Raw genomic sequence first — 121,896 nt, 5'->3', positions numbered from 1 at the left:
ATTAATGTGTGGATAAAGAGGACACAGCACCTCAGCGACACAGCCACGGTCATGATAAAGTGTAAATGATAAAGTGTGAATTGATTAGAGCTGGACCAATTGGGGCCAGCTGTGCAAGGGAGTCATCGATAACCTGCCTGTGCTTCACATTGATTATTGCTATCTCAGATAACAGGACAGAAGACCTCTGTCTCTCTCCCTCTCAAACAGAGAGACACACAAACTCTTGGCGCCTCTTCCCCCCCCCCCCCCTTATATTTATCTCTACATAGGGTATATGTAAGGGAAGATGGTAGCAATGGCTACATTCAAGTCCTTGTCTGATGTAATAGCTGTAAAGTCATGTTTGCCTTCTGTTGACTGACTTCACTGGACTGTGACCAGCATTAGTAGTTGGTCACACACACCCACTCAGTGAGTCAGGGACATGGATGTGAGGATAAAGAGCTGTTCACCTCTCGTGTCTCTTCAACCTCCAGACGACTGGCTCAAGTAAACTCAATTTTGGCCGAATTGGGCCAACTGCGGTTACTCAAAAATCTATTCTCTCAGATATTCTGTGTCACTGCACTGGTAACACTGGCAACACCCAGTGTATGCCATACCCTGTGCCTGTGTGCGTGTGTGTGTGTTAACGGTCAACCTATCACTTTGCCTGATTATCGGAGTTGATACCAGCTGTGCTGCCCCGAGTGGAGACAGGCTAATGTGTTACGTCTATCCTCTGAGCTGTTAGCACAAACATGACTGCGCGCGCACACGTACAATCACGCAAACCACAATCAGCAGTATGAGACATGTCTGACTCATTGAAGACACATAATCTCATGACCTTGAAGAGAAAACTGCAAAACACGTCTTGTTGTGTTCGCCTGCAGGAGACTTCTCTTCTCTTGCTTTTGATCACAAGAACTATGAACATGATGGAGGCTTTATAGTGTTTTCAATCTCTCCACCTCCCATCTCCCGTCTTTTATCCTCTCATCCCTATTTATAAGTGTTATTGGTTAGAATGAAGTGTGTACATTTTGTTACCTTCCTCATGTAATGCGCCAACACGTGCGTTTGTGCGCTGAACATTTGTCGCTGAAACATCCTCCCATTTAGCCAGGCAGAAACAATCAAATGTTTTCTCAAGGGCATTTGCTCATTAAAGTCAATCCTTCTGGGACTGCTCTAGTGTATGTGTGTATCACGCGTGGCTTTGTTAGCTAGATAGCTTCCCTCTTAGCTTTCCTGACTACTGAGCGGTGAGTTTGGCATTCTCATTGCCAAAAACTGTTGTGAGCTTTGTCTGCTGGTTCCTTTCAGTCACAAGCTCCCAGCGTTATGTGTGTGTGAGTTACGTAAAGGCTTTGTGTAATGATGTTGTACGTCTTGTCATTTGTCAGAGTGCTTGTATAAGGAAACAGTGGTTGAATGCTGCAGGGAGGGTTTGGGTCATAAGCATTAAACTCAGGTGTGCTATGATTCGCTTGATTAACTACAGCTGTCAGTGAGGGCAGAGGGTGCTGTCCCTCCAGTCCTTCTGCATGACAGGCAGACGCCTCAACTCTCTGCAACCTGATATTGTCCCCTGCCTCCCTCTGGGTTTTTCACTTTTGCCAGACAGCACAGGGACTTTGTTGGTATAAGGGTCATATAGGGCTTACTGTGATGCTGAGCTCTGAAACGGCATATTGTGGTGCTAGGGAAGGCTCATCCTTGCTCATGTGACAAGGTGCATCCCTGTTAGGTCAGTACAATTATAAGGGGCTGAAATCCACTTGAGGTATTCTATGTGTAAAGAGACTTACTTTTAGGGCATATGTGTATTATTTGAGGATAAAGTACACATATTAATACATAATCAGAATGGTTAAGCCTTTTTTTACAGGATCGCAGCAGCATTATGCAGATAGATGTATGTATGTAGGATAAAAATGCGTATTTATCATCTTTATCCAAACATCTGTGTAATATATGCAAATTTGCATGCTGAGGTGGATTTTTTTCCAATTTTCTTTGTAATCTGCTGTCCAGCAACATGTTTTACAACTGGGTATGTGTAAATTAGAGGCATAAAATATGTATTTTGAGTCTAAGATTTGTTTCTTCAGAACTGCTGAAAATAGATATCAGTGCTGATCATCTCTGATCTGGAATGAGCAGCGAATAGGCTCAGAGTCTGTGTGTGTATAACAGCTCAGTTTGCATATATATAGCTGGGTCAGCAGCATTAGATGGTTTTTCGCAGATAATGGAGGGACCACTGAAGCAAGAAGCTGTGCTCTGCTGTAATTGGCCCACGTGCAGTTCTCTTCCTGGGTATCGTTCATGAAGAGCGCATAGATACAAATTTAGGCTTAATCAGTGTACGTGCAGCCAAATACATGAAACGGCCATAAAAAGTATGCCCGTTGTATGGATGTCATCACGTTCCCCACTAATGCATGTTTGTCCAGAAACTGGGGTGAGTTTCTTGACTTAAGCTGACAGATCCAGTGCCTCCGCCTCTATGTTTCTTCATGATACAGTTCTAGGAGAAAATATTTCAAATATGGGGACATTTCAATACATTGATAACAAGTAGTGGCAAGTGCCTAGTAGAGAACCATGATTGGCTGGTACATGCATGTCTAAAACAAAAATGTGACATGTACACTTATTTTTTAATTCTTTTTAATTTACATTAACCTCCTAAGACCCGAACTCTTCCACGGCATGCATTTTTTATTTCTCTTTGATATTTGGGCATATTGGGGCCTGATGAATGTAAAAACAAAGAATTACCAGATTTTTATTTTTTTTTACCTTATTTTGGTTTTTAAAAAAAATAAGAGCCACATATGAGGATATTTGTTTAAAATTTTGATAGAACAGTAGCAGTACAACGTCCTCGTAAGTGGATGTCAGGTCCTAGGAGAGCAAAATTGAGTATTTTGGTCTAAATAACCCAAAATGTGATGTCCACATATGTGGACGCCAGATCCTAGGAGGTTAAATAAACTTTGAAACATTCTTTTCCTGCAAATTAATGACTGTGTACCCTATTCACCTCCGGTCTTACAGGAAGTTCTTAAGGTAAGAAGTCCTTAATGGCCCAAAAGAATGGACATAGTAGGAAAACCTGTTTCAGACTTTGCAGAAATCAAAAGAAATCATCAAGAAAAACCATATTAGCAACTATTACTGTATATCTTAAATGTTACATGGGATTATAAATCCCGTGAATCCTGCTTTATTTACATTTTGACTCCTAAAAAGTCCTCGCACACTGCGCTGCCTCGGTAACCTTAACAAAGAGCACAAAGCACTTTAAATACAACACGCACACAAACACACATGGCGTAGCCAGATGAATGGCCAGGCTACAACACAATGGTGCCAAATTAAATCACTGATGTCAGTGTCACCATGTGAGCCCAACAACACACACTCACACGCATGCAAGCATCACCTAATAAGGACCTCTTTGTTTGGCGGCATAATGTATTCTGGATCAGGAGATATCGGTTGGGGTTGGAAGGTCTGCACGGTCAATTTCAGTTCATTATGCAAATCAGCGTGGCAACAATTGTTCTCGAGCCAACTTGATATGATTGCTGATTTTATAATTTGCTCCCTCTCCCTTTGGTCCTCTTCAGATGTTTTTGATTCGTTTTGTTCAGAAGCGCCTTCATTTCCTCGATGCATCCTTTACATCAAACCAAGCTCACTCAAAGGACTGCTTACGTAAAAGCACATATAGACCAGCTCATTATATCAGCTTTGATTACAATATGCTGTTGCAGGAGTCGCAGAAATGCATCCCCCCCCCCCTCACTTTCTCCACTTTAGGACAGAAATGGCATCAGGTGCTAGCGAGCGCAGACACACAGCTATTACTTCCACTGCTGCACACATGCTGCTCGAGGGCACCTGTCTAAGATGAGAGTGTTAGCAAACAACCCAAACAGGTGGCAACATTTGTGTCACTCAAGCATGAGCTTGTCAAGGCTCGTGCTTCATCTGTGACCTTACATACACAGCTGTACCAGGGTGCTGCACTCAACTCACTTCAGTGCTCAGGAGAATCGTACCTGGTGCTAAAGTTGTGTGAGCGTTAGATCTCGATAGCAGCTGCTCCTGGTAGACTACAGACTGCGCAAGGTACCGAATAGGTATGATCACGGGACTCTGTGAAGTGACTGTGTTTATGTGGAGACATATTTTATATGTTATTACTCTTTAAGGGCAACTGTGAGCTCATGAATCAAGCCTTGGCTAATCTAGGTGTGAGGTGAAAAAGGTTTACAGAAGTGTATAAAAACAGTATTTTTTTATCCTGTCTTCCTCCCTTCACCCCCAACTGGTCACAACAGATAGCTGCCCTTCCCTTTGCTTTGTTCTGCTAGAAGTTTCTTCCTGTTAAAAGGGAGTTTTCCCTTCCCACCGTCACCAACTGCTTGCTCAAAGGGGAGGCACTTGATTGTTGCTGTTTTCTCTGTATTACTGTAGGGTCTTTATCTTACAACATAAAGCACTTTGAGGTGACTTATGTTTTGATTTGGTGCTATTGGAATAAAACTGAATTGGATTGACTATCTAAATACTGTTTGCACACATCTCAAATCTTTGGTGCCCTTGTACTGGTAGATTTGAAGGGTCAGAGTCCAGCTCTTCAATACTCACCAGTCTATTCTAAGTCCGATACACACAAGGTATTAACAATCATATGTCACGGACTCTGCATATCTTAAATCTTTGGAGGATCTCCATGCTTTGGTGGTGGGACATACACCCTCCATAGTTCAAAGCTTTCAACCGTCTGGCATGCTATCCCTCAATATATCCACTAGATGGCAAATATGAAAGTTCTTTCAGAAAAAGTATGTGGAACAGCTAAAGTCAGAGCCCCTCTTTTGTTGCTGACTCATGTGAATGTTAGTCTCAAATCTATAAAGACAGCAAACACACATTAGAGTGTTAATTCCTTTAAAATAAGTAGGATTAAACATGTGTTCAACATCTAATCTTAAACAGAATGATAAAGATTAGATCTATTGTGTTGAGAGACATACATGCCATACGGTTCCAGACATTTCCAAACTCCTTCCTTTTCATCAGCTTTGGACTATGAAGTCTTGCTCTTGCGTTGTAGCCGTGGAACTCGGTTGAGCGCGTAAACTTCCACTAGGATGGACACAGTCATTGCTATGGATACTGATAGACGCATTTGCTTGCTCAGCTGTTGGGCTACTTAACGTGGCTCCCTCTCTGCAAACGCTCCTTGCAGCATTCGCCAATAAATAAATAAATAATGAAATCAAACAGCACAGGGAGCGCAATAACGTCTTTAAAAAGCAGGAAAAAGAAATCCTAAAAAATTAAATATAGATTGAAAGTGGATGATTTTGTCCTTCATGTTATCATTTTTCTCCAAGCCCCCCAAAAACTGTTCAAAATGCAGCTCTAATATTGTTGTGACTGTCTTTTATTGCTGAGCCTGGCACAACCATTTCTTTCGCTTAAAAAAAACAACTGATTTCCACATCCATCATCTGTTGTGCGTGACCCTTAATATGGCGAATCTTCCACGCAAGCACATAAAAAGAGGCGGAGAGGTTAAGGCAAGGGTGTATTGGAAATAATGGCACTGAGCCCCGGTTTGTTTGCTCGTCTGTCTCCACACAGACTCTCTCAACGCTGCTGCATCCCAGGCTCACCAGCATCACCAGGTGCAGTGGAGCAAAACCTACTATACGTGCGTGACAGGGAGGGGAGGGAGGGGGCGTTGTCGCTGGGGCCGATGAAACAAGAGGGAGAGAGCGAGAGAGAGAGAGAGAGAGAGAGAGAGAGGGGGTTGGCAAGGTGGCGGGATTTGTGTTGAAGCCTGTTCTGTCAGACATGCGCAAGAGCGTCAGCAGCAGCAGCAGCAGCATCACCACCACCGCCGCCGCGCTGCGTTTCCGCCTTGGCTGAGCGGCGCACACAGTCGAGAGGGGAGGGGAGGGACGCCGAGAGGAAGAACGGAGACGCAGTGGGGCACAGCACGGACTCCAAGGAGCAAATTACACCGACGCACCAGCACCCCCACCGCCCCCTCTCCAGAAACACCTCAAGCGGCGACCTGACCTGTGCGGTGCGCGCGTTGAGCTTTCCAGCATGGAGACTGCGATAAATAATAAGCACTAAAATGTAAGAGCCACAGGGGGGAACAGAGCGCACGCGTGTGTGTGAGAGAAATAAAGTGGCCATTCCCTTTATCTTTTTTTAAAATCATTATTATTGCGGGTGATTTCAATTCTGTGTTCTGCAGTCTGAAAATGAAGAAGTTCAACATCAGGAAGGTGCTGGACGGTTTAAAAGAGGTGTCCTCCTCCACGCCGTCTGTCCAAGTGGGGCCACAAGAGAACCATCTCATCCAGGAGACCCTCCAGTCCGAGCATTTCCAGCTCTGCAAGGTGGGCGAGACTGGAGATTTTTCTTCTTTTTTTTCCAATCATACAGCTGTTTGCGTATTGGCTTTTAGCGCTAATGATATTTATTGCAGGCAATGTTTTGCACTTATCCCATCTCAGAACACGGATGGTGCAAGTGGAGCTCCACGGAATTATTTATTAGCCGCAAAGCGTTTTACACTGCAGTCTTCTTCTAAACTACAACAAGCACGTGCTCATTAAAGATTTAATGAACATTTGGCGAGCAGCCTGTCCATTTCAGAAAGATCACATCCTATGCGCATAAACAGTGCAACATAGGCAGCTACGATGCGCATGCTGTTTGGCGAGTGCGCTGCACCGACCAGCTGCAAGTTTCTATTCGATTGTTTATGTTTTTGTTAAGTAATGTACTTCGAGCTTTTTTAAAATCATCGAGCAACACGGGGTATGGTAGGGTTAGGGTTGCGCCAGTGTACTCTGTGAAAATCCCGGACTTTTCTGCATGTGCGCATGGCATGAACTGTCATATCGAGGGGTTGGGCTGAACTGATCCCCTCTTGCATAATCTGTTGGTTTGGATTAGTAAAACATTGGTTTGTGATTGATGTGCGTGTGTAAGCGAACGTGTGGCACTGTGCGTGTTGTCTTTTCCACGCAGTGTCTCTCCATTCCCTTCTTCTCCCTCGTCTTTTCTCTTTCACACATCCCTGCACCCCCCCTCCGTTCGGTCTCCCTCATCCACACCTAAACACAGACCACTTTATCCCCAGATCATTGGGGACTGATGGCGCCTGAAGTGAGTACAGGCCTGCTTGGGAGATTAAAAAAGGCTCTCCCTCCTCTGTCTGTATTGACCACAGTAGTAGATGGGATAATTGGGATAATACCCGTCCAGTTTACATGACGTGCATGCTACTGTTAAGTCAATTCAGAGTTTCCTCAGCAGCTTTTCTAATTGCCCTTTTAATAGACCCCACTGTGTGCTTCTCATTGATTTCCCAACATATTTAAATTGTATGCTTGTGAAGCTTTTTTGCTTATTCCACCTAATGTTTTTGATATATTTGAAATCATCTATGTGTGATATCCTTCGTTATGTCTGGTTGCTGGAAAAACATGACACTGCCATTGATTTGCTTTAGCATATTTGCACGATGAAGTCTTTTCTTGTGTGTTAAAAGACTTTTTGTCCTCGTGTATTTTAGTAGTCACATAACAGAGGTGCAAATCCAGGGAGATTAACATCAGTAAGAAGTGTTACGTTGAGAGCGCGTGAAGTAAACACGGGAAAATAATCTAGAATCATGTCAACATACCCGAGGGCTTTGGGGACGTTGGGGTTTGGTGACTAGACAGACCAGCTTAAAGACTGCAGGTTTTATAGCCACTGCAGCCTAAATATGTCTGTCAACAGCAAGACGTCTGATTGAAGTGCCTTTGAACAAGACTTCAGGCTCACTCTTGCACCTTTGCTGTCTGTCTGGACAGGATCTCTCTGTAATGTCTCTCTACGAGGAAGGCAGGTGTCTCTGGTGCACCGAGTGCTTCTTATGTAATGTACTTTAGCCTTCTGTCACTAAGTAAACAAATCCAACAGCCCACCGCCGGCTGACTGATGCCATAAAACTACCCTCACAGAAATGCACAGAGTGAACCAGGAACACCTTATAATGCGTCGCATACCGTAAAGAAGAAACAAAAGCTAATCATAACCTGATTCCTCCTTATCCATGTTTTTTTTTCTCCATGTATTTTATTTCCAGACTTTAAGTGTTATCACGACTGCACGTGGGAGGCAGCGAGAGAAGGAAAACAACATAAAAAGAGGGAAATGAGAGAGAGATGAAATCTCAAATTAGGCCAGTGATTATAAACGGAACCAAAAAAGCGAGTCCAAATATCATACCTATCATTAAGAAAAGGATATCTGTGCACAGAAAGAGCATTTGTTCTATCTTTTTTTTTTTTTTTTTTAATATTCCCTTGTCTGCACAATTTCAGTTTTTATATTTCTTTCATAACACTCTTCGCATCCGTCTGGGCTATTTGTTTATCAAAGTCAGGTGTGTGGCATCCACTGACAAAACAACACCCCTGCTGTGAAATGCAAATTGATATTCTCTAACACATTTTCTTTTTCTTTCCCTTCTTTCTTCTTCTTCATTTTTCTACGTATCGCACCAGACTGTCCGTCATGGCTTCCCCTATCAGCCGTCGTCCATGGCTTTTGACCCTGTGCAGAAGATATTGGCCGTTGGCACCCAGAGTGGAGCTCTCAGATTGTATCCTTTTACTTGCCGCTGAGCCTCTATGAGCTGCTGTGGCCCGTGGCAGCTCCTTTGGGTAGGTGCATCCCTGTGAGGCAGCAGCAGGTAAGTGAACAGTCCCCTCAGCTGCTGTTGTCAGACGCTCCTGTATGTTGGCTGGTTTTCAGTATCTTAGAGGGATTTTGGAAAGGTGGGTTTCTTGGGTTTGCGAGCTTCAGTGTTTGATTTCTCTTCAACTTAAAGTCCAACATCCAGATATTATCCCAAGGCGAGACAATGCATAAAATATAGACCACATTTACCTTCACTGAATTTCACAGTTTAGCTGTTTTTTAGACCTTGACCGTGCTACATTCTTGCACCCTTGTGCCGAATGCTAAATCAAAGCAAAGCCCACACAGACCCCACATATTGAAATACGTGTTGCCGTTCGGCACGTGTGTTAGCTCGCATCGGCTTTCTTGCAATATGAGGACGTTAACACAAACAGGGACAACAGCTTGCGATGAAATGGCACCACAGGGAGTCATATAACTTCAGAGAACGCCCGCGAACTTGCCTGTGTGAGGCCGTTTTTACAGGTCCTCTGTGTGTTCTCCTGCCTGTCCGACAACCTTTGCCAGCTCATTACGGTGTGATTAAGAGCGGTCCGCCTGGCTGTCCTTCTTTCCCACCTGCTGGCAGGTATGGTTGTGACTCAGTCTCGTTCACCTTGCACTGGAAAAAAGGGAGGATGATGATGAGCATGAGAGTCTACTGAACCATGTTTGCCAGATTTTTTTTAAAAAGATGGGCAGCCTGTGTACCTTTTAAATGTTTTAAGACAGACTGAGTGAGATGGTAGGCACACCACATTTTAAAGCGATAACTGTATGTTCCTAAAGCTTTACAGATTCAAAATAAACCTTAACTGGACTAGAGCAGATTCGATCACTTGTATTAGTAGATACAAGTAGAAATTCCTGCTTTGGTAGGTGAACTATGTTAAGGGGGATAAGCTCAATAGGGCTTGTGTCTTGCTTTCTGGTACATTACCCATTACTTCCAAAGTAGGAAGAAGAAGTTTATAGCGAGTCAGCCTATACTCAGACTATACCGACTTTGGTCGAATGATCTTGTCAGATGTTTCCTGCTGGCTGTAATTGGTCACTTTGAAACTGAATGAACTGAGGGATCTCTTTTGTGTTTGAGTGATGTGGATCAGATAGAGTCTTATCAGAGTCAGTGGAAGGTGAATTAGAAGTCATCTATCTGCTCCTTGGTGTTGGTTCTCCTCCCCCGTTATTTTACTGTTTAGTCAGCCCTGTCTCTTTATCTGATGACAGCGACACCACTGTGGCGCAGATGCAGGCGGGGTAGTTCGAGCTTTTGCGATTCATAAATTGTGCAGTGCTGAGCTGCCGGATGTGGGTCTTGTGGCAGGTTGTGATTTCGTTGAAGTTTTGGCTGGTTGCAGGTTTTGGAAAGGCATCCAGGGATTCCCTGTGCTGATACACATGGTCACATCTAAGCCCTGGCGGGCCATGAGAGGCTTCTCATGGATATCGACGTCTGTGTGAGTGTGTGTATATGTGTGTTTGTTTGCCTGGTTGGCCTGCCAGGACATTTGGCTGCACCCCTCTTCCATGAAGGATTACAGGAAGATCAAGGGCCTCAGCCTGGCAACGTGGCAAAGCACTGAAAATTACAGCACAAACGGGAGGCGTGCACTGATGTGTACACATGTGCGATACATGTCGGTGTTTGTGTTCTCTGAGGATATGTCTCATCCCTGTAGACATAAAGCCAATCATTTCTGTGGTCCCCCAAAACTGCCTCGTATTGGCTGCTCACCACTCACTCTGCCTCTGGCTTCAGCGTCCACTTGGGAAGATGACAATGTCCCTTTGGTGTTATCTGGAGGAGGGAAAGACGGGAAATAGAGAAAGAGCTTGGCTGGTGAGCCCGTGGAAAGAACAGGCCAATAAACCAGGAAGAGCAGAGAGAGAGGGGGAATAGCTAGGGAAGAGTGAGAGAGGCAGGCTATCCCTTTTTTTCAAGATCTAATGGCCAAGAATAGAATCCTTATTGATCTGTGTGTGGTAATGCAGTGAGACAGATATGCCCAAGTGCACACACAGAGACACACACTCAATTGTTTTCTGCACAGTATCAACAGCAAAAAGAAGTCATAAGCATTTAAAAAAAACAACGGAATTTGCTGTGCAAGCAGTCACCCCACATTAGCTATCCTTTGGATTAGCTGTGTATTTTCAAAAATAAGCAAGATTGCAAAATGCTGAATTAATAAAGCAGTTTTTTTAGTGGTTTTAGTGATGAGACAGTGTTTCTGATGAAGGTGGAGGAGCAAAAAAAAAAAGAAAGCTTCCCTTGTTTCCTATGCCCTTTATTTCTTGGCCAAATACTTTCTGATGACGCTACTTTTCAATGAACACTGCAGAGGCCCTTTTAGTGTTTACCAGGAGGTTAACCACAAGGCCATCAACATAAGACAAAAAGATGAGAAGATTAGCTTTTCACCGGACTAAAAAAAAAGCTGTTGCAATCTTGGCTTCCAGCATTCATAAAAATGAAAAGGTTAAAAGATAAAACGAGCATTTAGCTTGAAACTAGGGCTGCTCGATTATGGCAAAAATGATAATCACGATTATTTTCACTGAAATTGAGATCACGATTATTTGACGATATTTATTTAACCCTTTAAGACCTACCATAGAACCAAGTCCGCCAGAGCTTATATTATTTTTTTTGTACATGCTGTAGTGCCATTTGTGGGAGCATTTCAAGTTGCTATACATCAATACAACTGTTATAGCCCATATTTTAATAATATGTATGCATTAAGTCCATAGTAACTACATTAATTGCAAACAAGTGCAATAAACTACAAAAAAATTGAAAATCGTTTTTGTTTTGTTTACATATATTTCTACTTGGAGAAATTTAAGAGGTTTATCCCTCAAAACTTTAAATACAAAAAAGTTGCAAAAAATAGTTTACAACAACAGGAAATTTATTTTGAGTGTCTTCATAGTTTTATTTTGGAGATACAGCAATTTTTATATACTGCAGGAAAAACAAAAAAAACAATCCTATGATGAAAATTTGCAAAGAAAACAGCACGTGCATCAAAATAAACTATTTCCAGCTGTGCAATTCGAGTTCTAAGCATCCCAGCAACTATTCAGAAAAGTATAGAGTCAAACATGACTTATAAAAACACTAGTATAAGTATAGTATAGTATAGTTTTTTACTTAAGGCCTACAAGTAAAAAACTACATTTTCCGCAAAAATGACATCACTTCCGGTTTCGGGCAGGAAATGCGATAGTTCGAGTTGTCTTTTTCAAAGTGGGAAGTGTTAGGAACAGCTGATGGATCGGCAAAGCGTGTTTCTGGAATATTATGTTTTTGTTCCTGCAAGCGCTTTTTATGCAATTTTTGCAAAGCTTTATGTGGAAGGAAACCGTGACCGAGGACAAGCTGATGGCATAAGATGTAAGTACAACTCCTCCGGTTTCATATGCAAAACAAATTATTGCGCTAGCTTAGCGGTTCAGGTTCTACAGGGATTTAAAAATAGTTACGCAAAACGGAGTGTGCTGCTCTGACCGGCTTTAAAGGGTTAACAATAACAATGTATTGAATAATGACTTTAAAAAATAATATAAAATAGTGTGCAAATACTGATAACAGTGCAAATGTTTGCAATATAAGAAATAAATGAAAAATGTAAACATCTATGTTTAGTCAACTTTGCAGTGTTGCTCTGTGGTGCAGCTACTACATCGTAGCAAAGTTTACACACTGTCTACTTGATCCACGTCTAACTCCGCCAACCCATAATGTTTCCACACCACTGAAGTTTTTTTTTTTAACCTCTTTTCAACCAACGGCAGTCACTCTCCTCTCCAAATAACTTCTGCTTAGCTTTCCGAGCTTCCCTCGGGTCCTCTTAATTGTTGTGACGCGTGTTCGAAATGGAGAGCGGTGCGCTTGACTTACCACACGGAGCAGCGCGAGAGTAAAGCATGAGGGAGGGGCTAATAATCGGCTCAGTCATTTTTAATGATCGTTGAAAGCCCAGATCGTAATCGTGATTAAAATTCGATTAATTGAGCAGCCCTACTTGAAACCATTCTGCAATGATGCTCTTGCTTCTTCCTCCACACCTCTTTTTAATGTGATGCTGTGGATCAACATGAAGGGTAAAAGTAAAAAGAGGATTGTGTTAAATAATAGTAGTGTCAGTACTGAGAGTAATGCTAGTTTTTGCCTTAATTAAACCGCATGTGCCAGCCGAGCTCCATCATACGAGTCTTGTATAGCGCTTTTCTGCTCTACTTGAATACTCAAAGCACTTTATACAGCATGTCTCATTCAGCCATCCACACACACATTCGCACAAGCACTTTTTTATATGTCTAAGTGCTCTCCGTATAACATTCACACTCAGGAGCAACTTGGGCTTCAGTAACTTGTTCACTATCATCAGGATACTTTGGCATACCAAAGACAAAACTAACACTAACCAAGCGTGCAGTTAATACCTGCTATACTTCTCTTAGAAGCTGTTAGCCTTTATTGTAATAGACCAGTTGTAGACAGGAAAACTGGGAGAAGGACCAGGGGTAGGGCTTTGGAGCGGATTCAAACGCAGTGCTTAACCCATTAAAGTCTTTACATTAAAAAGTGCTATATCCTGCATAATAATTCAGTTCCAATTCAATTTTATTTATATAGCGCCAAATCACAACAACAGTCGCCTCAAGGTGCTTTATATTGTAATGTAGACCCTACAAAAATACATACAGAGAAAAAACACAACAATCATATGACCTCCTATGAGCAAGCACTTTGGCGACAGTGGGAAGGAAAAACTCCCTTTTAACAGGAAGAAACCTCCAGCAGAACCAGGCTCAGGGAGGGGCGGGGCCATCTGCTCCGACTGGTTGGGGTGAGAGAAGTAGTCGATATATGAGATTGCAGGCGTATGATAAGCATGGGACAAGTGACATCAACACATGGATCAGTTACCCGTAGTTTAGGATCTCCAACTTCAGTATATTGGAGTAATCAAGTACAATCTAAAATGTGTCAAACTGTCAACAACTGTGAAAATCTTTTGCTCATTTTTGGTCAGATATTTTCTATGCTGTGTCAGCAAGAACGTGTAATACTGAACACGATTTTAATCAGACATTGTTTTTGCGCATCAAAGCAACAGTATATAGAAACTGAGTGTCCGGCTGACAGAAAACATTTACAGTTTTGGAATGTGATAACACTGGAACCAGAGTCATCTGTATGTATTTCAATTTCTGGGTGGTCTGCAGCAAATGTGTTTAACACTGTGGCAGCATCACCTCCCCAGAGAGATCGCTCTTTACTAATGGTGGCCAGGAGAAATGGCAGCGATATAACTCAGAGACTCCCTGTGAGCCAGCAAGACGCAGATCAGTAGATCAAATTGTCAGTCCATGCTCCGCCAGATTATCTCATCGACAAACGCAGGACATCATAGGCCTCACACGTCCAAATGGAGGCACACAGGCACACACACAGAAGCACGTGCGCTCATCCCCAGAATTATTATTTCAGAATAGCTGTCCGGAGGTGGCTGAGGTAACATGCAGTTGTGCCTCTGCACATATGCACACGCACGATGATAGATGATTTGTACAGATGTTAATGGATGCGGATGCAAATAATGTGTGACGTGCACAAAAGGGCAAACATTTGTATATGCGAGCAGACTCTGGTGGATGCAGAAACGGCACGTGCATGCATGCACGCATGCAGATTCAGATTCAATGAGTGAGTGTGCTACCCTTCAACGTTTGCCCACAGTCACTTGAAAATCTTGCTGAGACGTGATCTTAATGACACAGATTGTTTTTACTTAGCAATACAAGCGTGAATTTAATTGGTATAATATGCACCAAAGGAAGTGTTCAGTTGTAGCTCACAATCTCTACAGCGCTTCATCATATGTATGCGAGGGAAGTTCTTATTTTGATTAAACTCGCGATGAAACGTTATTAATATTTCCGTGTATTTCAATATATGTGAGACTCTCTTGGAGGATTCCAGTGATATAAGTTCTGGGTTATTATTATTATTGCTTTCATAGTACAGTTCGACTTTAACAAATAATTACAGTGATCCTCTGGCTACTTTTCTCTGCATAGCTGCACTATCTTTAGAGATGGAGGGAAAGCTAAAGCTTGTTTTCAGGTCACAGACCATTTATTCAGTTGTTTGGTGTTTTATCTGTTTTGTTAAAACTTTCTTTTCTTTGCTTTTTTGTGGTGTGATTTAGGTTCTTAATTGCAAGCAACTGAGTGTAGAAGGGAAATGCATATTTTATATATTGGTGACTTAAACATCAGTGTACGTATTTCTTCACATTTCATATAATCTGCTCTGGTGGAAAGGTTACTAAATTTACAAGTGTATAGTTTGTTTCCTTCTCAGTGGCTAGCTGGAGAGCTGGCAGTAGCATATGGGGGATGAAGGATTGTGGTTTGGTATCACAGAATATAAAGAGGGATTAGTATCTCATCCCAGCGGACCTCATTTTACTTTTCACACAAGTAGAACAAGGACTGGGGGAGAGAAAGAAGAGAAAATCTGTTGAAATTAAGTCTTAAAACTGCCAGTCGATATAACCGTGTGATATAGTCAAAAAAAAAAAGTCTTGAAAGTTTAGCCCGTGGTAAGGTCACAAGGGAACTTCCAAGATGTGGCTTTCATGTCAGTTCTGTGCACATCAACTTTACACTATTACCGGAACAAAGAGGGCATGTGTTTGTGGCTGTGCGCTGTATTGAAGTGCTGTTAATCAAAGACCCCTTATGTACCAGGTTTGAATCTTTCATGCCCTCCCAAAGCACTCAGCGTCCTCTGTTCTATCGGTTCTTAGAAATGGAAAAAAATTTTGCTGCATCAGTACCGCAACAGTGTTTTTGCTGCTTCCCCCTGTCCAATATCCTGACAGCGTGTTCTGCTTAAGTCCTTTAGCCTTGACAGGCACCAAATGGGATCCGGGTTTAGGGTGATTAAAGTTGTGCTGCTATGTTGCTTCTCCTCAATAATTTAGTGTACATTTATCTCCAGCTCTTACTCCTCTTGCTCCTTGTCTCTCTGCTCTGTTAACTCCTGCCTTGTCAGGGATGATGAGTGTGTGTATGTCTGCGCATTAAAGAGAGGCATGTGGCTTTGATGGTTTAAACCGTTTGACCAGTTAACTAATGGAAAAGTGCACATCTAAAAGTAAAGTTCATCCAGACACACAGGCCTTCCTACTTACCATGACTCATCACATTTAAGGTGGGAACTTGAAGGACTGCTTAATAAGTGCTGTCTAGAAGCTTTTGACCAAAGGCACATTTTACATCTGCTGGTTGTTAATGCATGTGCACTTTTTCATTCTTTTGTCTGTACACTGCATGAAAAGAAACCAAGCTATAAGTAATGCACATGTACTGACTGTTTGATGCAGAGTAGCAATGCCTGAGAGGTCACCAACCTGTGCACTAATTATTCCCAACAGACGGGAGACAACGCTTGAGTGGCTCAATGAAAATACACAGTGTCACGTGGGCTGGAGAGAATAAATAGGTTTATATTTGAACACACGCACTCGGAGAGTGTACCTATTGTACTGGATGTTGACCGGCTTTATTCTGACTGCTTGTGGACAGGTGAAGCTACACTGTCTGTGTTAGCTGTAATTATTAACTGTAAGTAACCATGAAAAGATTGATTTTCTCTCGGACCACTTTAACATGGGTAGAAAGTCATACTAAGGTGAGCTTAGTGGTACTAAGCAAATCCCTATGTTAGCCTGAAGGAACCTTAGTTACCGTATAAGGTTAGCTAACATTTTCCAGGACAGTGGAGCAAACGCAGTAGGAAGTTTGGATTGACATTTTTAATCCTGCCTGCAAAACTTTAATTGATGTGGTCTAAGGAGCTTGGAAAGAAAAGCGTCTGGACTTCTTTAAGTTGCTTGAAGATGTTTCACCTCTCATCCGAGAAGCTTCTTCAGTTCTAAGGTCAAATGGTGTCTCAGATTTAAGCCCTGTGGGAGTGTCCCCCCAAGAGGTACAATGGATCCCCTATTGATCCTCTACCTAATCACACGAGCCAAGGTGTGACAACGGGTGTAGGTCACAATCAGCCGAGGTTTCGGGTGAGCTCATTGTTAAACCTAGCCCCACCCTATCATGTGATTTCCTGAAGTCAATGGCCCAGGATGTGAGTGGGTGTTAAGGCGTCTGGGAAGGGAAACCAAAAACTGGATTATTGATGGCAGACAGTTGGTGTCGTAAGCCACCGCCTCTGTGCAAAAATGGCCGTTCACAGTGGACATAGATGGACTCTTTCACTTCTCTTTCAAACCATCTGTCTTATCTGTCCGAAATGTGAACACTGGTATCCTCAAAAGAGTGACCTTTGTCCTTTAGATGCAGATAGACAGCCGAGTCTTGTCCCGTGGAGGTGGCTCTTCTATGTTGTGCCGTGCGTTTATGAAGTGGCTGTTTGGCTTAAATCTGGGACTCCCCACCATTTGACTTTAGAACTGAAGAAGCTTCTTGGATGAGAGTCGAAACGTCTTCAAGCAACTTAAAGACGCTTTTCTTTCCAAGCTCCTTAGACTACGATGACCTGAATGACTGAGAACCTTCACAGACATCTAATTGAGGATGGACGAATATGGGTTTTCCTAAAAAGTGCTTTGAGTGCTCAGTCGATGGACTGTTGGAGTAGAAAAGAACTATATAAGTACCAGTCCATATGAGTTGCTGTATAAATTAGAGATGTATGTAGGAATTTTAAGGGCGTGGAAGCATGTCGGTATTTACCAACAGTTACAGTTTCCATGTTCAGTGAGATATTAAGAAAGGCATTTCAGGCCCTCACACTTTCCCTTTTTAGCTGTCTAATCAATTTGCTGCTCATTTATCGCTTCATTTAACTTCATTGTTGCTTTCATCCCATGTCTTAGCAATATTCTCAGTGATTGTAGTTCTATTATAACCAAAGCAGTGGCCAAAACTGTGAAAATATCACCCATTTTGTAACATACTGATAATCTTTGATCTGAGACGTGAGCTCCATTTTAACCACGCCACTCTTGATAACATACTCGCCGCTGTGCTGTTCGGCCTAGCGAGTGAGTGACAGTCAGAGCCCGCAGCTCTGTCGGAATGTTGTGATTTACGGCAGGATCTATTTCGCACAGCTGCATTTTCAGCATTGGCTGGGCCACTTGTGAGGATCATGTTCCTATTGTATTGATTTGCACTCGTGTAAGTCCTGGTCAATATTCTTCTCTTAATGTAACGGCATCCTTGCAACCAAGAGCTTTGACCACTGTCCGGTTGCTGTACAACAGCAGGTCCCTTGTCATCAAGAGTCAAGCATTAAAGGTAAATACCCTGCACACTCTAATAGATTGTTTGGTGTCATTGTGAATGGCTTCCGATTAAGTGATGATACTTGTGGTAACCCTATGCTTCCTATTGATTTCATTTGTGAGTCTGTCGCTTTCATTATCGTAGCACTTTGGTTGACTCCCAGAGGACTAAATGCTGGTGCTTCAGAAATCATGTAAACTGTTCGTTTCTTTCCTTTCAAAGCTAAAAAAAAAAGCTCCAGATTGCCCTTTGCCTATAAATAGCCGATTATTTGGTAGGTTAAGTACCAGCTGTTGTTTGCAACTTTCCAAGAGAAGGTTTTGGCGCGTGCTGATAGCGCTCCCCTGTCAAGGGATATAAATATCACTTCATCATACATGCTGGAAATCCGGCGTCTCGCTGAAATATCACTGTCATCTAACAAATCATACATGACGTCAACAGAGAACACGCAGTATGGGATTCATTTAAAGGCATTTTTGAGGTTGAATGAGAATGCGATGTCCTTCGATTACCGTCAGTACACACAGTGTGTGCCAGGGGATTGTTCTGGTCTGTAAACACATGTTTATCCTCACGTCTGGGAGGGTGAACATGTGTCCTGAGCATGGCTTTGTGGCCTGCTCTCTACAGTAAAGAACTGATAACACAAAGCAAGAAGCAGCTTGTGCAAGAAATCGTAACTGCATAACTGTCCCGCACATGCTTTGCTGTCAAAATGACTGGACTGAATTAAAGGCTTCTCCTCAAGTGGATAAAAACGCTTCATTTGATGAGCTAAAAATAAGCAAAAAAAACCCGAGTGTTTGTTCAGGTGCTTGTTTCAATATGACGTGAGCGGTTGAGACTCGGTGGTTTTGCTTGACATTGTTGTTAATGTGTGGAACTGTGGTGGGGGTGAGTCAAACTTATGCTGTCAGGTTGGCACAGTCCCTGTGGTGCTTGTAGGGGGACTGGCTTACAGAACGCTGTGAAGCACAAAGATTTTGTCATCTTGCTTTTCCCCCTGCCTTTGACGTGACCTCCGGGTCTCCGTAGGGCCACGACTCTGAAATGACTGTGAAGTATTTGTCTCACTCTTTTCTACATTTTCTTCTGTTATGCATTGTGCTTTTAAAATGTATTTTATTTTATCTAAGCTCCTGATTTTGCTACTTATTCTCTGCATCCAATTATTTCTTCTCAACCACTGTAGGCAGTCTTCCACTCTGTCTCAAGGGCCGCTGCTGCCTCCGCATTAATGTTTCATATGTTTCCTTATGATTTGGCTTCGGAACACTCTCCTCTTCCAATCGCTTTACCCAGACATCCAGGAGCTTATCTTGCGAGAGGTGACGCGCATGTTAATGTTCGCCACATGTGCTTTGTTTCCCCAACACAACGGTTATGACCAATTAATTAAAAGCAAAATGTAAAAAGGCCATTATGCCAAGCTCCAGAAACAGATAGATTGTTAGTTAATGATGTTTTATTATGTAAATCTAATTAAATTACATGAAAATTACCAGTGTTTTTCACACGTTTAAAAAAATTGATCTTTAAAATACAGCCTACAGGTAAAGTAAACATAATGACATTTTGTAGTACATAGCTACATTTATCACCTCTTCAAAATCATAAAATTAGAATCACAAATTCCAGATTAGATATCAGGGATTAAAATCTCCATTAGGAGTGGCAGGTAACCCCAGTCTTGTTTAAACCTTTTCCTTCTAGGGTGTTTGCTTTGCTTTCTTTTACCCTCACGTCTTCAAGAGCTCTCCAAGGCCCTGACAAAAAGGCTTCTGGATGGCTGTGAGCCAGGGAAAAGATTTTTGAAAAGGTTTCCAAATGACTTGAGAGTAATCGTTCCCCTGTAAGGAAAATCACTCAAACAAGTGGTATAGATTTCAAATCACTACCGATGTGTCCAGGACCGACTGTTCCAGCAAAGTCATTCTAATAGCACGTCACTTGCTTTAAAAGAAGTCTAAAACAACCTAACATGTAGTCAGAGGATCTTAAAGTAACTCTTGCAACTGTTGTTGTTCAAAAAATCAGGAAATATCACACATTTGATCTGAATGGGAAGCGTGGCAAGAAGAGTTTTTGTTGTCCAGAAAGAACAAAACTACAGTTTGCCAATGAAAATGATTAATCAGGTCTTTTGGAATAAAGTGTTTTGGAGTGACACGTCAAAGATAGATACAGAATTGGCGACATAAACGGTAGAAATGTTTGGCATGGACTGAAGGCAGTTTTTAAGTGCAAATCATGGTGTTGGGAAAGTTATGGTTTGAGGTTGCCTTGCTGCCTCAGAGAACGGGCAGCTCGAGTCACTGACTAAAAATAAATCCTGATATCAAAAGGGCACTTGCAGATAATGTGAGGCCAGCTGATGATTCTGTAAGCATGAATACATAAAACATGTAAAGCTGCAAATCAGCCAAAACCTGAGGGCTAAAACCAGATTTGAACCTTTTGCGAGTGTGCAAAGGAGGAAAGACAGAAAGGTTCCCAAGGCGCCAGAACTTGAGGAATTGCCTGTCACTGCGTTTTTATGCGCTGAGATGTGGGTGTATGTGTGTGATAAAGACTCTTGTAGACAGAGACGGAGCTGCATGCGTACAGTAGGTAGGTGTCCTTGCCTTGCCTTTTCTATATTTATGTGTAGTTAACCTCAGCAAGGCCTTAACGTTCACACAAATGAACCATCTGTTGTGACAGACACACAAAGTTTCCTATAGTTTTATTGCTTCACAGCTTAGGTCCAAGACGTACGATTATGCAATTTGAGTCTGAGTCTTCTATGTCATGCTTTTTATCTTCTTTGCTAAAGGCTAATTTCTACATAGTCAACTAAATCAGCTCCAGCTGTAGAATATTAGCGTCTCTGTCAGCTCTAGCTAACAAACCTAGACTGCCAGTGTGGACATGTGGGTTATGTTGCTCATAAGCATATTATGGAAGATATAACTAACTGCAACTAAGATGTTTGTCGTTTAACTGCCGCAAAAACCTTCGAGCAGGATAAATCTGGTCCTACTTGTAGCACATGCTCCGCGTTGCACAGTCAGTGTTAAGCAGTGTACACCAGCTGAACAAAGTGTGTATGACACTTACCTTAAGATAATACTTTGCACAGTCATCTGAAGCTGCTCATGGCTATGTCCAACAGAAAAATTTCTCACCACGCTGGAACGACCTCTCAGATGTTCTTTTTTTTAAGAGCTCTGCTCCTGCACTGGCCTTACACACATAAATTGAAATTGTATGTTTTGTGTATATGTAACATGTTAGAAACTTAGTAAAGAAACACACTAGGGGCAGCTGTGCCACAATAACAAAATAGCAGCACTTGTATGGCTGTCACTGTGCATTATTTGTCAAAGAGAAAGTATTTGACATAAAATAAAGTGTAGCTGGTGGGCAGTGTCTGGGGAAAGATGATGTTAGAACAAACAAACAGGTTGTGTTTTACTTCCTTTTTTTTTTGCTGAATCATGTACAAAATGCTTTGCTTTGGTAAGACTTAATGTTGTTAATATCTCCTGATAGGACAGAGTGTAATAGCATCTACAAAAAAAGGGGAAAAAAGGAAATACATTTTAAAAAAAACCCTCAAATGTCTTACTTTTATATGAGAAAAGGCTTCATTAGCCCATCTGCAAAATGAGTCCCTGTATTGTCCTGCAGCTTCTGTGGTTTCCATGGTCACAAAGGGGGCAGCGATGGAAAAGTTAAAACATAACCATGTACATTTATAAAAGCAGAAAGTGCACTCTTACAGCTTGCTGTTGCCGCTGACTTCAGTTATGTGTCACCAAGGTCTTCAGTCTGTCTGAAAGCATCCAAGTAGACAAACAAATCCTATTTACTCTCAATTTAAACAACATGAATTTCAAATCTTTCTGATTTCCACGGCTGCTTTTGCAACAGTGGAAATTGCAGTTGAGTGTAGGAGGCTGTGTGGTCTGTATGCAATGATGGGCGTAGCTGCGGGAAGTTTGTTTTTTTTGTTGATGAGTGAGTATAGGGGTGGGATTTAATAAGTTTTCTTCGTCCCACTCCTTTTTCAGGCAATTTTTGTTTTTTGTTTTGTGTATTTTATGTTCAATTTAGGTATTTGTTGTGCCTGAAAATGAATAAATAAATGAATGAAATGAAAATGAATGAAATATATGTGGCCTCTCACTTTTAGGTAATTCGACTGGTATAGGCCTTTCACAGTGCTTGGAGTGCCTGTCATTGCTGTTGCTAACATTTCAAAAGCCCCTCCCTGAATTTAAATCCACCTTTTAGCCCTGAGTCTAGCTTTCTTATTTGGGAGGAAGATATTATTGTCGGTCCCCATGCCCTGCTGAAGTGAGCTCTGTGTTTTATTTTTCTGTACTTGCCCTACATTTACATTATAATCTATTCCATACGAACTGGCCAAACTTAGTTTGATCGCAGATTCATGCACTGGGACATTGATTTATTTCACCTCCCTCGACTGAGAGCGCTGGATGGCTTCTGTGTCTCTTCCTTATGCTGACAGTGACATTGCAAACAAATGTTTGAAATTTTCCCCAGCTCGAGAGAAAAGGCTCTAAATGTCCGATCAGTGACTTAAGCCTCACTGCTGCCAGCCTAAATAAATGGCATTTTGTAATGGAGTTTGCTTGAGTAAAGCCAATGTCCTAAACTTTAGCCGACTGAGACTGCGAGCCTGGACTTGGCACAGTCTTTGTCTGTCAATAAGAGCTCCGCAAATCCCGACGTTCGCCTTCCTCCGCTGGTAGCTGCAATGGTATTTATCCCCCTGTTGCTTCTCTAGGCTGCTCTTTAGTATGCAGTCCTGCCGAGTGCCTGCAGGCAAGACACGCATGTCACATGACGCGATGACTCAGGCTTTAATGCTCTGCCACATGGCTGGCATGTGCACAGGCCCCCCTCCCCACTCAGCTCTCAGCCTGTTGCTAAGTGTGACAGGCCTATATTTAAGTCCATAAGAGTATGCTAACGACCAAGATGTTTGTCTCTCTGTGGCACGTGACTGGCCATCGGGCTGCACTTTTGTCTGATATGTGCACAGCGTGGAAGATATTGTCCTATAAAATGTGGAAATGGTGGGGGGTGGTTGGGCAAGGATGTTGAGATGCACATCTCAGGACCCGAGGGGATGTATGTGGAGGAGGGCTGACGGGGGAAAATAAGGACAAAATTCTAGACGTGTTTGTCCAGAGACAAAGAGCTATATGTCTATGTGTCTGTCTGCTGTAGCATCATCCAGCTGGGAGTTGGCAGACTCCATATGAGGGGACGTATACTGGGATTCTTTTTGTTTTTCACAAGCATGGAGACTTCTGGGATAACATCAACATGACGCAAAGCTGTCAAGACATAAATACCTAAAAGTGGTGCAGATGTGTCCTTGGATTGTCATTCATTGCAGCACAAGCAGGCTGCAAGCCCTACAGCTATAGGAGACAAGATGACAATCAACAGGAAGAGCAGAGGGATGATCTCACTGCAGACTGACGAAGTTTCATCTAAGTTTAGAAAAGTGAAGAGGAGGATGAGAAATTAGAGGGAGATAAAGTGTACTGTAGGAGTGTATGCATATGGACGCTAGCCATAGTGGTTGCAGCCATTCAGCTCTGTGACTCAGAACTGTGGTGCTGTGTGGGTGGGGTTTGCAGAGATTGGAAGGGCAAAAAATTGGCTTCTGATCTAACTGTAATCAGACCTCTGTCCAAGCAGAAGCCACCGCACTTTGGCCATTTGTCTGCTGTGACAGCAGGTTGAAGTGTCAGACCCCTAGAGGGCTGGGAGACCCATCGCTTCTTACTCACCACACAGTGCACTGTAGATCCGCCGGCCTCCGTCAAACAGAGCATCGTTTCTCTGTTTGACTGTATTCGAGCAAGGACTGCCCGTGAAAGAAAAGGACAGCTTCACAGCTTGTGTATCGCCACTTTCATCCCTGTGATGAAGCAGCTAATTTGTTTGATAAGCCAGAAGCCCCCTCCGTCTCTCAGGCGACCAGCAGGTGTGAGCGATGAACAAGCGGTAGGAGAGGTCTCAGTAAGCCACGCCGCTAGGCCCCCATTAAGCCTCGACTGGGGTCTATTGGCCTTATTTCTCCTCCTGTCTGGCGCTTGGCAGTGCTTTTGCTTTCACATTAAAAGTGGGCGTTGATGATTGCCAATAACACGATGAGGCGGGGGGGTAACAATGGTGAGTGCATTAACCTTTGCGGCAGACCTCAAAATATTAGCATCCAGACAGATAATGAATGCAGTTAACTACTTCACTGACGGTTGCATCACCGGTTTAAATGCAAACAAAACTGAATCCTTTAAAGAAGAGTATTGTTAGGTTTCATCTCACTCTCAGGCTGATCCTTGTTGCAGCAGCTTGCCCAGGTGGTCATTTTTAGAAACTGTTGCTGCAGTATAATGCATTTTTAATGGCTGAGGCCATTGTATTAGACTGTGCTCTTTAAGTATATGCATTTAATGTATGTAAATGGCTGTCCTTTATGAGAGTTCATGGGTGTGTGTACAGCTGGTGCATTCTGCATGCATGAGGTGTCTTTACTGCCATTATAAGGAGAACTGCTGGTTCAGTGTGTGTGTGTAAGGGTCTATCAGCATATAGCATGTGTGAGTTAGTATATGAGTGTCTGCATTTCTGCTTGTGTACCAGCTAACAGTGGGACTAATGTGATGCAGCAGCTCTGGGCTTCAGACAGAGTCCCTGAATCATTTTTGAATAAGCTCTATTGGGCTCAGATTCCCAGAGGTCTCTCCAATAATGCTTTCATCATGCCTGCGCTTCTTCCAAAATTAATTTGAGGATTTGGCAAGCCTTTAAAATGACGATCCAAAATAAAAGTGGAAACAAACAACCTGCAACCGGATATTTTACAAAGAATTTCCCTTTTTTTAAAATCATTTTATTTTAATGTTCGCTAGAACCGTTAGAATACACACAAAATGAGACATGAGATCTTGTTTCATGAAATGCCGGTACCACACCTGGACTGTGCTGAAATCACAGTCAAACACTACTTAGACGTACGATGATGCCTCGACTCATATATTTAGTTTGACTTTATATTGTCTGTACATTAACTTTCTCACAAACATTCAAACCACCATTTTTTCCCCTTGTGTCTTATATTTTCCACCAGCTATTCTGAATAAAGAAGATTTACTCCAGTTTAGTATTAAATCTGCACTGTTCAGACATGACTAAACATAAACATAAAGGGTAGCTTTGTTCCTAATACTCACAAACAAAAAAAAAATACAAAACACCCAGGAAGCTGAATCCAATTACTGAACCTAGGGAAGCAAAACTGAACATAACACACGTAAGACAAGGGACTATCAAAGTAAAACAGGAAACGGTGAGACGGTGACCTAGACTTAAGACATACAAACCTGACGCAGGGAAGAAGTAAACGCAGAGACGTTACTAAAAGAGAACAAGACTCACTTTACACAACAGGAAAACCAGACAACTACAGAGACAAGGCACAGAGAGTGTAGACAGACAGGGACCACAAACAATAACTACATATCACCTAAAAGATTAACTAGAATATAAACTAACTACAAATAGAGTATAATAAATGCCAATAGAAACCTACGGCCATGTTAATATACAAAGCAGCTAGACACAAATGATCCTTAAAAACTAAGGATCACCAAAACCAGAAGAATATAAGATCGAGTGTAAATCTGTCAGTATAATGGAAAAACAAAAGGAACAGCTCAAAAAACTTAATAAAAATGTAATGATGCCTTTATTGAAGAAAAAGACAATGAACTCTGAGGTGCAGGAGAATTCTGCTTGCGAGGATTCATTTAGTTGCACCAGAACTCTTTGGACAGCATTTTATTCAAGATCCTAATCATAAGGCCAAAGCAACCAAAGAGCTTTTCAAGGTGAATAAGCAGGGAATCCTTGACTAGCTGAGTCAGTTATTTGACCTTGATCCAAACAGCAGCGTTTGGCTTTGTAAAGATGTTACTAAATGCAGGGAGAAACCACAAGCAGGCGATGATGGTAGTATTCTTGCACTTGCAGTATTTTGTACCGATGCCTATTGTATACAATGCAACGTGTGTGTGTGTGTGTGTGTGTGTGTGTGTGTGTGTGTGTGTGTGTGTGTGTGTGTGTGTGTGTGTGTGTTGAAACCCAATCTTGACTCAAAGTCTAAAAAAGCACCTACTTGAGATTAATTTAGTTTCAAACATAAATAGTAAGATGAGGAACCCGAAGAACAAAAATCTGTTCAAATAACGGATTATACTAGACTTCATAAAAGGTTGTTTATTTATTTGTAACATGCTTTGCCTGGTTGGTGCATCTACAGCCATACTTCGAGTTTGAAAAACTGCATAAGAGAGAGAGACAGACGCTCTGGTAAAATATGTGCAAACAGACACGCATGCATTACACATTCACACAGACATCCATTGTCCTAGTTTCAAAACACTACACATCACAACTTGTGTGTGTGCAAATGCATGTTTTAGTTGGGCTATGGGCAACTTGGAGGAGTATTGGAATAGCAGAGAGGGGGGGAGTAAGTTGAAAGACACATCAGACGGAAAGGCGATAGAGATAAAAATGACAGCAATGGTACGAGCAAGAGAGGCGGAGAGGCGACAGAGGGGATTAGCAGCAGAGCGAGGAAGACGTGCTTTCTTTTTTTGTGCTCTCACTCTGTTGCTCTTTTTCCTGTCTTTCCCACGCTGTATACACTTTGCCCAAAACTCAGTGGCAAAACGGGAAATGTCACGGCCTGGGCGCCCTCCACAAAGCGCGGCACATGTCTATAAACACCCACCGACACGCGCACATTCATAAACAGCAACGATTCTGTCGACTTATGCAGCTGTCTTTGTTGTACCATGCACTCACTTCAAATCCATCCCTGAAAGCCTGTATGTGCTGTGTGATGTGACTGTGTTCGCCTGACTCTCTCCGTTTTTTTTCCCCCTAACCTGCCTGTTATAATCCCTGGAAGAAGCTCAGGGAGACTATAACTGCGCTGCATGAAGGAGATGGCATACAAACATGTACTGTAGTGTTTGTGCTGCAGTCGGAGGCACATATTTTTATATTGCACAGATGGACATGTGAGTCATCAAAGCGCTGCTGTTTAATTAAGTGCATGGCGCATTTGCCTGTGTGAATATGCATTCTTCTCTTTTTAATCCGATCATTCAGTGAGAATATCTTCCTTTTCGGTGCCCCGAATTGCTTAATCCAATTGAATGCATCTCCTGAATTAATCCACAGCTGCACTTACAGGTATTAAAATGTACACTCATCCATCCATCAGTGCATTTTATAACAGCTTTGCCTGGTCAGGGATTTTAAAGCGTTTAAATCAAATCAAATCAAATCACTTTTTATTGTCACATCACATGTGCAGGCACACTGGCACAGACCCACCACTGTAGTGTCGTCCGCAAACTTCACAATGATGTTGGAGCTGTTAGTGGCTGTGCAGTCGTAGGTGTAGAGTGAGTACAGGAGAGGGCTCAGTACACACCCCTGTGGAGCACCAGTGTTCAGTGTGATGGGGGATGAGGTGATGCTGCCCAGTCTGACCACCTGGCGTCTGTCAGACAGGAAGCTAAGGATCCAGCTGCAGAGGGAGCTGCTCAGTCCTAGATCCTGCAGTTTCCTGTCCAGCTTCGAGGGAACGATGGTATTTAGGCTGTTTTGGTCAGCTAGCAGTGTGAATTAAATCTTAAATTGAAACTTAAATTGAAACTTTATTGATTTTTTAAATTTTATACAAATATAGTTGATCTTATTGACATTGATAAAGGTGCCCAGAAATCATCATGATACCAGTGAACCTCTCTATTATATTAGTTGCTATACCAAATGTGGTGGACCAACCTTGGAAATACATTTTGTTTCCTTAGAAAATGCCTTGAATGACTAATCAGAAATGAAGTAAATAACAAATGGTTAAAAAGAATGCACCACCGGAAGACCCGGAAACAAAACCAGCACATCCCCGGCACTACCGAGGCAGCATGGACACCCAGAGAGAGAGAGAGTGGGTTGCCTTTCTGAGATCACAACAGCAGTCTCCTTAAGCGGTGTCCTAGCTGAAACAGGGCGAGAAGCAGGGGACGCTTGGTCAGATTGCCAGGGCTAACACAGACATAGACAATCGTACTCACGTTCACACCTAGATCCAAACTACAATCACCATTTCACCTCCTTTGCATGTCTTTGTCTTTGTGGGGAGGGAGCCAGGTCTTTGCTGAATAGTACCGCAGAGAAGTGAAGAATTCAGCTTTTTGCTCAACGATACTTCAGCAGGGCAGGTGGCTGCTCACATCGGAAACCTTAAACCTTTGTCCTCAAATTGAAGGACACCTTCATTACCGGCTGTGGCACCCTGCTGCCTCAGTGTATGCGTGCATGCGTGCAAGTTCACCGGTAGACTCCGGTTAAGTGCTGCGAATACTTGGCCTTCTGTCTCGCATTAATCAAAGAGCAAAGGACAGCACTCAGATTAATATTTTATATGCTGCGTGACACTTGGCAAGATGCCCTTCTCCGCTGTGCTACGGGCAAACTGACAACCATACAGTGTACCAACGATGCCTAATTAGTCCTAAACCAGACACAACAGAATTATTGCCAGCAGGGAGTGTGGTACGAATACCTCGATTCATCAGCCCGAGTAAATCTATGGATTCCATTCTCGTCATTTCAGTCATCAAACCGATGATGATAACATCATTTCTTCTTCATATTTTTCTTTTTAATGATCAATTCTTTACATATATAATTGCTGAGGTGTGCATGCGTATATATTATCAATCAGATACTGCTGCGTGTCTAGCAATACAGCGATTTTTGCTTTACTTGCAGCTCACAGGTCCATGACCTTGAGAGCACAATCTGGCTCTGCATCGGTTGGCACACAGAAACACATTAGTGGCCAATCTTTACTAATCTCCCATGATCCTACCTTTGAAAGATTTTCTTGATATCAGTGCTGGGGGGAGTGCATGCCTCAACCGCAGCATGTAACAGACCTTTATTTGAAGCAGGATGATATCAGAGGCATCATTTGCCCTGTAAGGTTATTGCAGGGGCGTGCTGTGTTTGGTGCAGTTGCAGTGATTTTTTCCCACAGTCCAAAAATGTGGTTGTTACACAAAAATCTAAATTAACTGTAGTTGTGGATGTGAGACTCTCACTGCGACAAGCTGTCTTGCCTCTCACCTTAACTCTCGAGTACTAAGCTCTCCAGTGTCTCCTAGCTATCTGTGATTAGTTGAAAACTAAGCACCATCTTTGAACACATTAGTTTTGAAACGTCCAAGGAACTTCACATACCATAGCTCGAAAAGCAGCTAAGAAAAAACATTGGGTGGAAGTAAGAAACGTAAGCATTTTTTAAAAATTTCAGTGGACAGAAATACTGGATTTTGTAAAAGGGCTTGCATTATATATTATATTTCTTCCTTAGCTTATCTGTATTTGTTCGTGAGAACCACCCACACCCAAACCTGGCTTGAAATTAGTGGCTAGTTTTTATTCGAGTTAATACAGCAGAAAACAGCACACTTTCCCCTCCACGCAGTCCCGTTCAGAGCAGAATAAACGAGGTCTCCAGGTGCATTTTATTGCTGTTGAAACTTGTATCCCGATGTTGCCACGTGAATGTGTTTAAGGTTAATTTGGCATTGATTTAAATTCTAATAAAACATTTTCTTCCCAACTACTCTGAAAGGATAATACATGAGGCTATCTAAATGCATATACTGGCTCCTTTTCGCCACATCCATTATTCATAGACAGCAGGAAAAACCAGTCACCGAGTTAGTCCTGCAGATGTTTGTGTCTTCCTCCTCTTCTCCCTTTCCCTCTCTTTCTCCTTCCTTTCTATCTTTATACGTTCCAGCCATGTTTTTTCCTTCAATAATTCTCCCCGGTGCCTTTCTCAATCTCCACTCGAGGTTTTGTCTTTAAAAGCCACTTTTATTTCCCCGCTGTCTTTTTTCCCCAGTCTTCAATCTCTCAGTTGTGTGACAGAGAGAAAATTATTACACGTGTATCTTATTCACACACTTTAAGCATTTCAACTGGATCTGCCTTTTAGATGCCTCCTCACTCTCTTCATTCACTATATTCAATAACAGTCGTGTTTTATTGTGAAACCTTATGTTTACTGGGTAAAATTGCCCAGATGTTAAGGAGATTTTTTATTCTTCCTCTCCACAGCCCTTCCTGAATTCAATACCCAATTGGGTGGCCTATCTGATATGAGCTTATGAATTGAACACAGTTTTCATATTGATAATGCTCATTTTGTGCAATTCATTGACCACGGTATACCGAATGTGTGGCAGAAGAAATAGAAATAAGCTCTGTGTGCAAAGGAATTGCAAGTATCCCTTTGGAGATAAGGGGGTTGTGTGATTCATTTTTAATTTTTATCAAATATTTCTCTTGTCACATATGAAATAAGAAGGGCATCTGAAGAGCACAATCCTCTGCCAAAGCCAATGATCTCTCTTAAATATTTTACAGAACGTGAACCAGAACTGAACAAGTATCTAAAAGGTTCTTTTTGCAGGAACCTCTTTATTCTGCACAGCAATCTGGCTGCATTTCTTTAGGTCTAAACAAAAATAATACATTTTTAATTATTACAATTTTTATTTTAAAGATACAAATCTTTTCAGTCTCAGCACCTTTTTGAGTGAACATGTATTTGCATGAAATACTAGCCTTGTGTACCCACTGAATATTTGTAAATGGTTCATTTAGAGCTAAATGATGTGGAATATGCAAAATGTCCTTTTCTTGGAAATCGAGGCATTACAGTGTGGTTATCGTAAGTTCCAGAATGTCATATAGTAAATAATACATCTCATATTCAATTCAATTCAGTTTTATTTATATAGCGCCAAATCACAACAGCAGTCGCCCCAAGGCGCTTTATATTGCACAGTAGATCGTACAATAATAGATACAGAGGAAAAAAACAGCAATCGTATGACCCCTATGAGCAAGCAATTTGGCGACAGTGGGAAGGAAAAACTCCCTTTTAACAGGAAGAAACCTCCGGCAGAACCAGGCTCAGGGAGGGATCTCATAGGAGGCCTGTGAATTCTTGGTGATCTCCATCTGATTTAAATTGTACACTAAACTTAATTTTTCTTGTCCACTGCTTGTTGCTAGCAGTGCGCAATCTGGCCGAAAGATGGGACCATCCTTTGGGCTATAATCACGAATGATCAAGCTCCCCACGTGGTCACATGACATTAGCTGTGAAGGTGCTTGCTTGACGACTTTGATGGTTCTTTCGGGATGTCAGTCCGCCATCCTGTTTTCTGATTACAAACGTCTGTGACCTTAAAAATGCATTTTGATGTTGTTACAACTAATCACACGGTTCATGTTGCGCTGGAAGGGTTATACAATGGTGTTATTTACTTTATGATGCGATTGGATTTCCTGTGAAATCCGATCATATGGAAAATTAGGATAATCTACTATGTGGGATTGTCTGATTGCTATTAAATACACTGAAAATATGACTCTTTCTATTCTGATGTTACTCGCTGGCATTACTATTACATTTTAAACCCCACCGTTATATAGGCAGCACAGACATTGCAGGTGGACGAGTCCTCAGCCCTTCAGTTTCTGGCATATTTGTCCTTAAAGCGAATATTCAGAAACATCTGGTTCTGACAGTTCATGCATGGTAAAACTGCGTTATCCCACTTTGTGTGGCATAACTGAAAACACCAAAAATGTAAATGAATCAAATTAAAAACCAGATCTAGTTAAATGTAATCAATTTAGCACTAAGGGGCTCCAAATCAGAAGGAATCAGTGCCAATATCCACACACACTCCCTGTTGTGTTGAGCTCCATTGCCTGTTGGAGCGTAATCCTTTAACTGGCTTTGCATTGCAATCACAACAGCAGAACTCATGACTTCTGTTATTAAGCTGCAGGCTGTCAGAGTCATCTAAATGAGACTTTTAGACTTCAAATACCTCGGAGTTCACATCACGCAGGACCTGTCATGGTCCTGTCACATCAACACCGTGGTGAAAAAGGCCCGACAGCGTCTCTACCACCTCAGACGCTTGAGAGACTTCCAACTGCCCTCCAAGGTGCTCAGGAACTTTTACTCGTGCACCATAGAGAGCATCCTGGCGGGAAACATCTTAACCTGGTTCGGGAACAGCACCATGCAGGACAGACTAGCTCTACAGAGGGTTGTGCGGTCAGCTGAGCGCACCATCCGCTCCGAGCTCCCTGACCTGCACTCAATCTACAGCAGGCGGTGCCGGACCAAGGCCAGGAAGATCGCGAAGGACCTCAGCCATCCCAACAACAGACTGTTCTCTCTGTTGAGGTCAGGAAAGCGATTCCGCTCCCTGAAGACCAACACAGAGAGACTGAGGAGGAGCTTCTTCCCGCAGGCGATACGGTCTCTCAATCACACCACCACACAGTACTGACCCACACATATGGTTCTTACACACACACTGGACTTTCTGGACTTTGGTTTTGCACAACACTGGTCACTATATTCTTCATTTCCGGTTAATACTTGTACAGCTGCTGTTATTGTGTATATATTTATTTATATTTAGATTTCTTCATACATTCTTATATAGTTCTATATTGTGTATTTTGTTGTACAGTTATTTTATTTTCAACTTTAATTTATATATTTATCTTTATCTTATTCTTCCCAGTTAAATTTACCCTTCATTCTAATTTGTGTTGTACAGTTATTTCATTTTTAACCTTAATTTATATTTTATTCCTTCCTAGTTAAATTTACCCTTTTTAATTTTTCATATTTATTTCCTATCTTATTCATAGCCTTTTCCTTTTTTGTTCTCTTTAGGTCACGAGCAGTTGTCCAAGCATTTCACTACATATCGTACTGTGTATGACTGTGTACGTGACAAATAAAATTTGAATTTGAATTTGAATTTTTTGGCGGTTGCAGTAGCATACCTAAAAAAATCTTTCCTTTCTTTCCGAAATGCTCAGGGAATAGGAAAAGCTGATCTTGTCATACAACTAAATATCCCTGTATTTCTATTCCTGTTCATCCACTTACCTCTTTCTTCTGTCGCACTCTTTCATTTCCCTTCTCCTCTCCTGTCTCTTTCGATCTCACCTCTTCCTCCTTCATTCACATCTCTCGTTTTCTCCCTTTTGCTTTGCATGTTCTTGCAGCAGCAATCGGCCACAACCTGTTCCGCTGACTCAACGTTTATTCTCTCATAGTTTACCCCCTTCGCTCTCTGCTTCCTTTCTGGCCTTGCCGATTCTCCGCTCCCACCCTCCCTTACGCTTTCCCACCTTCAATCTCTACAGCCAGTGGATTAATTTCATTCCTTCTCTTCTTCTTCACTCTCTTTCTCTTGCTTCTCTTGAGTGGATGCACAGTAGCTAACCGCTGACTTGTCTTGGTATAGATGAGACTCTTGGTTATTAACACCCTAATACTGGCCATACTCCAGAGCCCAACAATCCCTATTATCCCTACAGCATTTTTACTGTGAATCATAACTGTGGCTGCATCGCCTACTGGCTCAGACCCAGACTAATATTTCTTAACGGAACAGAGATTCTGGTACAATTGGCCACAAACATTTTTGCCTCTGCATCATTGCATTGCATTCATAAGTCACTCAAGGAGACCAAAGGCTCACATGAGCATAGTAGCATGGTGGCCAGATTAATTCAGTGCAACACACAATACACAAGTCCTAAAAAAAAGAACAAGTCAAGAGTGATCTTTTCTGGAATGCTGGTAATTCTTCTTTGCCCATTGTTTTGCAACTCTTGGTAAATTATGATTTTTCTAAACACAATGGACCTGCCAGTGCACCACTCATTCTGCAGCTTACTGCTCCTAATAAGCTACCTATCTTTAAATTCCTAAAACGGGCCTCTTTTTTTAACCTGGAGGGCGATTACTGCCATGTTGCTGTGCTCTTCAGCAAATAGCCATTGACAGGAATGTCATCTATAGACATAGGGGGTGTTATATATATGCACGTGTGTGTGTGTGGGAGCTGAGGCAGCGGAAAATACTGTGGCTCAACACAGTTTAATTGTTTGACTACATAATAAATCAAATGTGTCAGGGGGGATTATTTATACAAGGAGCGTGTTAAACAAATAAATCACCAGTTTTCTCAACTCTGCATTTTTATTTATTTTTTACATGCATGCTGCTTGCATACGATTTTTGCATTTGTGCTTTTTGTGTTTCGGTATAACTATCTAACTATCAAAACTGTCTGTTTTGCATGCGTGACACTGAAAGTCGGGAAAAAGAGTGATTTCTGGAGCATCTTTGCACTTTCTCTGTCACTGGTGTGTCCTGTGCCTGATTGCCGTGTATCTTATTCACAAATAAATAAAATCCAGCCCTGCTCTCTCTACCCATTGCATGTTTGTTTTTTTTAAACCTAAATTAATAAAACCATGTCAACACTATAAAGCAGGGTCCTTGTGAACACACAGAATGTGTTACAGTGCTATAAAGGCACATGAAAATGTGTTAACCCTGAGAGATATACTGTGGACTCTAGAATATACCAAAAGAATTAATTGATTAAGTCATACATTGAAATGCATTTAGTGCCCATTAAATGCAATCATAATCTTTATCAAAAATGCATGAGGATATCTGTAGATGTGCCAAATCAGCATGAAGCAATATGGGTTGACTTAACAAAGGTGTCTGGTAATAGCAGCGCAGGGCTTGTTCATGATGGAGAAAAAGGAGATACAGCTTCCTTTAGCAGCTTTTAAATTGGATGTTAACAACAGTGGGCAGCCAGAGGAAGGGCAAGAGATAAGTGACACGGGACCTAGCAGACTGAGGTGAAGGTCTGCTGCGACGTTATGTACGATCAGTAGGATTTTGCCTTTAAATGAGAGCCGATGATGTGAGGAGAGGCAGCCGAGTCCTTTGTCCGCGGGGCGGGTTTCTCTGCAACATTTTTGTCTGTTTCAGTTTGTTTCTTTGGTTTGCTGTTGCTATGGTATTATTTCCCCTGCATCTATCCTTCTTATTCTTTTATTTCTGTTTGTCTTTCATTTTTTTCCCCCCACTGTTTTCGCTTCGCCTTCACTCTGTTCCTTGCATTTTCTGCCTCCCAACTTCCATCACCTCATCCCTGTCACTGGGTCCAGTGCAGAGCAGTGCTGTGCCCCGTGGCCCCGCCTCTTCTTTGGCAGGGTGATGTACGAGTGGCTAGCTTTGACGTCACTTCAGGCCCAACGTCACAGCAACTCTGTGCTCCCAGGCTTGCTCTTTCTGGTGCTTTCTTTCACTGCCTCTCCCTCATTCCTTTTCCTCTGTATCCTCCATTAATCACCTTTTTTTCCCCCCCATCTTTCGCTTTCACTGTATACTCCTCTGATATGGTCACTTTTCTTAATGTTTCACGTTTTGCAAATTCATTTCTTTATCATGCCTTTTCATTATTTTGCATCACTCCGATTCATGTTATAGTCTCTCGCTCTCTCTTTGTCCACCCTCTTTATTCTGTTCTCGTCAGAAGCTGCACCCCCTTGATGTGGCTTGCTATTCCTCTCAAAAACATACCATGCACAGTGAGTTCATGTTTGATGTGAGCAGAAAGGCTAACAAAGATTACTGTCTTGTATGACACACAGGCTCATCCCTGTTCAGTTCCACTTATCAAGATAAGCTGAGCTCCATACCATAGTCTGTTTCCCACAGCCAGTCCTCCTTATGACCGTTTTTCCTTTACCAAATTCCCACTGACTCACCTTTATTTGTCAGAAAAATTGCCTGTGGCTTTGACAAAGATAAATATAAGAAGAGCAATAAAAAAGCGAATTGTCAGTCATCTTTGACTTCGAGAATAGCTCAGCAAACTTTCATTAGGCTTGACAAGACGGGACGCTGACCCACTTTCTGCTTTTGCTCTCTGTCTTCCTGACTTGTCTCGCTGCTATCGCTGCCTGAGGTCCACTTTTAGAGTCGGTGCAGTGGGTGGGACGTAAACTGAGAGCTCGCTCGAGTAAAAATGAATGAGGACCGCTCTTGTCGACAACTGCGACACGGCTCCTACTGAGCCTGTCCCATGTGCATCGAGCTGCGACAGCTTGAAGCATGTTTGTTTAATGAAAAAAATACAACTGACTTGTCCCGGACTTTTTATTTGCAAAGTGGTGAATATCATTGTGATTATGTAATATTCTTATTCTGTTTTCAGTAATGCAACCAGTACTGGACTGTGAGTAACTAAAATGCTTTCCTCTGAGAAAATATTAGAGGTAAAATACATTCGCTTTATTCTGTGTACTAACCCAGTTTATAAAAAGTTTGAACATTGTGCAAAATGTAAATAAACGCAGAATGCGACCATTTGTAAATCTCATACAACCAAGTTTATTTACAATAGAACATAGAAAGCAAATTAAATGTTTAAACGGTGACATTTTACTATTTAATGAAAAATATTAGCTCATTTTAAACTTGACGACGGCAACACAGGCTGTATTTACCACTGTGTAGCTTTTCTTTTAACAACAGTCCATAAATGGGCAGGGATTGTGGAGATCAGCTGCTGGACTTTTGGGACGGTAACGTTGCTCCCTCGCTGTCTGATACAGGACTCTAGCTGCTCAACAGTCCTGGGCTAGTCCATGTTAATGAACTTCAGCCAGCAGAAGATGCCACTATTTCTAAATCATATTCACATATGGTTTCTTCTTTGGATGATAAATGTTAACCTGCATTTGTGGAAGGCACAGTCATATTCAAAGTCTTCGCAATTTTATGTTGAGGAACATTGTTCAGAAATCGTTTCACAGTTTGTAGATGCAGTTCTTTCCCCCAATTGGTGAACCTGTGCCATCTTCACATCAGCTCAAGCACTTGATGCGTTTTCTATGTTCTATTGCTTTTATTTTCTTTTTACAGTGTTTGCACTTTTTTGGAATCGTGGTTGTACATCAAGCGATACAGAAAAGCATGGTCATTATAGAAACTTTGTCTTTGTCTCTAATTTGTCTTCCTCATTCTTCATCTGCTAAAATATTCGGTCAGTGTTGTTATAACACGTTAAAAGTCAGTGATGTGAAAACAATTCACAGGAATTGAAAGCTGTGTTGTTGTTTTTTTTCCCACCCTGCCATGAAATTGCAGCACAAACACACTGCCAGAGGGAATTTGTATTTTTATAGGAAAGTCATTTTGACAAAGCATAAGAAAACATTTAATCGGTCCAGAGGTTTACAAAAACACAAGTAGAAGCTTTCTTTTACTGGATAAAGATTTAATCAGATATTGAGATCAGCAGAAAGGGCATTCAATAATAACCCGTACAAAACATTTTTATATAGCTGCTTTTGTTTAATGAATTGCTTGTTGGCCTGTTTAGTGATTTATTGACTCTTGTTGTTCCTTAATTAATCATTAGTTCTTTGAAATGTCAGCAAATGGTAAAAAGAAAATGTTGATTTTTGTCCTGCAGTTCCTCTATTTGCCTGAAGAGACACAACAACAATATAACACATAAAAAGAGGAAACAGGGCACTTTTGACAGTTTTGGTTACTCTTGATTGGATGCCGAGGGAATTGGTGCATGCCAATTGAGAAACACAGAGCAGAGGTAAACTCAAACTGAACTACACATGAGGAAATTCAGTCTATGACCAGTTTCTTTTGGTCATACCCTCTTGTTGAGGGTATGACCAAAAGTGAGCGACACTCACTGAAACAATTTTTAAAAAGCCAGTGTTTTCAACATATTTTGCGGCAGGATGTTTTCCTGATCACATCCCCAGGCTGTGTGTGTGTGTGTGTGCGTGTTTGTGTGTTCGCTTCATGATATCGTACATGTGGGATGGCTGCCTTCCTTCAGAGAGAAAGCAATAAGAGCAGTTTAAAAAGCACAACCTTAAATCCTTTCCTCTCTTTTACAGAGAGGAAGATTTGGTTGCCAGGCAACATTCAGACAGAGTTTTCAATTAAGCCACTTTGACTTAGATGGTCTGCACTGTCTCTGGGTCCAAACCATCTTAACTAACAGCAAGCCGGCCCTTCTGCTTGTTTGCTCGGCAGCTTTCTGCAAAGAGATGAAAGACAAAATGTGTACAAGGGCCACTTTCGCACTAATTATCCAAAAATGGTTCTTTAAACCCCCCCCCTCTGAAAAAAACCCAGAGTGATTTCATAAGGTGATGTCATGCAGGCTGATTTAGCTCCACTTTGTGACCTGATGGTTAAGAACAATTGTATTGCCGTTTACTTTGAGTTTTGTTGAAACAAAAAATCCTTGTTATCATTTACAGGCCAATAATATCATTTTCTTTTTTTATTTTAGAGGTCTGCTAGAATTGTTTTACATGCTTAAATATAAAAAAAACTGAGCGGCACATCTTTTTTTCTCTGTCTGAAATATTCTGTCTTTGCCCTTGTCCTGTCAAGCCTTTTCTAAGCCTAGTCTGCTCTGATCTAATATTTATTAATGCAATTTGCACTTCTGTCTTCCACAATGTCAGTCTTCAGTCTTACTTTTACTACTTTTAACTAACTTCCTTTTTACTTTTCTTGGTTTTTATCACTGTTGTAGATATATAAATTCCTGCACTACTTCATAGTATAAGCCCCTTTTATTTCAACTGTGCTGTTTATTGTAGACTGTACTATTTATTGTATTTTTGAATGTTCTAGATCAGAATCAGACCTAGAAGTAGAGAGACTACAGTTGCTATGCCATACAACGCAATCGTATTCGTATCGAAATTCTCAAAGTTGAGGCACAATTTCTAAATTATTTTCCCTTTAAAACAAGTTGGACTAAACTCTGTACACACGATCAAAACTAATGGTGACATTAGCTACATTAGCCGTGCAAAGTACTGCCTCAGTTCCAAAAAAAGTTGGGTGATGTGTAATGAAAAAAACACTTATGTAATATGAACACAACATTCATATATTTATAATCATTCTCTCCCCCCTTACTTGCACACTTGGCTTACATTACCCTGTGACAGGTTAGCTAGTAGCGGTATGCTAGAGGAAAGAAGGCACACCACAGGTCAAGTGGAGAGAGCACTGAGACTCTCATCCACTGGGTGTAAAAGGTTTGGTGCATGCTGATGAGCTCTCTGGCCCTCTGTTATATTCATTATTCTCTTTTTTATTTCTTCATTTGTAGCCCCAAACTCAATACTGTCTGAGGAGTTTTGCAGTCACTAAACTTCTTCTTTATGTCCTGTCTGTGGTTTTTAAAAATTTCTCATGAACATTTTTGTAACCACACACAAATGCCATCACAGTGGTAGACATGCACCACATTTCTCCATAAAACCACAAAAGTTTTATGCAACGTGCCATTTCACAGCATTTTACTGTAAAAACATGTAAATGTCAAAATGGACGCTACAGTGCTACAAGCCTGACTGCTCATCACTGCCTTTACTACCTGTTGAAGTTCAGGCTCTAGGTCCTGGGCTGGGGTTGGCACCCAGCTTTAACATCATTTTGGGTTCTTGGCTAGCTTATGGCTTTTTGTGCAGATGCTTACAAAGAGCTAATGTTGTGCTAGCAGTGCAATGTAGTTATTTCTGGCTTGGGGGCAGTTTGTGCCATGTGGTCTTGTCTTTTTGTGCAATAAAAATAAACCCAGTGCACATGTGTCCACTTCTGAAAAGCGGTAGATTGCCCCACTATTTTGTAAAATCAGCCGATTGCAGCACAATTGCACAAAAAGAAGAAAAATATTGTTTGTTTGAACCTTTGTAACGCAAGTGATAGCATAATTGTAAATGTAATGTAATCACTGTGGCATGGTATGCTGCTACATCACTGAGAAATGGAATGTGATTAAATGGAATGTGTTGCTCCCAACACTGCAAATGATAAACCACATTGTAAACATTGTATCACATTGTATTTCTAAATAAATAGGTTAGCTTACGTGTGTGTAGTCTTCAGTCACTTTGCTACTCCTTAAGAAACAGAGAGCTAGCTGCTGGTATGTCATTTTTTCATATGAAACCAATTTGGCAAACTCAAGAAGAAGAATGCAGTTTTTAAATTACAGATTATGTTGAGTAACAACACCAGGTATAAAAGAAATTCTAGATGTAAAAGTAAAATTATTCAGTACAGATATTGAGGTTACAACTGGATTTGAAATAAAAACCAAACAAAACCCCCTTTCAGCAATTAAAACTCTGTTCTATAACAACCTGTTTTACCAGGTAAATTCCCTGTCAGGTATTTGTTGAGACTTTGCCCCAATATTTTTTCTTTCTGTAGCACTGTCCAAGATAAATATCACAAAGTGCTTTACAACAAAAACATTACTGAAAAAGAGGTGTCACTGGGTCCATAGTAGGACAGTGTGCAAAACCATTCAACATGAGCAACCAAAATAAACGCTGAATTAAATTAGAATATTTAGAAAAACTGTCAAGGGGTCCTAGGGCTTTCATTACCTTAGACATAATCCTGTTCAGGGTAAAACAGGGATTCAAATGAGTGGAAATTCTTCACAGTCCCATACAGATTCAACCAGCTCTTGATGAAAATATCCGGTTATTGAGTTGCTAAAAGCTAAAACTGGCTACCTGCTGCTGCCTAATGAGAGCTCCATGGTTAATGATGCAACAGTTCTCTGTGGATTCTTTGCTATGAGCGAACCTTGTGATTTACACATAATAATAAGATCAATATAAAACATACTGACTCGAGCTGGTTTAGGCATAGCCTTGTCCATGCTATCAGACAACACCTTGTTGTCAACATAGCTACAGATGACTAAATACAAAGGACTAAATGACCAAAAATACGAATAGAGTTCAGATAAATATATACTGTAGTGCGTGTATTTATATATACCTTCCTGTGTATTGAGGCCAAAAGAAGAATAAATGTGGAGGAAACGAAAAGCCTAACATAGCTGGGTGAATGCTAGCTGCGTTAAAGGCTTCGTAGGTGTTATGATCACCTGTAAAATACATTGATAAGTTATACCTATGTTTAGGGCTTATGGCACATGGCGCACTGTGTTGAGTGGGACTTGATTATTGGTGTTTGCATTCAGGTGAGATAAGCTTCTTCTTGTTTGTTGTTGCTGCCGCTACCACTGTTGAACCAACATTTCTCTCTCTGCCTTTGAATCATCCTGCTTCTTGTGTCTATGTAGATTCAAGAGAAATATCGAGCTCTTCAGGAAATTTACTGTAGCTGGCCACATGCCAAAACACACAACCCCCTCCCCTCGCATATTAATGATGAGCGATAGTGTCATCCCCAGAGTGCGGTGTCTTCATGTGCCCCCATATGAAAATTGACACCCCCTGCCTTAGTGCTGATACTCGTGGGAAGAATAAAAATAATCAGTAAGCTCACCCACTCACTCTCCTCGAGAAAGGAAACTTGCTATTCTTTGCTAGACTTGTGCTCTTTCCTTCCTTTTCCCCCTTTATTTATTTATTTATTTTAAAGAAGGGAAAAAACTTCCATCGTTGTGTCTATTTTCTCTCTCTGCATCTGTTGTTAGAATTGTCAGTGTACAGTATATCCAAATGTGCCCTTTCTCTTCTTCTTCTTTTTTTTTCTTCTTCCTGCTCTTATTTGCTCAGCTGGTCACATAATATCCACCTCCTCTCTGCTGATTCATATTCTCTATACTTGAATTCATGACCCCACATTTCCATTTTCTCGCTGTCAATCTGTCTGTGTCTGTTCCTTACTGTAGCTCTGTTTTGTGTTGATTCTGTATATTTATTGCTATTTCTACAGAACTGCAGTCATCTACTGTAAGTGGCTTACTGTTTCCTGAGTTACATTTGCAGTGCATACATACTGAGAGCGTACGGTTAAAATTAAATGCTCCTTGGTGAAACTGATCCCTGTGATTTTTATCTGTAGGGTACATAATGAGCTAATATTTTAAATGAAATGTGTGTAAGGAGGAAGTCTTGCACTGTAAAGAGTTTTGTTGGAGGGGAGGAATGGGCTGAATCTCTGTTACCAGACCATAAAATTTACGTCACTGTGGATGTTTCGTTTTCCTTCCTAACAATTACCCAGGAACACATGTCATGACATTTAAATCAGGTGTCATGACCCTCGAGCTTTCAAATGCTGAGGCACTTGTTCTTTTTTGCCATTTTTTTTTTCTTCTCTCATGCAGACACAGAACACACCAGCTTTCTCTGCACAAACAGAAACATGCGCTATTGCTTTGATGATCTCTTTGCTGGAACTGTACGTTCCTTGACTGAGAGCCTTTCAGGTTCGGGCGTCCTGGTGTGGAGTGTTACTGTCAGCATGAGAGTGGAGCGGCTGTCATCCAGCTACAGTTTCTCATCAATGAGGTAGGTTACAAAAACAGAGAAATGACTCCCATTTTTACTTGTGGTTACTTCTAATACACGCTTGATGACTGATTGCAGCTACTAGGCTGATTTTGCTATTTCAAACAACTGCTGTTTAGTCTTGAAATTTAGCAATCAACAGCCATGTCACGATTTTCTCCAACCTTCTTTGTTTCGTCATTGATCTTATCAGGTAATATTGAGCTTTTTCCAGTTTAGAACAATATGGCTGCTTGTGTTTGAACTATACTGATGCGTTGAAAGTTTATTGTGCCGAATTGATTTAAAAAACAATATAACATGAAGTTGTTTTACATCTTGTGGCAGTTTAACTGTTTTTTGGCTTGTTCCTTGTAATAACACAGTCACAGCACAACTTACCCAAACATTATTCTGCACCAGAAAACCTCTTATATAATTTTAAGCTACAATACTGTGCAAAAGTAGCTCGGTTAAAATCATTGTACAGTGCTTCAACAATGTTGATGTCTGGTCTCTGATGTCTTTTCTATAAAGGTACATTTTTACTGCATTGACAGTGTGTTTGAGATCATATTTTGCACGATGGTTCAAAATTTTACGGCACTTTTCTTGTTGTTGTTCAGTTTTCTCAAATCATTGCACAGCATGCTGAGATATGTCAACGGTTCTTTGATTAAAAAATACTATTTATGCCTGACTAACTGTGCTATCCTAGCTATTTTTTAAAGAATAAGCTAAAGAAATTAGAAATTATGAGGGTTTTTTTTTTTTCAGAGTTGTCAGCCAGCCTGGACTGAAAGGCTGGCTCCTTGGAAGCAAAATATAAAGAAATGAAGGAGCAGCTCAAGACTTTTGCACAGTACTGTACAGGCCAGACACAAACATTTTTGACTATCTTTTCAGACTTTTATCACTTACGACCAGTGCAGTATTTCATACTTAGTGTTTCCGGTATGTGTGCTTGTGTGTGTTAGCATCTGTGTGGCTGTGACTCAGCAGCTCAAACGAACCCTTAGGGAGATCGAGATGATTTTTTTGTGCCTCCCACACACACACACAGACATACACTTATATACATCTTATGAATCATCATCGTTACCTGGGAGAAAGCTGCCTGATTTAAACTCAGTTCCCTGAGTTTCTAGGGAATGCAGTCTGACTAATACATGTCATGCTCGCAGACAAAATGTGCAGACGTGTTCATGGAAGCTTCAGTAGTATGTAGTTAATGACACTACCATGTTTGTGTGAATGCTTTTCCTTTGTCACCTTCAAAAAAGGAAACTCAATGCCTCTGTTATGACAGGGGGCGCTGGTGAGCGCTTTGGCAGATGACAGCGTCCACCTATGGAACCTGAGACAGAAGAGACCAGCCATCCTCCACTCCCTCAAGTTCAACAGAGAGAGGTAAGTGGGTCGCGCATAAAAGCTGCAGCTGGTCAGAAACACCGCATACTTAATTGAGTCCACTTGCTTTCCAGTTTTTCTCTCAGTTGTTTCTCTGCATGCTCAGTTAGACCCCACACCTGGTCTGATGCAACATGAACCGTGATTTTCTGAGTAGGGTTAGTGTCAGTTTGCCGCCTGTTTCAGCTGTTAGTTTTTGCAGTCATACAGTGTGCAAACAGATGGTATTTCATTTGGCACATTTGTCTGTGCGCTTGCAAAACTGTGCACAGAGCACTGGAAGTGACAGAGAGTCTGATACTCTCGATTTCTCTCTCTGCTGGTCTCCAACTAAACACTTGGTATTTGGGTCACTTGCTTTGCCTTTGAGGTTTTTCCCATCACTGGGGCACAGGTGTGAAACCTACCCAAACACCTGAAGGTTTATACCAGTTTACACCACGCAGAGACACAAACATGTCATGAATAAAAACAGAAGTAATGTGAGTGATTTTTTTTTTCAAGTAGTTGATCAGGTATGGTGATGTAAACCTTTTCTCCACTGGACAAATCTACCCTATTGTTACCCTGAAGAAGAAAAGCAGTCTATACATATTTGTTCGGCCACTTTGCATGTTTCAATCGACTTTAAGTTATTACCGTATTTTCCACACTATAAGGCGCACTTAAAATACAAATTTTCTCAAAAATCCACAGTTCCCCTTATAATCCAGGGCGCCTTATGTTTGAATTCTGGTTGTGCTTACTGACCTCGAACTGATTTTATGTGCTACACGGTGCTCAAAAATCAAAAATGCTTTAGTACGACTTTGGTAAGCGACGAAGCTGCACCGCTTAATGGATTGTCTGAGCATTACAGCTACCGTAGTCAGGAGCCTCAACGAGTAATCTGGGTCCAAAACTCAGTCTTCTTCAGGTCCCAAATCCACATATGGATATGTGGACCATATTATTGCTCGCTAGTATACCACTTCCTAACATTAGATTGTGATGTAAATTTCTGAAGAATCAACACTGTTTTTTGCCTATAATTGTATTGTGTTATGATAATTAAGGTGCCAGGATAGACATCTTCTCAGGGTTGCATCTAAAGGACAGAGGGAATGGTGCACATACTGGCAAAATTCTAAGTCATACTGTCTGAATACTGCATTTTTTTTTTATGCAGTTTAAGTTCTGAGACACAAGTACAGAATCACCTCACCTCCAGGAAGTTAGTGTACACCCATCAGAGCCAATCATATCACTGGTCCACGATCTGTCACTGTGGAAAGCGGTGAAAGGGTTAAACCTCAGAACAAATGATCTGAGATGGCGATGATGTGATGGACAGGTGGCCAGCAGCAGCTTTTAGGGCGGATTGTGTTCTTGTGGAGGCGCTTGACTGCCTCTGACATTTAGTAAACATTGCCGCCCAGCCGAATGACCTCAAGACACAGCATCAAAGAAGAGCAGAGTTACTGCTAAGAGACGTCAAGACGGGAAAAAGAAGCTGCAAAGTCACTTGACACGTTTGAAATGGGAAAATAAGAGAAGACCGTTAAACTAATGCAATGGAAGCAACTGAAAAAATCTTAGGAAGAAGCTTAGAACAGTTAACGAATTTGAGATGGAAATAGAATAAGAAAAGAAAGCTAGAGATTACCAAAGAAGGTTATAAGGTAGGAGCAGGAGAATGGAGCATCCATTTAATTCATTCATGTTCTCAGCCCCATTCAGTTGAAATCAATACACAACATGTAACAAGTTGGAGAAAATTCAGATAACTGAGCTTCATGAAGAAGTCTTTCCAGTCAGACTCATTGGGAAAATCAGACTGACTATCTCTTCTGCCCTTCACAGGCACAATCTTGCTTGAGGTTTGAATTAACTTTTTATTTGCCCTGTGTATCCACAATATGAGTTTGCATTTTTTCTCAGGTATGAATAGATTTTTTTTACTTTCTAAAGACATACAACTTAGCTGAGGTGTTAATGATGGTAAAACCCTGCGGCAGACTGCTGACCTGCTCAGGATGTACATCGCCTGTCAACCGCTAGGATAGGCTTCAACTGCACCTTGATTCTGAATTAAATGAACAGAAGAAAATGGTTGGTTGTAGGTGTTAAAGTCCACTGTGTCATCTGACACAGCAGACAATATCCTCACCCCCAACTATTTTGCAGTGAGGGATTGACCCTGGTTCTGCTGGAGGTTTCTTCCTGTTAAAAGTAAATTTTCGCTTCCCACTGTCACCTTGCTCATTGGGGGTTATCTGAATGTCGGGGTTTTCTCATACTATTGTGGGGTCTTGACGTTACTTCACTGTTATTGTGATTTGGCGCTATATAAATAAAACTGAAACAAATTGAGTCAGCTGTCTTTAGCTGGGCTATACTCATCCAACTTATACTGTAGATAAAAATTGGTGCTTCTCTATAGACAAGTGGTAATACTATAGAAACCTTAATGTAGCTGTGTACATTACAGGCCTATCCGGTTGTTCAGTGATGACGCGACGAATCCTACTTCCGGGTCTAAAGTAGTCTGCGTTTAATATGGCTTTTGTGTTGTTAACATGTTTAATGTTATGTATTTTCTTCTATTTGATCTCAAAAAACTCCTAAAACAGTCAGTGATCCCTGTTGACCTCCCTCAGCTTTTATTACCACTAATCATTTATTCAGTTCAGCTCAGTTTTTAAAACCTTAGGATGTAACTACAGCCCAGCCCATGCAGCAGTATATGAATGACTAACCTCGTATTGTGGATGGATTATCTCAGTTGTTCTCCTGGCTGAAGTTTGGTCCTTTTACAGCATCCTGCCATGCAATTACATTTGTTCCTGACCACCGAGAACACTCACGTTAACTTTTATCGAGTGGAAAAAAAGTTAGCTTGTTTATATTATGCTAACATAGCTGTGTCGCTAGCGGTCACGTAGCACATAATTATATACCAGCTAGCCCAACTTCAGTAACCTTACAAACGTCACTGCTGTTTAGTTTTCCGTCTTCATTTATGCTGGAAGTGATAACAGAGCTGTACGTTTTAATTTGTTTCCAAAACCCCGCAGTCAGGACATGCTATATTGTATTTAGATAGAAGCTAGCGAGCTAACTCCCTGCTAACTTCTAACTCTGTTAAATGTCATAAATTCCGTTTTCATGGATGTGTGGATGTTAAACTCAATTGTTACACCTGGTAGAGCAGAACGCTGATCATTTTATTAAAGATGAAAGACTTTAGACAGTTTTTCAACTCTCAGTAATGCCATAGTGATAGTTTGATATATGGACCTGCAGCGGAGTTTAGACCCAGACACGGCTAGTGACGTCTGACTGAACAATCGGATAGAAATGTGCATCAGTTGATTTGGTCTTACATATAAAATACCAGATAAGGTGAAGTTGATAAGGCTTTTTGGATGACTTCTTTGGACTAAACATACAATGATAGGTGTGTAGAAGCTAATGGGTTTAAACTTTAACAGTATTAGAAATCAGCTTACTATTATATGCTGATACCTCCCATAGGTATTTTTATTAAAACAACTGATCTTTGGAATTACTTAGATTTTGTAGGACCTCATGCACACTCAGCTTTTCTGTCACACCGTTAAAAAGAAGCTACAGATATCTGTAATCCTTGCTTTGTTTATGTTTGTGTGTGTGCGTTTTTTTAAGTGTGCACCCCGATCATACTTTCTGTAGCTGTCAAAAGAAAGAAATACCATGAGGTCATGTTTCCCAATAGATATCACACCTTGAAGTGTCATCTGAAGTTAAGAGTGAGTGTTCTAGTAAAGCCAGAAAACTTTCAATTATTTGTAAGGCCAAGATGTCGGTCACCCACTGCAATCCAATCCCATCTTTTTTTCCTTCTTGCCCTCTCTGACACTTTGTTCAAAGCTTGAATTGAACTTGCCAGAGGACAGAGCAGCTGTGAACTCCATCAAGAAAAGCACTGACTCACCCATCCAGAACTGTGACAGCAGCTTCTTAACAGGGTGAAAAATACTCCACTATAGTAATAAAAATTATAATAATAATGTTAAGTCATAGTAAAGTTAAGACAACATTCAAAACAAATATTATGACAGCTTGTGGTTGTAGATGGACTTAACTTGGCGTAATGAACAAAATTCCTTTGGCTCTGCGCTTCACTGCAGTCAGTGGTTATTGCTTAATCTCTTGGTGATGACAAATCTGTGACACGTCTGGAAAGTTCCAGCGTTTACCACAAAGCCACAAATTGTTTCTTTCTTTCCGTGATTATCGAAACACGATAAAGCGCGTTAATTAATGAGAGGGATAGAGGTGCCAGTAGACAGATTATTTAACTTTGGAGAGAGCTGGGCTTGCTGTTTCTTCCTGCTAAGCTAAATGCCTCTTGGCTCAGGCTCTGTATTTAATGCACAGACATGAGGGTGCTATTGATTTAGCCAGCTGCAGTATCTCTCAGTAAGAAAGCAATTACTGCAAACGTGTCGCCCAAAATGTTGCACTATTCCTTTAATGGATGTTTTGGTTTTGGACGGCACTCGCTTTCGACAGCTTTCTCGCCAGCAGATCAGTCTTTATGACTGCTATCTTTAAAACGGTAACTTCACTTTTACTATTGATAAGGCTGTAAAATGTGGAGAAGCTAAAGAAAGCGAACTATATTTGGTGATTAATGGCCAAAAAATGTAGTTTGGTTAGTAGGCATGCTGGGAAATTTTGTTTCTCCGTGTATGCCAAGTTGCTTGATACCTGGGGTCAGAGTGTGGGCTCTTCCATGATAGAAATATCACTGTTGAGCCACCACAGCCCACTTCCTATCATCTTTAGGCCCGTTCAAGTGCTCTAAACAGATCTTTCATTCCTCCCTAATTGAGCCCTGATCAGAATTTGAGTTGATGATTGAGAGCAGTGTTGCAGAAAGCCCCTCGAGCATCAGTATCCATACACATTAGGCAACAGGGAGATGAGAGAAAGGAAGAGAGGATGAGCTGAGACACACTGGGCCTCAGCCAGAGAGCAGTGAGTCAGTCTGTGGGAAGGAGTGTGGGGGGAAAAAGAAATCCTGCCGAGTCATTCTGGCGTAGGATGCTCTCGTCACCTCCTGGCCTCACAGGAATGCATTGCAGATGTGGATGTTATCGTCAAAATAGGGTGATATGATACGAGATAATGGTGGGAGAGGTGGGAGTGTGTGCTTGCAAAAAAGTGACACCTAATATTTTATGTTCTCTGTGGTAAGATTAAGGAAAGTCTGTTTTATAAATACTACCTCATTGTATTCCTCTTATACTTCAGTGAAGCTGTCTGACAGTCAATCAAGGTGACTTAATAATAAGCCTAAAGTCACAGCCTGCTATCACAGATTTTTTTTGTACTTAGGAGTTTGCTGACATTGGGAGTGCGTCAATCAAATGTCTTAAAAATGCTTGAAAAATGAATTATTCAGTTCAGCAGACTTTGCTCAGAGATATTTGGCTGATTAAAGCTGCTGCAGGGCTGATGATTTCGATTTGATTCACTCCACAACTTTCTCCCCAGCTTCTAACCTTGCACACATGCATTGAAACATGCAAAGGTGAAAAAGTACGTGCATGTCTTTGAGCATTGGCACCTTAGATTAAAATCCCCTAACCGCTTTGGGGTATTAGAAGCTTTCATTCTCATGGATAATTTGCTATGTTTAAAGACTGTTCAACTCTTACACGACTTTTTTTGGCTGCTGTAACTGCTTGACAATGGTGATGTCATTTTTATGGAGATTTCTTTTTGTTCGCTGTCTGTGTCTGAATCACTCTAATCCAAATAATCCAATTTAATCCAAATAATACCAAAGAAATCCAAACTATTGTAAAATTTCAGACTTTGAATAGCTTTTGAAAGAGAATATTGGCAAGAAACACAGTGAGTAAAATGAAACAATGATTAACTTTGTCTTCATCCTCTCCTCCCATTGTTTACAGATCAAACATATTTATAAACAATATACATTTATGTTCATGATCACCCCTGTTAATATACACTCACCCCTTCATTAGTTTAGTTTATTAGCTTGCTCGTGTTGGACCTTCTTTTGCCTTCAGAATGGCCTTAATTCTTCATGGCATTGATTCAACAATGCGCTAGAAACATTCCTCAGAGATTTTGCTCTATATTGAAATGATAGCATTACACAGTTGCTGCAAAGCTTCACATCCATGATGCAAATCTCCTGTTCCATCAAATCCCTAAAGTGCTCTTTTGGATCGAGATCTGACTGTGGATACCATTTGTGTATAGTCAACTAATTGTTATGTTCAAGAAACCACTTTGAGATGATTTGAGCTTTGTGACATGGTGCAGTATCCTGCTGGAAGCATCCATCAGAAGATGGATAATACTCAAGTAGGCTGTGGTGTTTAAATGATGCTCAGTTGGCACGAAGGTACTAAAATTTCCCCCACACACCATAACACCAATAGCAGCCTGACTCGTTGATATAAAGCAGGATGGATTCATGCTTTCCTGTTGATTACACCAAATTCTAACCCTCCCATTTGAATGTTGCAACAGAATTTGACACCTGTCAGACCAGGCAACGTTTTTCTAGTCTTCTGTTATCAGATTTTGATTAGTGCAGGTGAATTGTGGACTAATCCAGCACCTAGTGTGGTCTTCTGCTGTTGTAGCCCATCTGCTGCAGTTTCGATTATATGTATTATGTGCCCTTCTGTATACACTGGCTGTAACAAGTGGTTATTTGAATTACTGTTGGCCTCCTATCAGCCTGAAACAGTGTCTTTGGACCTCTGGTGTCAACAAAGAAATTTCACCCACAAAACTGCTGCTCACTGCATATTTTCTTTTTCTTCCTTTTATCATTCTCTGTAAACCTTATAGATGTTTATGCAGGGAAAAATTCAGCAGGTTGACTTGTCTGCATTTCTAAATGTTTTGAATCGCTGCCATGTGATTGGCTGATAAGGTATTTGCATTAAGGAGCAGTTGAAAAAGTGTAACCAGTGAAGTGGCCAGTGAGTGTATTTGCAAACAGGAATGTGAATTAATATAAAACCACACAGGACAGCTTCACTGGAAACAACTTTGTTTCATATTACTGTCTATTTAGCCATTCTGCACCCTGTGGTCTGTGCTGAAGGATAGCATGGTAAAATGTTGTTCAGAAAAAAGGAAAGTGTCACAAGATCAAGGCAGCGTAGATCAAAGTATTGTAACTGGTGATTTCTAATTACAGGCGCGAGCAGATTACTGGATGATCCTCACTGATAGGAACGCCACATAAAACCAGGCTTTATAAAAGATGACTTTCTGGAGTGTCCCCTCTCCACAATTAATTCACAGCGAACCGTACTGTCATACGTCTAGCTCACATTGCAGTTAGTGTCAGAGTTGTGTTGTGCAGCAGGTGTCTGTCATTTCTGAGGCCGTGTGCTTGGCTCCGAGCCTGCAACCAGCAGCTGTGTGGTGACCACTTGAAGCTGGAGGTTTCACCAGGAGACGCGTGCATGCACAACAAGTGTGAACACAGTGACACACACGTAATGACAACTGCACAAACAACTGAGTGCGTGTTTGCACACACGCACAGAGAAATGGACACACACATACACAGTAACACACTAACAAACTGCAAGGATAATTTGTATAATTATGCTTCACAGTTGGCCCTTATATTCTGGCAGTTGAATTGTATATGCTCATGGATCAAACCTATTTATACACAACATACATTTGCACACAATACATGTGCAATTACATTAATTCATATCAACAGCTGGGGAGCACGTAATAACCACACACACACCCATTTGCACTCACATATACAGACAGACAGTAAGCATAAATGCAGTAACAACTACAATATGTTTGCATTTTACAAAACCATCGCTCATGAAATCGACGCATGCTCACATGCAAGCCCTCATATGCATAGACGAGGCACATCTGCTTGTGCAGTGGACCGTCTGCTAGATAAAAGGATCCCACAAGTTATCATGAATATCCGTGTTGCTGTTACATTTCCTCTGGTTAAGTGCATCTGTACAAACATGTGCATCTCTCTGATAATCTGTCCACATGCGAGTTAGCCACTAAAAATCACGTTTTTAGTGGTTTCAACTATGGTTTCTGGTATCTGGTTCGTTTTTTCCCTAAGAGATTTTGAAGTGTGTATGTAACACTATTCTTGAAGAAAGAGATATATGGAAACTGTTGAGATTGGTAAACACACAAAATCAAATCAGCAACCTTTAAGCCTTATCATGTCCCTGCTTTGCGTAGATGCATCTTACACATGGACGTGAAAAATCTGGGTTACATTTATTTTTTGAAGATTTCAAAAGGTCAGTCACTGCAAAGTACTTTCCACAATATGCTAAAACTTGATTTTGATTTTGTCATGAACCTAGTATGATGAAAGCTAAGCTCTTCCACTTTATAATAGTACAAGACTGTCCAAAGGCCTTGATCCACACCTCACTCCTCTACACTTTGCTTCTGGGGAACCATTCATTCTTCAGTTTTTAAAATGTCCTTGGCTTTGTGAACCTTTGAGTTATGAACCATTCAAGCGCAAAAGAGCCATCTAGCCCAAGGGATGAACCACTGTTACGTCTACACATAACAGATAACCAATTTTTAATTGTAGACACAATGTTACTAGCATTTTGTTGCAAAACCACAAAGTTGTTCCATTTCTTTAGCTGAATTTACAAAAAATGCTAAACATAACACATTTTGACAAGCATAAAATATCATTTTTGCACCAAAAAAGTGATTCCCAAAGAGCTATTGGCTGGAAACCTGGTGTATCTAGGCATGATGCATGTGTCTCTAAAGAATTTGCGAACATTTCTTTGGAAGAAGTGGCAAGGCAGATGAACGGCATCTGAAAATCATGTCCTTGGGTTCTGACACAGGATCTGTTTCAGGTCTTTGCAGGTTGATTTATCTACACTTTGCCGAAAGCTCGTGAAAAATGATCTCAGGTGACTGTTAAGAAGGGGAAAAGGTGGCAAAATGCCAAATTACACAAGAACTGGACTGAAAATCAGTGGCAACAGGTCTTATGGATTGATAAATCTATGAAAGTTGTGGTTCAAATCCTCAACAGTATAAGGAAAGAGGTACAAGAATGTATGTCCACAGCCATCTGTATAACATGGTGGAGGCTCTGTCATGGTTTAGGGTGAATTTCAGCCAGTGGTGGTGGGGGTCTTCACAAAATATGATGAAATAAAGAACACCAAAAAGTACCATCAGATTTTGATTCACCATGCAATACCATGTGGAAATCACTGGATTGGCAACAGTTTCATTTGTCAGCATGACAGTGATCCCAAACACATTGGGAACATTAAGAGCAAAACAAAAAGCAGTCAACATCCAAAAAGAGTTTTAAATGTCCTTTAAGAAGCCTAGAGAACTATTCCTGAAGACTACTTAAAGAAATCACAAGACAAATCGCTCAAGAAGGTTCAGCCTCTGTTGAAGAATAAACGTGGTCATACAAAATATGAGTTAAATGTTGTTTTATGTCTCTTTGCATGTGTTATTTTGGAGGCTTGGTATGTGATGCAGCCTGCTGCCTCTCCAAAAGTATGAATATATTTATTTGTTAAAGCAGAGCATGGAGGCAGAGAGGGGAAGAGCGTGTGTTATAGTAAGAGCTGCTGCTGATCTCAGTACAGCCCCGGAGCAACAGTGTGAGATCGACTCCCAGAGTGAATGAAAAGTTTTAAAATGCTTTAAGCTACCGACCAGCTTTGCGAAGTAAGTTTTGGAGGAGATGCAATTACTAATGTTCACTGGCAACATCCATATGCTGCACATGGAGACACAAATCCTGATAACTAGAGATCGAGTTACCCGTCATGCTTCAACAGGGTATTTTTTTTTGCATATGTATAACCAAGATCACAGTTTCTATTATTTAGTTGTATCTCTAATAGGGATGGGTACCGGTTCTGACATAAACGGTAGTAACCAGACCGAAAAGCAGCGCACATTTCGGTGCTTTATTTCGGTGCTTTTTTTCCTGAGATGTCATACACTTTAGATTCTAGCCAATCATTTTACGTTTCCGAGGATAGCAGGCGGGTCCAGGTACGTACGTTCTTTTAGAGCAGAGCTACAGATTAAAAATGCCCAAGGCGAAGCGGTCAAAGTCTGGCTGTACTTCACAGCAAAATATGCAAACTCAGCAGCCTGCAACAAGTGCTTTAAGCTGATACTGTGATACTGTCAAAGGAGGTAACACCTCGAATCCCATGAAACACCTGGCGACGCATAGCGTTTTTTTTAAAAGCTGAGAAATGCGCCGTATTTGATAGCTTGCTGCGAGACCTCACACCGAGCGCATCTACTGCGGGTGTGGTGCCTGTTATCGGACCCGGAGTTAGCAACATCCCCCAAAAACCCGAAGAGGAGAGTCCTGGCCTCTAGCCCTGCCAGTGTAGCAGAAATGATGACGGATGATGACGGCAGCAGCTGTTCTTCTCTGAGTGAGTAGCTTAATGTTGTTCGTGTGTAATTTACGCTGAGTAGGCTAACCGCATTATCAAATTAATGCATGTAAGGTGAACTAGCAAACATCATCATAGCTACATGCGGCTGTCTTCTTGTTTGATGGCAGATACTCCCTTCACCCTGGCCAAAAAGGCTAAAATGACCAAAGAAAAAGTGGGGAACAGTTAAACATGAGAGGTTTTTGGACAAAGTTTGTGTTTTTTCCATTGATTAAGCACTGCTTCCAGCCAAGAGTGATGCCATAAAAAAGGCTAACATTGTTATCTTTTTACAAAAAACCAGCTGAACATGAGAGGTTTTTGGACCAATTTTGTGTTCTCCATTCTTTAAGCACCGGTTTGAGCACCGTTTAAGCACGGGCACCGTTTCAAAAGTACCGGTTTGGCACCGATATCGGATAAAACCTAAACGATACCCATCCCTAATCTCTAAAATGCTTTTGCACATTAGTTATGCTCAATTGAATCATCATTGAATCATGCAGAAAATGGGATTGCATATTTTTCTAATTATAAGGAATTGTTTTAATATTGCGTATAGGGCTGCCGCACACGATTATTTTGATTGTCGACTAGTCACCGATTATTTTTGCGATTAGTCGACTAATCAGATCATGCATCCATTGGACGTAAAACGTACAGCTTATTGCATCAGCATGCGTCTGCACTTATATAACTATCATTAGCTTACAGCTTTAAGTATTTACGGTATGTGCTAACTAAAAATAAAGACAAGATGATAGTTTATTAAACTTTTAATAAAATTTGCAGATTGTCTCGGTGAAGTTTAATAAACTTCTTGCTATCTAAAATATGACAGGACACTGGAGTAAATTCTCGACCATCTCATGCTTCTGATAATCAGTTTTCTGTTTGACATTTATTCAGCTGTGTGAAAACTGTAACTTTAATATCAGCCAAACCGATTTACTCAGGAACAAATAAAACACTGAAAAAAGCCAAACAGTAAAAGTTTTAAGTTATCTAAGTGACTTATATATCATGTTTAACCTGAGTAGCGAAAGACCGCGGTGGGTTTGAAAACAATTTGCCGGGAGTCCGGTGTTCTCACGGGCTCTAGTGAGCCTTGAACCCCGGCTAGCTATCGAGCTGGTGGGTAACAGATGTCTCTGAAAACGTCGAAGCACTTTTGCAAATATGTGATGTCTTGATAAACCGAGCAGATATTTGAAGTTTACACAGCTACATTCACCATTGTTTGAAACTCGAATTGGCTGAGCTATGAATTCTGGGATAGGTTGGGCCACAAAGGATACGCCCGACCCATCCTTCAAATCTGGGGAAAAGTAGGATGCATTTGTCGGCTGCATTTGCAGAAGGCTTCGAATTTGGAAAGCCTTCGTCACGTCGCTGTAACGTAATCGGCCTTCAAATGCGGCCTCCGAAGGATGCGGCCCCTGAACACAGCTACGATATAACTTTTCTTCTTCGTCGGGGTTTAACAGCAGCTGGCATCCTTGTACATGCATCTTCTGTTTCAGTCCGTTATTACACACTTAAATCCTACTACGTATTCCTGCGTCTTTCAGGATTTTACAAGGCTTTAAACGCCGTCGACGATTTTGATAGTCGACATAATTGTGACTGGTCGGCTAATCGTGGCAGCCCTAGTTGCGTATGGTTAATTTAATCCTTCATGATATAGTACAGAGCCTGATTTTAAGTTCAGTTTTTTTTAATTCATCCCTGCCAAGGTACCAAGATAAATGTAAACTATATTCTGTTTTATCTCAAAGCATTTTGTTGACACACTGCCTCCACTTAATCTGTCTTTGATAGCAGCAAATTGCCAGCAATTGTGCCAAGTGACTTTGCTGTTAAACTTGAGCAAACCCGTCAGCGCTGAGGAGGAAGTACGTCGCTGTACCATTGTTAGAAATACTGAACAAGAAGTGCAGCTTTATTTCTCCTCCTGCATGGATGGCTTTCTCAGCTGATGAAACTTATGGGCTTTGTCCTATAGATACAAGCTTCTCAGCACCACAGGTGTGGCTCAAACCACCGTGCAGAATCAAAAGGATCGCTGGAGGAGCCGAATAACCTTGAAATATTAGCAAGCCGGATTAGCAAGGTTGTACATTACTATTCCTCAGATGGATTGAAAGTTGAATTGGAGAATGGATGAAAGAACAAAATGATGAAAAAGGGATGAGAAGATGAATGGATAAGGAGGGAAGGGTTTATAACCTCTCATTAAACTTGAGTCTGATTGATGGATAAAAGGAGGAGATGTGGGTGATAATGAAAAAAAAACCGAAGAAAATGATGGCTGCCTCTTTGCCCTCATGTATCTTGTGGGTGTAGAGGAAAAGGGTCTGATTGAATGACTCAGAAATCTGTGGTTTGCCACTCTCATCTTGACTGCTTCGACCTGGTGGAGTGGTAAATAATCCTCTCATAGTTTTGCATAATTTGTCGTGTTAGAATAAGACTGAGTGATTTTCAAGAAGCTTCTTACTTTTGGCTTTCTGTCTTCCTCTGAGGTTTTGTCCACATTTTCTTTTCCTCCCTTTCCTCTGTTTCTAACACTCCTCTCCTTCTGTCCACAGAATAACTTTCTGCCACCTGCCCTTCCAGAGTAAATGGTTGTACATCGGCACAGAACGAGGGAACATCCACATTGTCAACGTGGAGTCCTTTATGCTCTCAGGCTACGTCATCATGTGGAACAAAGCCATTGAACTGTGAGTGGCCCTCGTGATTTTTTTTTTTTACCCTCTGATGCTCTCTTCCAGATTGTGTCCTGAAAGCTTTGCTTTTGTCTTATACTTAAAAACCTTCATAGGTTTTGTCTCACATGGCGGGGTATCTTATCCAAAGAGAATCACCGATAAGTGGATCAATATATAGATTTTGTTAGAGTTGAACTCATATCAGTGACACTCCAATGAGGACCTTGGGGTCTTGTGACTCACCTTGAAAACAGAAGAACGCCGTTTGACGTTTTACCGGTCAAAAGGTTATTGTATTCCAAATGTAAGGAGATAAGAAAGAATCATTAGTCACTGTATCATTTCCACTCCCAGTATCAGATTCAAGCTAGTAAGGGACCTGTCTCTTTGCTGTTTGAATGGATCTGTCAGCTTGACAGGCTCCATTTTGGTTCCCTGCTGTATAGACTTAAATTATTCACTGGAGCATTTTGCTTCATGCTTTCCCCTCATCTCCAACTGTGCATGTGTGTCTGCGTGTGTGTGTGTGTGTGGAGACGGAGTGAAAAGAGTAGGAGGGAGAGAGGGGGTGGAACAGGTGTCTGCCGAGATCAGTGTATGGTACACACAGACGTCTCGTCTCGTCGACAGGGCTGCAGGGAGGAAAAGGCGAGAGTGAGCGTTGGGAGAGAGAGAGAGGGAGAGAAAGAAGAGGAGGGGAGAAGAGTGGAAAGGATGACACAGGGCTTTTGCCTGAGGGAAAGGACATGTAGAGATGAAGAGTGATATAGGAATGGAGTAGGACAGAAGGATAAATGCAGGTAAGAGAGGGCAGGGAATGATCGCCCAGAAGAATAAAGTTGCACGGATAAGTCAGAGGCAGATGAAAAAGTTTTCCAATTAAAGAAAAAAGGGCAAAGGGGGAAAGCAAGGAGTAATAATGTGTGATGGAGAGTAGATATGGATGATGGTGAGGTAGATACCGGGGTGCCTTTTGACTAAAGGACAAACAAAACCTTCCACGCTGTTCCCCTTCACCTTCATAATGTCTGTTCACCTTCCCTTGGCATCCCCTGCCACCCATAAATTGTTTCAGTGACTTCTATTTCAATGTTTGTCTGGTGGGAAATGAAAGATTAAAGACTTTTGCACTATGAGAAATGTATTCATCTCTGGAAGAATATTTAAATAGCAGTTTATTGGGCATCAGCTGCATGTACAGCCAGTTGAGTTAATACTGCATATGTACATGTTAACATTGACTTCATGGAAATAGCGCTTTCTCTTTTACTCCCAAATTCATTAAGACTCTCACACACAGCTTGTGGTATGCTACCAGTGCACTCGCCATAACAACTACCGTAGGAACAATATCTGATTTGAAATGTGACGTTTTAGCTGATTTAAATATGGCTGCTTCACCAAAAGTTACACTTTTGTTTGTTGAGTTTCAAAATATTTGTGATATTCTCCAGAAAATGTGAAATTGTGAAAGTTTAAAGTAAAAGCTCACCCTACTCTTCTACCTTCTTCAAAGTAGTAATCTCAAAAATTACTCAATTTCCCATTTTGATATCACAAATTGCAAAAACGTCCATGTTGGAAATAATAAAAATCTAGTCCTTCCATCCGGTCGTTAAGTCTGATGTCACTAGCCGTGTCTAGGGTTGCCAACTCCCTGAAAAATAAATAAGGGACACCTCGTGGCCAGGGCCGGGCGACCCAGTTGTCTTCACCCTTCCCAGTGTGGTGAATTTTCTAGCTCTTTTTTTGTGTGTGAAATTATTTTTTTAACCATTTGACTTGAATTTGATTTAAGTAGATGTGTATTCTTTGTGATATGAACACATGTGAAACAAATGATCATTTAGCCATTTATTTTTAGCTCAAAATGACAACATTAACACAATAAAACAGGTCTCCTTCTTAAACAGAAGCCTGTCATGCTTAACTTTTGAGAATATAAGTAAATCTTTCTTTAAAAGAACTCTGTCCTGCTTAACTTAAAATAATAGAAAACAATAGAAAGAAAAACATTCTTGTAACAGTGCACATTTAGTGCATTTAGTACAATTGGCTTCAGTTGAGGTATTATTTCAGCTTTTCTAATGCTAATCAGCTGCTCCTGTTTGTAAACCCGCTTGTTCCCATGATTACGCATCTTAACTCATCATCATTATTCATCTATGTATTACTTTTATGTATTAGTCATCTATTTGTAATCATCTATCCTTGCAGTTGTTTATTACACAAAATAAATTATATTATCACACTTCTGGCCACATAGCGCTGATATTCACTGCACATGCCCATATTAACTTTTTCCAGCCAGGTGTTTTCCTTTTCCCATTCTTCCCTTTCTCTGAGGGGAACAAACATTGCTGCTCTAATGCTGGGCTTACACTGTGCGGTTTTAGGCCCATTTTGAACCGATTTTTGAGTGATCTTCATCGTGCATCGTGTAGTATACGTGGGGTAACGAGAAGCGATTAACACCTCACGACCAGCTCCCGATCATCAATCGCTCGTGAGGGTCTCATCACAGCCGCTCACACTGCTCGCGCGCAAACACGTAAACGTTGGTGTAAAAGATGGAGCAGCACGGCTGTGCAGCGTGTGATCTGGACACAAGCGATGGAGGCACAACTTGTAGAACTTTTCAAAGCTCATCCGAGCCTTTTCGATGTGGCATCACAAAATTATCACGACCACAACAACCGTGAAAATAGTGGGATTTACACTGCTGCTCAATCACAGCTGCCTGATCAATGTTTTTCATTAGCAATTTAGCAAAGTTGATGGTGGTGGTGTGTGTGTCTGTGTGAGTGTAATGCTGGGCTTACACTTTGCGATTTTTGGCCCATTTTGAACCGATTTTTGAGTCGTGCGACCGATTTGGCGATCGGCCCGATTTTGGCCTTCATCGTGCGTCGTGTATCGTGTAGTATACGTGGGGTAACGAGACGCGATTAACACCTCACGACCAGCTCCCGATCATCAATCGCTTGGTCGTGAGGGTGTCACCGCAGTTTGTCACACTGCGTACGCGCAAACACAAATGTCAGCGAAAAAGACGGAGCAGCACGGCTGTGCAGCGTGTGATCTGGACACAAGCGATGGAGGCACAACTTGTAGAACTTTGGAAAGCTCATCCGAGCCTTTTCGATGTGGCCTCACAAAATTATCACGACCACAACAACCATGAAAATAGTTGGATTTACATTGCTGCTCAATCACAGCTGCCTGATCAATGTTTTTCATTAGCAATTTAGCAAAGTTGATGGTGGTGGTGGTGTGAGTGAAAGACAGAGGGAGAGCGCGACAGATTTTCTGTTATAACCTTCATTTTATGGAGGCACAGTGTGAGCACTCAGGTCGCATCAGAGCATCGGGCCGTATAGTGTGAGACCTGCATCGTGACCTACCAACTTTTAACCCCTGCGAGTCAATTGTGCAGTTTGAGCAGGAGCTGAATAACGCGACTGAAAAAATCGCACAGTGTCTGCCCAGCTTTAGGTGTACTGTCGTCCGAGACTTGCACCGCAGTGTCGGCGTTTGTTTCCCTGTTGGCCATGCTTCTTGTTGTGGTCATCTGTTGTCTTCCGGTATTTTCTCCGTAAGCGACCTTTCCTCGACCAATGAGATGAGCGGTACTCTGAATTGTCATACTCGAATTGTCATAAGTGTGCTGTCAGCTCATTGGTCACAAATCAGGAGAGGGGCTGGGAATTATGTTTTCAAACAAAGCGTTAATTCCATTAACATTTATAGACTACTTTTGATTCTCACTGTATTACGGGACAAAGTGCGTCCCTTATTAGCTCAACACGGGACGTGTACTTTTGTTTCGAAATACGGGACGATTCCGTTTTTTAAGGGACGGTTGGCAACCCTAGCCGTGTCTGGGCCTAAACTCCGCTGCAGGTCCATATATCAAACTATCACTATGGCATTACTGAGAGTTGAAAAACGATTAGTTATGTCTATAACTTCTGTTCCCTGAAGGAGAGGAACGAGGTACAACACATAAGTATGGGATATCACGCCCTCGCGTGTCCTGGCTGAAGAAACCTTTATTCACGCCTTTACGGCAGATGACGTGTGATGACACGCGCAAGGCCCCGCCCGCACATATAGCCGCTGCCATCACCGTCATCCCTCAGTTCGATAGCCGCTCTTCACCGAGCCAACTGCTCAGTGGGGCCACCCTGTGTTGTACCTCGTTCCTCTCCTTCAGGGAACAGAAGTTATAGACATAACTAATCGTTCCCTTTCAGTCGATTCACTCGGTACAACACATAAGTATGGGACCTATATACACGCCCCGCAGAGCAGCCACCGAACCGGAACGGGACCACCACATCCTTAGTGAGTGGTAGACCCAGCAGAAAGGACAGCATGAGCCACCGAAGGGGCTGTAACGTCCAACCGATAAAACCGCACAAAAGTGTGCGGCGACGCCCAATTAGCCGCTGCACAAATATCAGCCACAGGCACCCCTCTAAAAAGAGCCCATGAGGTCGCCATCCCCCTGGTGGAATGAGCTCCCACCCCGTGGGGCAACGCAAAACCTCCGGTGCTGTATGCCAGCGAGATAGCTTCTACAATCCAGTGGGACAGCCTCTGTCTGGACAGAGCTCTACCTCTATTCGGATTAGCGAAGCAGACAAACAACTGGTCACACAAACGCACATCCCGAGTGCGCTCAATGTAGGTGCGTAGCGCACGCACCGGACAAAGAGAATGCACCCTCCTCTGCTCCTCAGATTCAAAAGGAGGGGAGCAAAAGCTCAGCAACTCAAACTCCATTGAACTATAAGATGCAGGCATGACCTTGGGAAGATAGGCGGCATTCGGACGCAATACGACCTTGCGGCCATCAGGAGAAAACTGTGTGCAGGCAGGATGCACAGACAGCGCATGAAGGTCCCCCACTCGCTTCGCCGAGGCCAAAGCGAGAAGTAATGCGGTCTTATACGAAAGAAGTTTCATATCTACCGACTCAACGGGTTCAAACGGAGGGCCACAAAGGGCCTCCAGCACCAAAGACAAGTCCCAAGCCGGGACACTGGACTTAAGCACGGGCCTCAGCCGGCGAACCCCTTTCAGAAAACGCACGGCGAGGGGATGCGCACCTGGTGTCACCCCGTCAAAACCGATATGACAAGCAGATATAGCCGCTAAATAAACCTTGATCGTTGAAACGAAAGGCCTTTATCCAACAGCTCCTGCAGGAATGTCAAAACATCCACAATAGAGCACTGAAATGGGAGAGTGTGGCGGTCCTGGCACCATCGCTCGAAGGCTCGCCATTTGTAAGCGTACAAGCCTCTAGTAGACGAGGCCCTGGCGCTCTGAATCGTCGCTACCACACTAGGTGGCAGACCCTTAGCAACCAAGTTTAACCTCTCAGCAGGTAAGCATGAAGGTGCCACAGATCCGGGCGCGGATGAAACACTTCCCCCCCCGCCTGAGAGAGGAGATCCCTGCGGAGAGGAAGCTGCCAAGGACTTGCTGCAAGCAGGCTGATTATTTCTGCATACCACGACTTCGCGGGCCACCAAGGGGCCACCAGGATCAGAGAGAGGGAATGCCGACGCACCCTCTCCAGAATTGGAGATATCATTTCCACTGGGGGAAATGCATACAGGAGCACGTCTGGCCATTGGTGCGCTAGCGCGTCCAAGCCCAAGGGTGCATCGTGGTCGATTATGGAGAAGTACAGGGGGCAGTGAGCATTCACCCTGGAAGCAAAAAGATCTATTTGCGCCTCGCCAAATAGATCCCAAATCTGAGCCACTATTGAAGGGTGTAACCTCCATTCTCTCACCAGAGGACCCCCCCTGGAGAGAAGGTCCGGCCCCAGGTTCAGGTGGCCTGGGACATGGGTGGCTCTTAGAGTCAGAAAATGAACACTGCACCATAACAGCAGAGAGCGAGACAGCTGCAACAGGGGAAGAGAGCGTGTTCCTCCCTGCCTGTTTATATAAGACACCACTGTTGAATTGTCCGTCCTGACTAAGACATGCTGGCCCTGCAGGACTGGACGGAAACGCTTTAGAGCTAAGAACACTGCCAACAGCTCTAAGTGGTTGATGTGCAGCTGGCGCTGAGCCGCGGACCAGATCCCTCTCACTGACGCACCCTCGCACAGCGCTCCCCACCCACTTAGGGAAGCATCTGTGGACACCACCTTGCGAAACAACACCCTCCCAATCCGAGAGCCCTGGTGCAGCAGCCCGGGCTCCCTCCAAGGACGGAGAGCTAGCATGCAAGACGCAGTTACCGGCAGCCTCCTCCGGAGGTGACGCGAAGCACACAAACGGTGAGAGAGAGTCCAGCGTTGAAACGCTCTCATTTTCAACAGCCCAAGCGGCACTACGGCGATCATAGATGCCATCATGCCCAACAAGCGCAATATCGTCTGGAAACGCAGTCTGCGTCCCAGCTGAAATTGAGCGAGGCAGCGATGAAACGCGGCCACTCTGTGCTCTGACAACCGTGCGCGGCTGGAAAGAGAGCATATTTCCAGACCGAGAAAAGCGATCTGTTGACCTGGGATTAGCGAGCTCTTCTGAAAGTTCACAGAGAACCCCAGTGTCTGAATGTGTGACAGAACCCGCGACAGCTGCGTCTCCGCCTGTTCTCTGGAGCAAGCCACGAGAGCCCAGTCGTCCAGGTAGGCCAAGATGCGGATGCCCCTCTTCCTGAGGGGCGCTAGCGCTGCCTCGGCACATTTCGTAAAGGTGCGGGGAGCGAGCGACAGCCCGAACGGCAGCACTAGGTATTCGTAGGCTACGCCCTCGAACGCAAACCTCAGAAACTGCCTGTGTTTCGGGTGTATAGCAACATGAAAATAAGCATCTGTTAGATCGATTGTCGCAAACCAATCTCCCGGGCCGACTGCACTCAGGAGCTGTCTGAGTGTTAGCATCTTGAACCTGTACGTTCGCAGGTACGTGTTCAAGACTCGCAGGTCGAGGATGGGACGAAGCCCTCCCCCTTTCTTCGGAATGACAAAATAACGGCTGTACCAACCTTTGTCCGTCTCCGAAGCGGGGACCACCCGTATTGCTCTCTTCTGTAATAGCGCCTGTATTTCCTCTCTGAGTACCAAGGCTGCCTCGGGGTTGACAATCGTGTTCACGACTCTTTGGAAACGAGGCGGCTTGACCCGGAACTGCAACCGGTAACCCATGGCAACGGTTTGCAGCACCCACGGAGAGGGGGCGCAAGCGCGCCACTGAGGGAAGTGAGCAGCCAGCCGGCTGGCCTGCAGCACTGACGGCGGGGCGCCGTCGCCCCCCAGTGTGTCTGCAGGGGACTGCATCCCCTGCCTGACCTGGCTCATTTCGCCTGCAGGTTGAGCATTTGAGATTGTTTGAGAGTAAACAACACTCTTTATTGATTGCAACATGGGAACATGTACATTTATACATTTTGTTGGGTGCACCTTTTCCGGGGCATAACAATGAAAAACAGCGGGAACACTCGATGTGGTCGCTTGAACATTCAACACATCTGAACCGTGTGCAGGGGTTATGTGCTTGGGAGACCGCGATAGGGAAGTGCAGCGCCTTCTGGGGCTGACAACCTGAACAGAACTTAAGCGGCACCTCTTGTGCGGCAACAGAGGGGTAAGAGCAGCGTCTCCCTGCGTCTCCCGGCCTTTGCCCCAGGCCGACTGGCGTGGAGCTCGGGCCGGAGTACGTGCTCTCGCCGGCGGCCCTCCCACTCCAGCAGTGGGCGCCGGTCTCTTGCCAGCTGTCAGAGGAGCGGCGGGCCTGTGAGAGCTAGCAGTGGGCTTGGGCTGGGGCTGGCATCTGGGGATGATGTCGCGCAGAGCTTCCGTCTGCTTCTTCCTCAGATCGAATCTAGCCTGAATGGCTTCAAGTGAATGTCCGAATAACCCAGCCGCAGACACTGGTGCGTCCAGATACACAGCTCTGTCTCTATCAGGGACGTCGGAGAGGGTCAGCCACAGGTGCCTCTGCGCCACCACTGTCGAAGCCATCCCTCTGCCCAGGGAGAGCGCTGCACAGCGAGACGCACGGAGGATGTAATCCGTGGTGACTCTAACCTCGTTAAGAAGAGGTGACAGCGGGCTGTCCTCCGGAACCAGCGATCCAAGCTCCGCCAGGCACATTGCTTGGTACGTCTGGAGCATGGTGACGGAGCTCATGGCTCGAGCGGTGCCGGCCTGAGCCCGATAAATCTTCTCCAGCTGCGAGGCCGAGAATCTGCAGTGCTTGGACGGCAGAGTTGCGGGGCCACCGACACCATGGTTATGGGACGGGGCCAGATAAGCAGCCAGAGACGGCTCCATAGGGGGTGGGTTAGCTAAACCAGCTCCCTCGGCGCCGTCCAATTCCATGTACTGTCCATAGCCGGGCACAGTGACGCGGGTAGACAGAGGTTTGTCCCATGACGCTGTTAGCTCGCAGAGAAAGTCTGGGAACATGGGGAGGCAGTTTTTGGCCGTTGCGGGCTCCGGTGGAAGGAAAAAACCCGCAAACCGCGACGGCTTCCGAGCTGGTGGAGGAGAGGGCCAGTCCACCTGCAGCTTCTCAGCGGCACGGCGAAACAGGGAGAAAAGAGAGGTGTCATCGTGGCCGACCGGCGCAGCAGCGGCGGCATATTGGGTCGACAATGAGCTCTCCTGCTCATCCTCCGACAAACCATGGATGTCCAGGCCGATGTCCAGCACGTCATCGTCTTCCTGGGGAGCGCTGGCGGGCTTCAACGCAGGCTGAAGCCCGTCAGCGCTCCTGCATGGTTCCGGTCCGTCATCGGCTAACCCGTCAACGTATTCCATGTGGTCAGCCCAGCTAATCGCGGGGACATCGACCTGAAAATTTTCGTCTTCGGACTCGGACGAAGCCGGGGCTCCAGACTCGGAAAGAAGAGGGTCATGCCGTGCGACAGCCGAGCGTCCCAGCACTCTTTCCACAAACGTCACCCGTCTTTCCAGGGTCGAGCGTCGGAGCTGGCGACAAAACGCACAAGCTTCGGGCTCCGTCAACGCTCTCCTAGCGTGGACGATCCCCAGGCAGACAGGGCAGGCATCGTGCTGGTCGCTGTCGTGCAAAGAGAAACCACATCCCTGAGGACAGGGGCGAACAGAAGATTTCTGCTTTGCTCGCTTCGGTTTGGAGTCCATTCCCAAAACGCAAAGCGAAACGCTGCACAAGAAAAACTTGAAAATAGCGCTCCGCGGGCAGCCTACGCACCAGCTGGGCGGTGGAGGCTAACACCAACAGGGGCAGTTAAGCTAGGTTCAAGTTGGCAGACAACGGAGCTAACTAGCAGTAGCTAGCTAGCCCAACTCAGCAGAGGTGTTCTCAGCGAGGTGAAGAGCGTAAGAACTGAGGGATGACGGTGATGGCAGCGGCTATATGTGCGGGCGGGGCCTTGCGCGTGTCATCACACGTCATCTGCCGTAAAGGCGTGAATAAAGGTTTCTTCAGCCAGGACACGCGAGGGCGTGATATCCCATACTTATGTGTTGTACCGAGTGAATCGACTGAAAGGGAACTGTCTAAAGTCTTTCATCTTTAATAAAATAATCAGCGTTCTGCTCTACCAGGTGTAACAATTGAGTTTAACATCCACACATCCATGAAAACGGAATTTATGACATTTAACGGAGTTAGAAGTTAGCAGGAAGTTAGCTCGCTAGCTTCTATCTAAATACAATATAGCATGTCCTGACTGCGGGGTTTTGGAAACAAATTAAAACGTACAGCTCTGTTATCACTTCCAGCATAAATGAAGACAGAAAACTAAACAGAAGTGACGTTTGTAGGGTTACTGAAGTTTGGCTAGCTGGTATATAATGATGTGCTACGTGACCGCTAGCGACACAGCTATGTTAGCATAATATAAACAAGCTAACTTTTTTTCCACTCGATAAAAGTTAACGTGAGTGTTCTCGGTGGTCAGGAACAAATGTAATCGCATGGCAGGATGCTGTAAAAGGACCAAACTTCAGCCAGGAGAACAACTGAGATAATCCAGCCACAATACGAGATTAGTCATTCATATACTGCTGCATGGGCTGGGCTGTAGTTACATCCTAAGGTTTTAAAAACTGAGCTTAAATAAATGATTAGTGGTAATAAAAGCCGAGGGAGGTCAACAGTGATCACTGACTGTTTTAGGAGTTTTTTGAGATTAAATAGAAGAAAATACATAACATTAAACATGTTAACAACACAAAAGCCATATTAAACGCAGACTACTTTAGGCCCGGAAGTAGGATTCGTCACGTCATCACTTAACGACCGGATTTCTAGTATTAAAACCAAATATTATTACAAAAGCGTGCCATACTTGTCTTTTTGCTCATGCTAGATCTCTTTAAACATTCTTGATATGTATTGACCTGTGTGGCTTCCATACCTTCCTCAGATTTCCACTTTTTCTCAAGATCACATTCACATCTAAATCTCTACAGTATATCTGCTTTCACCTTTCATTTCATTACCTTGAGCTGAAGATGAATCTTGTTCCCTATCAGGCATCATCTCACACGACATTAAGTCATTCAGGTTTGTAGAAAATAAAGTTGCAAAATATTATTTCACGTATTGCTGTTTTTGTCCCAAGCTGCGGTGTGAGTCGGAGGACATATCTCCGGTTCAAGCCTCGATCGACGGCATAAGATGTCAGCATCGTCAGGAATCAGTTCTCAGACTTGATGCGGATGCATTCAGTTTGCATATCTGTTTAAATGTATGAGTGTGTGGTGGTTGTTTGCTTTGATGAAGATCAGAGAGGTGTGAGGTGATTCTCTTGTTGTCTCTTGAGCCTCAGCCAGCTGTGGCGTTAGTAGCGTCACTTTCCAGATACAAAAGCGTCTTCTGTTCTCATCAGACCAAGATAGTGCTCTGTCAAAATCACAGTCACTCCACTTACATCTGCAGTGACTGGTTGTGTGATAGATATCCAATCAGCAAAGTGATTAATTGTTTGTCTCGTTTATCAAACAACACCTGCTGGTGTCAAGTATGAAATTCTAAAATTTGCCTTTTTTTAAGAGTGAAAAAAGGAAGGTGTCACCTTGGGCAGCTTTCTGATGAAACAAATCTCCATTAGACATAAATATCCAAAATGTTCTTGCTGTTATCTGCATGCTGTATTATGGAAAATATAACCTAAACATTGTATTTCAAGCCCTGCCTAGTACACCTCAGTGCAGCTGTGACTGCTCTAATGAGGATAAGATGCAGTGTGTACAGGGGTCATCATCCTTTGGGCCCTGCTATTTGGAGACAAATTGTGCAGTTGCTGTGCCAGTAGCCCCAGGCCGAGTGCTCCGAGTATTTGGATGACTCACACCTCTGTTCCCAAGCTACTGTGTTAGAAATTGTACTGGACTATTAGACCAACTAACATCCTACGCCGTCTGCACAGCGCTGTTGTTGACTGAGTGCTACAGGCATGAAGGCTGCTACGTCAACATATGAATCTGACGGAAAATCTCCGTTTTCAAAAATACCTGTGTACGTGTGGACGTAGCCTTAGTCATTGGAAGGCACTCTCCAACTTCCTTGTTAGCCACACACGTGTTTTTGAATGCCCCAAAAACACAATATCCAGCTGATCCGAGAAGAGCTTAAACAAGCAAATATAATAAATATCAGGGAAATCTTTTTTTTGGGTGTGTCTGAAAGGAAAGAAAATAGCCAGTAATGTAATTCTTTGTTTTCGCATTCATCAGGTCCTGATCAGCCCAAATAGCAAAGAGAAATTAAAAATGCATGCTATTAAAGAGTCAGGATCTTAGGAGGTTAAATAGAATTAGGCTAATCCTTCATATATGATATACTTGACTGCAGTATATTAATCATAAATTAGCATACACAAACTTTATACATGCAAAATGTGTACCACTGTGCTCTACTAAGCATCCCTATCAAAGACTTAACTCCATTAGGATCCCCTACATTCTCATCACTCCACTGCTGCGTTCCCAGTGGCATTACATTCCCTCCCCCAAAAAGTGAATTATGAAAAAGACAAGAAAAATAAATAAATAACCAAGTTAACAATTTCTGAAAAAAGGCATATTCTTTAAGTACCCCGTACTTGTAATACATCTCTCCATGATTTCAGATTGAGTTATTATATCCTTTTCAGTGGCTGTTAACTGTTCTGATATTAACACAGCTCCTTTTTCTTGTCTAGTTGTGTAGGAGGGTATGCAGTTATTGAATGTTTAAGTGTTCAACGTATCCTTTCATCTAACTTGAATATACAGTTTGAAGCTGTTTTGTATGTATCTAGCAGTGACTATGTGTGCGCTGGTGTGTGTTAAATCAGCTAAACAGTCACTGGGTGCAGAGAGACAAGGAGAAGTGGGACTGGAGCAAATGTTAAGAGCTTACTATGACACATACCGGTAGTTCACGTGAACATGTTGACCCGAGGCATCTCCTGTTCTGTCCACTTTCATTTCCTCCTGCTCCCCCACTCGAACCCTGCAGCTAGTATAAATACTTGGTTGAATCTTAAAAAAAAATTTCTTACATGAATACTTCCTGCACACTTTGTTTATATGCATGTGTGAAATCCTCAGCTGGTACTAAAATAGATTAGAGAAGATTTATGGCTGGGAGTATCCCCCTAGCCATGTACTGGGACTTCAGGAATGCTGTGCTACCGCTTGTAGACCCGGTACAGTGATCTTTTGTTGTTATACATATCCTTTTGATATTCTGTTTAATTAAGGGTAGAAATAAGTCACTTCACAGGTTAATTTTGTTTGGTTCCTACACATATTTATAGTCTGGTTCTTGTTCTAATCTTTTTTCAGTACCAAAGAAATAGATTTTTGGTCGTAAAACATCAAGATTTTTTTTAAAATACCTGTATTTGGTGTTTTTCGGAAAGTTAGAGTGGAAGACTCTCGTTGCAGTAAAGTAAAACTGGAATGTTTTAAATGGTTGGGTCATTAATTGGACTTCACCAGGGGAAAACCCCCCCAAAACAAACCAGGCAGACCCTGAATTATCTGGAAGAGAACTGTTGTGTCAGAGCTACACCTGAGGGCAAGCTCAGGGGACAACTTAAATGGAGGGAACTCGTGGCCTTGTGGCCTGCTAGAGGGTGAAGACATTAGGAAAGATGAAGAAGGTGAAGACTCTATTTCTGTACATTAAATATGACTGAAAATGCTTGCTTAACATAGAGACAGAAAGCAGCAGAAAACAGCTACCCTGTCTTAAACCAAGCCTAGCAGTAACGCTAAATGTCACTAATTAAAATTTAATTTATTCTTTCTCTAAAAAAAAAACATGTTACCTTTTTATAGGGGTTTATGCCATCGGATGTTGGGATTATGAGCGAGTTCTGGCAGATATTGTGTAGCTGTGCTCAGCTAAGCCAATCGATGTCTAGTGGTAGCTTCATTTTTAAGAAACGGATCCGAGATGTGTCACCTATTTTCTAACCTGTGGCAAGAAGATGAATGAGAGCACGTCTCCAAAAAAAGTAAATCTGTTCCAATAATATAACAATTACCATTTCATGGCTGCCTCTGCTGATTTTGGTCTCTTTCAGGAGGCTACAGTTTTGATGAGGAAGCAGCTCTCTATGCAGAATTAGTATAGCTAAGCCAGGACTGATGTCTGGAACGTGATCCTATGCTGGAAAAATATGTAGCTGTCATGAATGCTTACATAAAGAATCACACAAAATGACGCTATAGTAGACACACACATACACACATACAACACGCGTGGTCTGTTGAGGTCACATCAGGCCACATAAGAAATCAGCAGGCTGCGAATAGGCTATTCAAGCCATGTTGCCGCAGAGGCACTGCCATGCTGACTGCGCCTCTGCAGCCTGAGAGATTGTCACCCATGATGACACCAGATGTTCAGGACTTCACTGTGTGGGCATGAGTCAGTGTTGGAGTTAAGCTGTTGAATAGGTATGCTCGATGATTTTTTTGTGCTTTCATTTCTAAATGCATAATATCTGAAATTATACCGTCCTATGAGTTCAGTTACTGCTATATTCTCTGCGTGTGAATGAGGAAATGTGGGTGTGTCAGCGCCGAGGAGATGCTTTTAAATTCAATGAGGTGTTACCTTTACAAGTGCTTAAATACCCCCTCACTCCTGTGTTCATTATACACGCAAAGACAATTGCTTTACAGTGCACGTGCGCATGCATGCAACATATGTATTGTAATAGGCCATTTTCTTTAATGCGCTAAAGGCATTGCTGGGTAGGGAGAATGTTTGATATACAGAGAAGGATTTGGTGCAGTAAGGCTTTATAATAGATGACTGGCTGAAGGTATCGGGGTGGGGGGGATTGCAAGATTTTATGACGTTCTGAACAAGCATTATATTTGCCACGGGGTATTTAGTTTTACTCTTGCTGTTGGTTCTGCGTGTGTGTGTGTGTGCGTGTCTGTCTGTGTGACATATAAAACCTTCACTTAGTTTTTGAAAGACAAGAATGTGATAAATGCGAACATACTATGAGAATACAAGCATACTCTGCGCACACAAGCATATATTGAGACAAATACAGTGGCATACATGCACAGTATAGCATCTCACCATTCCGTGTATCTGTGTGTGTGTGTGTGTGTGTGCATGTGTGTGTTTGCCTGTGGATGATTTTTGGGAGCCTGCTCGCGCTCTGCCCATCCTGCCTCTGTTGCTATGGTGATTCCTTTATCTCCAAACCTGAATGTGTTGGGGTTTTTTGTGAACTTTGTAAATATGTTCACTTCTGGTTTATTTACTGTACGACAACAGGTTTTAACAAAATAGATTTGCTGTGAAGTCTCAAGGGAAGCACAGAGAACATTATATATAAAAACCCTAAAACCCCAAGTAAACCATGTGGGACGGAGGGGAACTTGCAGTTTGTAGTTTGGCAACAGAGTACTATTTTGCTGTGGCATTGAGGGGGATTGTTTACAGATGGGGTAGATGTTAAGATGTGTCTTAATTGCACTGACACACAAATGTGTGCACGGGTGTGGACTGCTGTTCGCTGAGACACAGGCAGTGAAGGGGGGATTAGATAAATCAACAACTCTGGCTGCAGCAGAGCTTAGGTAATAAGGCTCCAGCACTAACGGGCTAAATATAGAGATGACTGAATGACTGCTTGCCTGCCCACTAACTGCTACCTTCTAACACACACACACACACACACACACACACACACACACACACACACACACACACACACACACACACACACACACACACAAGCACACACACAAACACACATTGTTGTCTATTCTTCTTCCCTTCTATTGCCCTTTGGTTATATTCATAGATTCATGGAAATATACTAAGCTAAATCGAATGAGCAGAGTTAACATTCATCCCTTGCTAATTGATTTCCATCCAAAATATGTTCCCAGTGAAATATGTACATCTTTTTTACATTTTTGATATTGTCATCAGCGTGTCCTCCGCTGTCACAAATATGCAAAGGCATAGGTCAAAACAACGACTTTGCCTTGCCTCATTTTTGCATTACTTACATTTGGCTGCAGCTCCTTCCTCTCCTTCTCTTTGTCAGGCATCCCTGCCCTTGCTTCACGGTGCTGGGGATATGTTTCAGGCTCCAAGAGTCACCACTTTTTTCAGCAGTGACCCTGCCTGGCAATCCTCTGTCCACATCATCTCTTTAAGGCAGGGCAGGTTAGGTACATTTGGCTCCCATGTGGCTCACAGAAAGAGGAGTTTTGACATAAGACTGTCTGGAGGGTAAAGCACAGACAGCAGGGGGAGAGGAGAGGCTGTCGAGCACTTTTTGCTCTATCATCTCCACTGACATGCAAATGGCCACACATATCAGCACGTGGATGCACATACACATAGCCACTGGGGACTTCCTGGCCTGACAGAGTCATCCATCACAACCTTCAGGAAGCTTATTTCTTTGTACGGCCTTTTAGAGCCTTGGAATGATTGACAGCTCTGTCCTCCCAGCAGACCTCTTCGACAAGTCCAAAGACACTCGGTCTTCATCTTAACCCTCACTAGGGGTTAAGATGAGGGCTATGACCATGTCATATTAGTAAATCTTACATGATGCCTGTCTTCTCCATCCTGGCTTAAAGGGGAAAAAAAACTGTCTGTCTTTTTGATCTTTCTTACAAGGTCCTCTAAGGCTCATCCTGGACCAGTTGTTCACATAAGTGATAACCCCATGGATGAAGGAAAGGTAAGAATCAGCGGCTTTCTGCACCCAATCGCAATATCTTGCAAAGCTTACATTGGTCAAAAGTCTGTGCAAAAGTCTTGAATTACCCCACAATTCTTTATATTTTTCTAAGAAATTGGATAAATGTGCAGCGAGTTATTAAAACATGGAAACATACAGGGATTGCACAGTATATAAAGTATATAAAGCAAACAGATTATAAAATTTTAACAAGCTTGAAAGTCAATATTTAATGTGACTACCTTTATTCTTTAACACTACCTGAACTCTATTAGGCAACACTTCTTGTAATTTATTTGAGTAACTTTTAGGAATAGTTCTCCAGGCTTCCTAAAGGACTCCGTTAACATGATCCCACAGTACTTTAACAATGTCCAAGTCCAGACTTTGTTGAGGCCATGACTGATAATGTTCCGTGGTTGATTCCACCTGGATTTAATCTGTCCAGGTATGTTTTTACTACATTGGCAGTGCGTTTGGGATCATTGCCATATTGAAATTTGCCAATCAGACACTTTCCAGATGATATTGCATGGTGGATCAACATCTGAGGGTACTTTTCAGCGTACTGATGATAATTTGCACCAGAGTTTTTAAATTGGTATTGATCTCACCATAAGACCTATTGCCTCTAATTTTCAGGCCAGTTCTTGTGTAAACTGGCACATCTCGGCCCTTTCTTCCTGTTTCCTATCCTTAAGAATGCCTCATTGAAAGCCAATGAGTGAAAAAGCAGTCAGTGCACAATGAAAAACTTTGAAAGAGCTTCAGAAAGCCAGGAAAATTACAGCTTAAGCCCACTTTTAAAAATAATTTACAGGAAGTCTGGCACCTCGGATGCAAAATATGAAGAAACAAGGGGTGAGTCAAGAGAAAGCATTACTTAGTTTTTTAGTGTAGCCCCATTTAGAGTATACTTTAATTTGAATGCAGGTTGTGCTGACCACTTTGACCACTCTTCAGATATGTATCAGCATGCCTTTTAAACAGCGTGTGATAAGTATATAAGGATATAAGTTGACAAGACAGCACCCATGAGGTGCTGGAGGACAACTACTGTATATATTTGTTTTGGTTATTTTAATTGATGAGAGGAATTTGACACAAATGCAGATGATTTTTGATGATTTTTGAGACTGAGTGCGGGAAGTATTTTTCTGTGAATAAGCTCAGATTTTTTTTAAAGCATCATGTTCTTTTTCTACAGCTCTTTTTGTATTATCTGATATCATTTTTTGTGAAGTAGGGTGGGCAGGTTTTTTTTCCTAAGCCGCTGTAGTCTTCTTACACCTGACTTCCTTTCACGCTGTGCTTGAATGTCAAACGTATTACCGTTACTTCTTTTTCTGCCCATCATGGGGTCTTTTCTATCCCCCTGTCTGTCATCTCTCCTACCTATCTCACTGACTGCCTGTCGCTCTTCCTCTCCAGCTTATAATTGGATTTGAGTCTGGGATCGTGGTCCTGTGGGATCTCAAATCAAAGAAGGCAGACTATCGCTACACATATGATGAGGTAGGCAAATATCCCAGATTTCTTTTCTTCTCTAATAGATTTCCAGCATTCATTTGACTTCCATTTTAAGAAAATGTAATACGAGGACTGGAAGTGAAATCACATATTCTGAACTGAATTGCATACATTTTTGTGAATGTGTGTATTGGTCTGTGTGTGTGTGTGTCTACCTGAGTTTGAAATACTTTACTACAGCTGTGTTTCCTTTCTCTTGTCTGTGCTTTAAACCACACAATGGAGGACAAAAAGAGTGCTGGCAGGGTGATAAAATAAGAAAGATAAAACTTTCTAGTCTCTGCTTCACCTCAATAAGAAAGGGGGGCTGTCAGGTTTGACTTCATAGTAGGATGAAGCCAGAATTTGCTTAATAAGAGAATAACTTTTAAATAAGCCATCACTAACTAGATTTGTGTTGTCAAGCTAAAGACAAAGTATTTCCTCTTTATCCCTCACACACTGTTCATATTTTATGTCTTCACAGCATGGTCTGGGTCCATTTTGACACAGGCCAAGAATTCTCTCATTATAAGTGTCTAAATCAAGTTTTGATCTACAGGTTTATTTGGAAATTTAGACTTAAAAATGGACAATTAATGGATAATTAAACCTTAATTACTACTGTTTTTTGAGAAAATATCTACTCTTATGCAGTACTATGTCCTGCTTTACATAAATCATGGAAAACACATGTAACCTCTGTAAATGTTAAACTCTGTTCTCACTGCTGTATCATAAACAAAACACCCAGTCCCTCTTTTGATTTCTGTTTTAATCTCAGATTATTTTGTTACGTTGTGGGAGCTCCTAGATGCAAATGTAATGTACTCACATTCACGTAGAGCTTTTATAGTTTTACTAACCACCTGAGATATGCATCCATGCAGCACTTTAGTCCATATACTTCAAGTAGAGCTGGGCGATAGAACGATAACGATATGTATCGCGATATAACTTTTACTCGATAGAGAAATTAAGCTATCGCGATAGACCTCGCCGCTCTTGTCCTCAAAAAAAAAAAAAAGTCAGCCAATCCAAATTAAGTAGCGCAGAGCCAAACCAATCACAGCCGCAGCGTCACGTCGCGTGACTTGTTACGTACAGCACAAGTGCCAAGCCGCACGTGTGTTTGTTTGGGAAGCAGCCAGCGGGTAATGGAGCCGGCGCGTAATGGAGGAAATGAGTGTGCCGACTAGAAAAATCAACCGAGCGTGACCGAAGAGAAAACAGATGATGGTTCCAATGCCGGAGAGATTGTCAAACGGAAGAGCCATAGAAGTTCCGTAGTGTGAAGGTATTTCGGCTATTTCAAGTCTGACAAAAAACAGAGTAGCGTGCACTGTAAATTGTGCCGAAAGCAAGTCTGGAAATACAATAAACTGGTGCATGCGTCACACTGTGCGCCACGTTATTGTTTCGGTGAAATGAATTTCTACAATACTGTTACTGTTAATTCTACTCTCTGCAGTGTTTAAATGCTTACATATACACACAGTTACTGTCCGTCCACACATACGACTCGGTTCTGCTTCTATGCCCCAGCTTTGTTTACTTTTTCCCACCGAGGCTTCTAGACTTCTGATTGGCCAACATTTCGGTACGGTTAGGAATCTAGCGCCACCTGCTGCTTTGGCATGTTCATAGCAGCGTTTTCCTTCATTTCTGCCTTTATGTGTGGACGGGATTATTTTTTAAAACGGAAACGGAAAATCTCCGTTTTCAAAAATACCCGTGTACGTGTGGACGTAGCCTCAGTCTCTGACTGGAAGCGCTAATTCGTCATTCGGCTTTTGTCAGACTAAAGTAACTGTTAAAACTGTTTGAAAAGCTCAGCTATACAACAAGGAGAGATTGAGAATTTCCTTTTAGTTCTCAGTTTGATATTGACAAAAGTTAGTCAGTTTTGTCTGTTCTTCTGTAAAACAAACTAAGATTTATTTTTAGAATTAATATTTTGTTTCTAAGTGGAATTGACAATTTAGTCTGTTTCGTTTGTTCTATTTTGAAACTTAAACGCTTTAGCGGCTGCCTTTTGTGTAGTTTGCAATATTTGCCTTTATTTATCTGAAAAAGTCTCATGTTCCTTAAGTACATCTACCCTGTTGAACTTATTATGGGAAATAAATATTTAAATAAAAACAAGCTGCTGATTATTTCACATTTTACTTGTGAGCAACGGCACATTTAAATCTTACAAATATAGTTATTTGGCTTATATCGTGATAGATATCGTTATCGCCTGAAATGAAAAAAACATATCGTGATATGAAAAAATCTCATATCGCCCAGCTCTAACTTCAAACTGAACCTTCTTGCTGTGAGGTGAGAGTGATAACCACTGCATCACTCTGTTATAGATCTCAAGTGTCCAGGAACCATCTCTCAAGAAATTCTCTAACCTCTGCCTGACCCCTTATGTACACCGTATTCTGTTCTGTTTCGCTGTTTCAAGGTTTGCCCATTATCCTTCAAAGACCAGCAGGTGCCCGTCTCAGCAGGAGCTCAGGCTAACACAGACAGTTCTTGTTACAGTGTCAAAATCCCCCTTAGATTCTGTCACCACTGTCCCGTAAGAAAATACAATTTCAAGATTTCCTAAAACCACCATTTCCCTTGGTATTACTCACACTGGTGGCTCTAAAATCCATTTAAAATAGATACAGGTTCAGTTTGACCCAGAACAGCCTAAATGTACAAGGTAACAGTACAAAATGTTAAAATATTTTCACTTTTCATTTGTATTCTGGGTCAATTTAGGATATTTTTTGCTGCTGTCAAATATCAAAACGGGCCAAATTTCACCCAAACAGTATGAGAGGGTGTAAAATTACAAATGAAGTGCTGGCACGGGCTGATATTTAGGAATTTTAAGTATGTAAAACTTTAGTAGTTTCTAAAAGCTTTAAAAGCATTTCTGGGTAGCACTGCAGAAGATGTGTTGTGTCATTTACAAAGAAGAAGACTTTGTTAAATACATATTTTACCACGGTTATGATTCACACAGTAGAGTGCCATGTGCTCATGTCTGATTGTAAAGCAGCACAGTGGTTTTCTTGTATAAAAACAGATACACTTTTTTTAAAATAATGGATTATTTGGCTTTATAAGGTAACAGTGTATTTCTGTAAATAACAGAAAACATGACAGTTAAATAGAGATGGTGTCAGAGCTGCTTCGACTCTCTCTGGACCTAGCATTTATCTGACTGAGATTGGGTCTTGCAAGTTAAACAGCATTGTAATGAAATCTTGTTTTAAACTAAGATTTAGACTCATGTTCACTGCTTTCATCTTATAAGCAGTACATGACTAATAACGCTGATATTAGCCATGCACTGTATCACTTACTCTGCTTTCTAAACTCTATTAATTTATTGATTTGCAATTAAAAAACCCCCACAAATTCTACTAATGTATGAGTTAAATTTGACTAATTTAATGCTATTAGTCGGTAAAAGAAATATCTGCCTTTTTACATCAAACCTAGCTGTTCCCCTTCAATCTGATTATAGTCTGAACTCCTACAGTCCATGATTTAGACTTCCTGGTAGGAGCGAAACATCTCTATGAATAGGACCTCTCATTCATAACTTTGTTACTGAGGCTTAAGCCAGCTGAATGGCTGTAAGAACACACATAGACACACATGCTGACTCAGCATGTACACGGCCATGCAGCTGTGTCTGCGGCCTTACAAAGGGCTAGTCTGTTTAAGATAATGAGATTATCGTATCACTCACGTAGATGCTCACCTTGTTGGCACTCTGTAAGATACAAATACAAAAAAAAAAAGAGGTGGAGATTTTGTATGTTCAGTATGTATGAAGCTCTCCTTCTTACTCTGTCTGCCTCTCTGCCTTTGCTCTCCCTACATCCTTTTCTCAGATAAGCTAATATCCTCCCACTGCTCCTGGGCATTACAGATCCTAGTATTGAATCTCCCAGAGGAGCTCATCTCCTCTCTCCAAACCCTCGCAGATACACCTCCCCAGGGACTGGGGGGGTTAGATTGGGTGGGAACTGAGGGACAGGGTATTGAGCTAGAGGTTGGGCGGGGTGTTATGTCTTGCTTCAATGTAATTTTTCACTGGCTGACTTAAAAAAAGGGCCTGCAACATGCAACTGTTCTTTCATCTCATTTGATATGTGGTGAAGTTACTCCCCTGGCTACTAAATCTAAATGTTTTCCAGGGTCAGGTATCTTTAAAATGGACTTCACTGCAGTTAATTTCTTTTTATTTTCTGTCTATATTTTAAAGCATATTTCTTATAATATGCTTTAAAATGCCACCCACTGTAACCTTAATAATAAGCATAAATAGAATTAGCATCCATTTGTTAACCTCAATATAAATGAAACTATTAACATTAATTGTAAGCCACTGATAATGCATGGATTTGCAGGCGATGTTATATTCGCTGGCTGTGATTTACTGGCATCATGACTCTATGCAAACTCCACATAGCTTCTTCAAACAATACTGTGAAGTAACTCTTTTCCAGCTCTCACATCCTCTCCAAGCTATAGTCTTCCTGCCGCGCGTGCTTTTTTTTCCTCCAGCGTGCTTTCATTCAAACCCTATTTGCCTAGAAGCTTCCTGCCAAGTATCAAAGTTGTCAACTGAAATGAACAAGGAAGCTTTTCGTCTTCTCCTTTTCAACAGCAGAGTAAGCCAGCAGACCGCGCGGTGATGGATTCAGACTTTAGAAAATGCACAGACATCTTAAAGCGTATTTTACTCTTGATGGAAATTTGCGAATGTTTAAACAGCTGAAAGGCAGTCTGTGGTCTTTGATTTCAAAAGATCGAGATAATGAGCAATGCCACTTCCTGTTTTCCTGCCACATTTTTTAACATGTCTTGCAAGCGTTCTTGTATAATTTGTGCAAGTAGAGGAAATGAAATTCTTTCTGTTAAAAAAAAAATATATGAAGGCAGCATTTGGAAATTACAGATGCTGACAAACTGAAGAACAGTTAGCAAATTAGCAAACTTATCCTGTACCGCAAAGAAAAAACTTTGACACTTTCCAGCAGAGTTCAGGCAAACAAAGGCAATAAAACTTGTTTTTACAAGCTCCTAAAGAGCTGAGAGAGCACGCCTTCAACTCTGTGTCTTTCAGTGGATTGTCTATTATTAGCTGTGGATCAGCAGTATGGGTTTCCAGTGAGTGCTAGCCAGAGAGCATCTGTCACTGTGACCCTGCCTCGCTCTTCTCCATCTGACTCAAAACCTGATGAATGGTTAATATTGCAGCCAAATCTGAGTTAGTTCTTCCCTCCGCCCTCTGTGTTTGTGTCCTGGTGGCGCACACTGAATGCATGGATGGAATTTGTAATCCTTTTTTCCCCTTCAGTAAGCCTATTGTTTAATTGCACTAATTTAGACAGCCTTCTTCCACTGTGTGCAGAAAGGAATGAAGGAAAGGAGCTTTTAAGAAAGATGAACATTCCTTTCTGCACGCATACATGTGCATTTACAGTAAAAAAAAATTAGTAGTATTTTGGTGTATAGATGCCATACAGTGTTATATAGTAGGGAGCACAGCACCTGCTATTATTCACAAGAATTTAGCGTAGAATTCAAGTAAACATCTTTAGTATCCCTGGAAAAAAAACATTACTTTTGCAGCTTGCAGTTTATTTTTATTGATTTCAACTTCGGAGTGCATCTGGCAGTCAGTCTCTATAGCTGCAAAGGCACGACCTGTTCAGGCTTTTGTCACAGATGTCCAGCCAAAGCTGCACAGATAAGGCACTCTATTTTCCCTATTACCCTTCCTTTTGTTCTCCCCATTCCTCTTTTCCTTTCTATTTCTTTTCACAAATGGACAAATAAGAAATTGGTTACTTTGACTGCGACTACGATAACCAGGACGCGCAAACACAAAGCGCACCCAAACTTAGCACCTACGCCACGATCTGAAGAAAAGTCCACAAACACAAGAGAAAAACTTGGGGGACAAAATATTTGCAGGGATTTGTGCAGGAGCAGGTCATAATTCTCGCAGCTACTAATAAAGGGCAACAATAACAATAAAATTGGAAAACATATTCCCCTCAACCACGAAGCATTAATTATTTGAATTTAAATAAAACATAACAATAACCTGCTCCAGTTGTGGACAAATTTGCATTGTTAACATATTTTATTCCAGCATTCATTTTGTAAACAGCCTGCCAGTATTTTTAATACTGTTGAATCAGACCGGCACTGTTCTAACCGGATGGGTGAGATTCTCGACAAGAAAAAAAAAATCCACCTGGCAGATAAGACTTCCACACATTTCCTGCAGCATTCTCTGTGATGGGCAGCTCCGCTATCTTAATTTAATGCGTCCTCTCGCAGTGAATCCCTCCCATCTGCTTATCCCTTAAGATTAAAAACAAATGCTACAAAATGATCTGCAAACTATCTGACACAAGTGTGGCTTCATTAGGAAGTGTTTTCTTTCCCCCTAAGACCTGTTGAGATTTCAGACAGACAACTTAACTGTACAGAGCTCATGGGTGATTTGGCAAGGCTTGCATAATACCCATTAGTGGTGAGAGTATCACTCTTTACATGATGGTCAGTCTCTTAGGGAGTCCATCCATCAGGATAAAGTGGATGCAAATGCATAAGTGTAATGTCGTAACAAGACTTCCCATGCATTTGGTTTGCTGGTGAATTTGGTTTTCTAATGCTTATTCCCACCCTGAAGTTGTTTTAGAGATGTTTACGAGCTGCTGTTTATAACACGTGAGTCACATAATCATGCCAGCTGTGAGGTTTCAGGGTGGTATCCCAACCATTTGGATGAGTCTTTCTCTCTGTAGAATAGTCATCAATTGCTCAGACTATTAAAAAAACCCACATAAGAACATGTAACATATCTCACTGATTTGGTCATTTTTACTCATTTAAAACAAAAAAACCACAACACCCTGTTTACAAGTAAACCGCACAGCCATGCCAACAGCTCTGTGAGGCTCCACTTGGAGTTTATTTTCAACATTAGCATGTTATCAACTGGCCACCACTCACCTTAGGTACACCTTGCAAATATTGGGTTGGTCCCCCTTTCGCCTTCAGAACTGCCTTAACTGTTTGTGCACTGTTGTCATAAAGAAAAGGACATGCCAGCAACAAAATTCAGGCAGGCTGTGGCAGTTAAGCCATTACACCCCAACCAGCAGCCTGACCCTTTGATACAAAGCAGGATGGATCCACGCTTTCATGTTGGATACTGACTGTTTACTCTTTTTAGAATTCTTTAAAAACTTATAAAAGATCTCAAGAAGATCCAGTTTGAGTTTTGCAGAATAAGAAATTCGACCTGTTGATTCTCTGAACAGAAAAAAAGCTTTTCGTTCAGACGGGTATTTACACACTGCCACCTTGCCATCATACTCGGAGTGTCTGATTATGCTGGTTATGTAGAGATTGACAGTATATTGTGCTTCCAAAGTTGTTTATTCAGTCAGAAACAGTGATGGTGAATCATCTTCATAATACAGAGACAAATCTAAATGTGTAAATAAGAGGCTCACTGGGGCTTGTTTCTTTCAAGACTTATGTAACGAGCATCTTGCAACACAAAAGCAGAAAATGTGGATTTAAAATAACTGAATAAAAATGGATTGCTCATTGCAAATCACTGCTGACGTTTTGCCTCCAAATGCCTTGTTTGTTCAGATTAAGCTGGTTGTGTTGCTTGACTCGCATTACTTTTGCTGTGTGTATGTGACTGCTTGTGTGTGTGTATGTGTTTTTATGTGTACAAAAACAGGTACAGCAGTATGTTGAGTACTCTGTGTAAAGTCTTGCTCTAAGGTAGGGCTGTTCGATATAACGATATATATCGGATGACGACATAAAAACGTCTATTGTTTCATTTTATGCTATCGTTTGTTTCGTGGTGTCGCAAAATGAACTATTTACAGCAATATTTTTTCATTGTTTTGATGGTCACTGTAGTGGCTATATTAATTTCCTAAAGTTCTCTCTTTCTCTTATATTTAATATAACCACACTATGGACGGACAAGCGCCTGTTTTTATGTGTTGTGGTTAGCAACAACGACGGTAACAACACCATCACGTGTCCGCTTGTTTATGTTCCACATAAACCTTTCACAATAAAGCTCAAGATCCTGTTGAGACTTTTCAAAATAAACTGAACCACGTGAAAGAGCAGCTTATTTACGGATGAGAAGTAAAAAAGAGCCGCCAGGTGCTTAAAAAAATAAATCTTAGACTCAAATGTTAGAACAGGGGCCTGTTCTTCGTACCGCGCTAAGTGAGTTAGCTGGATGAGATTGTTGACGATTTCGCGTGATCCTGGATCGTTCGGTTCCCCGAAGCCCATCCGGGACTTGCTGTCATAGCAACAGAGCCGTAAGCGTAAACCTGCTGGGGAGCAGGTTTACTTTATGTAAACAGGATTAGATCGCGGCCACGCAGGTATGCCCGCGTCATTCATACGAAAGCAACAGCGATATTCCACCACTGTTTCACCATAAATAAATAACATCAATGTAACTAAAGACAATGCAGCACCTGATCCATTTATTGATTTCACACAGGTCATTTCCTAAAAAAGGGAAATGTACTATTAACATTCTATTACATGTATGTGATTATTACAGATTTAATTCATATTTCAGAGTAGCAATTGTAAATTACTTCGTGTAATCAAGATGAGAGACCACGGCTATAAAAGCGAAGGTGGATTTGGGAAGTCTGTCGCAGCCATGTCCTGTCCGTATACGCGAGCCACCCATTGCGGAAGGTGCAAGATTGATAAGGAGAGTCCTCAGAATTCAGCGTATATTGCGGGACAGACAGGATCCTTTAGCTCAGCGCGACAGTGTGCTCATAGAGAGATATCGATATTCCCGTGAGGGTATTATTTACTTAACCAACTTGTTGACGAGGGGGTGCAGGACCACCACCTGTCTTTTGTTGCTCTGCCCTTTTCTTGGTTGCTGTTATAAACAAACAGATTATTTCAGGGTCTCTTTCCAAGAGACTAAAAGCAATATAAGTGATAAATATTACCATTCTGTAGAATATTCTTATATTTCACTTTTACCTGTTCCCATGTTCTTGTGGGTCCTGTCGTGGCTCTAATGTGAAAGAGGATAAAATATAACATATTATAATATAATGTAATATAATATTGGATAATATAGTGTAATATAATAAATCTACCCTACCGCCTACTGGTGTTGGCCAGAGGGGCCGATGGCGCGATATGGCAGCCTGGCTTCTGTCAGTCTGCCCCAGGGCAGCTGTGGCTACAACCGTAGCTGCCTCCACCAGTGTGTGAATGTGAGAGTGACTGAATAGTGGCATTGTAAAGCGCTTTGGGTGCCTTGAAAAGCGCTATATCAATCCACTCCATTATTATTGTTATTATTAAATTACTTACGAGTTTAATTTGTCAGCAACTTCCTGCCAGCCCTCGCTCCTTGCTTTTGCAGCCTTTGCAGTGTTCCCTTGCGTTCTGATTAAACTCTGAAACTCCTGAAATCCCTCACTCAAGAGTTCTTGCTCTGCTGCCGAAAAATACCGAGCCGAGCGCGCTCCGTCGACATTTTCGCCGACCAATCAGAGGGTTGCCGATCAATGTTTCTACTATCGATGCGTAGCCCCTTTTACGACACCCAGTGATGTCACATTACTGCGTCCAGCTGTACTAATCGTCAACAGCAGGTGTGTTCGGGGAACCGGATTAGCGCGCTCACGGTTAGCGCGATGGTTTGGTCTTGGATGTTTCATTTGATCTTGGATGTAGTAAGCGACGTACGAAGCACAGGGCCCAGGCTTTTCCCCGCAGCACGCCGTGTAATAAATACTCACAAAGAAAACGGCGGCCTTTACAACTTATGTCTAAAAATGTATCGTTTCATGCATCTGTTAAAACACTCGACTCCAGCTACATGACGCGCAGCTGGAAACACTTCCCGCAAGTCGAGCTGCCCGAGATTCACAGAATTTACAGAAAATGTTACATTTTTGTGATTTATATCGTTATCAGGATGATAGAATTCTTATATTGGGATATGAGATTTTGTTCATATCGCACAGCCCTACTCTAAGGTAAAGTGTCATTTAGGGTTAGCCAATGATATTTCAGGGCTGTTTCGGGTCATACTGTGACACAAAACTAATGTGTTTGTTTTCTCCTGTTTTCTATGCTTGTTAGCGTCTTTGTCGCGAGTGTGTATTTGTGTGTCTGTGTGAGGAGGTCTTGTGTAACTGTGATGAATGTAGACAGGATCCTCTCAGCCCCCAAAGACCAATCTGTGAAAAACTGACCTGATGTGATAAATCATGAAATTAGCCTTTTTAATTGGTATTGTTTGATTTGATGAGTGCCATGTGTTTCAATTATCCTGCTCATTTCCAATTAAGCACAGGGCATTGTTGCCTCTTGGGACTGGCGTGATGAACAATGCACTGATAGATTTCTAGAAGTCTGTTAGTGTCAGGGTAACACAGAATGGGCGAATTTTCCAGGGAGGAATATTCAAAAGTGGACTGGACTGCATTGAGGGAAAATCATAGACAGTTTATACCAGTATCCATTATTAGATATCATCTATCCATAAGTATACTTTTAGTGTTGACAACAGAATTTAGATCCCCAGGAGAACAGTCTGCACTTATAACTGAAAGTAAAACTTGGAACATTGATTTCATTTCCACAGTGTGGGATGCTAAACATTTGACAAAATTAGAGATGTGTTCGCACTGTATTCGAGACACCTGCAAATAACTACATCCACACCACCTGCCACTATACACCAGTGAATCACTGGTGTATAGTGAAAAAAAAGTGCTGTCAAACTGTCTCTCCTTCTGGGCTGCTGCATCCAACCATCCCCACCATGTTCTCCACACCGCCGCCCCAGTTTAAAGAGACACAGAAGCCGTTAGTCATCATGTCTATTTATTTCTAACAATCCTCAGGAAGACGAAATCTCCATGAGAAAACCTCAGAACCAAGAGCACATTGGGGGGTGGGGGGGGGGGGTATTTTACGCTTTATAGCAGACTGATCTCAGTCTCTGATTGGTCTTTAGTTTGTTAAAACCAAGCAGTGTGATCATAAAGGTGATTCAGTCTTTATGATTTCATAAAACGTGCCAGGAGAGTCTGTGCAGCACACCACACACTTAACTAGGAAGCAAAAGTATGATACTGTTCACTTTGGAGCACACAAAACAGGTACACCGCTCAGAGCGTGCCATAAGAGCGCTGACTGATGCTATTCCCTTTCATGCAGCTTTTTTCTTAAAACTCAGCAGATTTGGTGAGCCTGACATATAGCACTGCTTATGATTAATGACACACTCAAGGCAAAATTGATATACACCTAAATAAATGGCAGCTGCAATTGGAAGAGATTGACTTAACCTGACCATGCACTCACATCAGCTCTGACAGAGAGGCAGTCATTCATTTCAGATGAGCAATGTGAGACAAGCAGCAGCGCCGAGGACACAAGGCGAGTGGGACCAGTGACAACGAGGGGATTTTCAGACAAAATGCCCTAAATATTAAAGGGCTGATGTGGATGGCTGTCGGCTTCACACATCGTGCAGCCAACATATGGTTTGATGTCAAAATGTTTGCTGGTTTTAATTATCAGCATTGAATACGACGACAAAAGGGCAAGCTTGGCCTTTGCAGATACACTTTGGTTTTGATGTGTTTGTGTTTTGTTGCTAGTACATAAATCATCCCAAGCCAGGCTTACAACAGCAGCAGGACTGTTCAGATGATGGGAAAGATGAGAGGACAGAGAGGGCACCAGCTCTCTCAATCTTGTCTGTCTTTCCCCATTATTCTCTTTATCTGTTAGCTTGTCTGTGAATCACAGATCTGTATCTCCATTTGGTCTTTATTTTCTTCACTTGTGCCCTCTTCTCGGTTTTGAAGCCCTAACTAAAGGTCACCTCTTAAACTTCCTCTTTTGCAACCTTTTCTGTAACTGTTGTAGTTGATATTAAGCTTGTGATTAACTGTATTTCCTTTTAGTAGTTTTTTTAACCTTTTAAAAAGCTTCTATTGTTCCTCTAGCTCTCAATGATGGACTAGAGTCAAAGCGAAATACTTTTTTTCTTATTTCCACAGTAATTCATGCTAAACCATATGGTCTTGATTGAAGTATTAGCGGTTTTTCAATTATATTGAATATTATGGACACATTTGTCAGAGTAATGCTGTATCTTTATGAAATATGACTCCTAAGTTAATAATATTGCTAATGGAACCATCTAGCTGGGGTTTCTTTTTTCTTTATTTCACATTCAACAAATGGTTCCTATGAAAGCTTTTAATATATGCATTTGTGCCACAGGAAATTTTCTAAAGCCAGGGAGCTCTTTTATCTCACTTCAACCATCTGCGCAAGTGTGCAAAGTCGCGGCCATTTAAGCCACGTATGAAAGTCATGTACCATATGGCTGTGGTAATGCAACAAACTTGTAGTGTGCAAGTTGCATGCTGGCACATAAGGTTTCATTCGAATAAACCACTGCCCCCAACCCCTGCCTTCCTGCCTGTCATTTCTTAGGCTATCCACTCAGTTGCCTGGCATCACGAGGGCAAGCAGTTCATCTGCAGTCACTCAGATGGAACTCTGACCATATGGAACGTCAGAGGCCAGGGCAAGCCCATACAGACAATCACACCACACGGTAAGGAAGTAAAAAAACACACACACACACACTTTATACATACAATGTCACAGTAATTTTTTGGCTTGTAATGATTTCCTTGAACTGGTCTTTTTCAAGGGTTCCTACATTTTTAATGACTAGAACTGGGTGAAGAAGTTTGACTTTCCTTTGTCTTTCCTTTAATCCAGACAGGGTCAAAGGTATACGTGTTGCCTCAAATATTTACATACACCATGCACTCACTGATAGGTTAAATGTCCCTTAGCTAGTTTCTAGATGCCTTTGGTAGGTATTAAAAAGCTTTTGGCATAATTCTTGCTGGATATTTCACCGCTCATTGATACAATTCATTTGAATTGGCTGGTTTCCTGGGGAATTTGGAGTTTTTCTTCATTATTTCATCCACTTTGTGCAATATACCAGTACCACTGGTAGCGAAACAGCTGCAGAGCTCAATGCTACCACCTTGTCAGTTGGTACAGTTGGTACAATGTTAGCTTTATAAGCTTTACCTTTACTCTTCTAAACACACCTTTGTCATTATGACCAAATAGCTCAATCTTTGTCACATATGACCATAAAACTTTACCTCACAAGGCATTTGGGTTATTTCTGTGGGCAGCCGAAACCTTCAGTCAAGCTTAAAGGTGTCAGTGGAGTAGGGGCTTCTTTTTTGGTTGGCACCCTCTCAGTCCATGGTGATGTAAAATTCATTTCACTATGGGCAGTTATATTGATGTTCCACCTGTTTGAAGTGATCTTGGTGTCTTAAGTTACTTAGAAATAGCTCAAAACGACCACCATTTAGGACTTTCTCATTGTTCTGAGATCAAAACAATTATTTTTATACATCGAAAGAGAAACTGCCAGTTGTTGTCAATCACAATCACTAATAAGAAGTTAATAGCCCTTACACTTCATAAGTCATTAATCAACTATAGTTGAACTCTAACTGATTTTTCCTCTCAAGATTCAACATTTCTATAATCTTTGACGCACATCGTTTCTGTATAACAATCACCATTATTGAAATTTGACATGCAGTGCATATGGAGTTAATTTATATTGTCTCACAAGCTAGTTGACTGAGGACAGTGAAGAAACTTTCGGTGAAGGGATCAAGACCTCCATGGAGAGTGTTGAGATAAATCTAAAGGGTGTGAGATGTTTATTAGGCTGGAGAATTAAAATATGGGTGGATGGGTTGCAGGTAGACTTTGCTTTAGAGGATCTAAACAAAAAAGTTGGGTGCCACCTGTTCGAATATAGCTTTGGAACAAACATCCATATAGAGTGTGATTGTAACTTTATTTTTTAATTGTTACATAAAAACACTGATTGCCCATGGTCTGATGACTTGACGGTCTTGTAGTGTTGATTATGTTGTTCCCTCTGTAGCCACTCTCGCTGTAGCCATCTCTCAAGTGTCTGCCTACACATGGCTCAATCATTGTTTCCTCATTTCAGGCAGAGGATTATTGTCGGTTCAATTATTTCCTGCCTCTGTTTTCCTTACTTTGTGTGTGCATGTGCGTCCTCTGTTTACTTCCTGCAGAAAGCAAGTCTGCTCTTTTGAAGATGCATTTAATCCATACTCTTCTGTCCCCCAACACACTGACTCACCCCACTTAGTTCACACAGATGAAGCACCTGGAAGAAAAATAGGCGACGGCAACTGGGCAGAGAAAGCAAGAGAGTCAGAAAAAGGGAACAAGAAAAGAAATTAAATCAAAAATTACAACAACTTTGAATCAGTTTTTCAAGCTGATTTTATGTGTCGGGGGTTGCAGAAAAGATTTCACCGCATGGGCTTTTTAATTAGTTGTTTCTCCCACTGCTGCATGCATAATTAGTTTGGTATTTAATGGGCAATTATGCAAATTCCTTTGACATGTTTAAGTAAGGCTTATAAGTCCTCTTTTAATTGTCTTTTTAGATATCCATTATTAAATGGTAGTTATTAAAAAGTGTTCTTTATTATACAGACCTGCCTTGCATAACCTGCATTTGGGGTCACTTTCGCTCTTCAGTAAGACTTTTCATATAAATTCAACTGCTCACTGTACTTTGTGATACAGAAATGCGCACACATAGGCATGCATGTGATGGATGTGTAATTTTATTCCACACTGACACCCCTTGAGGTTTGAAAAGATGGATTCTGTAAATCATCCAGGATCTTTACACCTTTCTTTGCATGTCCCCGTCCTTGAATTTGTCTTTCTTCTCTCTGATGAATAGGTTTCTGTTATTTTGCTGCATACTCTTCAGCACAGCATTTTACAATGCTGCTTCTGGGGGGAAAAAACCCCAAGATGACAGAAGAGACTGGGTGAAGAAGGAGTGAACTGCAAACCAAAGTAACTTCTGTTTGTTCTATTTTAGGAAAACAGCCCAAGGACGGGAAGAAGCCAGAGTCTTGTAAGCCCATTCTTAAAGTGGAGTACAAAACAACTAGAATTGGGTATGGTCCCTCAGTCTCACACGCGTACACATATACTGTTATACACTTGTGCCCATGCATGTTCACTTGAGCATATTTATAGACATGCATGTGTTTAATGCAGGCAGAGCCATGACAAAAGTCCCCACAAAGCAGCTCAAGTTGCATTTTACTTACATACAGATACTCCTCATGTTTGTAACTTAAGCCAATCATTTAAAACTATATATTTTGTAGTATCAGCTTTTCTTAATCAGCTATTTTGTTATATAAAGCATAAACTCAGAGTTGTGGATACTAAAGACAAGACAAGACAAGCCCAGTCCTCTTTAAATCAAAGTCTTTTGTTTTAACTCCAACCCTGATGTTATTTTGTATGCATGATGACATCTTACTTACAGTATACCATGGTATACATACATTAATATCCATGCAACAGTTCCTGAAAAATTAAGCTCACTGTACTGATTTTTTTCATTTGTAGTCAGATTGACTCATGCTTTAAGTTGTGCCAAGGCTCTTAATGCCACAACAATTTCCTGCTGGCTAAATAAAATATTAAGAGTGTGAACGCACATTATTAAATAAAGCCCCACCATATAAAATGCCTAATATTTTAAAAACCCATTTAAGTAAATAATTGCATGAATGCAACTCATTCCAGAGACCCCTTCATAATCTTTTCTGGTGGTCTGTCCTACGACACGGTGGGCCGGAGGCCTTGTCTAACAGTGATGCATGGGAAGAGTACTGCTGTGCTGGAGATGGACTATCCTATAGTAGACTTCCTCACGCTATGTGAGACACCATATCCTAATGGTAAGTGTGCATATTTTGGTCTGAATGAGAACGTCTGAGAATTGTGGACATTGTTAATTTACTCTTCTTTTGCACTAACACCTGCGGAAATATGCACACAACTTTCTGGTTCTTAATTATGTTGGACAGCCTGTCTGTGTGTGTGAGTGTGTTTCTGTAATAAATCAGAAATTTCCCAAGGGAAAGGATGCTACTTTTCAGTTTTATTATCTGACACATAGGCTATTACATTTTCATTTCATCCCGCTGTGCACAATGCCCTTCAATCTAAATTTAATTATTATTTTATTTATGGTATTGAGGAGCCAACAGCTGGAGCTTACCAGTATGGCCTGTATGTATGTGATCCAGGATGCAATCTCTGCTGCTGTGTTATCTGGCACGTATACAGCTACAGGACGGATTAGTGAATTATGTAAGAATGGCGACTTCATTATGTCACTGACAATCTGATGTCACTGCTCACTGAAATCATCTGGTAATGGACATTACTGGGTCTTTGGATTCCACAATGAATGTTTGTCCACATAGTCTAATAATCCTGGCACAAGCAGATGAGACGGTATCCCTAAATATCATTTATAAACTATATTTGTCAATACAAAGTTGAATATTTTGGATGAATGATAAACTAAACAGACAAACTAGGATTTCTTAAGACAGACAAGGAAATGATAAAAATCCAAACACTGACAAACGGTAGTGTTGGAAATTGAAGAATTTTTTAAGGTGTACTTAGAGTACAGACATATAGGAGACAAATGAAAGAAAATGCCTAAATGCTTTATACTTCAGTGAGGGGAAATGATGTTGTTTTGGTTTGCCATGTCCCCATTTATAGGGAGTAAGTGGTCAACAGATGCGTTGATAGGAAGGTCCAGAGCCTATCTCAGCTGTCTTAGGGCGAGAGGCAGGGTACACCCTGGACACGTCTGCAGTCTGTAGCAGGGCTAGCCCATAGACGCAGACAACCATTCACACTCACATTCAAACCTATGGGCAATTTAGAGTTTCCAAATAACCTATCCCCACTAACTGCATGTCTTTGGACTTAAAGTAATTTAACAATATGTCAAGAAAATCTGCAATGATGATATTTCTGACGATATAAGAGAAATGGTGTTTTATTGAAGCTTGTCATCGAGGGTTAAGACACAGTTTTTGTTCTCAGACATGCCTGGGCTTGTCTCATGGTGGCACACACTAGGAAACATAAACATTTTATATCGCATATGACATTTTATGGCACGTTAGAATTTTTACTTTACATTATCGTGGACGATATGATAGGAAACAACCCTTGTGTTCTGTGACAGCCGGGTCTGGACAAACCTTTAGGGCAGCAAGCTCCAGAGGAGGTTTTGCATGTTTGCCCTCTCCCACAAATTAAGTGGGTCTTTATAACTCCAGTCTGCTTTTGTCAAGGGGCTGTTAATAACAACCAGATTTGGGAAACGCTCCACTTGACACGTTGATTATTGCAAATGTATGAAACTGAAGTAATTTTTGCACTGCAGGTTACAATATATACTGAGCCTCTGCAGAATATGCAGTGGCAAGTAAAATAAAATGAATTTATTCATTACCACAGTTAAAATCTATTATGAGGCACTAATCTTAAAATGGAATATGACATTTTACTCTCAAATCAGACTGATACAAATATTCAACTTGAGCAATATCCCCTACAGTTATAAATTACATAGTATAATAAAATTCTAGCGTTGAGCGTTCCTGCCCTCACATCTTAAGGGCATAGATATAATTTGCTGTATAAAGAGTGGGAAATTCTTCCCATGTGGTTTGCATATTTTAGGGGAGCTCTTTTCTCATGGAATTACAAGACTGATAAAAGTGTGATGTTATGAATCTTTGTGCGGTTTGCAGATTTTCAGGAACCCTATGCTGTGGTCGTCCTTCTAGAAAAGGATTTAGTTGTGATCGACCTTGCACAAAATGGGTAGGTTCAAAAAATGGTTCATTATCTTGACTTTTGTTTCTTAACCATGGGGTAAACTGCTACTTGGCCCAGTAGTACAGCTTGTCACTGTTGTTTATTATTCCTTTCTTTACTCAACATTTTTAGTCAATGTCCAACATTTGTTGAATTGCAGGTATGCAACACTGTGTTTGACCAGTGCAACTGACACCGGCAGACATATTATTTTTATTTAGACTGACTTGTCACTTGAGTATGTGCGGGCTGTATTTAACAGTTATCCAATATTCGAGAACCCCTATCCTCTGACTATCCACGAGTCTCCTGTGACCTGCTGCGAGTACTTTGCCGACTGCTCTGTGGACCTCATACCTGCACTTTACTCTGTTGGCTCACGGCAGAAACGACAGGGCTACAGCAAAAAGGTACTGCACGTTTTATCATTAGATGCCATTATGTGTCCTTCTTCCTCTGACATCTTAATAGAAAATCACTTGTATAACATATCGTGGGTGAAGAAGAGACTTTGGATTAAGACATAGACTCAAAGGGCAAAGCCTCTTTTTTTTTTTTCAGATTTGCAGTTTTACATGGTTGAAAATATTCATTTATTCTGAGGAGACTAAAAGTAGTGCATCCACCATATATGTTTGTGTTTTTGTTACACTTAAATGTTTCAGCAAATATTAATATGTAATACTAGACAAAGATAACCTCAGTAAATAAAAAAATCTGGGTTTTTTTTTTTTAAACCAAACCTGGCCTTGTGTGAAAAAGTAACTACCCCTAAACCTAATAAATCCACAGAATATTTTCCCCTAAAATCTTGGAGATTATCAAGATGCGAGACAAGCTTTTGAGTTCTTTTTGGTCAGTACAGATTTTCTCCTTGGGTCTCTCTCATGGATACCATTATTTTGCCAAATCTTTTTAATTGCTGAATCATGAACTCTGACCTTAGCTGAGGCCTGCAGTTCTTTAGATGTTGTTCTGGGTTCTTTTGTGACCTCCTGGATGAGTTGGCCACTCCTAGGAAGGTTCACCACTGTTCCAAGTTTTCTTTATTTGTGGATAATGGCTCTCACAGCTCGTTTTTTTACTGGAGTCCCAAAGCTTTAGAAATATCTTTGTAACCTTTTCCAGACTGATAGACGTCAGTGACTTTGTTTTTTGATCTGTTCTTGAGGTTATTTAGATCGAGGCATTATTCGTTGCTTTTTGCGATATTTTAGATGTAATAAAACAAATAAAAAGAAAGAAGCATATACTTAAAATGAAATGAAATACAGCTGCTTTAGTCAAGGTGGTATGTGAGTCTGCGTGAGAAGGAAACTGCTGTAAAGTAAGTGTCGTCATAAAAAGTGCTGCATGTGTGCGAGTGGTAAGTAAGATGAAAAAGGTGCTACTTAAAATGTTTTTAAAGCAAGAAAGTAATGATAGGGGGAAAAAACACTGTAAATTCATAGATATGTTGCTCTTATTGCACAATAATGAATAAATAAAGGCCTACCTATGGTGTGTAAGACAATTTTAGCAGGTCCCTCAGCTGCAAACCAGGCAGTAAAAAAGGTTTGAGAGCAATAAAAGAAAAAAATATATATCAAAAACAATATCAAACCAGTAACTACGCTTAGTTGCATATATAATTATATAAGCTCGGAAAGCACTAGACTCACATGCCCTTTTTTATGTTGCTGTATTAAAACTTATATAACAATAACGGGTTTTAAATTGCTCGTAGCAGAAAAACAAGGAATAAAGTTGCGTCTAAAAATCTATATTATCAGTGGTCATTTGGGAAACACAAAAAGCTTTCAGTGATCAACTAGACACCTCAATATTTTCGCAGCAAGGTCCAGAGCAGGTTATGTTTGAAATCCAGCTTCTGAGTACAGGCCTCGGGTAGACACCACATGCTAAACAGCCCTATATTTATATTGCCGCTTTGTCAGCATAGCATGCTGTTGTTAGAAATGAAATCAAAGCATGACTGTGTCTCAGAGAGCTGCTATCACAGCTGTTACTGGTGTCAAATGAGTATTTTGGGGAAACGTCACAGAAAACACAAATTATTAGGAAGTTACTGAACTGTAATTAGAAGTCTGAGACTACAAACAACTAAATGCTGCTCCACATTATTGAATGAGGCACGTTTTGAAATATTTTGATATAAAATGAATTGCAGTAACTCATGAAATAATCATCACAGATTTTTGATGTGATGAACGAAGAAACAGAAATTCCCACAATGCGCCTACATACATAAAGAACAAGAAGGTCACAGGATGAAGGGTAGATTAATACCTCGCTCTACATAATAGGTGAATTTGTCTTAGTCCTTGGAAACATATTTTTTAATGTTTCCATGAAGCCAAATGGACTATATAATAGTGCCGTATTACCTAATGATACTCCCGTCCTCAGTACACCTCCTCTCTCCTCTCATTCTCTTCTCACATCTCTGTGTCATTTAAGACAGACCCCCTGCTTTTTCAGCCATTATGTATGCTTATGTTCTTTTCTCCGTTGCCTTGTTCTGGCTTTCTGTCTGAAATGTCAGCATGCACTGACCCAAACTGGCAGCCTAGCTTCTTCCTTTTTTTTTTTCCTGTTAAGCACAAGCCTTACTGAGCTGCGGGAGGGTATTCTCACATAAAGATCACCGTGAGTCATCCCGTTGACCTTTGTATGTGTCAACGTGTTCATAGCCAAACCCCCGCTAACACACATGGAGACGCACACCATAATCGCAAGACACGCTGAGAGACGTACACCAAGGACTCGCGCTTGTTTTCCTGCGTGCACTCACACTTGCGCTGGTTTATCATGTCATCTATTTGCACAATCAGTGTGTTCATTGACACCTTGTTTACTGACATAGTGATTCCTGTACGATCTCATTTACTAAGGTAACGCGTGTGTTGTCTGCTGTCTGTCCAGGAATGGCCCATTAGTGGTGGAAACTGGGGTCAAGGCATACAGAGCTACCCAGAGATCATCATCACTGGGTAAGACACTAATTTCATTAGTGTTATCTTTATTATCCTGCACAATTGCTTTCCCCTCTCCTGCACTGTCAGGTCACCAAGTTTTTATATATTCCCATCATGTGCACTTTGCTCCCATTTGATGCTTATTATCCCTCTCAAAGCTGTCAACAAAGGGGGCCAGGGGTGGGGGGTGGGTGTTTTTTACAGAACACATGCAGGAAAGGAGTGACATTGAGGTATGGGTTAGGCAGTAGGAGGCCCTTGCTCCTCTCCTTCCTCCTTGTCTCTTCTCCCCCATGTGCCACATTATTATTCTGCCCAGGTTTTTTTCCTTCGAAGAGTGCCACAGCCTGCACAGTATTTCTCTCCCTCTCCACTTAGCTGAATTGCCAACAAAACAAAGAAGAAACACAGCCAAATGACATGCATTTTTTTGTGACACCAAATGGAAAATCTGTCAATTATCAATACGAAAGCATTCTTTTATAACACATATTGATGTTACGCCTTTATGTTTGTCTAGAAGTGCTTGGATATTAATGGATTATTGAAGGTTTTCTTCTTCTAATGTTTGTTAGTGAGTTGGGAACCCGTGTATGTCTAGACTATATCTCCTCGTTATATCATTAGGACGTCTTGTGATCTGAATTATGTTGATATTGCTTTGGAGCTGTTCAGATGCTCGAATACTTCTGGCTATATATTTATTTCTTACTGTTATAGTTATGAAAAAAAATCACAAATGACAGCGCTGCGCAGAAGGCTTGAGTTGTCTCTAATTACCTCTGCCAAAATGTTTTTGGTAGTGTTTACATGCATGCATATCGTTCTGTCTCTAAATATGATAGCTTGAGAAGTTTTGAATAGCTTTGTAGGGGTGTAGAGTGGGGTCATGTGAACAAGTGTAGTGTGTATTATTAACAAATAGAAACTGCTGTATGAAGATTTAAATTATGCTACGTTTTGCCTCTCCTTGAAGGTCAAAAGATTGGTCTGAAGGTCAGAGTGATAAAAATGCAATATAGAACTATTTTTTTTGTTTGTATTGACAGCATATAGGCATATATGAAATGACATATGGGGATTCTAAATGTTACTACTTTAGTAATGAGAGCTTATTACAGTATATTTCTAACTAACTAGAAATAGCTCATTCTCTTTATGTTGACAATACCTTCTTTAAAAATATAATGCGTTTTGGGAACAACTTGAAAGAATACCCAGATACCAGTATCATTATCTAAATGTTCACTATACAAACAGAAGAAGAAGAAATGTCAGCATCCTTTTAACAGTAGAAGACATTTTATAAAAGTTTTGACTTATTTGATCTTTAAGAAGATGTCAGAGTCCCAAAGAATACCTATATGTTATCAATACAAAATAATGGCAGCAACAAACATGTTTTAAATAGCTCTATATAGCATCATTATCACTTTGACCTTCACATCAATCTATTGATGCTTTGGAGATGGTACTGTATTGCATGGTGGATCAAACCATGACATAGGCTTGTCACTTCTTCATTTGCACTCCACTTCACTCCACTTGTCCAGTTTCCTCAGATTTTTCAAGAACACACCGCACACCAAGTTTTCGGGTAATAGCTCTTTGGGAATCAGCTTGTTGGTTTCAAAGAAGAGACGTGTGGCTGATGTAAAGGATTTTTTAAGGGATAAATAACTTCCCTTTCAGTCATTTTACCCTCTAAGTGTATTTTGATTTTCTCACTTCTCATGAGATTTGATTGTAAAAGCTTTACTATGGCAAATTCTGACACATTTTTGTTACCAGGGCTGATATTGTTTTCTTTCCCTGCAAATGTTACAAATTGGCTGGTGTTGTTTGCTCACATAAAAAGTCAAAAGTTATAACTGACATGGTCCTTCATTTGTGTCTCGTGTCACTCCCGTGCATTTCCAGGCACGCTGATGGAACTGTGAAGTTCTGGGATGCCTCTGCAAGTAGGTTAAGCTCATAAATTACAAATATAGTTTATTTTATTGACTATTTTATTAGCTTTTAAACAGAAAAAGTCAAAGGACACTTTGAGTTTCAATTTAACTTGGAAGAAAAAGGAGGGAAGTCAAGAAAGAAAGAAAACAGAATGACTTTGAAAATTTAAATGACACTTTGTTTTTTACTCATTCATTTAAGCCTGTAAGAGCGTCTCCTTTAGCATAGGCTTCAATATAGCTGCTCCTCCTGATGTTATTTCTTTCCTCCTTTCTTTCTAGTAATGCTCCAGGTGCTCTATAAACTCAAAACAGCCAAGATATTTGACAGGAACAGGTCTAAGGAGGACAAGGGCAGCACTGAGGTGTCAGATGAAGACCCCTTTGCCATTCAGATCATGGCCTGGTGCCCTGAGAGCCGGATGCTGTGTGTGGCCGGTGTGTCAGCCAATGTTATCATCTACCGCTTCAGTAAGCTGGAAGTAACTACTGAGGTGGTTCAGGTGGGTATCAGTCTTCAGTTTTACCTTTAGCCTCAACTTCCAGGAATTTCATGTTTTTCTTAATCATCTTTTGTAATACGTGGCTTCCTAATGCCTGCCTGCAATAAATGCCTGTTGTTCACTGGGTGCATTGTCAGAAATATGTTGTAGAGCTGTGGGCTACTATTTGTTTTGTTTTTGGTCCATCGGTTTGCCTCGGAGGAGAACTAAGTTATGAGATACAAAGAGCTGAAGTGAAACAGTGTTAAAAACAATGAAGTGTCCACTGCAGCCACTGTTTGTACTTTTCACACTCCCTTCCCTGTTCTTATGTCAAAAAACAAGATTATCTGCAAAAAAGTGATTGTAGATGTTTTTTATGTTTCATATTATTTCTTAAAATTGGTAAATAGGCCGTAGTCAACAGGATTTACAAAGCACTGGAGATAAAATTAAGAAATTACCTGTTTTGCGATTATTTTTATAACTCTGCGTTATTGTACCTACTCAGTTTTTTACATTATAATCTATCTTGTCCTTTTTGACCACTTAGTGTATCTTTATAGAACTTTCATGACATATTTGTTGTAGTTTCTGTTGCCTTTTTCTCCAGATTTTGGTTAAAAAGGACATTTTTAATATCTAGGATTATTCTTACCTGGATAAATAAAGGATATATAAGTGTGTCTTTACAGCTTGACAGAAATGTTCTTTCTGGCTCAAAATGATTTCATCGTTCATAATATGTCTGACAAATTATCGGCCAAAAGTCATTTACAACACTGCAAATGAAGGCAATCACTTTCTGGCATGACATCAGCCCACTCGTCAACCAATCTGCATTTGACCGATGCACAGTGTCATCCACATTCGTCTGGCAGTGGTTGGTTTTCGTCGCTCCAAAACCCCTCTCCGTAAGCAAACGGACACAACTGCGGTATTATAAATTAAGCATCAGATGTTGAGGCATATGCACAACCACATGAACTCAAAGATCTGCCTAGTCAAAGGCAGTATGGTTACCATGCCAACAGACAGGGCAGTGAACAAGCAAAGCTAGACCATCATTATGACCTGCTTTGATAGCGATGTAAATGCTAATGGTGGTGTGATGCGAGCGGGTGCTTAATGAAATAAAGAGAAATGCCGTTATTATCTCCGCGTATGCTCACAGCTTCTGTATTAGCGTGAAACTGTGCATATATGCTTTGCTGTTGGTTGTGGTAGTAAAGCAATAAAATAGTGTCTAGCATGAGATTATCTTTCTAGTCCTGGCAACATATTTCTTGTGAACAGTCATTGCTGAGGTGTTGTTGCAGCAGACTTCGCAGTGTTCACTTGTCAATCAAAGCATGTGGGTGGCACTGTGGCGCGTTTAGCTGATGCCCTTTTTGTGTTCAGCACTGTTTGTCCTAAATGCCCAAATGTTTTGTTCTTTCAAACAAACAGCGAGAAGCAATTATGAATTTATAGACTTCAAGTGCCTTGCTTAGGAGCCTCTTAGTAGCTGTTGGAAGAGATTAAAAATCAGCTACGTTCATGTTTGAAAGCTTTGCAGTTTTCTGTGGGTAAATGACAGTAAGCATTGATGCACGCAGAAGAGAAATGTTAGAGCCCTTAGTCCTAAACGCCACATGCTGTAATGTGGATCAGAACGCTACATGCAGCAATGGCGAGCAGTAATTAGGCGAAACAGCCCGTGTTAGAACAAGGTCAAACACCTCTAAATAACCTTGCAGAAATGAAGGTAGTCTCTGAACAAGGGCACTGATCACTCTTCACTCCCACATGTCAGTGGGGCTAATGAGACTGACAGAATGCAAAAGAGAGGAGCTGATGGGTTTGCGTGTGTATCGGTGTGTGTGAATCGTACACGCGTGTCTCTGCGAAGGCGCGGGTTGCAAAGGGGTAGCCTGAAGGAGGACTCAGAAGGAATGAAACATCGCAGTATTGGAGGACCTCTAAGACTCTCAATCTTCCCACACAAACATCAAACACCTCCTTATCATCAAAGTGACTCTGCGATCGCATACGAAAGCCATTTAGCGACACAGTCATCATGTCCTGAGGAATTATTGTTTACAATAATGTAGAAGAGGAAGTTCCATGATGTTCCTCGTTTATAATGTGCATGTTAATATGTGCACCTGTGTGTATGTCCTCTCATCCAGTTGCTAGAGGTGCGAATGCAGTACGAGCTGAATGACATAGAGTCTCCAGATGGCGGGGGTGAACAGACATCGGCGCTCCCGACGCCCGGTGCCTCTCCTCAGACAAGTGGCCCACCTTCACACCCTTCCACCAGCAGCAACAACTCTGATGGAGGCAACATACCCTGCCTCAAGTATGAAACACATACACACATATATAACTTTAAGGAGAGGGAGAGAGAAGCACTCGCATAAACGCTCATAAGCTGCAGGAGCACTTGCACACATACTCATGCACACAAGAGTCTTGCCTTTTGCCTCAAGCACACTCGAAGCATTCTCAGCCACAGCCTCCCCAACATTCCCCTGCAGCCACTCAATACACAACAGCTTCACAACCGCAGCTGCGCCCCTCGTCATTCTTTTTATGAAACCTTTTTTTTTGTCTATGGCCTCCTTTCATCCACAGAGTGCGCAGTACTCCATTGAAGCAGTCTCCAGGTTACCAGGTAGATTTGGTGGTCCAGTTAGTGTGGGTGAGTGGAGAGCCTCCTCAGCAGATCACAAGTCTGGCCGTCAATTCCTCCTACGGCCTGTAAGTACACGCAAGCCTTAACTGAAACTAGAAGCATTTTCTGGGACTTTGCTGGGATTTATGCTATTTATGTTAAGACGCTTAATCTGAAGGTAAAAAGCAACATTAGCAAAGTTAGCGCAAATCAAATTGCAGGCAAAATCGTCACAGATACCGGTGCTGTTCAAGAAGTTACTGCTCAAGTCCTGTCGACACAGTTCAGCAGCTACGGGAATTTAAGAGATTCCACCTGATTTTGGGCTTCAACTACAATGTTTACGTATTCCAAAACAAAATCAAATCTCCTAACTGTAACTTTCCGTTATTCTTGTTTTAAAAACTTTCACCCCTCCTTTTCTTCCCACTTCTTCTTTACTTTGTTGCCAATCCCCAGAGTGGTATTTGGCAACAGTAACGGTCTGGCAGTGGTGGACTACATCCAGAAGACAGTAGTCCTCAACTTGGGGACGGTCGAGCTTTATGGCTCTAATGACCCCTACCAGAGACAGCCCCGGTCGCCAAGAAAGACGCGACAGCCTTCTGGAGGTAATAAAAAGAGAGAAGATTGAAGCCAGAAAGAAAAACATTTTATTCATTTTTCTGAGCATGACAGCTTTTTTTTTTTTTTTTTTTTTTGCCAGAACAGCTCACCCCACAGTTCTTTAGTTCCCGTTCTAAACTGTAAACTGATGCAAATATGAGAATGAATAAAGTGACGACACGCTTTGAATGCACAATGATGCTCTCTTTCTTGCTTAGTCTACAATGCTGACGCATGATTGAGCGATGACGACCAAATACTCGCTCTCTCTTTGTGCTTCGATTGACTTTCTCTCTTTGTTTATCCGCCTCTCTCTTTCTCTTTGCCTCTCATTCACATACCCACTCTCTCGCAGCCCATCCCTTTTCCACGCATCCCTTCCTTTTTACTATTGTCTACCACGGACAGCGAACGGTATCCTTTCCAGTAAGGACACACTGCCACCACGTGTCAGAAAACAGCAGTGCATGTTTTGATACTGCCGCAACGTCACGACAGTTTCCTGTCCATACTTGAGCAAAAGTTTGATTAATGAATTTAGCAAAGTGTGTCCACGTGGGTTGAGAGATTTTTATGCTGTATGCAAAGCAACCACACATGCAAGTAAAGACTCAAAGTACTGTATGTGTAAACATCCGAATGTTCACAAAAAGGCTCACATTAAATACTCGCAGAGCATCTGGTATCACTAACTGGTGAGCAGTGGGCTGGCACTTGTCAGTGGTTGGCAAGTGTGAGCAGTAATCAGGCATCCAGCTGTGTTGCTCTGCCAATAGGGACTTCTGTCTGCTTGGCTTTCTGCCTCACAGAACAATGTCACACACAAATAAACACACTTATACTCAAACATGCATGCGGGAAAGGGAGGAAGTAGCATTTAAAACTGGATAAAGAAAACTAGAGACCTTGATAGTCTCTGACAGATGGCGGATGAGACTGCACATAGATCCTAGCCAAGGCGACACTAAAATATAAAGTTAAAGAAACATATTTTTTATGCATACGCAGAGCGAACAGCCAATATTTTTTTTTTTTGAAAATCCACCTGATTTTTGTTTTGATTATGTCATCTCTCATACAGGTCTTTGTGACATCAATGAAGGCTCGGCTACATCGGAGGACCGCTGCAAGTCGCCTACTTCAGGTAACATATCTTTCAGCTTGTCATTGAAAGAGAGGAGTGGCGAATATAGCAGAAATAACAACCAAACAGTAAAGCAGTCAGAAATATACCTAGAAAACCACTTACGTGTGCTGGGAGGAAGATTAATGTTTCAAAATAGCCTTTACGGTTATTAATGTTGTAATGAAGTTGTTGCTCATCAAACTTGAACTCTAGAAGTTTCTTCTTTTTTGAGTCATTCACGTGTCTGGCTTCATTCAACCTCTTTCTTTAAAAATGCACTGTTTCAGTTAAATATTGCACATTTATGGATTTATAATAGTTTTGCCATATGTCCATGCTTTTTTCTTTTTTTTTTACCACTTTGCAGAGTTGAAAAAAGGGGAATACGTCATTTATAATCTCACTCTGTATTCTGAAAAACTGGGTTACATAGGCTGTAAATGCATCCGGGGACTGATGGTAATTCACTGAGGCTGCTCGAAATTATGGGAAAACCAAACTCTGCATTCTGGTAGAGAAACCTATTCATTTACATGAATATTAGTAGGAAAAGGGGCTTCACATATTCCGTAGCACTGAAATTCCATGCTTTTTGATACTCACAAATATATTGCATGCCAAGATTCTTGATTATTTTTAACTTGGATTTCGATAAGGGTGCGTCTTTCAACATCTCCCTGTGTCCGGATGCAGTGTATTGAAGCAGATTCGTCTAAATGTATTGCCATATTAAGCAGTTTTTGTGTGTATATGACATTTAGACAGCAAACTCAATAGAATGTACTAGAACAAAAACACAATCCACTTTATGCTGCACTATCCCACCTCTGATTTTAAATATTCAGCCTTTTGATGATCTACTGCTTTGTGATATGCAGGAACAAGATTCCCCGTTGCTCTTTTACTTGCTTCCATCTTAATCTGCGTCATTAGTATTTCATCTGAAGGCGCTTGAAGAGAGAACAGCCTAGGTTTATCTCATTATAGGTAACTTGGCATTACCACGATGAAAATAAGGAGCTCTTTAAAAAGGTCAGACAGAAAACAAATCACAGAGTCTGCTTGCTGCTGTTTCCAGGTATGATGGCTGTCCCAGTCTCTGTGTCTGGTGCCACCAGACTGTGATGTGATACATCTGTCTGCTTTGCTATACTCATGGGACAGGGAGAGAAAAAGAGTGCTTTCCTACAAAACTCTCTTTGTAATCTAGGTTTTAAGTGTGAGCCAGTTTGTTTTAGATTTTTGTTTATTTCCTCTCTCTGTCTCTCTTTGAGTATTTGTGGTATGAATTCTGCAGAGGAATAATGTAACGTTTGTAGGATGGCTTGTTTTAGACTTAAATACAGTGTAAATGTGGATGGCCTGGCTTGATTTATTTCCCAGTTCTTTACATTGTACGAGAATAATTTACATCAGAAGACAGAATCAGTGTTCCTTCAAAAAGAAAGGTGCCATTGACATTACAAGCCAATTTCTGCTCAGAACAAGTAAGCACATCTGTGTTTGGTTGATTATTTCTTTGTTTTAACTATGCTTGGCAGTAAATCTTGGAAAGCCTGTTTATTTCCCCTTAATTGGTGCCACATTTGTAAGGAAAATGCATTTGTGGGTTGAGCAGCAGAGTATGGGTTGTGCCACATTTGACTGATCTGGATAGAGCCACAGGGCAACTTTAAGCTGGTGTTCCATAAAACCATTTTGAGTGAGCCTTAGTACAATCTCCAAATTGAGTGCCAACATCCATATAATGGGGGATTTCCAAATGCATTTTCCTTACAAATGTGGCATCACTTAAGGGTAAAAAAAACTGCCTCTCCAAGATTTTTTGCCAAGAAGCATTGTTACAACAAAGAAATAGTTGACCAAATAAATATTTACTCAGTTTTTGTGCTAATACACACACGCACTGGGGTAATGGGGTAAAAATGGGTGTTTTTCTAACTGCGCATTTACTCTATTTTACTCCTCCCTCCTCCCCAACACCCTCAAAAGTCTTGATGTCAAACAGCAATCTACACCAATTCTACAATGGAGGTGGTAGAGGAGGTAAGATTGGGCAAAAATGTCTATCAGAGGCTGTTTAGGCAGGAAAAAACGTGGTCTAGATTTGGTGCCCCTGTTTTGTTTCCCTTTTTTTCTTTTTGTGGAGAAAGTGTCTCTGTCTTCCTTTGTCCATACTCACCACAGTGGGAAGAACTAAAGTAGGGAACAGAGAGCTGACGTTCCTCTATACTCCTGGGTTAGCTTCTATTCAACTATCTTTGAAGCCACTTTGTATTTTAACATAAATGAGTATTCTTCATTTGAAATGACAAGATGCTCATATTTGATATTTGAGCACAGAAGAGTAATATACGAAAACTATATTCTAAGGATTCAGAGCTTGTGAAGCAAAAGCTTACCTGGAAGGACGGTGGGACTGCAGTTTTCTTGAGACACCTTACTTGTCAAATATACTGTACATATTGCATGCTACATGTATGTAGCACGAGTGTCATATTGTAAATGTGCCTGCATCTGATACTTGTCCCAACTAATTGTACGAAGTTTGATGATACCATTGAACAGAGAGCAATTCGTCTGTCTGATTTTGTCTTTGTCCAACTTCAGTGTGTGTTGATAAAACTTTGTAAAAGTACATTTAAACTAAGTGAGCAAGTCAAAAAAGAGGATTAGCAAAGGAAGGATTCGGTATCTCATACAAGTGACAGTGAGTAAGTACAATATCCACACCAATCAGCGACAGCATTAAAACCACCTGCACAAATTTCTTTTGGTCATTGTGATGACATAGCAGTCCTGACTCTTTAGTGTCTCACATTTTGACAGTGGAGCCCTCTGTTGATCAGGCTTACTCAGGCACATCCCATGGGTATTGGGAGTTCAACATCTTGGGCTCATTGACATGCTGCTTGAGCTATTGCTGATCACTTTCTGCACTTCTGGGGAGGCCTCTGCCTTTCAGGATCGCTGTTGCCATGTCCAATACGCTTGATTTCCAGCAAAGTGTAGGGTGGGTGAAACATGCCAAAGTAACGTCCACGTGAACATCAGGAGGCAAAGTTTGGGGATTGCTGTCGTCATGTCCGATATACTTGGTCTCTAGCAATGTGAAGGTGGGTGAACCATGCCAAAGTAACGTTCACGTGACTGTTGAGAGCCAGCTTTTCAGAGTACAAGATAATTGTTGTTAACAACGTCTCGTAAATAGTTTTAATGTTGTGGCTGCTTTGTTTGTGCTGGATTATTTGTCTTTGCTTAGCCTGGTCCGGAAACTGATGTTGTCCTCCTGAGTCCTTTTAACACCTGATTATTCACAGTGCAATATTTTTACAATATCCCCAAAACCCACATATGTGAGTTCAGTATTTTAGTTTAGCTTAAAAAAATCTTGATAAAGTCAATAAAATTCCCCCAATTTCCAGCATACTAGAGAACAGAAATCAAATCATCTGGATAAATCATGCATGTATGGATAGCATATGCACGTTTTGGGCTCTAAAAGTTGGTCTACACCTTCATAAGTACCGTAGACGGGCAACAGCAAGATTTTATGTTCTCCACTTAGCTTAAAAAATAAAACGCTAATGATAAAAAGCCAAAATAATCAAATTCAACTCAAATACTTGAAGGTATTACGAATGTTGCAGTTTTTTTTAAAGGAACTTGTATGGATTTCTTTATGTATTGTTTCTGGCAGTTTAAATTGCAAGACAGTCATAACTCTATTACCTGAATGTCTCATTTTATCGTCCTTCTTCTTTTTCCTACAGACAGAGAAAATAATATTTAGGACTTTCATTCACTGCTATTTATATTCACTCTTCTGAAAGATGGAATGCTTTACAAACTAGTACTGAAAGTATATAACCAGCAGCAGGTTTAACCATCCTTTTCACTATGTTTTCTTCCATCTCTGGTTCATTTTTTGTTTCTTGTTACTTCCTTCTTCTTGCTGCATGCTCCTTTGGCATGAAGGTCCTGAATGGCCGTGCAGTTTTGACGTGTGTCTTACCTGTCCTGTCTTTCAGGGCATTGTGCAAACAGACGTCACCTCTTTTGTTTAGTCTGTAACAGCATGCCTCTGTGATACAGAGGGTCGTCTCTTAATCCTTATGCAGTGTCTCCTCCTGTCTAAAGCATTTTGGCTCTCCTATTCTATAAAACAATCCCTTGGCACTTGTTCAACAGTCTTCTGTCATTTTGGTGTATTTCAGGTGTGTGCACAGTCCTACTCCAATGCTAGATTAACTAGCTTTGCATGGCATCGTGTGTTAGCTTAGACATGTGTTTGTAAAGAGGGATGTTCTCTTTTTTCCAGCAAAGATGTCACGGAAATTAAGCTTGCCTACTGAGCTAAAGCCAGACTTGGGTAAGCCTTGACTTCGTGTCTCCAAACAATTTGTATGAAATGCAATATACTTTTCTCGCTCTGACTGGACTCCATCACTTTACATTAGTCCAGTTTTTTTTCTGGTTATTAGTCTCAAAATTGGCAAGCTGTGCAACTGTTCTCTTTAGTTTGCATGCATCAAAAGTAGCACTGATCTGAACTGAATTAAAATGATTGAACTCAATCAAATTGTTGGAAATGAACCCTTGCTCACACTTCTTTTGACCATGGTGGGGGTTAAAGCAGAGGTCAGTGGTGCTAAGCTAAACTTTTTACACCCCATCTCACTCTAAAGCTTTGTGTAACTTTTGCAGCTTTTCTTTTCTCTTGTGTGTTTTTCATGGCTTTCTTTTCTCTGTCTGATTGGTCCTTCAAAAAAAATAAAATAATATCAATACAACTTTTTTTCTGTACAACCTTCTTCCCAAACATGGAATATTGTTAGGTTTCATGGGTTTAAAATAAGATATTCACCTGTATGCTTGTTTAATGATCTCAGTGTTATGCACATTTAACTTTCGTAATGTGCCAAACAGCTGGTTTATTTTATAGTAATAAAATTGTGTTAAATTGATGGCTCTTGTATAATGTAAGGGAACTGCAGTGATGTTAAATCATCAACAAATAGGTCTTAAATGATGCTGCTCTGTTAAAAAAGGCAATTCAACTTATGAGATCTGTTTTTCCTAGAAAGACAAGACCACTAACTATTTACTTTTATTTTGCCACTAGCTGTTAAAAGTGCGAGTCGACTTTCTTTCTCTCAATTTCCAGTATCTACATTATCAGTACTAAAATCAATCATTTATAAACAAATAAAAATGCTATTACTGGTATGCCTTGAGTTTGCTTTGAAAAGTGTAAATCCATTTGCATTTAACTTCCAAACTCTTTCTTTTAAGGCAGTAAGAAGCTAGTGATTGTTATGTTTCTATTTTTTTCATTATTTATTTATTTTTTTTAGCATATTTTGTGCCAACTTCTCCATTGTCTGTCTTGCAATAATACTTTTTTGCAGGTGCTTTACCTCTCTGTTTTTTCTCCTTACTGTCCTCCTGTCTGTATGCCCGCCGCGGGGTGCCAACCCATTAGACCACCGGGACAACTCTTTCAGCCGCTCACGCTCGTCCAGTGTCACCAGCATCGATAAGGAAGCACGAGAGGCCATCAGCTCATTCCACTTCTGTGAGACTTTCGCTCGGAAGGGGGACAGCATTTTGACACCCTGCCTGTATGTGGGCACCTCCCTGGGAACTGTCCTGGTTCTGGCTCTCACATTGCCACCTGCTGGAGAGCAACGGCAACTGCAGCCAGTTATCCTTTCACCTGCCGGTGGGTAAAGCAATCTCAGATGGGAGGGAGGGAGGGAAATTAGAGTGTGAGAGGTTTTTTTTGTTTTTTTTAACGGCAATAAAGACCAAACTTGGCAACCCACTCTGTAAATTTTAAGGAAAAACAGTACACAATGATTTTTAAATGTTTAAGTGAAAATGGACCAAAACTGGTACACATAAATACAGTATGACCAATTTATCTCTGCTAATAGGCTACATACCAGAGGCTTTTAAGGTGGCTTTAATCAAACCATTACTTTAAAGTAGGCACTTTAGTCATTTATTTACTAATTACTGACCTTATGACTAATTCCAAAAGTTCTTAAAATAGTTGTTTTAAATATACGGTGTGATCATATGCAGATCATTGGATTATACTGTTTATCATGTGTATATTTTAGATTTTTCCTGTTTCTCAAAGAAACGAATTTCATATATTGTTCTACTTCTGTGTGTAAGTTTTTAGGCCTGCCTCTTCTTCTTCTTTTGTCCTCTACTTGTCCTCTACTAAACTGCAGGAGTGTCTTAAAGATATAAAGGATATGAAGGCCTTGATAACTTGTAATTTCCTATCGATATATTCAGTCAAAACTTTAGTTTTTGTATTTAAAAATCTGAGGCAGCCAGTGTCTAGCCTGATACTTATTTTGAATGGCATTATCTCGGCGTCCATCACTGAACTTTGGAGTCATTTTTCACCAGAACACACTAAGCAGTTCCAAAATGCAGCAGTCCTCTGGAAATATAATGTTCCAATAGATTTTTTTTTTCCTCCTGTTCACCAGGTATGTTGGTACGGCTGAAGGGAAGCATCTTGCGGATGGCCTTTATAGACTCCACGGGTTCTCAGCTGCCATCTGCATATGAGCCTTGGTATGAACCCAACGTTACAGCAGACGGCGAAGAAAGAGAAAAAGTCCGTAAGCGCCGGCCCGTCTCAGTGTCCCCTTCCACCTCCCAGGACCTCAATGAGAGCCAGTATGCTGTAGTGTGTTCAGAGAAACAGGCCAAAGTCATTGCCCTTCCTTCCCAGTCCTGCATCTATAAACACAGTATCACAGAGACCTCCTTCATCTTACGGGCAGATGTGGTGCAGATGAACCAAGGCATGTGCGTGGCTTGTTTCTGTGCCAACGGCCACATCATGACCCTCAGGTAAGGCTACATCTAAAGTCAGGCAATGTTTCAACCAATACATGCAGTTAGAATTAAGAATGTTTGCTCTCCCCTCTATCATGCATGGCATGTCTATATATTTATATACATGAACTGGAATTGACTTAACAAAAGAAGCAGGAGAGCAAATAATTTTGCTCATATTTGTGCTTGTTGCAAAGACTTTCCACACAAAATCTGTAAACTGTGTACAGCGAAAGCTGCCATATGGTAAGAAAGAGGACAGGTACATACAAAAATTGGGGTCATAATTTAATTTGGTCATAATTTGCACCTGTTCATCGAAATCCAGAGGTGTTTTTTTTATAGTATACAGACTTTAATTAGTTCAGATCTTAAGTTCAGATTTTTTACTTAGAATCTGGACTTTGATTTTAGAAATAAAAATTTTTTCCAGACTGAATTTTCAGAATTCGAACTTTAATCTCAACATTCTCACTTTTTTTCACACTTTGGACTTCATTTTTAGAATTCAGACTTTGTGTCATAATACAGGCTCTTTCTGGACTATGTTAAAAGCAAGGATAAAGTGCCAAACACCAGGCAATGCTGGACATTTTATTAGGTACACTTTGCTTTTACTGGTTTGGAAAAGTGTTTGCCTTTAGAACTTCCTTAATTATTCATGTCCTAGATTCAGCAAGATGCTGGAAACATTCCATCTTAAGAGCTTTTGGTTTTGGTCCATATTGGAATTGGCATCACACAGTTTGACCAGATTTGTCGGCTACACATTTATGACGTGAATCTCTCATTACACCGCTCATTGTCATGTTCAAGAAACTAGTCTGATGACTTGAGCTTTGTGACAGGGTGTGTAATTCTGCTGGAAGGAAACAACAGAAGATGGTTACACTGTGTTCATAAAGAGATGAACATGGTCAGCAGCAATGGTCAGGCAGGCTGTAGCATTTCAGTAATGCTCAGTTGGTACTTAGGGGTCAAAAGTGTGCCAAAAATTATCCCCACACTATTACGCCCCCACCATCAGTCTGAAACATTGATATAAAGCACGATGGATCCGTGCATTCATGTTGTTTATGCCAACACCTGATCCTACCATCCGAATGTCGCAGCAGAAATCATGACTCGTCAGACCAGGCAACAATTTCCAGTCTTTTATTGTTCAGTTTTGGGCTACAAAATATAGCCTTGGTTTCTTGTTCTCAGCTGACAGGATTGACATCCAGTGTGGTCTTCTGCTACTGTAACCCATCTGCTTCAAGTTCAGCGTGTTGTACATTCAGAGATCTTTCTCTGCATAACTTGTTTATAACCAGAGTTTGTTTTTTTTTTAATTTTTGCAAGTTACTCTTTCCTTCCTGTCAACTCAGACGACTGCTGATCTTGGGTTATTGTCTAGTTTCGTCTGTCCGGCAAAATCTCACTAGATCAGCAGTTTCTGAAATATTCAGACCAGACAATCTGACACCTTTTTTCCCATTCTGATGCTCAGATTGTATTTCAGCAGGTCTGACTGTCTATGGATTTGCTGCACATCTTGGCTGATGAGTTATTTGCCTTAACAAAATAGTATACCTAACAAAATGGACGTTGAGTTTAAATAATTAGAGTTCAGAGTAGGTCAGAAACTTTATTGATATTGTTTCTGTGCCTCCCATACAGTGTGCCAGGATTGAGACCGCTCATGGATGTGAACTACCTACCTTTGACAGACATGCGGATAGCCAGGACTTTCTGCTTTACTAACCTGGGTCAGGCCATGTACCTCTGCTCCCCCACTGAGATCCAGAGGATCACTTACAGTCAGGACACTTGTGAAAACCTACAGGTGAATTAGCCTTCTATATACAGCACTACTACGTGTTACTATTGCAAAACAGTTTAAAATCTCTGCATGGCTTGGAGACACACATTAGCCAACTAAGTACCTAGGCTATTTTGTTTTGGTTTGTTTATACCTATAAGAAATATTCACGTATTAAAATTAACCTTGTCTCTATGGGTAACAGACAGGAAGAATTTTGAAATACCATAACCCTATATTCCTATTGTCATGCCAGAATGAGATTTTGAAAAACTCCCGCCAAACTCCCTCTATCTAATCAAAATTCACAAGGGGGATGCTGAGAGGATGGCAGCATAAGTTTGCAGCTCCTGGTAAAAACTCACAAATAAAAGTGCTGAAGTATTTTTAATCATTAAACTGTGGAATAAATGTCATGAACGGTGGGAGAAGGTCAAGAAGACAGGGGAGCCGGCTAGAGGAGACAGCCGGAAAACAGCATGCAAGGTGAGCATGTGGAAGGAGAAGGGGCTAGCCACCTCCACTCAGGCTTCCAGGACATCATTAAAGAAATTCACTCACTTAAGGCAAAGTTCAGAACTGATTTTGTCCCACTGAACAAAGACATTAAACAAGAAATGAAGGTAGAATTCCAGACATTAATATAAAACTGACAGAAACAATAGGTGAGGTAGCTAGCTATAAGACAAGACTCAAAGAAGCTGCAAAACACTTGGAAGAGATGGAAAGTTGGAACATGGCCACAAAAGATGCATTAATTCAGTCACTGTAACAAAACTGGCTGCCCTAGAAAAATGTATATTGTCCAGTAATGTATATTATCAATGGATCAATAGGCCTAATAGAAGGTTCTGAAGGAAACTCTGTGCTGCAGTTTGTGGAACACTTGTTGAGAGCTGAGCTCTTTCTCCCACCAGACCCTGCTCTGAATATCCAGCGGGCACACAAAGCTCTGACGCCTAAGCCTGGACCAGGAGAAACCTTTATATTGTCATACACTCACTTACTGCCTGTGTCATAGCTAATGAACACAAAACATCAATAAATGAATGCAAGGAATGGAGTTAATCCAAAGTAGCCTAAGTAGTTTGAAACTTGTCTCACATAAGTTGCTTGGCCTGAAATAACTATGGGGAACTGAGTCATCCATGGTGAGAACTATTCTATTTATAACCGTGTCCAGATTTTACTGCAGTGTGTCTCACAAGCTAGGGACTTGTATTATTGGGGGATAGCCCTCCCTCTGGGAGGCGCTACAGGAGCCTCCGGACTAAGACCACCAGGTACCGGAACAGCTTCTTCCCCACAGCTGTCAGACTCCTGAACTCTGCCTCCTGACATCTGACCCACATTAACTCATGGACTGAACATACACACACCCACAATGGACAACTGTACCCTCAAACACACAATAATAACATGGACTGAACCACCACTCACAACCACTAGCACTTTATATAGCCTCTGTAGAAACTATCTACACCCTCACTTATCTTAACTGCACTACTGTATAGCTCTGTGTAAATAATCATTCTGTACATTCGATAATCTTTAATTCTACAACTGTTTACAACTTGCATAGTTCACATTTCTGTATAGCTGTATATCTCAGATTTCTGTAAAGTTATTTATTTCATATTCTGTATAGTTTTTCATATTTATATCCTGTTCATAGCCTGTACATAGCTTGTACTCACTACAGCCTGTACATACTTATAGTTATAGAATATTCACAACATACTTCATACCGTGTACATTATAACATACCATAATAGACCCATTTCTGTAATATACTTACATATCTATACTATTGCTAATATATATTGTAATATATCTATATCACTAAAGCACTTCTGGATGGATGCAAACTGCATTTCGTTGCCCTGTACCTGTGCATGTGCAATGACAATAAAGTTGAATTCTATTCTATATGTCTAGTATATATATATCTTTATCTATATTTATACATTTTATATATGTATTTATAAAATGTGTTAATATTTCAGGAGATGCTGGGTGAACTTTTCACACCAGTGGAGACACCGGAGGCCCCCAACAGAGGGTTCTTCAAAGGCCTGTTTGGTGGCGGTGCACAGTCGCTGGACAGAGAGGAACTATGTATGCCGAATATGTATCTGATGATATACATACAGTATATTTCTGTCCTATATGTACCATCACTTCATGCTTATCTGTCTTTTCTTCCTTCGATCAGTTGGTGAAGTAACAGCTGGAAGGGCATCGCGAAGTCTGGCCCAGCACATCCCTGGCCCAGGTGGCATTGAGGGGATGAAGGGAGCTGCCTCTGGTGTGGTTGGTGATCTGGCACGTGCCCGGATAGCACTAGATGAAAGAGGCCAGAAACTGGGTGAACTGGAGGAGAGGACGGCCGCCATGATGGCCAGTGCAGACTCTTTTTCCAAACACGCCCACGAGGTGAGCAAAAGTGTCAAGAAGGACGTCGAGCTTGAAAATTCATACCCACAATTAACAGAGCGACGATGTGACATCATGAATGCTCACTGTACATTAGTGCTACTAACAAACAATAAACAATGAAATTAAATGCTTGTGACCAGTCTTGACCCTCCATAAAATATTTTACACAGCAAAGCAGTTACTGTGAAATATTACATGTAATACCTGACACTATTTAACCAGTAGAGGGCAGTATGTAACCATGAAACTTTCACTGTACTGTAACTAAGAAACTTACTCAAATTGTAGATTTCTTTCAGAATGGAAACGGTTTCTAAAATTATGTGAGGGCCCCTGTTCTTTACAGTGTTTGACTGACCAAGTAAACAAAATTCAAAATCAAAGCAAATTCATATACATTCTTACATAAAATTAACTTTATCAACAGCAAATGGAAGTGGTTTTAGAGAGAGACGTGATGGTTTTGTGGTACTGCCCGATCATTTGGACCATGTTCCCATGACTACGTGTTCTTTGTTTCCAGATGATGCTGAAGTGCAAAGACAAAAAGTGGTACCAGTTCTGATTGGTGGAAGGGGTGGAGTAGAGCTCTGTGGACACCATTGTCTGATTGACCTCCCTCATCTGGCTCATCTGGACTCACCGTGACCCCTACCCATCTGTCTGTCCCTTCATCCGTCCCTCCAAGCCTCCTTCACTGAGACACTTGGGGATTTTCTTCCCTAGCACAACGATGAAACACTGTACTTACCTCAGTCTTGGGGTGGAACTGAGGGGTAGACAGGAGAGGAAGACGACCTCAGAGGGAATAACTTAATAAATGGTGTCTTCTTTTTATGTTCTTGTCTCATTGTTTATCTCTGTTCAGCCTCTCCTCTGAGGTAGCTGACTGGCCCATGCACCTGAAGATTCTTCACTCTCATTTGCCAAAATGTTCTTTACTGTTGTCTCTACTCTGTACCCTCGTGGCCAATATTCAAACTGGCTAAAAAAAAAAAAAAAAAGACAAATGTGTAATGAAGAAGCAAAGACTTCAAAAAGTTATTAAAATGTACAAAAAAAAAAAGTAAATACATCATTATATATACATAGATCTAATAAATGTGCAATGCTGTATCCACTTCCAAGTGACAAGTACAAAACAAAGGGATAACTCATCGGGGAGATGGAAGCGGGGCGCGAGGGCCGAAGGAGGCACCGTTGGAGAGGTATAAGAAGTGCTGCGATAGCGATGTCTCCTCTATGCAGAGGGTCGCAGGGATAACTCATTCGGAAGTACACTGGATATTTCATCATCTTGCTCAATCTCTAGACTCACCTCTGTATTTGACAAACTTTCAAATCGTTACCGTGTGTGTGGGTGCGTGCGTGAGAACGTATGTGCGTGCGTGAATTTCTTTTCTCGCCATTCCTCTATTTGTTATTTGTTGGGTTATTTGCTCCGTCTGTATTATGATCATTATTGTTAGTAGTAATATTATTGGAAAAACTCTTATTTTTCTATTGTTGTGAAAGTGGATGATATTTAATTTGTTGAAAAAGAAAATACATTTTGTGACTTTTGTCTAACAACTGAAATTAATTTCTCCTTATGAAAAGGGCTGGAATCTATAAGGAGGGCAAGGATATAAAAGGCATATTTGGGACTCAGTAACATGGTGACATCAGCTTTTTTTTTTTTATTATTCTAAAAGAGAGAATGTATGAGCCACACACATTTATTCCTTTACTGAAAATGTAATTTAATCACTTAGCAGATGCAATGTGAGCTGCCTCCCACTTGCTCGCTCTGTCTCCGATGTCACGAGCTCGGTGGTTTGATGAAATCAGCGTTAAATACACAAATAGCCAAGTATCAGTATTGGATTACATACATTGCAAGCATAAATCCTAACAGTAATCATACAGGTGGGATAAAAACAAGAAAATGGCTGAGTAATCTTTCAAAGGGACATATTTGAAACTTTTTTCGTGTATTTTTTTTAAAATTTTTTCTGTGTTTTGCTCACACTTGTCTGTACGTGTGATTCCTTTTAATATTTACTTACTGAGGTGGAGGAGACAGCTGTGTTTGGTGTTATCTTCATTATTATTCTGTTTCTATTTTCCATGTTTGCAGTCGAACTCAAATGTGATGTATCTGTCTGCCGGGCTTTTAACCTTTATTTGTATATAAGTAAATAGTTTGACAATCTAAGTGGAAAGTAAATGCCGAAGTTGCTCAGGCAACAAAAGAGGAGACAGGCCATATTTTTTTCTGACGCCAAAGAATTGCTTTACCTTTCCCATTGCGTTGTCCCATAGCATTTGGCCGCGAGTCTGGAAACCACACGGTACATGTGAATATGTGTTATCCAGTTTAGATATATCACCCTTGTCACTTTTCAGGGTTCAGGAAATGGAAAGTCGCAAAGGAACTCAGCCATTTATAACACGATGGATCATAAAAATCACTATCATTCCACCACACCTCAAATGATGTTTATGGTATTCATCTGTGTGAATGGGTGTATTTGTACATCTTCTCTGTCTGTATGTAAGGTTATGTTCATGTAAATGAAGTGATATGATTTATTATATTTTGTTCCGGTTGTTTACTCATTGCTGGTGATGTCCTAGTTCAGGTAAGTGTGGACAAACTCAAACCACCAATTAAGTAAAAAAGGGAAAAAAAGAGGACAAGGGTAAGATAATGTGTGATAATATGTGAGGACGACCTCTAAATTTTGGTTTAATTTAAAAGTCCTTCACTTGTCCTCTGTATTCTCTCCGTTGGTTGCGCAGCTACAGGTGTGGCCTCCTGTGTTTCCAGTAAGCATTGTGGTGTGAATGTTGGCTGGTTGGTCTATCTTTCGCCCCTAAGCTTAAAAAGAGAGACAAAACGAAGTACTTCAGGAAAAATAGCTGTTTTAGCTACAAGTCAGCCCCCCACCAATATCCGTTTGATGTCTTTCCCTTTAATCCAGCTGTTATTTCTTTGAATGTTATACTTGTTTTCCCATCTTTGAGTGAATTTGATTTTTCAGCCCATGTACTACAGTATGCAGTATTCCTACCTGATATGATCCACACTCAATAAGAGGGAGTCCTGTCTATCTGCCATATGCCATCTTCTGTCCTCGATTCAACAGTTATCAGTGGGTTGCAGTATTTTTCTCATTGTAGCCAATTTTCTTGTACAGTTTTATGCAACTTTCACATGGATGTTTATGACTTTATCTGCTGCCACAAAAATTTAGAAATTCTGTAGATAGAGATTACTGTGCAATGGAAAATAAAAGTCGAAAATGGATTTTTGTCTTCGGTTATTAAACGGTTTCTGTTTAGCAGAAAGAGGAATAAAATGTTGGAGTATCTCAACGACATGCAGGCACACTGCATATTCAGTGAAATACAGTTAGATCATGGAAAACTGGTTTCATCACAATTTTATCCCAACATTAGATGGCAGTAAATACACATGGTTGCCTCAACAAGCAATACTGAATAAATAGGAAAAATGCAAACAGTGAAAGGGCGATCCTACTAGTTATTATTAGCAGGTTTAATGTTTGACAACTTGCAAATAAAAGATTAGTTTTTACAAAAATAAATACATATATTCATCAGTGAAGCAGAAAACTGCCAAAGCTACATAGTAGTAATGAAGTTATATAGTAGTTTTCCTTGTTTATTAGTTTTTTATTTATACTCCAAGGCTCCATTTCCTCAAACATCATTGTCCTGTACTGAACACAGCAGATTCCCACATGTGCTCACTTGTGATGCAGACAAGGAGGGTTAATTTATTTATATATTCATCTTGGGGTAATGTACAGGAAGTCACCCCAAGTCTGACTTCTGTTAAATGTTTTATCTCACACGGGGAGACGTCCACTAATATTTACTGTAAATACCTTACAGTTGGCCTCTAGATAGAAACAGACCTCTTGAATCACAGATGCAATCATCCTAATCCCTATTATCTGTAAATTCATACTGTATTTACAAAGGATTACGATGTGGATCAATTACTGTGAAAATCAGAGAGGCTACCAGCTTAGCTTATGATTTCCCGTAAGAGTACAAATTTACAGACTGTATCTCTGCGTTGCCGCTTGATGCTTCCGGGCATTACAGTGGGGCAAAAAAGTATTTAGTCAGCCACCGATTGTGCAAGTTCCCCCACCTAAAATGATGACAGAGGTCAGTAATTTGCACCAGAGGTACACTTCAACTGTGAGAGACAGAATGTGAAAAAAAAATCCATGAATCCACATGGTAGGATTTGTAAAGAATTTATTCGTAAATCAGGGTGGAAAATAAGTATTTGGTCAATAACAAAAATACAACTCAATACTTTGTAACATAACCTTTGTTGGCAATAACAGAGGTCAAACGTTTACTATAGGTCTTTACCAGGTTTGCACACACAGTAGCTGGTATTTTGGCCCATTCCTCCATGCAGATCTTCTCGAGAGCAGTGATGTTTTGGGGCTGTCGCCGAGCAACACGGACTTTCAACTCCCGCCACAGATTTTCTATGGGGTTGAGGTCTGGAGACTGGCTAGGCCACTCCAGGACTTTCAAATGCTTCTTATGGAGCCACTCCTTTGTTGCCTGGGCGGTGTGTTTTGGATCATTGTCATGTTGGAAGACCCAGCCTCGTTTCATCTTCAAAGTTCTCACTGATGGAAGGAGGTTTTGGCTCAAAATCTCACGATACATGGCCCCATTCATTCTGTCCTTAACACGGATCAGTCGTCCTGTCCCCTTGGCAGAAAAACAGCCCCATAGCATGATGTTTCCACCCCCATGCTTCACAGTAGGTATGGTGTTCTTGGGATGCAACTCAGTATTCTTCTTCCTCCAAACACGACGAGTTGAGTTTATACCAAAAAGTTCTACTTTGGTTTCATCTGACCACATGACATTCTCCCAATCCTCTGCTGTATCATCCATGTGCTCTCTGGCAAACTTCAGACGGGCCTGGACATGCACTGGCTTCAGCAGCGGAACACATCTGGCACTGCGGGATTTGATTCCCTGCCGTTGTAGTGTGTTACTGATGGTGACCTTTGTTACTTTGGTCCCAGCTCTCTGCAGGTCATTCACCAGGTCCCCCCGTGTGGTTCTGGGATCTTTGCTCACCGTTCTCATGATCATTTTGACCCCACGGGATGAGATCTTGCGTGGAGCCCCAGATCGAGGGAGATTATCAGTGGTCTTGTATGTCTTCCATTTTCTGATGATTGCTCCCACAGCTGATTTTTTCACACCAAGCTGCTTGCCTATTGTAGATTCACTCTTCCCAGTCTGGTGCAGGTCTACAATACTTTTCCTGGTGTCCTTCGAAAGCTCTTTGGTCTTGGCCATGGCGGAGTTTGGAGTCTGACTGTTTGAGGCTGTGGACAGGTGTCTTTTATACAGATGATGAGTTCAAACAGGTGCCATTCAAACAGGTAACGAGTGGGGGACAGAAAAGCTTCTTACAGAAGACGTTACAGGTCTGTGAGAGCCAGAGATTTTCCTTGTTTGAGGTGACCAAATACTTATTTTCCACCCTGATTTACGAATAAATTCTTCACAAATCCTACCATGTGAATTCATGGATTTTTTTTTCACATTCTGTCTCTCACAGTTGAAGTGTACCTCTGGTGCAAATTACTGACCTCTGTCATCATTTTAGGTGGGGGAACTTGCACAATCGGTGGCTGACTAAATACTTTTTTGCCCCACTGTATGTGTGACTAAGGTCAGGTAGCCGTAGCTGGAATTAATGTGGACAAAATAGCTCAGAGACGAAACTAGATAAAGTAATTAGGTTAAAGAGTAATATAGTGATAGAATATCTTAATCTTTTGCGGCTAGAATTGGTAATAAAAGGACAAATGATTTATAAACCAACAAACAACGCTTATTGCAGTTCAGATATTGATTGCTGGCTAGAGGGATAAAGCAGACTGTGATTGAATGTTGCCTTCTTCTAGCTGATTAATGCCCAATCTAACTAAAAGCAGAGACACTATAGTTCAAATATTGGGAAAAGCAGAGTTTCCTGGAATAATAACAAATGAAGATACACCACGGACTTATAAACAAATCCATATGTGAAATTTATAATTCCATAAAACATAAATCTCTGGAAAAGATAACTGAATGAATCTATTACTTTCTCTTGCCCTTTCTCTTCCCGTGTATTGAATAGGCTTTATGGTTCTTCCCGTCTTTGCTTAAACAGAATTATCAGACAAAGTGGTGCCATTTTATTAGGTAAGAGAGCTTGTGTTTTTCATCACAGATAAGCTTCTGTGGGTGTGAGAGGCTGACAGGTGAATTAAGGGGAGAGTGGAAGAGGGAGACAAAGAGGGAAATGTGGTAGATAAGGAGAAAAAAAATAGTTGATTTGTTCAATTTGGCTGAAGCCATGAAGAGAAGGTCACTGGGGAGAAATGTTTGTTGTTGCGTACTGTTTGAACTACTGACTGACTGAGATATAGGGTCAGGCAATCCACAGCTAAGCATGCTGCTCAGCAGATGACATGTCCGTGAGACTGTTGCCGTGGTGACTGGAAGCGTGAATGACCTGAGCATCGCCTGCACAGCAGGGAGACTCAAAATGAGTATTTTGTTCTAAAATATCATCAAAAATGTCATCGATAAACAACCAGTTGTTTAAGGATTATTTATCAAGACTGGTTTGATCAGATAAGCGCCCCTTTTAATTGCATTAATCACAAGCTTTTGAAAGTACTTGAGAATATGAAATACTGCAATAGATATATTTTTTAAAGCTAGTTTTAGTCCAATCATGTAACAATCAGTAGGTATCATGTTCTTGAATGACTGTGCCAACAAACATGTTACATCACTCGGACAGTTAACATGTTGTTTCATTCTGTTCCAAGTTGTAGTAACATCTGTGAATAACTACTATGTGACCTCTCAACTTTTCAGCTCTTAAGCTTTCACCTTTCAATCTTATGGCTCAACAAAGGTGACATGAACTAAACCGCTGCACTTCTTAGATCTTAACTTCTATCACAGCACAAATATGCAGCACACATACATAAATTCAGTTGCTGATACCGGTGCTTCAAGTTCTCCCAACTATAATCAGCATAAGAAAAAGACCATTTCTAGAAATGCATTCTAAACAAGCAACAAGCCTGAACAGACGTTTTGACAGAAACATTTCCTCATATACAAAGAAGTCACCTCATATGTCTTTATATTTGGCTTCCAAGGAAACAGATTTCCTTTTTATCTTTTTGAATTTGGTCTTCAGCAGTAGTTCGACAGGGTTTCTGAACCCATTTAAAAGTTGTTCTTTTGACTTTGACTGCTCTGCCTTTTCACCTATGTTCTCCCATAATCAACAGCTTAGCAAATCATCAATTTTAAAAGATATCTTTGGGCAGTTACTAGCAGTCTGTCATAAAAGCACACTATATTTTCTTAGTCCAATCTAAAAGAAAAGATTTTGAAAAGCATAACAGTATATCTTCCACCAAGAAGGCGAATCCCAAAGATCAGTTAGCCATAACCTTGACCTATCTCAGCATGGCACGCAGTGTATTTTTGAATCTTGAATCTGGAACTCATGTTTTTAATAAATAGAGAAAAGTCCAGCGAGGACATAGGACCTGAGAGATGCAGTTGATCCATCTATTATTCACTGATACCTCATCAGGAAATCTCAATGCAAGGGTGGCTGAAAAGAAGCAACATTTAAAGAAGGAAATGATCTCAAACACACTGCAGTAAAAGCACTTGGATAGAAAAACACACAGTGGAACACTATGAGTCATGGATAGGCTTCCCCACATGGGAGGAACTATTGCTAATCACTGTTTTAAGGAATTAAAAGAATGCTTGACTGAGAGAGTTCAGGCTTTATTGAAGAATAAAGGTGGTCATGCCAAATATTAATTTTCTTCCTTCCATTCATTCCTACACCTATTTCCATTTTTCCTTAAAAAATTAAAGAAATAAGATGTTGGCTCAAGACTTCTGCACAGTACTGTGGAAAGATGTGGAAACAAAATGTGTTCAGTGTTTCAATGTCTTTGTTAGTAATATAGATTTGTTAGCTTTCAAGTTTTGGGGTTTCTAAATAAAAAAAAATCTTATATTTTAAACAATACCCATTGGTCAGTGATGGTGACAGAAATCCATTAAAGCAAAGCATCCCTTCCTAATTTGTTTTAGAAATTTGATATGAGAGTCAGTACTGCATTAGCAGTTCACGTCCCCATAACAGTTCTCCCTTACAGGAAATAAGTGCTGGAAGGATCATATTTGGAAAGGTAATGAGCATCGTGACTCACTTGATATTTCTA

At 41.3% G+C, this 121,896-nt stretch overlaps 1 protein-coding gene across 3 annotated transcripts; it reads left to right on the top strand.

The window, feature by feature from the left end:
- The first annotated feature begins 5,866 nt into the window (after positions 1-5,866).
- On the top strand, positions 5,867-114,664 carry stxbp5a (syntaxin binding protein 5a (tomosyn)). Of its 3 annotated transcripts, XM_085431895.1 has the most exons (28): positions 5,867-6,159; positions 6,281-6,425; positions 8,589-8,686; positions 42,402-42,483; positions 43,772-43,872; positions 56,951-57,085; positions 73,198-73,261; positions 74,693-74,776; positions 87,341-87,464; positions 89,832-89,910; positions 90,554-90,708; positions 92,596-92,668; positions 92,925-93,072; positions 95,588-95,655; positions 97,561-97,601; positions 97,875-98,095; positions 100,246-100,418; positions 100,694-100,819; positions 101,193-101,344; positions 102,421-102,483; positions 104,458-104,511; positions 106,787-106,837; positions 107,909-108,190; positions 108,978-109,347; positions 110,995-111,160; positions 113,143-113,254; positions 113,352-113,572; positions 114,099-114,664. In XM_085431895.1, exons 2-28 carry the CDS (start codon positions 6,288-6,290, stop codon positions 114,138-114,140), a joined length of 3,423 nt encoding a protein of 1,140 aa, XP_085288021.1. In that variant the 5' UTR covers positions 5,867-6,159; positions 6,281-6,287; the 3' UTR covers positions 114,141-114,664. The 3 variants fall into 3 exon arrangements, with proteins under 3 accessions (XP_085288021.1, XP_085288022.1, XP_085288023.1); XM_085431896.1 differs by lacking the exon at positions 104,458-104,511; XM_085431897.1 differs by lacking the exons at positions 104,458-104,511; positions 106,787-106,837 and having other exon boundaries at positions 107,951-108,190.
- The last annotated feature ends 7,232 nt before the right edge of the window (positions 114,665-121,896 follow it).

Source organism: Copadichromis virginalis, linkage group LG15 (genome assembly GCF_057382275.1).
Source record: "Copadichromis virginalis isolate Kocher_CV1m ecotype Utaka linkage group LG15, C_Virginalis_male_GT1.1, whole genome shotgun sequence".
Classification (NCBI taxonomy): Eukaryota; Metazoa; Chordata; class Actinopteri; order Cichliformes; family Cichlidae; genus Copadichromis; species Copadichromis virginalis.
Note: the sequence above shows the minus strand (reverse complement) of the source record. Positions and strands in the feature narration are given on the sequence as shown.

Bases quoted from the DNA above. Each gene is read 5' to 3' on its own strand.
- stxbp5a (XM_085431895.1), top strand. From the start codon at position 6,288: ATGAAGAAGTTCAACATCAGGAAGGTGCTGGACGGTTTAAAAGAGGTG. The intron at 97,602-97,874 runs GTAGGTTAAGCT...CTTTCTTTCTAG, and splicing joins GTTCTGGGATGCCTCTGCAA to TAATGCTCCAGGTGCTCTAT. The intron at 104,512-106,786 runs GTAAGATTGGGC...TCTTTTTTCCAG, and splicing joins CAATGGAGGTGGTAGAGGAG to CAAAGATGTCACGGAAATTA.